Genomic DNA, 120,548 nt, shown 5'->3' with positions numbered 1-120,548 from the left:
GCCCCTCTTCTGGTTACCGGCGCCTCAGTTCGCAGCACCGCCTCTTCCGCCCCTTCCGCCGGCCCGCGTACGTCAGCTGGCGCCGCCCCGCCCCGCCGCCGCCCGCCCGCCCGCGCGAGGCCGCCTCAGCTTGGCCTGGGCCTGGAGCGGCGCACGGCGCAGGTCCCTCCCCGCCATGGCCCTGGGAGGCGGCAGCACATGGCGGCCGCAGCGGCCATGAGCGCGCCCGCGGCTCGGCCCGGCCCCCCCTAGAGCCCGCCGCCCCGGCCCCGGCCCGCGCCACGGCCCCGCCGCCCCCGGCCCCGCCGCCCCGCCGCCCCGCGCCCGCCGCCGCCGCCGCCATGGGCGTGCAGGGCTTCCAGGACTACATCGAGAAGCACTGCCCGAGCGCCGTGGTGCCGGTGGAGCTGCAGAAGCTGGCCCGGGGCAGCCTGGTGGGCGGCGGGCGGCAGCGGCCCCCGCACACGCCGCTGCGCCTGCTGGTGGACGCCGACAACTGCCTGCATCGCCTCTACGGCGGCTTCTACACCGACTGGGTGAGCGGCGGCCAGTGGAACCACATGCTCGGCTACCTGGCCGCGCTAGCCAAGGCCTGCTTCGGCGGCAACATCGAGCTCTTCGTCTTCTTCAACGGCGCGCTTGAGAAGGCGCGGCTGCATGAGTGGGTCAAGCGGCAGGGCAACGAGCGCCAGACGGCGCAGCAGATCGTCAGCCATGTCCAGAACAAGGGCACCCCGCCGCCCAAGGTCTGGTTCCTGCCGCCCGTCTGCATGGCGCACTGCATCCGCCTGGCGCTCATCCGCTTCCACGTCAAGGTGCGGCCAGCCGGGCGGGCGGGCGGACTGGGGTCCGCGTGGGCCGGGGGCGGGGTTGGAGACCGGGGCCGGGCGTGGGTCTGTGTGAATTTAAGGGGTCGCTTGAATTTGAGGGTGGGTCGGGGTTAGACTGGAGTTTGGGGGACCAGGGATGGGCCAGGGGTCTGGGCCTGAGTCCGGGTGTGGGGTCTGGGGTCAGGGTCCAGGCCTGGGTCGGAGTCTGGAATTCGGTTGGGGTCTGGGTCTGGGCTCCGGGCAGGCCAGGGTCTGAAGTTGGAGCTGGGTCGGGTTTGGGGATCTGGGCGCGGGGGACCGCAGGAGCCTCTCCCCTCCAGGTCTGACCTGCTGCAAAATGGACGCGCCGCCTGGATCCCGGCCGGCTGCTAGTGCCCGGGGTCTGGGAACCTGGGCTACACCAGGCCGGCCGAGAACCGTAGGACCAGCGGATAGCTGCAGGCTTGGAAGGTGCAGTGGCACTCGCTGAGATCCCGAGTATTCCTCCACACTTTGAAGCAGGCGTATTACTAACCTGAACTTTTATGAGTCCTGGTTTTCGATTTCGGAAGGCCTGAAAAGCAACAGGTTTTTTGCGGGATCAAGTGGGCTAGATGGCGACAGCAAGGGGTCTCCAGCCACTGAGGGTGGATAGAAGGTCTGCCTACTGCTGTCACCCCAGTTCGACCTGGGCAAGGCCTGTGGAGTTGGCTTTCTCTTGAGAACACAGGGCTAGGACCAGGTTCCCAGTAAGGTAATAGTTTTTAGAGAAATTGTCGGATTTTTGTGTGTTGTGTTTTAAAGAACCATATAGTTTGACATGATGGAATATTTTAAGTGCTGTGATTTAGTCTGCGTGAAAAAGTCTTTGGTTCTGTGTGTCTGAAGTGAAGAGAGTCAGGCAAAGTCAGTGAATCAGAGTTTCCAGGATTTATTTCTCCTTGCACAGAAAGAACTCCACCACTTTGGGCTGTGCACTCAGGTAATCAGAGCTCTGGGTGTCCAGCATTCTGCTGTCCTTTTGGCAGAGGGCTCCTCCCTGAACTCAGGCCAAGGAGTGCTTCAGGACCTAGCAGCCAGGGCAGAGATAACATGCAAACCAGTGACCCTTGACTTGAGTTTTGATTGCTTCGTTTTTCATTGTTCTTCGTTTACAATTCTTAGGGGGGGCTGCTTTATTTTTCTGACTTTGGCCACTCTGCCTTCCAATGTGTTTGTCATTCCTTTATTTCTGCTTGAACTGTGCTTGATCCCAAAGTTTGTGAAATTCGAACTTCCTGACTGCTCTTTGCCTGTGCTGAGATGGTGGTGGTTAAGCCTAAAGTGATAGCGGAAGTCCCACCCCGATCCTGATGCAATTGGTGACAGGGTTTCTAAGTCTGCGGGTCGAGGCTGCTGGAAGAGCTGCGATTGGTCTGTGAATATGGCAGAGACCTAGCCTGTGTCCCTGGGGAAGATCGAGTGAGAGTAAGGGACTACTGCTGGCATTTTCTGCCCTGGAGCCTGGGCTGTCCGAGAAGTGAGACGGTGTAATTCCCCAGTGTGATCCATCTCCAGAAGATGCTTTGAGTGTTAACACTTTTGTCTTGTGCAAAGATGGAAATTACTTACTACTGAAAAGACGATGAGCTTTTTAGTCAAATGGCTTTCAAAGGAACATCATAATTTTTACTTAGGATTAGATTCAGTGTTTGTACATGTTCTCTATCTTTTGAAAGAACTGCTATATACTTTTTTAGTTGTAAAATTTCTTGATATTTCTCTTTGTGCCCCTATAAATGTCTCACCTGCTAGGTGCTTAGAATTTTGACCAATGTGTGAGTAAGTAAGAAACTAGAATTAAGATCATTACTTCCACTTAGATTTCTGGACGCAAGGTATAATTGAGTGTATAATCACTTTGCTTTAGATGAACTTTGAATTCCTGATATAGAATCACAATATAACGTTAATTTTACAGTTTAATATAGTGGTGACTCAATTCCCTGGTGTACACTTACCAGGCAGACTCATCTTTTTGGAAAATGCCTAAGAAACTTAGCTACTAAAAATTTCTCAGCAGTCAAATGAGAGGTCAGGAAGTTTTGGTATAGTGATCCAAAAAGAAAAGAAAAAGCTTCCTGTTTCCTCATTGAAGAATCAACGTTTCTCCCTTATAGACTGCCCTCTCGTTTTCAGATGTAATTCTGATAAGCTTAGTTACCTGTTTCTAAACTCAGCTTGAGAAAAGGGTGCAGAGGAAAGTCTGACATAGGCAAGTGCACCATTAATAGCAAGAAGTGACTCTTTACCAGGGAGAAGATAGAAAATGCTATAAAAAGCACACATAATTCTGGGGCATCTTTAGAAACACAACCCTATGTACTTCAGTAGCCCCTGAGGGATAGTATGGTTTACTCTGTGAGGATGGTTTGGGGGAAAATGTATGTTCAGCATTCTTCAAAGAAGTGAAGCAGCATGCACTGTTTTTTAGAAAAATGCCTATTAAAACGGTTAAGTGAATTAAAACCATGATGGCATATCACTACATACTTGTTAGAATGGCTAAAATAAGTAATTCCGGCAATGCCAGAAGTCTGGCAAGAATGCTGAGCAACTGGAATCGTCCCACATGGCTGGTGGGAATGCAAGATGGTATGCCACCCTGAAAAATAGCTCCCTAGTTTCTTATAAGATGGGTTTACCATATGATCCAGCAGTTGTACTCCTGGGTATTTTCCTAATGAAACTATTATTCACAGAACAACTGTACTTGATTGTTCATAGTAGTTTTGTTCATAATAGCTCAAACTGGAAACAAGCAAAATATCCTTTAATAGGTAAATAGTTAAGCTATGGTACCAAGCAATACTACTTAGCAATAAAAAGGGAGAAACTACTGATACACACAAGGAAGCCAGGCTCAAAAGGTATAATTCTATTTATATGACATTCTCTTGCAGATAAGGCTGTAGATGGGGACCAGATGACAGGTTACATGAAGGTGTGAATATAAAGGGACAGCAGGAGGGAGCTTTTTGAGGTGATGGAACTGTTCTGTAGCCTGATGGTTGTGGTGGTAGCATGTTTTAAAATTGTAGAACTTAACATCAAAAGTAAATAAAAGTTAATTTTGTTGTATGATTTTTTAAAATAAAGGTTAAGTAAAAACTGGCAAAGCAATTTACACAAGCATCTCACCATATATAATGTTGGGTGTATGAAGCATTTTTCTTATAAAAATCTACCATTGTATTGGCCTTCTCCAGGGTTCTGTAAACTGACAGAAAGTCTTAATTTCCTCTCAGCTTTGCTTTGAGAAATCTTTTTTGGCTTAGAAGAGTATGTCTTCACTAGAGTAATAATTGTATTTCTTTAACCATTAGAAGTTGGCCCACACATCAACTAATTTTGTTCAGGTCATTAAACTGCCTGGCCTGAATTTGGCTTCTGTTCGTTACTAGGAGCATTTCCTCTTGTGTGCCTTGAGTCATCATAACCTTTGAAACTTAGTGAGGAGTGATGTTTACTTAAAAATCTTGGTGGCATTAAATCCCTGGAACTTTCCTAAATGTTTCTGCCTCAAGACTTGTGGTGGTGTTAGTGTGCAAGTTTATAATGAAGTCCTTGTGTATTCACTGAGATCTCACATAAAGCAAAGCTGGTGTTTTAAGTCACTGGAGGAATGTGAGATTAGACTGTGGCCTGAGATCTTGTGGTGATGATCTTTCTTTGTGTACTTGATGGGGGTAGAGGGACTACTCTGTAGGGTGCCAGTTCCATGCTGGGTTCTCTCTCCTGGTGCTGTCTCATTTAGCCCTCAGTGTTTTGTTGCCAATTTTATATGGCAAGAAATGGGATTGAGCAGTGTCTGGGGAAAGGTAACCAGTAACCTCTTTAAGAGGGAAGTAGTGTGCTGAAGTCAAAGTTCAGTTTCATTGTGTAAGAATGCTATAGGGGTGTGCCTACCTGCAGTTCACTCTCAGGTCAGACCTGATAGCAAAAATGCTTTTGCTAGGTAGCACAGTTTCTATCCAGGAGAAAATGAAAACTAGCAATATACTTTTATTCTTAACGATCACGAATTGATCAGGGAATACTTAGAATTCTAAACTGACCACATTATAAGTCAAACCAGCCATCCATTTAAAATACTCATTTAAAAATATCTATTTTCTTCAAGTGTGCCAGTTTGGTGACTGGTTTATTTCATTTAGCCTAATGTCTTCAAGGCTCATCCATATTGTAACACTGTGTCAGAATTTCCTTCCTTTTTTCTGTCTGAATAATACTCTGTTGTATGGATGAACCACATTTACTTTATGGATTCTTGGGTTACTTCCCCTTTCTGCTCTTGTGAAATAGCCAAATGAATAGCCCTAATGAGTAGTGCTCTGGTGAACACGGTTGTGCAAAAATCTTTTGGCAGTCCCTGTTTTCAGTTCTTTGGGATGTGTATCCACGAGTGGAATTGCAGGGTCATTTGGTATTTCTGTGTTTAATTTCTCAAGGACTCACCATACTGTTTCCCACAGCAGCTCCCTATGTATATTTTATTTATCATATATTATCATAGTAGTTTTAGTTTTAACATTAATGTGATCGCTACATTATTCAGCAATTTGCTTTCTTTATATAAAAAATCATTTCATGTCTATACTTACAGTTCTGATTCTTTTTAATGCCATAGTGTTCCATAATTTATCCATCTCCTACAAATGGTATGACACACATACTTGGTGGATCCAAGAGTGTGCACATTTTAAAAGCCTTACAAGACTATAGAGGCAACTTTGCCAGACCTTGAGATTTTCAAGGAAGTTAGAAATCCAGATTTTTATTTGAAATCATCCCATTTAAAAAACACCTTTGAGCCAAGTAAAATGGACTCCAGGCTACATTCAGCTCTTAAGACACCAATTTGTGACTTAAGCACTGACATTTATCAACAATTACCACCCATTTCTAAATCTTCCCCCCTTCTGACCTTTTTTACGATTAAAGTTAGACTTATCAAAGCCCACTGCCTCTTCTCTTCTGCCTTGTTGAACCCTTTTTGTTTATCAAAGCACTTCCATTTCCTCGAGTTACTGAAATACAGCTTTCCACAAATGCCATAATTCTCTGGAACTTTTCTGTTTTATTGTTGTTGTTTAGTTTCTAAGTTGTTTCCAGCTCTTTTGCAACCTGATGAACTGTAGCCCACCAGGCTCCATGTAATTTCAATTTCCCAAGAATACTGGAGTGAGTTGCCATTTCCTTCTCCAGGGGATCTTCCCAACCCAGGGACTGATGGATTCTTTATCACTGAGCCACCAGGGAAGTCTATACATAGTATCAACTTCAAAAGAGATTATTTTGGGGATTATGAGAAGAGTATAAATGGAGAGGGCTTCCCTGGTGGCTTAGTGGCAAAGAATTGTGGCTTCAATCCCTGAGTTGGGGAGATCCTCTGGAGAAGGACATGGCAACCCACCCCAGTATTCTTGCTTGGGAAATCCCATGGACAGAGGAGCCTGGCGAGTTACACTCCATGGGGGTCTCAAAAGATTTGGGAATTACTTAGCGACTAAAAACAAAACTATGCACATACTCTTTCAGCTTTTGACAGATTCCAGTGCACCCTTTTACTGTTCTCAAAGACTTGAGCAGCTAGTTTAGCTAGTTTTATATACTTAAAGATTATTTCTACAATATCCCGTTCAGCACACAAACTGACTATTTTCATCTCTCATCTGGTCTCAGATTACTCACCTCTTAGTGACTGTTGTAATTTCACTTTAGCTACCCTAGAGTTTGTTCCCCATGATTATCAGGAAGATGATAAGTCTTCAAACTGCATGTCCCCCCTGCCCCCCCGCCCCGAACCTGACTGCTACTGATGTATCCTTCATTCTTTTTTCACTTTCCACAATTTTCTCTTCTCCCAGTCTGTTCTGGTTTCACTTTTAGCCCTAACTGGTTTGAACCTCATGGTCACCCACTTCCAAGTTACACTTAAGCACCCTAGAATCATCTTTGGCATTTTTATCATTCCGTCCTCCACTCCCTGCAGTGTGACACGTCAGTTCTAGCCCAGAAGCCTCTCACACTTCTCTTCCTCATTTCTAGTATCGCCAACCTGTGAACTCACCAAATTTACCGAAAAGGCCTAAGTGCCTTGCACACATGCTGGTGGGTTGTAAAACCGAATTATTGGGTGTTTATTGGCATTTAGAAAAGTTGACACAGAATGAAATAGAATAAAAAGTAGAATGCAAGACATATCCTAAGGGTAAATATCATATTAAATCGTGTCTTTACTGTGGGTGGTAGTCTGGATTGCCTCTGGATCTGACTGGTCCCCCACCCTGGTGTCAGCAGGGGAACTCGACCTGTACGCAGTGTCAGAGCAGCCTGCAGGGTCGTCAGGTGAGTCACTCTCCTGGCAACCCTTAATCCAAACTTACTATTTAGGCTTTTAGACCCTCCTGCAATCTGAATCCGTTCTATCTTCTGTCATATTCACAATTCTTCTATTATATTTTTAAAATGCTCCCAACCAGACTGTTCACTGTTTCCTAACTGCTGATGTTGCTCCCTCTTGTCTACCCCACTTTTGCTTGTTAGAATTTTACTTCCACCACAAAGCTCATCTCAAAAGCTTTATTATAGCTACCTGTGTATGTATCTCTCCCATTAACTATAAGCTACTTGAGACTGGGGACTAATTTTACTCCTCCTGTATGTTTAGTATAGGCATTCAGCTTGTTAATCATATATTTGCCTTGTTCTATTTATATAGGCAGACAAATGTAATTATTTTCTTTTAAAACCTGGATCAATGGCCATTAAGTAAGATTTATTTTCTCACCTTAAATTTCTCATACTCTCTTTTCTGACTTGTTCCCAGTGATGATTCATGCTCCCTTTAGCAAATATTGAGTGCCTGTTATAGGCCAGGCATGGAGGAGTGAATATAACAGAAAAGAATGGAGTCCTTTAAGGAGTTTAATGGAAGCTGGGACTCCTTTACATCATTTTCCCCAGTCAGTGTTTGGAATTTTCTTTGATGCCATAGGACAGTCTGTTGAGTCAGTGAAGAGTAGTGAGTGGTTCTCAACCGGGGCTGGGGATTGGTGGTTTTGACAATGTCTAGAGACATTTTTGACTGTCACAACTGAAGCATTTCAGCTGCAGGCTAGGGATGCTGCTAAACGTTCTGCAATGCACTGTTCAGCCCCACAGTAAAGAATTACCCATTCCCAAGTATCAGCAGTGCCAGTGCTAGGAAATCCTGGTGATCACAAGTCAGAAAATTCTAGGCTTTGGGCCTTAGTTCAGTTCAGTTCAGTCGCTCAGTTGTGTCTGACTCTTTGCGAGCCCATGAATTACAGCACGCCAGGCCTCCCTGTCCATCACCAACTCCTGGAGTTTACTCAAACTCATGCCCGTTGAGTCGGTGATGCCATCCAGCCATCTCATCCTCTGTCATCCCCTTCTCCTTCTGCCCCCAATCCCTCCCAGTATCAGGGTCTTTTCTAATGAGTCAACTCATCGCATGAGGTGGCCATAGTATTGGAGTTTCAGCTTCAGCATCAGTCCTTCCACTGAACACCCAGGACTGATCTCCTTTAGGATGGACTGGTTGGGTCTCCTTGCAGTCCAAGGGACTCCCAAGAGTCTTCTCCAACACCACAGTTCAAAAGCATAAATTCTTCGGCACTCAGCTTACTTTATAGTCCAACTCTTATATCCATACACAACTACTGGAAAAACCATAGCTTTGACAAGATGGACATTTGTCGACAAAGTAATGTCTCTGCTTTTTAATATGCTATCTAGGTTGATCATAACTTTGCATCCAAGGAGTAAGCATCTTTTAATTTCATGGCTGCAGTCACCATCTGCAGTGATTTTGGAGCCCAAAAAATAAAATCTGACACTGTTTCCACTGTCTCCCCATCTATTTTGGGCCTTAGTAAAGCCATATAAATGTTTGAAACAGGAAGAAAAGTAATTAAAAAGAATTGCAACTTAGTTTTCTATATAAGATATATACATATACATACCTTCTCTCTAGTATATTTCTAGACCCACAGTGCTCTTCATTTTGTTTTATACAGTGAGAATTCATACAGTGGACAGAAATGAATTAAAACATACTCCACATTCCAGTCTTAGTAAGAAATTGACCACAGGAATAAATGCCTTGTAGTATGAAGAGGAGTTACTTTTTTAAAAACATTGAGATGTAGTGGACATACAGCATTATATTAGTTTCAGGTGCACGGCATCATGATTCATTATATTTATATATTTTGAAATGATCACAGTAGGTCTAGTTAACATCGATCACCATACATATACTTTTTTTTTTCTCATGATGAGAATTTTTAAGCCCTCTCAGCAACTTTCAAGGATACTGTGCTTAGTCTCTAAGTGGACGTGTCCTACTCTTTGCAGCCCCGTGGACTGTGTAGCCCGCCAGGCTCCTGTGTCCATGGGGATTCTCCAGGCAAGAATCCTGGAGTATGTTGCCATGCCCTCCTCCAAATAGAGATGACCCTTGAATAGCACCAAGTTTGAACAGTGCAGCTCCACTTACATGTGGATTTTTTTTCAATAGTAAATATTACAGCCCTACAACCAAATCTGTGGTTGGTTGAGTCAGTGGATGCAGAACCGTGGATGGAGGACTAACTGTAAAGCTGTACACAGATTTTTGACTGTGTGGAGGATTGGTGCCCCTAAGCACCTCCCTCCCAGTTGTTCAGGGTCAGCTATAACTGGAAGTTTGTACTTTTGATTTTCTTTACCCATTTTCTCAACCCTCACCCTAAGAAAATGATACTTTAGAATTTGAAAAGTTAGATTGATTTTCCAGTAGATTTATATAGAGAATTTTATAAGTAGAACAATTAGATATAAATGAATCAGAGTTCAGATAGAAATACTCTAAAATCCTGCAGATGTCTCTGTATAGCTGACGTCGTTTGTTCTTTACTTATGTTTATGTTTTCTCAGAGTCTGACACAGCTTAGTGCCTAATAACATTTTCTCTAGAGAGTAAGTCCTTTGATGGATGACCAGCATTCCTCAGTCCCCTTTGCGAGACAGTGATAGCAGAAAGATGGTAGAAAGTTTGTGTTCAAACCCAGACTCTTGTCATTCCCACAGATAAGTAGTCTCAGCTTGGTTACCTGGTGCAGAGGCTTTATCTTTGAGTAAACCGTTTATGCTGCTTAATTTAGGAGTCGTGTTGAAGAATAAAAAGGATGACTGCTTAGGGTAATTGGCTGAAGTTAGCCATCGTTTCTCCCTTCTTATACGTGACTTTTATCAAACATTTTTTTCTAGGCATTTTAGAACTAGTGTCGAGTTGAATTTGGCACTCTGATTTATCTGCGAAGGTGATGGTGAATCTGTGGAATTAAGGGTCTGTGATCTAGAAGTGTGTTTCTTTTGTACCCTGGTTACTTGCCTCCCACTTGTCACTTGGAATAAATTTATTTCTTTGGAAAAATTGAAGCTACCCTGTTGATATTAGGCTAAATATTGTAGGGAGATATACTGAAAGGGATATTACTGGAGGGTTGAGTTTTCATGGCTCTGGAGTGTATTGTTCATCTTCATGAGCAGGAGTGCCAGCCAGTCCAGACAGGGAGGGCCTCACTTGACTGCTTGGATAAGCATAGGCTCCATGGGTTTTCAATCTCCTGTACTTATGTGGGGGCTTCCCTCGTGGCTCAGACAGTAAAGAATCTGCCTGCAGTTTGGGAGACCTGGATTCAATCCCTGTGTTGGGAGGATTTCCCTGGAGAAGGGAACGGCTCCCCACTCCAATATGCTTGCCTGGAGAATTCCAAGGACAGAGGAGCCTGGAGGACTCTCATCATGGGGTTGCAAAGAGTTGGACATGACTGAGTGACTTAACACTTTAACTTTCACTCCTGTGAACCATGCCTGTGTACTTATGTGAGCCATAAAATTTTTAAATAAAAGAGTTTGCAAGTGTCACCCCCTTGAAATAGATTGCATCAATCTGAGATTCATTTTTCTAAATTCCAAAACTTGAATTTTGATGTTCTGGAACTAGATTTTTAAAAAGAATAGTATTGCTGGAAGTTAACTGAAATCATTAGATTAGTATAGTAGGCTGAATAAACACTGAATACAAATGATGTTGGTGTTTCTACAATCCTTTTATCATTTTATTTTAAAAACTTATGAAGTTTAACTTGCATTTCTTTTATGACATTCACTCTTAATTTTTTTTAAGCAGAGAAAGAAAACTGTTTTATTATTGAATGAGCATTGAAACAGATTGCAGTTGCATCACAGACAACATGCTAAAGAGATTGCAAAGAAGAAATCTCACCCTTTTATGTAAGCTGGCAGATATAATACATTACATATATATTGTCATTACTCCAAGGAAAGATAAAACTTCTCTTTTGACAAGTAGGAAGTTATGTCTTGGCACCAAGTGCCTAGGTTTCCTGAGAAGACAGGGAGATGGGGTGCCACTCTCTTATTATTATATATTTTTATTTTTTAAATTGTGATAACCTATATACATAACAAAAGCTTTACCATTTTAAATATTTTTAAATGGAATTAAGCTTAATGGAATTAAGTACAATCTTCCCTTGGGTATATGCAGATAACTGATTCCGGGATCCCCCTCAGATACCAAAATCCAAAGATGCTGAAATCCCTGATGTAAAATGACATAGTACAGTGAGTGTAGTCAGCCCTCCATATCAGCGGATGCAAAACCACTTTCACATTGTCATGCAATCATCACTACCATCAATCTTCAGAACTTTCTCATCTTTCCCAAGTGAAACTGTGCTCATTGAACACTAACTCCCCATTCACCTCTGCCTGCCTCTGGCAGCCACCATTTTACTTTCTTGTCTCCATGAATCTGACTACCTCATATGAGTGGAATCACACAGAATTAATTTTTTTAACTGCATTTATTTCACTGAGCATAATGTCCTTGAGGTTCATTATATTTAGCATTTGTCAGAATTTCCTTCCTTTTTGAGGCTGAATAATAATTTGTTGTGTGGATAGACCCCATTTTGCTTATCTGTTCTTCTGTCAGTGGACAGTTAAGTTGCTTCTACCTCTTGGCTATCATGAATAATATTGCTGTGAAAATGGGGGTGCAAATATCTGTTTGAATCCTTGCCTTCAATTCTTTTGAGTATATGCCCACAAATGGAATTGCTAGTTCATATGATGATTTTATATTTTGAGATCTGTTATATCATTTTCCTTAGCAACTGCATCATTTCACATTTCCACCAGCAGCATGTGAGGGTTCAGGTTTTTCCAAATACTCGCCAACACTTGCTTACTTCTGTCTTTTTTATAGTAGCCATCTTAATTTGTGTGAAATGGTATCTCATTGTGGTTTTGATATACATTTCCCTATGACTAATGAAGCTGAGAATATTTTCATGTGCCAGTCCCTTATTTTAAAAGAAATTGCTTCCCTTGCTTTTAAGACCACTGTAAACAGTTCTTATAGAATGACCAAGAGCTGTATAAGGTAAAAAAGTTTGTTCAGCCCCAATTTCAGATTTCCTGAAGAGGAGAGATTCACTTTTAGAGACATTGCTAATGTATGTCATGACACTGAAATTGCTCTTTTAAACAACAGTAAAATCTTCCACCAAATTGGCATTGACTTTCATGTTCTCACTTTTCAGCTCTACTTGTTCAGTTGTCAGACTGTCGTTCAGTCAGTCAGTCGTGTCTGACTGTTTGTGACCCCATGGACTGCAGCATGCCAGGCTTCCCTGTCCATCACCAACTCCCGGAGTTTACTCAAACTCACGTCCATCGAGTCGGTGATGCCATCCAACCATCTCATCCTCTGTTGACCTCTTCTCCCATCTTCAATCTTTCCTAGCATCAGGGTATTTTCCAATGAGTCAATTCTTTGCATCAGCTGGCCAAAGTATTGGAGCTTCAGCTTTAGCATCAGTCCTTCCAATGAATATTCAGGACTGATTTCCTTTAGGATGGACTGGTTGGATCTCCTTGCAGTCCAAGGGACTCTCAAGAGTCTTCTCCAACAATACAGTTCAAAAGCATCAATTCTTCAGTGCTCAACTTTCTTTATAGTCTAACTCTCACCTCTCTACATGACTACTGGAAAAACCATAGCTTTGACTAGATGAACCTTTATTGGGAAAGTAATGTCTCTGCTTTTTAATATGCTATCTAGGTTGGTCATAGCTTTTCTTCCAAGGAGCAAGCGTCTTTTAATTTCATGGTTGCAGTCACCATCTGCAGTGATTTTGGAGCCCAAGAAAATAAAGTCTGTCACTGTTTCCACTGTTTCCCCATCTGTTTGCTGTGAAGTGGTGGGACCAGATGCCATGATCTTAGTTTTCTGAAGGTTGAGTTTTAAGCCAACTTTTTCACTCTCCTCTCTGATTTTCATCAAGACGCTTTCTTCTTCACTTTCTGCCATAAGGGTGGTGTCATCTGCATATCTGAGGTTACTGATATTTCTCCTGGCAGTCTTGGTTCCAGACTGTGCTTCACCCAGTCCAGCATTTCACATAATGTACTCTGCACATAAGTTAAATAAGCAGGGTGACAATATGCAGCCTTGATGTACTCCTTTCCCGATTTGGAACCAGTCTATTGTTCCATGTCCGGTGGTAACTGTTACTTCTTGACCTGCATACAGATTTCTCGGGGCAGATCAGGTGGTCTGGTATTCCCATCTCTTGAAGAATTTTCCACAGTTTGTTGTGATCCACACAGTCAAAGGCTTTGACATAGTCAATAAAGCAGTAGATGTTTTTCTGGAACTCTCTTGCTTTTTCTATGATCCAACGGATGTTGGCAGTTTGACCTCTGGTTCCTTTGCCTTTTTAAAATCCAGCTTGAACATCTGGAAGTTCACGGTTCATGTACTGTTGAAGCCTGTCTCGGAGAATTTTGAGCATTCCTTTGCTAGCATGTGAAATGAGTGCAATTGTGCAGTAGTTTGAGCATTCTTTGACGTTGCCTTTCTTTGGTATTGAAATGAAAACTGACCTTTTTCAGTCCTGTGGCCACTGCTAAGTTTTCCAAATTTGCTGGCATATTGAGTGCAGCGCTTTCACAGCATCATCTTTTAGGATTTGGAATAGTTCAACTGGAATTCCGTCACCTCCACTAGTTTTGTTCATAGTGATGCTTCCTAAGGCCCACTTGACTTTGCGTTCCAGGATGTCTGGCTCTAGGTGAGTGATCACACCATCGTGGTTATCTGGGTCATTAAGATCTTTTGTGGTATAGTTCTTCTCTGTATTCTTGTCACCTCTTCTTAATCTCTCCTGCTTCTGTTAGGTCCATACCATTTCTGTCCTTTATTGTGCTCTACTTTGCATGAAATGTTCCCTTGGTATCTAATTTTCTTGAAGAGACCTCTAATCTTTCCCATTCTGTTGTTTTCCTCTATTTCTTTGCATTGATCACTGAGGAAGCCTTTCTTATCTCTCCTTGCTCTTCTTTGGAACTCTGCATTCAAATGGGTATATCTTTACTTTTCTCCTTTGCCTTTAACTTCTCTTTTTTCTCAGCTATATGTAAGGCCTCCTCAGACAGCCATTTGCCTTTTGCATTTCTTTTTCTTGGGGATGGTCTTGATCCCTGCCTCGTGTATGGTTTCACAAACCTTCATCCATAGTTCTTCACAGGCACTCTGTCTATCAGATCTAATCCCTTGAATCTACTTGTCACTTCCACTGTGTAGTCATAAGGGATTTGATTTAGGTTAAACCTGAATGGTCTAGTGGTTTTCCCTACTTTCTTTGATTTATGTCTGAATTTGGCAATAAGGAGTTCATGATCTGAGCCACAGTCAGCTCCTGGTCTTATTTTTGCTGACTGTATAGAGCCTCTCCATCTTTGGCTGCAAAGAATATAATCAGTCTGATTTCGGTATTGACCATCTGGTGATGTCCACGTGCAGAGTCTTCTCTTGTGTTGTTGGGAGAGGGTGTTTGCTCTGATCAATGCCTTCCCTTGGGAAAACTCTGATAGCCTTTGCTCTGCTTCATTCTGTACTCCAAGGCCAAATTTGCCTGTTACTCCAAGTATCTCTTGACTTCCTACTTTTGCATTCCAGTTCTGTATAATAAAAAGGACTTCTTTTGGAGGGGTTAGTTCCAGAGGGTCTTGTAAGTGTTCATGAAGTGAAGTGAAGTCGCTCAGTTGTGTCTGACTCTTTGCGACCCCATGGACTGTAGCCTAACAGGATCCTCAGTCCATGGAATTTTCCAGGCAAGAATATTGGAGTGGGTGACCATATAGAATTGTTCAACTTCATCCTCTTCAGCATTAGTGTTTGGGGCATAGACTTGGATTTCTGTGATGTTGAATGGTTTGCCTTGGAAACTAACTGAGATCATTCTGTCATTTTTGAGATTGCAACCATTTTGAGTACTGCATTTTGGACTCTTTTGTTGACTATAGGGGCTATTCCTTTCCTTCTAAGGGATTCTTGTCCACAGCTGTAGATATAATGGTCATGTGAAGTAAATTCACTCATTTCCATCCACTTTAGTTCACTGATTTCTGAAATGTCGATATTCACTCTTGCCATCTCCTGCTTGACCACTTCTAACTTACCTTGATTCATGGACCTCATATTCCAGGTTCATAAGTCATATCCACAACTGGGTGTTGTTTTTGCTTTGGCTCCATTTCTTCATTCTTTCTGGAGTTCTCTCTCCACTCTTCTCCAGGAGCATATTGGGCACCTACTGACCTGGGGAGTTCATCTTTCAGTGTCCTATCTTATTGCTTTTTCATGCTGTTCATGGTGTTCTCAAGGCAAGAATACTGAAGTGGTTGCCATTCCCTTCTCCAGTGGACCACGTTTTGTCAGGACTCTCCACCATGACCCGTCTGTCTTGAGTGGCCCTACACGGCATGTCTCATAATTTCATTGAATTAGACAAGGCTGTGGTCCATGTGATCAGTTTGGTTAGTTTTCTGTGATTGTGGTTTTCATTCTTTCTGACCTCTGATGGATAAGGATAAGAGGCTTATGGAAACTTCCTGATGGGAGAGACTGACTGTGAGGGGGAAACTAGTCTGCTTGAAACAGCTCTACTTGAGTAGGTAGTAAATAGCCTGAGTAAGTCTTACCCATCTAAAACCTAGTGTCTAGAATTCTTTGGATAAAGGTCAGAGCCTGATTTTTTTTTTCCTTCAGAATTTAGCTCAACTTATATCCTCTTCTGTTCAGGTTAAGTTACGTCTTTTAAATCTGGCAGTTGGTTGGAGGATGTGTCACGAAATTCCCTGAGCTTCTGAAAATTATTCTAAAGAAGAACCACGTAGGAAATTTTTTTCTTTGTGTCAGAAAATCTAAGAACTCATAGTGTTTTAGGTCCTGCATGAAAAGTGTGAACAAGCAGATCCTTTCTCACAGAGCTTACTAAAAGTAAATAGTAGCTGACATTTGTTGAGTGCTTATTTTTTATGAATGATTCTGAGCTGTTTACATGTAGTAACTCATTCAATCATCACAGCTACCCTCTAAGGTAGGGGAGTACTGTTATTTTTACAGATGAATAAATGGAAGTACAGAAAGTAGGTAGTGGATCTGGTGCCAGAGATACAAAACCTCACTGTACAAGTGCTTCTCCACTGGAGATTAGGAGTAAGTAACAGTGTTACTTTTTCATTCTTATTGGATTTTCCCCATAGCTGCTTTCAGCATTAATAAATAAATACATTTGCAAAGTAAGCTTGAGAATTCTTTAGTCATTTTTCTTTGTAAAAATAGTGAATTTTTGATATATCTGCCTTTTTAATAATGAAAATTAAAACTTATTAAGATAAAAAGATTTACCTAAGATTCTGTGGCAGAAATATAGTAGCATAAAGTTACCCCTAGGTAAATATAAAATACTTCACTGGGACCAAAAATAGGGTGCTTTGCCAAGTACTGAAGATCTTCCACATGGATTGTGTACACTGTGTTTCCTGGTGACACCGTGTTTCTGGGTGGAGAGGTGAGGTGAGATGTTTGGTGGTTCCCAGCCTGATTGTGATACCAAAACACATATCAAGAGTCAACATTGAACGCTCTATGCTGTGTACACAGGAGCTCCAGGGTTTCACACCCTTGATCTGGAGTTGCATTTTGATGCAGTGATGATGGCAGCCATGTCTAAAATCAGTCAAGGTCTAGTGCCTTTTAGGGTGGTGGGTGGTCTTTGGTTCTTAGCCTGGGGTTTTCTGTAAGAAGGCTATGCATAATTCCAAATCTGGCTCACTCTCACAGGAGGCCTTAACCCCTTCTTTATCACCTGTAAGTAAGTAGGTCTCAGGGCTTAATTTTTTAGCTTGCTTTATACTCTTTGGGAGTTCAAATTGAAATAATCTTCCCAACATTGTATTTGATAGTTTTTTCTCATTTCTAAAGTAAGAATTAAGAACTAGACACACCATGTTCATTAAGCATCATATGCCCAGTCTGAGCCAGGAGCTGGAAGGCTAGGGAATTGGAGAAACGGAACACAGGGAAAGGGATAGAGTAGATAAGATGGGAAACAGGAGGGGAAGATGTTCAGACCAGAAGAAAGACACAACTGATACCTGTTAGACCCTGATTCTCAGAAGCTGAACCTCTAGAATTTAATTTTTAGTTTTAATTAAATAACTGCCTCTCAGGTTTTGTTTTGATACAACCCAGGCATTTTCCTATCCTCACCCAAACCTTGCCTCGAGTCTTCTTTTCATCCCATCCAATTCTCTGGCCCAGATTCTTTACCAGGCTCTTTGATGTGAGTCTTGAATTGTTCCCTGGACCTTTTGCAGGTATTCTTGGTTGTTGAAGTTCATCCATCCATTCATAGGTTTATGCCATCTGTGCTGGGCGTTCCTACTTCCCTCAGTTGGACTGTCTGGGGAGAGTTACATTTTCATATGATAGACTCTTGGAGACTTTGCCTTTCATGCCTTTCAGTGCTTTGTTCACCTTATGAAATGGTTTAAAACAGTCCTTAAAACAGTCTCCTGGTGTCTTGTAGACTTTTTTTTCTGTTTAAAGTAAACTTACTTGGGAATAATTCTGGTTTATAGAAAAGTTGCAAAAATTGTACAGAGAGTTCCTAAATATCCTTCACTCAGCTTCCATACATGTTAACATCCTATAAATTAGTGCAAGTATTAAAACTAAACAAATTAACTTTGGTACCTCAAATAGGCAGATAATACCACTCTAATGGCAGAAAGCAAAAAGTAACTAAAGAGCCTCTTGATGAGGGTTAAAGAGAAGAGTGAGAAAGCTGGCCTTAAAACAACATTCAGAAAACCAAGATTATGGTATCCAGTCCCATCACTTCATGGCAAATAGATGGGGAAAAAGTAGAAACAGTGGCAGATTTTATTTTCTTGGGCTCCAAAATCACTGTGGATGGTCACTGCAGCCACGAAGTTAAAAGATGCTTGTTCCTTGGAAGAAAAGCTATGACAGACCTGGACAGTGTATTAAAAATCAGAGACATCACTTTGCTGACAAAGGTCTGTATAGTCAAAGCTATGGTTTTTTCGGTAGTCATGTATGGATGTGAGAGTTGGACCATGAAGAAGGCTGAGCACTGAAGAATTGATGCTTTTTTATTGTGGTGCTGGAGAAGAAACTTGAGAGCCCCTTGGACTGCAAGGAGATCAAACCAGTCAATCCTAAAGGAAATCAACCTTAAATATTCATTGGAAGGCCTGATGCAGCTCAAATACTTTGGCCACCTGACGTGAAGAGCCAACTCAGTGGGAAAGACCCTGATGCTGGGAAAGATTGAGGGCAGGAGAAGAGGGCAACAGAAGAGGAGATGGTTAGGTGGCATCATCAACTCAATGGACATGAGTTTGAGCAAACGCTGGGAAATAGTGAAGGACAGGGAAACCTGGTGTGCTACAGTTCGTGGGGTCACAAAGAGTCAGACATGACTTCGTGACTGAACAGCAACAAATGTACCATTAACTGCACTGTGTATTTCATTCAGATTTCTTCCATTTTCCACCTGTATCCATTTTGGAGTCCCTGTTGCCTTTAGGCATCTTGTCTCCCTTAGTGACCTCTGGCTTCTGCTTGTCTCTGTGTGACCTCAACACTTGTGGAGAATTGATCAGGCATTTTGTAGGCTGGCCTCCAGTTTGAGCTGTCTGATGTTTTCTTGTGATTTGGGGAGAACGCCCCAGGGCTGCAGTGCCCTCCTTCTGTGCAGTGGTATTTACGGGGCATCTGCTCAGCACCATGTCTTGTCCTCTTTGCTGGTTTGGCTCTTTGGAGCTGTCACAAAGTGCAGCGTGCATCCAAAGGGAGGGGTGGGGGTTGAACGGCAGCTGTTAGGAAGGGGTTTTACGTTACTGTTTGAATTCTTCTGGGGGGAAGATTTGTCTCCCCCCCCCCCTCCTTTATTTCATTATTCCTATCAATATTGACACATGTGTTCATTGTGCACTTTGGTTATACCCAGCACTACGATATTTATTTTGTAGCACAGATTGTTTCAGCTTTGGTCATTGGGCATCTTTCAGGTGGGCTTTTGTGTGCCGCTGACATACCCCATCCTTTGTTTTGTGAACACTACCTTCCTTCCTGGCACCGCAAGGTAGATGTTCCAGGCTCACCTTGGACTTCTCTGCCCTGGCGTTACCCACTTTTTTCCCAGAGGCTCTGGGCACTTTTAGTGGAGAATGGTATTTAGAAACCTGACTGGAGTATAGATGTTCTTTCTCCTGGAGTGCTGCTGCTGCTTAGCTCTCTGCTGACAGATAGGAGATGTAAGTGTGTGTTTATAGACCAGCCCACGTGTATATGCTTACCTCTGATGATGTCTGTGACTGTCTGTGTTGTCATCTGTGGATCTCTCCATGGCTAGCCTAACACCACAGGAGCATGCTAACCTCCTCCCTTTGCGTATTTGTAACCCTATTCTCTGACAGGGAGACACCCAGATCATCTCCTGTCCATTTACCCCAACCTTACACATGTGAAAATGATTGCAGAGTTGTTCACCGGCACCCCTGTGACAGACAGTTTATAGTACAGTTCAGTACATTTGTCAGTTTGCATCTGTACTAGCATTCCTGACTGCTGGCTAATTTTTTTTACATTGTGCATATTAAAGTTGATTCTCTGTATGAGGTGTACAATGATGTGTGCTTGTACAAATGCAGTCATGTTGTATTCATCAACCAGACTCTCATTTAGGTGTTTTGTGAGGTTTTTATTTCCCTAATTGAGAAACTGTTAGACCATACTTCCATTGTTCATTTACTGAAAAGGATTTAATGTTTAATGTTCTGTACTCAGTCATGTCCGACCCTTTGCAACCCCATGGACTATAGCCTGCCAGGCTCCTCTGTCCATGGGATTATACCGTCTAGAATACTGGAGTGGGTTGCTATTTCCTACTCCAGGATATCTTTCTGACCTGAGGATCTAACCTGCGTCTCCTGCCGTGGCAGGCAGATTCTTTACCACTGAGCCACTAGGGAAGTTTGCATTTCTGTTACCCTGTGGCTCTTAATGCCATGTAGCCTCTCCTCAGATAAAGGCATAATAGATGTTAACTAGTAGGGAAGAATACTAGAATTTTAGAAGGTGAAAGAACCTTGAAGATTCATGAATTTTATTTTCTTCACCAGATAGGTTGGGCATCAAGCCAGAACTGGAACCTGGGCTTTTTGGTTTTCCTCCCCATCACTCACGGTACTTGAAATAGGAAAGATGAACAGGATGAAAGATGAGCAAAGGGCACAGATTGCTTGACCTTGCTTTATTATTGTTATTATTTATTGAAGTACAGTTGATTGGCTTCCCTGATAGCTCAGTTGGTAAAGAATCCACCTGCAATGCAGGAGATCCTGGTTGATTTCCTGGGTTGGGAAGATCCCCTGGAGAAGGGATAGGCTACCCACTCCAGTATTCTTGGGCTTCCCTTGTGGCTCAGCTGGTAAAGAACCCGCCTGCAATGCAGGAGACCTGGGTTTGATCCCTGGGTTGGGAAGATCCCCTGGAGAAGGGAAAGGCTACCCACTCCAGTATTCTGGCCTGGAGAATTCCCTCGACTGTATGGTCCGTGGGGTGGCTAAGAGTCGGACACGACTGAGCGACTTTCACTTGATTTACAATGTTGTGTTAGTTTCTGGTGTACGGCAAAGTGACTCAGTTATATGCCTTGCTTTAGATTTGAAGTCTGTGCTTACTTAAGGGTGGGATTCCGTTATCTTTTGTTTTAGGTCATTAATTGGTCTTCCCTGGTGGCTCAGATGGTAAAGAATCCTCCTGCAATGCAGGAGACCTGGGTTTGATCCCTGGGTCAGGAAGATCCCCTTGAGAAGGGAATGGCTAGAAAATTCTATGGATAGAGGAGCCTGGCAGGCTACAGTCTGTGGGGTTGCAAAGAGTCAGACACGACTGAGCAGGTTCTTTTATCTTTTGTTTTAGGAGATTAATTCTAGCAGACAACTATTTGTTTCATGTTAGATGTGCTTTGGGAGAGGATTAAGATATTTAATCAAATGAACTTATAAAACAGAAACAGATTCACAGACTTGGAGAACAAATTTATGGTTGCAGGGGAAAGGAGGAGGATGGGATAAAAGATACTTAAGGAGTTTGGGATGGACCTGTACACACTGCTGTATTTAAAATGGGTAACCAACAAGGGCCTACTGTATAGCACATGGAATTCTGATTGATGTTATCTGGCAGCCTGGATGGGAGAGGAGTTTGGGGGAGAATGGATACATGTATGTGTATGACTGAAACTCAGCTGTTCACCTGAAACTGTCACAACATTGTTAATTGGCTGTACCCCAATACAAAATAAAAAGTAAAAAAGGAGAAAGATATTGTTAATCATTTGCAAATTAATCTTGTAGTGAATTATTAATAGTTCATTTACCTCGCTTTTTAATGCCAGTCTGAAATCAAGTGTTCTGAATGAACAGAAAATTGTGTTTGGGAAAGGGTCTGTGGAAGGAAATGACTGTGAAAAGTGCTATATGCCACTCTCTCCACATAGATGAAACCACTCTATAAGGCTCTGATGGATGTTGGTTTCTACTGATTAGAGTTTATCCTATTAACCTTTATAGATACTTTAAAGACTGGGGGCCTCTGAACTGGGACCCCCAGAGTTTTTCATTTCTTAAGTAGTTTTTACTGTATGCCAGGCACCAAAGTAGACCCTTGCTACACAGATGAGCAAGTTGTATGCCTTGTCTGGTGAGAGATGGATATGAAAGGAGGAATATTTGACCCCAGGGCAGTGGCATAGAGATGTCCTTTTTCTTTGAAAAAAAGTTTTTTTTTCTTTAAAAAAAAAAGCATAATTGCATCACCCTCAACAGCCATGTCAGTTTTTGCTTATTCCTTTGTGGTTGTGTGTACCGAATACTGTGTTCTGAAGTGGTTTTGTTTAATATTTTGTTCCAAGCTTTTCTCAAGTTTCTTCACAACATTGTGTAGTTTCTGTATATGCCCAGCTCCTTAATATTATTTTTCCCATAGAAGGCTGCCTTCATCCTTTTTATGTTCCCAGCATTTTTTTTTATCTGATAGGTTGGTTTCTTAGGCTGTATTTCCTGGAGTAAGATTACTCCAGGGTCAAAGAGTATGAGTGCTTTACAGCTCTGGAAATGTATTGCCTGTTGTTTTTCGTTGCCAGTAGCCTTCCTTGAAAACCTGCCATAGACCTGTCCCACCTGCTGTGACTCCATCACTGGCTGCTTACCCCCGGGTCACTAGGATGGGGCTGCAGATACTACACTCACGTCTGAGCCAGTACACTTGCTCTTCTGCTGCTTTTTGAACACCCTTCTGAGTGGTCACACAGGGCTGGCTCCTTTCCCCTTGCAGGGTTATTGTGAGGGTAATGAGGTAATATGCTGTGAGGCATGTAGACACAGGGTGCTCAGGGAGGGTGTCTCTGGACTGCTCCTAGAGCTGGGCAGAGCCAGCTTCTGAACTGCTCTTAGCCTCAGTTTCCCAGAAGAATAGGTTAGTAAACTCTTGCAAAACATACATTATACACTGACTCAACTCATACCTTTAATTCTGCCCCATCTGGTGGCTCAGTGGTAAAGAATCTGCCTGCCAAAGGAGGAGACCCAGGTTCGATCCCTGGGTCGGGAAGATTCCCTGGAGAAGGGAATGGCTACCCACTCCAGTATTCTTGCCTGGGAAATCCCATGGACAGAGGAACCTGGGAGGCTATCCTCCATGGGGTCAAAAAGAGTCAGACATGATTTAGCAACTATGTAACAGCAATCTCCTTTACAGGATATCTGATTCTATGAAGCAAGCAGCCATGCTGCCTTTTTTGATCTCCTGTGAGGGGAGTGGAGCAAGGGAATGGTAACTTATAGTCTCTTTTCATTTCAAAAACCTCTTAGGAGATTGTGCAGACTTAATGTTAAAGATGTCTAGAAAACAGGAATCACTGGTGATTTTTAAATGCCTTAAGACGTTGCTGTAAATATAAAATTCTACATAATAAAGTGATTTGATGTAGAGAGCATGGACTTGAAGATTGTCATTTCTAGATACAGCTGGCCTAATTTAAAAATTTTCTTAATTATAGTTTTCTGTACTTTCACATCCATACATGACTACTGGAAAAACCATAGCTTTGACTAGACAGACCTTTATTGACAAAGAAATGTGAGAATTGGACCATAAGGAAAGCTGAGCACCAAAGAATTGATGCTTTTGAACTGTGGTGTTGGAGGAGACTTGAGAGTCCCTTGGACTGCAAGGAGATCAAAAAGGTCAGTCCTAAAGGGAATCAGTCCTGAATATTCATTGGAAGGACTGATGCTGAAGCTGAAGCTCCAGTACTTTGGCCACCTGATGGGAAGAACTGACTCATTGGAAAAGACCCTGATGCTGGGAAAGATTGAAGGCAGGAGGAGAAGGGGTCGACAGAGGATGAGATGGTTGGATGGCATCACTGACTCGATGGACACGAGTTTAAGCAAGCTCTGGAAGTTGATGATGGGCAGGGAAGCCTGGCGTGCTGCAGTCAATGGAGAAGCGAAGAGTCAGACACGACTGAACTGAACACATGTTTATTCTTATTATCCTATACACTCAGTGCTTCAGGATCTGTATTAACAGACAGATAGGTGGTGGATAATACTTGGCTTTTATTTTTGTTTAGAAAATCCTGATTATTTCACCTATTTGCTATGGCCTTTGAAGAAATTATTTTGGTTTCACTGAGAGTGGCTGACTTCTTCCTTTATCTCCTTCCTTCTCACGTCATTTTCCTGCTCTGTCTTCCCCTTCTCCCCCCGCCCCTTCCTTTAAAATACTGTCACAGGGGCCACCTGGTGTTGTGTATTTTTAAATAGGGTGATCTTTGAATTTGATACGAATTGAAAATTAATCTGCAGTATGGTTGGGATCATAAGTTAGTGACCGGAGATATTTCTCACTGAAATTCTTCTTTGGGCAATGTGCCTCATGCTTTATTATGGCAGTTTTGACTATTTGGCTCTCTCGCATATCTTCCATATCTGGCAGTTGCAGATTCTGTACAAATATGTCTGCATGTTGAGCACATGCTACAGTGGTAATGGCCTCTGATGAAGTGCTCTTCTTACTTGCACAGGTTGCACAGAGCATCGAGGACCATCATCAAGAAGTGATTGGTTTCTGCAGAGAAAACGGCTTCCATGGCTTGGTTGCATACGACTCTGATTATGCACTGTGCAACATCCCCTACTACTTCAGTGCCCACGCCCTAAAACTGAGCCGGAATGGGAAGAGTCTCACCACGAGCCAATACCTGATGCATGAGGTTGCCAAGCAGCTGGACCTGAACCCAAACCGCTTCCCTATCTTTGCCGCTCTCTTAGGTAAGTGGCAGTGTTAAAGCTCTCTCATTTTGTGAAAAAGTTCTGTGTTTCAGGAACATAATATTTTGGATTGTGTCTTAAATTTAAAAAAACCAGGGAATGGGTTCCTCTTCAGTAACATTCTTCACTCATTATTTTTTGCTGTTAATGTGCTTCTTTTGTTCTTAAGTGTTTGTTTATGTATTGTTTTGTCTAGGCCAATACACTAATTTTGGGGAAAAAAATGCTCTTACATTTTGGGAGAAATAACATTTAAAAATCACAAATGCTAATACATTCTCACCGTGAAAAACATTTAAACCTTTGACACAAATTACAGAAGAGAATTTGCTGTGAAGTTAGCACTGTTCTGTGTTCCCCACTTTTTCAGGATTCTCACTACTTTAAAAGGAAAACAATAGAAATAAACTATCCTACCTTTGTTTCCAAAGCCGGCATCTTAAGTAAATGTATAGATATCTTTAAAAACTCCCTTGGAGGAATTGTTTATGCTGAATATCTTAAAAGGATGAAATCTTGTTTTCAGTTTCAGTTCAGTCGTTCAGTCGTGTCTGATTCTTTGCGACTCCATGCAGCACACCAGGCCTCCCTGTCCATCACCAACTCCTGGAGTCCACCCAAACCCATGTCCATTGAGTCGATGATGCCATCCAACCATCTCATCCTCTGTTGTCCCCTTCTCCTCCTGCCGTCAGTCTTTCCCAGCATCAGGGTCTTTTCCAATGAGTCAGCTCTTCACATGAGGTGGCCAAAATACTGGAGTTTCAGCCTCAGCATCAGTCCTTCCAATGAACACTCAGGACTGATCTCCTTTAGGATGGACTGGTTGGATCTCCTTGCAGTCCAAGGGACTCTCAAGAGTCTTCTCCAACACCACAGTTCAAAAGCATCAATTCTTCGGTGCTCAACTTTGTTTATAGTCCAACTCTCACATAAATTTTTCTCTTTAAAGTAACTTGGTAATAGGTAATCCATTTATTTATCACTTTATGTCTGTAGTTTGTAGTTATTTCTATCTTTTCTGTCAGTTTCCCTTTCTTGTGCTTGGAGTGTGCATGTCTCTTAGCTACTTGAGTATCTGGCTCTAGTTTGCTGAGAGTTTGTAACAATTGTGTCCACAGTATAAGTAAATGTGTTCTGAGCAAGACCCTTAACTGTGCAGGCTCCTCTGTCCATTTTCCTACTGGAAAATCCCATGGACAGAGGAGCCTGGTCAGCTACAGTCCATGGGGTCACAAAGAGTCGGACACCACTGAGCAACTTCTCTCTCTCTCTCTCTCTCCTGTGAGTAAAACCCAAGAACTTCAGTGATGAGATTGAGAGCTGTTTGGGATACTCAGGCCCTCTTTGAGAGATGTGTGCTTTTAAGAAAAAGTGAGATCTTACTGTACTCTCTCAGTTTTTATTCTGCAGTGCTTAGCAACAGGTTCTGGTTGTGCTTACGAGGGGGTCTTTTAGACCCCCTATTGTGGGCTCTTTTAGAAATTTCTAATTAGCAGATTTTTCAATAAGCATTCCAAAAAAGTTTTATACAACTAGAAATTATAGTGAGGGAGCCATAATTTTTCATATGTTATTTGGTGATAACATTTCAAATTGTGTAACTACAAATTAATAAAAAAAATTTTTGATTTTACAAGTTGTCTTTATTTGGTTCCAATCTCAAATACATGTTTTTAAGTTAGTACTTGGCTATTTTCTGTCCATTTTCTTAGTGAACTCCTGTGAGTTGGGATTCAGAGGATTAAAACCTAATTTCTAAATGCATATAGTACTTTTATATTTTCAGATATTAAAATGTAAAAGGATATTTCCTCAAATGTTAAAAAGTGATGAAGTGGATGGACACATGAAAAGTTTCATATTTACTTAAATGTTACACCCATTGACTTGGGCATGTTAATTGACTTTAAATGAATGGGAATATTGTATACTTGTAGAATATGGGTACCTTAGCTACCCTGGGAAGGATATTTGTTTATGATATTTAAGAAACATTGAATAAATTTCTTGGGAGATAATACCAACTAATAGTTTATGAAATATTAAAAGAAATGAAAAATAATAACATTGTGAATAATTTAGTAATAATTTAAGGCTTGAAATTTCTTCAAAAAAATTAGGCAAATTATAAACTCTTAATTGGGTGAACATTTTTAGAGCATTTTAGTTTAGATTTTTGTGAAAATTTGAGTGTCCTCAAATGAGAAATATTATTTTCCTTTTTTTTAAATAGAAAGTATAATTTCTCCTTTTTGTAACAGAAAGCATAGCAATATAAGATGTTTTCTTTTAGAAAAGTTGAGTGAAAATGAGTGAATACTCATTTAAGTATTTGGCCCAAGTTTTAACAGACTATATTTGATGTTGGAATTGGCTTAATATTTTTTCAGATAGTAGCTTCAAAAACAAATCTCAGATACTTTATACTTCACAGTAAAGTTCTGCAGTATCTATGAGCAGAGGAAAGTAATACAGAACTCAATAACTGGACAGTTTGGACCTAGCTCTGCACTTGTGAATATCATGACAGTTTGGTACACCTGTATCATGTGTCTGTTTAGAGTATTATGATTAGCAATGCTGAGATGCACTCACCTTGTTTTACCTACTGTTAGCAGCTCAGTAATGCATCTGCTTAGTGTGGAGGTGACTAAATCATAATATACAAATCACAGAATTATTTAGGAAATCATTGCTTTTTTTTTTAAATTTTATTATTTTTTTTTATTAGTTGGAGGCTAATTACTTCACAACATTTCAGTGGGTTTTGTCATACATTGGGAAATCATTGCTTTTAAATTGTATCAAAACAACTAACAAATACGTTAGTGTATCAGGCATCCAGGCATTATAATGAAGGGAGAATGTTCACCCCAAAAATGTAGTTTCTCATCTGAATACAGTTCTTACTTGTGACACGGCCCTGGTGATAGTGCAAAGAGCTGATTGACACTTCTTGGTGGTAGTGTAGTCTGTGCTTTGTACATCTATTTTTTGGGTGGTGCTAGAAATTTAAGGAGGAGGGTGTTGATCCATGTCACAAACTGCAAGCATTGTCACTTAACCTTAGGTTTTATAACTGTGTAGATTCTGCATCTGGTGTCGAACCTACTTTACAGAATGTAGTTTGGGCCATAGTCTCTCATAAACACATGAAAACTTGTATCAGATTGGCATTTGGCATCTGTCATTATCAGACTGGCCTTAATACTGTGCTGGGTAGTTACTTAGGTTTTTATACAGTTTATTCAGTTTGAATGCTGTTAAGCCTATAATGGAAATGTACTTGAAGCAGCTTCAAGAAGTTGGCCTGCTGTATGTTTTGTGTTAAAAGATGAAGAAATAGTCTCAATGTCTGTGTGGAAGTTTTATGTGGTGTATTAAACAAGGTGGTCCTAAGGAGTCATATTGCAAAGTCTTAAAACTAACAAAGATAATCTACAGATTATAACATGCAATGATATTAAGTTTCCCCCATGTCAGTAATGGCTTTTGTGGTATCCCTGTTTGTATTCCAGGAAATCACATTCTACCTGATGAAGATCTGGCTTCCTTTCATTGGAGTTTACTTGGTCCAGAACATCCACTAGCTTCACTTAAGGTACAAATTCATTTTATTTCCAACATTTGTTGCTTTTCCTTTTCCTTTCATAATCTAAGTAATGTTTCTTTATTGTAGAAGGAAATATACCTCAAAATTAGCAATATCATGCTTCCCCCTAACTTCAGAATCTGTGCTGCCTTAAAAAAAAAACCTACCTTATATTGTTCCCAGCACCCATATTTTAGGGAAATATATATAAATGTTGTTTAAAATTCCCTCACATGAATTCTTCATGTCATGTACCTAGATAGGTGTACATTTTTTAGCTAAAGTTTTAATGTATTTTATTTTCTTACAAATATTATTTTTTCAGTAGATAATATCATCTTCTGTTATGGATCAATATCTTAGCAGAGTTTGAATTTCATAATTTTCTTACTGATTTTCTAATATTTTAAAAATCTATAGTTTTAATGCTTTTTGAGTGATCAAGCAGACCCAAATTCATTAGAAAAATGGTCTATTTGTACTGTTTCATTAATATTTATTTTCTTATTTTTCTCCCCTTCCTGTTTGAAAGTAATGAACATCCAAGAAGATGTACTTAACTTTGATTTTCTGAAGTGGGAAGGTTTACAGTTTGATGTGAGCGTCATAGTGGAATGGTATGAGTTACTAGGGAACTTGTAGCTGTGAGTGGCTTCCTGTGATTCTCCGAATTCCCTTTGCTGGGTAAATTGGTGTGGTGTTGTCTGCTGTCAGTGTTGTGGTCATAGCTGCCACTGACTAGATAGGGAGTTGGGAATTCTGAACCTAGACTGGCCTGCAGCCTGGGCCTCAGTTCCTTTTGGTAACGGGGAGGTTGCATGGAGTGGTTTCTGAACGCACGTTTTCCTATTGTCAGAATTGTCCTCCAAATAGGATTTTTCAGTGTTTAGCTTACAGCAAGCTTTTGTGATACTTGGAAGTTCAGGTGGCATTCCACTCCTGCCTCTTTCATCTTGTTCCTTGGTGCCTAGAACCCTTTCTTTTCCATTTCTTATTGATGGGCCCTGATGTTTTCCTTTTTATCCTAACAGTTCTTGGTATGCGGCTTTTCAGCTTCTGTTGGAAGATCAGTTTTTCTTCTTTTGTTTGAGATTACTTGTTTTCTTTTGCCTTTTTTCTTCCCCCTAAAGGAAAACAGCTCTCTATTTGCTATTGGCCAGAGAGTTCTTCATGTGTGTTTTCATTTACAAAGTACTACAATTTGTAAACTTGTTTTCAAGCTCCTGGTGATACCATTAATGACTTGCAGAATGGGAAAAGTACAGTCTGAAATCAGGTAGACTCAGAAGTATTATGCTCATTAGCTTATTAAACAGTATGCTTTTATAAGTTGAGACAAAATGAAAGCTCGTTTTTTACAGGGTCTGTATTGTTTTGAGTAGCAGGGGTGAGTGAGAGGCTCCCAGGATCCCCAAACTGTATCAGTTCAGTTCAGTTCAGTTGCTCAGTCATGTCTGACTCTGCGACCCCATGAATCGCAGCACGCCAGGCCTCCCTGTCCATCACAAACTCCCAGAGTTTATTCAAACTCATGCCCATCAAGTCGGTGATGCCATCCAGCCATCTCATCCTCTGTCGCCCCCTTCTCCTCCTGCCCCCAACCCCTCCCAGCATCAGGGTCTTTTCCAACGAGTCAGCTCTTCCCATGAGGTGGCCAAAGTATTGGAGTTTCAGCTTCAGCATCAGTCCTTCCAATGAACACCCAGGACTGATATCTTTTAGGATGGACTGGTTGGGTCTCCTTGCAGTCCAAGGAACTCTCAAGAGTCTTCTCTAACACCATAGTTCAAAAGCATCAATTTTTCGGTGCTCAGCTTTCTTCACAGTCCAACTCTCACATCCATACATGACCACTGGAAAAACCATAGTCTTGACCAGATGGACCTTTGTTGGCAAGGTAATGTCTCTGCTTTTTAATATGCTATGTAGCTTGGCCAAACTGTATACATATGTTTAAATTGAGCTCGCCTTATCTCGTGTGTCAGAGGTTAGAAGTGAGGAACTGTTTGAAGAATTATTGGAAAACCAACTCAATCCACTGCTGGGTCACAAGCATCATTATCATGTATTTTTCCTAATAGTTTGTTAATAAAAATAAAAATATATAAAAAGTTGAAATAGAAAATATCTATTCATATATCCATCACCTTGGTTCACCTGTTGTTAACAGTTTGCTGTAAAGTATATTTGTATCTGTGTGTTTTTTTTTTTTTAATTTTTTTATTAGTTGGAGGCTAATTACTTCACAACATTTCAGTGGGTTTTGTCATACATTGATATGAATCAGCCATGGATTTACACGTCTTCCCCATCCCAATCCCCGCTCCCACCTCCCTCTCCACCCGATTCCTCTCGAAACATCCCACCCTCGCCTTCTCCCACAGAGTTCAAAAGTCTGTTCTGTATTTCTGTGTCTCTTTTTCTGTTTTGCATATAGGGTTATCGTTACCATCTTTCTAAATTCCATATATATGTGTTAGTATGCTGTAATGTTCTTTATCTTTCTGGCTTACTTCACTCTGTATAAGGGGCTCCAGCTTCATCCATCTCATTAGGACTGGTTCAAATGAATTCTTTTTAATGGCTGAGTAACTCAACTATTGGGAAGTAAGTTGCAGACATCATAACACTTTACCTGTGAAAACTTTGGTTTATATCTGCTGCTGCTACTGCTCTGTCGTATCTAACTATTTGTGACCCTGTGGACTGTAGCCTGCCAGGCGCCTCTGTCCATGAAATTTTCCAGATAAGAATACTGGACTGAGTTGCCATTTCTTACTCTAGGGGATCTTCCCGACCCAAGGATTGAACTAGCATCTTCTGAATTGTCAGGCAGGTTCTTTAGCCCTGAGCCACCTGTGAATCCCTTAGTTTATATCAACACCACCACCTAAAAAGAAGGATAATTTCTTAATTATATTACTATTATCACATCAACTAAATTAATGTCATTTAATATAAGTCCACATTGACATTTTTCTGTTTTCTCTCAAAGTTGTTTGTAGGATTGTGTGTGTGTGTGTGTGTGTGTGTGTGTGTTTTAAAATTATTTGTATATTTTTGGTCGCGTTGGGTCTTCGTTGCTGTGCAGAGTCTTTCTCTAGTTGTGGTGCGTGGGAGCTATTCTTGATTGTGGTGCGCAGGCTTCTCACTACAGTAGCTTCTCTTGTTGTGGGACACAGGGTCAGTAGTTGAAGCTTGTGGGCTTTGTTGCCTTTGGGCACGTGGAATCTTCCTGGACCAGGGATCAAACCCATGTCCCCTGCATTGGCAGCAGATTCCTATCCACTTGTGGATTTTTTAAAAAATCAAATTTTTTGCATTATCAACATGTATATTTTAAATATTAGCTAGGTATTTTTATGGCATAATAGCAAAGCAGTCCAGCATAATTTTTTAATGACTTGATAAGTTGTAGGATTTTTTAAAGTCACATTATGAAAAGTAAAACGTCTGGCTTTGAGTTAAAAAATTGCAAAACTTTTATGTTTTGATCTTTATACATAGTTTCTGTGTGTAGTATCATTTTAACAAAGACTGGGATTTTTTTTGTCTTTTTAAGTGGAGTATTGCTTTATAATGTTGTGTCAGCTTCTGCCATACAAAAAAAACATGAAGCAGGCATAAGCATACATATGTTCTCTTCCTCTCAAACCTCCCACTCACCCCCCAACCCCATCCCATCCCATCCCTCTCGGTTGTCACAGAGCGCAGTGCTGAGCCCCCTGTATCACGCAGCAACTTCCCACTGTCTGTTTTGCATATGGTAATATATTTGTTTCAGGGCTACTCTCTCTTGCTCTTTCCTCCCCTCACTGTGTCCACCTGTGTGTTCTCTATGTCTGTGTGTCTATTTTTGCCTTGCAGATAGGTTCATCAGTACCATTTTTCTAGATTTCATATATATGCATTAATATATGATATTTGTTTTTCTCTTTCTGACCTCACTCTGTGTAACTAGACTGTGGGATATTCAATATGTTTTTTTTTCTCATGAACCTTACTACTGTTTAGAATTGTCTGTACCCATCTGCTTTGTTAGTTGCTTCTTTTTCCCAGTAATAAAACTAACTACATCTTTTGAAAATTTGGTTAGTTGATTATAAAACTTTATTATGATTTTTATTCCTTTTCAGCAGAGTATGTTGTATACAGTTTTTAAGGATACTTGATTTTGCTTCCCCAACTTCAAGCATTCCTTTTCTCCTACTTTATTTTGCCAAAGTATTTCACTGAGTTCGTATCTACTAGTTTATTGTTCACAGAGGGTTGGTGTTATATGAACTTATTATCTAATAAATTCAAATCCCCCCTTAACATGTAATATCATAATCGTATCCCTGTCAACATTGCGATATCACCATTCACAGTGCTGGTTGGGCCAAGAGGAGAGAGTGCTGGGGCTCTGGATTCAGAAGCAGAAGCAGAACCCGGAGTGGCTGATGATAAACAGCTGAGGCAGTTGGATCATGAAGTGATGGCCATAAGCATGTGCCAAATGAGTGCCTTTTTTATATGTGCTTTTTGAATTTTTAAAAATGGTTTTATGATTTTGAGTCCTTGAAAGTTATGGAACTTCTTATTTGGGTTTGGCATTGAATTTTTAAACTGGAAGTGTTTTCTTAAGTAGAATCATAAGTTGCAGGTCTTTGTATTCATTTTAATGCTTTTTGTGTTCCTAAACTTCATATTTAGTTTCATGTATTTTGAGTTTTATCCCTGTCAGTCATTCATGAGCCCCAAGTATTTCCTGCCCCAGAGTCCTTTTGTCATTTCCGCTTTGCAAGTTTTATGCTCAGCTTTCTTCTCCTTAGACTTCCTACAAGTGGTGTTCTCCTGTATAGCTCTTCAGGTTTTATTTTGATCTCTCTATATCACTTCCCGAGTTGTGGCAAGCGGGCAGAGGAGGCCTTCCCCTGGACACAACTGCCCACGCCACCATCACCACCCCACTGCCCCAGCCCAGCTCTGCCCATCAGCCACAGGCCAGGCAGGTGCTGGTTCCTCTTGAACTCCTCCCTGTGTGTGTCCAGTTAAAATGTCTCCTCGAAAACATCCTTGCTTGCTTCTGGCTCTTCTCAAAATCCTAGCTCTTGTACATGTCTCTTTCTGATTTAAATGGTCTTTAGTGTTTATACCTCTACCTTTGGATTCACTTTTTAGTCACCTTTCTTTACCAGCAATATCTTTTCCCTGAGGCAGCTGTATACCAGGACACTCTAGCAGGTCACCTCAGGAATGTTTTGTTTTAAAGTTACCTAGAATTTTACTAAAAGTTATCTCTGTATGTTTTATATCTTACTGTCTGCCACCAAAAGTCACTGAGTAATCCTTTTTACAAGTGTCTTTAGGGACAGGATGTGGCGGTTAACCCTTGGGAGGAGGGAGTCTGGTTCTGGGAAAGTAGACTGGCAGGGTCCCCAGGAATGTGGAGGTGGACAGAAGAGCCGTCTGTGTCTCATCGTGCAGGCCACACAACCCCAGCATTCTCAAAGTCATGGCAGATGGCACGGCTTGCAGTGGGCCCTCAGAATGAAGGACTTCATCTCCTCTCTCTTGGCTTCCCAGAACGGGCTCCATGGGTAGCACCTGCACCTGCTGACCAGTGTCCAGCCAACCAGTGATTTTCATCTCCACTCCACATGGTCCCTCTCTGGGTTTCACACCATGGAGCCAGCTTCAGAGAGAAGAGCAGCATGATTTCAGGCCTTTTGAAGTTTTACGGTATATCTAACATACTGTGCAACTTTACTAGAGTGAGATTGGTGATCAGATTTTCTGGAATCTTTTTTGAAAGAAAGTTGACTGTAACTTGTGCATGAATAGAAAGATGGGCTTCATTTATTTTAAAGAGTTCTACCTTTTAAGGATCGCAAGAGGTGGCAGCGTGGGCACTGTAGAACATCCTAAAGAAGGAATTCCTGCTTGTATGTTAGTGTTAATTGAAGTTAACTCATACCTTTTTTCCCCCTCAAAAAGTTGTTGTATCATAAGAGCTAAAAAGTACTTCCTAAAACCCGAGGACTTTGGGGGCTCTAGAGAAAATATTGTTAGGGACCTAGAAGCTTGAAAAACTCAACCATTATGCAGTGTGGAAATGGGAGCTATTTATAATTTCACTCTTGGAAGAGAACCACTTTTAACAGATTGATATTTGTACTCCAAAATTGTTTTAAAATGTACACCCTACTAATATTATTATTACAATGTCATGCATTCAGTGAGCTGCACATTATTAACAGTCTATGGTATTTCAGTGCACAGATTCATGGTGCTGGGATGTAAGCTTTTAGGTCGTGGAAACTTAGGTAAGAAGTTTTATTTGCTCATTTAAAATTTATATAAGGAATCCTTAGATGGAAAATATGAGACTGAACTCAAAAGATCTTTGCTTATTTGTATCTTATCTGAACTTCTTTCCCTGTTCCCAGTTGCTTTTAGAGTAAAGATGGAAAGCTTGGTGTTCGAGGGAATCTTCTGGGATCACTGGGACTCAATAGCTTTTCTGTCCCAGCTTTGGACAGAAGTCACTTTGCTGGGAAAGAGGGACAGAGTCATGGGAGGAGTCTGTGTTTCCTAGTTGTTGCAGGGTTACTTTTAGCTTAGCTCCTTTCTGTAGGGACTGTGCCTGCCCGCAGAACTCTTCCTGAGTGAGCCAAAATGCATAACCTGGTCAGGAAGAGAGATTCATGGTTCAAAAGCCGTCTGAAAGATACAGTGTTTGTAGTGATTGACTTCTCATGCCTGTGGTGGTGAGTGGTAGAGTAAGTTAAACAAAAGGAAGCTTACTGGAGTACTTTTGGTTTTTCTGTTTCTTCTCATGACCTGGAATCTTCTAGTCTTATGTTTATTTAACTAAGTGACATATCCTCAGTTTTTAAAATGTGTGCAGACACTTTCAAGTGTGTTTTCTCCCCTCTGGGTCCAGAACCTCAGCATTGTTCCTAAATAGGTTGTCTCCATCTCTCTAACAGAATAGATCACTTCTTCTGAAAATGTGACTCACTTGGCAGCTTCCTCACCCTGTGTCTTGGGTGCATGCACCTATACCCCTCACCTTGCCAGTGGTCTCTGCCCTGGGCACTTCTAGGCAACTCAACCAGAGATGTCACTTTTCTTGATACTAACCCAATCTGGGGCCAGGAAGATGTGACAAAACTGGGATTTGCTGGCAGTTTACTTCCAAACTGCCATTCCTGATTAGAATGTTTTTAAAATTTTCTTTTTATAACAGTTTTATTGAGATACAATCACATGTCATAAAATTTACTCCTTTAAAATACAATTCAGGGCTTCCGAGGTGGCTCAGTGGTAAAGAATCCACCTGCCAGTGCAGGAGATACAAGAGACGTGGGTTCAATCCCTGGGGTGGGAAGATCCCCTGGAGAAGCAAATAGCAATTCACTCCAGTATTCTTGCCTGAAAAATTCCATCAGTAGAGGACCCTAGTGGGCTACAGTCCACGAGGTTGCAAAAAGTCGGGCACAACTGAGTGAGCATGTACGCAAAATGTATAATTCAACGGTTTTTAGCTTTCACAAAGTTTATGCATCTATCATCACTGTCTGATTTTAAAGTACTTTCATTCCCCCCAAAAGAAACCCAGTATGTCACCTGCTAGCAGTCACTTCCTATTTCTCTCTGTCCTCCACCCCTTGACAACCACTAGTCTCCTTTTTTCTCTATGGATTTGCCTCTTCTGGACATTTCATATAAGTGGAACTATATGACCTCTTGTGTCTGGCTTCTTTCATTGAGCATTTTTTTCCCCGCAAGGTTCAGTCACAATGTCGCATGTATCAGTACTTCATTTTTTTTAATGGCCAAATAACAATCTGTTGCGTGGTTATACCTACCACATTCAATCTGTTCATCAGTCAATGGACATTCAGATTGTTAGCCACAGTTTGGCTATTGTAATGCTGCTGTGAATATTCAGGTACAAGTGTCTGTATAGACATGTTTTCATTTCTCTCCGGTGTATACCTTGGACCGGAATTGCTGGTCATCTAGTAATTCTATGCTTAACTTTTTGAGGTACCGTTTTCCACAGCAGCTACACTGTTCACACTTACCAGCGATGTGTGAGGGTTCTGACTTTTCCATGTCCTCACCAACACTTGTCTGTTTTATTTCTAATTGTCACAGTGGATGTGTCATAGTGGATGTGATATGGTTTTGATTTGCATTTCTCTGATGACTAATGATGTTGAACACACTTCCTTTGCTCACTGGCCATTTGTATACCTTCTTTGGATAAATATCTATTCATATCTTTTGTCCATTGAAAAAATTTTTTTATTGGGTATATGAGTTTGTTTTTTTTAAAATATATTCTGGAATGTAAGTCCTTATCAGCTACATAATTTGCAAACACTTTCTCGCTTTTTGTGGGTTGTCTTTTCACTTTCATGATGGTGTCCTTTGATAACTCTTTAGAGACTCAGGCACGGTCATATACTAGAGTTTACCCACAGATAACTTGGCTGCATATTCTTTCTTTGTCTCCAGTGGTGTCTACTATACTGCAGCCTTCTACGCCGAGTCATACACTGGGTCTTCTCCCAGAAGAGTTCTGATTCCTATCCTTTTGTCTCTGTTGCGTCTATCTTTAGTATTCTCACAAGCTGACACTTCGTTCTTTCACCCACCCTGGGGCTGTCTGCCCATTTACTCACTGTTTCTTTCTTCCCTAGCTGGCCTGGACCTCTTGATGGGTCATCTTGAACCAAGTGTACCAGCGTCACCCTTCTGTTGCTCCTTCTTCCATCTCACCCATCCAGCAGACTTCACCCTAGATAGGTACTATCTAGAGAAGATCTTGAGAACCACACAGCTGATGGATGCCACTGTAAATTTATGATCTAAGTTAAAGAAGGATCTAAATAAATGAGGAAATGTATGTGTTTATGGTTCAAAAGACTGTTATATAGATTTACTACATCCTCATCGAAATCCACCCTGTAGAAGGGAACAGCTACCCACTCCAGTATTCTGGCTTGGAGAATTCCGTGGGCTCTATAGTCCATGGGGTTGCAAAGAGTCAGACACGATTGAATGACTTTCACTTCACTTTCACATCAAAATCCAAGCAAGCTTTGTTTTAAAGTGGAAATTGAAAAGCTGGTTTTAAAATTCATGTGGAACTGCAAAGCACCTAGAATAGCAACAAAGATGTTGAAAAGAAAGAACAAATTTGAAGGACTTAGTGTTACCTAATTTCAGTATGACTTTAAAGCCGTAATAACCAACTCAGTGTAGTACTGACATCAGGGTGTTGAATAGATCAGTGGAACAGAGCAAGTTCAGAAATAAACCTGTATATACATGGACTTCACCGGAAGTCCATAAGTAACTAAATGGGAAAGGGTTAGTCTTTATAATAGCTGGATAGTCATATGCAAAAATTAAAAATATAAAAATTATTCTAGGAGAAAGTAGAAGATCTTTATGACCTGGAGTTAGAGATTTGTTAGTTAAAAGAATGAAAAGCAAGCAACAACAGTGAGAGAAGCTATTTGCACAATATAATTCTTACCAGAGGACTTGTATTCAGAATATATAAAGAACAACACAATAATAAGATACACAACCCAACAACAAAGAAAAAGATGGGCAAAATTTTGAACAGACATTTTACAGAATATTCAATAAGCACACAAGGAGATGCTCCATGCCATTAGGTGATGCAGATTAAAACCACCATGAGCTGCGCTACTCACCACTAGAATGGGCGAAATTAAGGAGACAGATGATCAGAAGTGTCAGTGCATGTCAGCACCTGCAGCTCTGAGATGTGGCTGTTGGGAAGCAGAATCCAGAATGGTCACTTTGAAAACAATCTGACAAAGTTTCTCACAAAGTTAAACATACACCTGTCATATAACCTAGCAATCCCACTACTAGACATTTACTCATGAAGAATGAAATCCTCTGTTCATGCAAATGATTCAGTCTGAGTCTCCAGGCAACTTTATCTATTAGTCTCAAAGACACTAGGCAGTAGTCTGCTAGTGAATGGATGAATAAATTGTGGCACAGTCTTACAATGAAATGCTGATAGCAGAGAAACAGACCAACTGCTTTCTTACAGTATGTATGAATCTTAAAGCATTATCTTAAGTGAAGAGTCAAAAACAAAGGAAATAATTGGTTTTATGTAAAATCCTAGAAAAGGCAAAAGTATAGTGCTAGAAAGCAGGTTAGTGGTTGCCTAGGGCTATGATGGGAAGGGGAACAGGAAACTGTTTGAGGTGATGGAAAAATTTTATTTCATAATTGTGGTAGCTTCTCTAATTGGAGAAGGAAATGGCAACCCATTGCAGTACTCTTGCCAGGATAATCCCACGAACACAGGGGGCCTGGCAGGCTACAGTCCATGGGGTCACAAAGAGCCGAACATGATTGAGTGACTGAGCATGCATTACGCTTAACGTATGCATTTGTTGGAGCTCAGTGAATTATCTGCCTAAAATTGGTGAATTTTACTGTAAGTAAAATTTCTCAGTAAAACTGATATTTAAAATTATGGTCTCCAACTTCAATCAAGCTATCAATATCAACAGTTAATCTTTTTATTCTCCTTAATATTTATCTTAAACATTGATCATGTTTACAGAGAGGTCCTTTGTCTAAGGACGATGAGAGTCCTTAGCTTCTTGTTGCCCTCTTTGCCTTCTTCTTCATCCAGGCTCACTTTACTTCCTTTTTCCAGCCTGAGACTGGACTATCCTGACATTGTTGAGCCCGTGTCACTGAATGCATCCGGGGAGCCCTTCCTTGCCTCATCCGGTCATCTCCTTGCTCCTATGTAGACACTGCCTCTTTGGGTCCTTGATCCTCAGTTTGTAAAGGTGGTCTAGTCTCCCATGTTCTCCTAACTCTGTTTTCTCATCCTCGAATCTTCCAAGGGCAGCCTTCCACAGTGTCTCCAACAGCTTAACCCACCCTCACTGCCCGCTGTGCCCCTCCCCACCTATTTCTAGCAGACACAGGTGGGTCTTTGTCCAAGGCTGTGGATTTGACAAATGATTTGTCAAATGATTTTCAACCTGTTTGGAGCATTTGACAGTGTCAGTTCTCCTGTTTTCTTCACCCCTCTGGGAAATTCCTGCCTTGATTCCAAGACCCCAACTTCATTCTGTATTCCTTATTTCTGCATCCTTTCCTTGACTCTCCTGTGACCTGGCTTCCCTTGATTGCATGTGCATTCCCTAGGGTCCATCTGTACCTTGCTGTGATCCTCACACTTTCTTTCTGGCATGTCTCATTTGCCTTTAAGGCTATAAGTACCATCTCTGTGTTGATGATTCTCCAGTGTACTTCTTCCACTGAGACCCCTTCCTTGAACTGCAGGGTGTATCCTACTAAGTCATTTCCACTTGGGCATTCCACCTGTGCACCAAATTTGATGTTTCTAAAAATGTCATCACCCTGCCTAAATGGTTTTGTCTTCCTGTGTTATGTTTCTCAGCTAGTGATACCACTGTCCCTGTCGTCGTCTGGTTAGAAATTGGGAGTTATATTTGATTCTTCCTCTCGCTGGGTCTAACTCATCTGACCTTTTGCAACTTGCTCATCCTAGCCTTCTCTGCCACCTGTGTTGTTGTTGCTTGAGTTTGAGCAGAAGCTGCTAATGTTCCCTCCTTTGTTCCTTTGCCTTCATGCCCATCTTCCACATGTCTGACACCAGGCCTGATCTCATACCTCCCCTGTTGACAGTCTTTCTGTAGCTCCTTTCATCAACAACAGGAGTTTGGATTTCATAGATCTCTTGGGGGAGGGGGAAGTTGGGAGGGCTACTGTTGTGTTGCCAACTTCTAATTTTTCTAAATAAGGATGTTAGAAGAATAAGGAGCTCGCTATCGACCATCATTTTACAGAAAAGGACATTTAATGCTAAAAGAGGCATAATTTAGAAGACAGCTAGGCCAGAGTGTGGTGGTCAAGTGTGCGGTCTGTGGGTTGGGTAGAGGCCCAGCTACTCACCTTGTTGATTCCTATGGTACCTTAATGAGCTTCTGTCAAATGGGAAGTACATTGAAGAGTGCACCTCACAGCATTGTTCTGTGGATTAAATGAAGCGATGCGTGCCAAGAGCAGTGTGTGGCATACAGTCTAGAGGAACTCAGTCACAGGACCCTGCAGCCCCAGCTGGATGCAGACACTTCTGCAGGAGGGAGCCCGAGCCTGCCCGCCTTTCCATCAGAGCCTCCGGGGACCCTTGCTCACAACATGTGATGGAACTTTTCTTTGTTTACAGTTAACACTTTAAATTCAAATCTGTTGAAGTCTTCGGTATGTCTGCATAACAGTTTCCATGTGCAGGGCTCTCGTTTAGCATTGTGTGTGATTAATTCCATTTTAACATCCTTTTCAAGCTTGATGGCGCTAATGGTAAAGAACCTGCCTGCCAATGCAGGACATGAAAGAGATGTGGGTTCAATCCTTTGGTCAGGAAGATCCTGTAGAGGAGGGCATGTCATCCACTCCAGTGTTCTTGCCTGGAGAAGCCCATGGACAGAGAAGCCTGGTGGGCTATGGTCCGTAGGATCACAAAGAGTTGGACATGACTGAAGCGACCTAGCATGCATGCATGTACAAGATATTGATTCATGTCATAACTTTTCAAGAATCTCAAGGCATAGCCACTGGTAGTTACCTATGATTATAGTGTTTAAATGTTTTCCTTACTCTTGACTCTTCTAGAAGCTAATAGGCTTCAGGGTGTGTTCAGTAATGCAATGGTTAGAGGGCTTATTACAACAAACTGCCTTAGTCCCCTCACATAACTCTTTTCATTGGTCTGGGGGCACTAAGGCTGCACTCAGTTGGATCTCAGGGCTATGCTTTGAGAATCACAAAGGATGCAGAAACCTTTCTACCTCCTCAGCTGGGCCATGATTTTCCTCCAGGCTGTCCTCTGAGGTCTCTTTTGGAGTTTGGTCAGCATTTTTTTCTCCAATAAGAGTGTGAGCTTCTTGAAGTCAAGTACTGGGGAACTGCCCCATATTCTTGTTTCTAGAATAATGCCTTACTCACAAGTGAACGTTGATCAAATCAGGTTTCTAGTTTTCTTCCTGAAAATTGCCAAAATCATTTCCATGTTGCTGTCTTCCAAATGGCAGTGAAGTGGGTCAGGTTCTTCTGCTTCAGCAATGATATTATGTGCAACTTGTGTTCATACTGAGTTTCATTTAAAAAGCAGTTAAGAGATAGTTTGGGAGCAGTAGCACCAACAGTCTCAGAGGAAGATGTGGCCGCTCACCCTGAGCTAGATTTGGAAGGCTGGATTGGGAATGAAGCTGGGGGAATGAGGAGGGGATGAGGTGTGAGGGAAGAGTCTGGGCCATGGGAAATTATAAAGGATATAGTTGACGGTGGTGTTAAATTAGCCGCTCAGAAGGATTCAGGGGCCCTCTAATGACAGGATCTGTTCACTTCAAGGATTATATAGCCTTAGTGTTGTAGAAGGTAGTAGAGAAGACAAGGAGATCTATAGGAGCAAAAGCGACAGACTGTCCTTTTCATTTGAGATGGGATGGGGCAGTGTGTGGCTGCCCAGTCTGTTGTTCATCCCCTGGGAGAGGCTGCCTGCACCACCCCATTAGCTCTCACCTCCTGGAGAACAGCCCTTTTCATATTGTGGACATTTTTATTTCTAATAAACCCTTGTTCTCACTATGTTAATTGTCATTTGTTCTCTATATAAACTCTTTCTGCAGTGGCTGGCTTTTCCAGTCCTCTGCGGCATAATGAGGTCACCATAGACTTTGAGACAGCCAAGGGGTGTTCTGAGGCCAGCTAGCCTCGAACTGTAGTCAGAGACAGAAGGTTGAGCCCAGAGAAGGGGGCGTCCAGGGGCCTCAAGTCTGGTGGCCACGCAGGCTGTTCCCTTCCCGGTAGTGTGTGCTCACTGAGAGCGAAGTGTTGGTGGTAGGAGGGCTCAGGGTTTCTCTCCTGGCTTGTCACTCCTGGGGCCGCCAGCAGCTGGCCCTCCTCCCTGCCCTGCTGTGGGACTGTTAAACACCCCAAAAGACAGAGAGTGGACAAAACTTCCATTTCTCCCAGACTGACTGGAATGTGCTGTTCCAGGGACCTCTTCACCGTGGAGCATGTGTATGTCAATAGTTTTTCATTCTATAGAGGGGGAATTGGGTTTCTAGGAATGTGCTTGTGGTCTGCAGCCATGGACATCTTACTAGTTCCCTGGAGTTCATTATGATGGGATTGACCTTTATCAAACACTGACCAGAACAAGGAGACAAACCCTCTAGGAGACAGAGCAGCTAACGTTTTTCAAACATGGAAAACATTGTTTTAAAAAAAAGATTGCTTTTCCAAAATGAAGTTGAATATACTCTTGTGTGTTTGAAAATTTGTGTGATACTGTAATAGTGTAAGTATCTTATTTTTCCAGAGGTTCTTCCATTCTGTTTATGTTGAGTTTCTCTGATTTTCTTCTTTTGTTTTTTCTTTCATTTTTTCCTCTATTATTTATGTTTGGTGTCTTAAAACACCACAAAGTTAATAATCTTACAGTTATAGAGATCACAACCAAAGTGGGTCTCACTGGGCTAAAAGCAAGATGTGAGAGGGCCACGTTTCTTCTGGAGGCTCCAGGAAGAGTGCCTCCTGCCTTTTTAGCTTCTGTAGGTGCTGTATTCTGTGGCTCACGGCCCTTCTTCCATCATCAAAGCCGTCAATGGCCAATAGGGTCCTGCGCTCCCTCATGTATGAAACCTGCTCCTCTGCCTTCCTTTTACATTAGAGGATCTGTGATGACATTGGACCCATCTGCATCATCCAGGGTAACAGCCTGGCCTGAGGTTAGCAGTCTGCCCACCTCTTCCCTCCTGCTGTGTGACGTGCCACATTTATAGGTGTGGTGGGCCTGAGTGCACAGCTCTGAAACCACAACATTGGCCTTTAGAAGTTTTTGCCGTCTTATTTATCTTGATGATCTCTGTGACTAAACAGGACATAAAACATCATTTTATATAATCATTAAATTAAAAATTTTATAAACAAAGTTTGTATGTGATTCATCTTTGTTTCAAAGAATATGGGCATACCTTAATTTTGCTAAATCAAGGTATCTTTCTTTCTTCATTTTTTTTTTTTTTAGTTTTCGTGAAAAAGTCCAAAAGAAACCTTTTTTAAAAAAAATTTCCTTACTTACCATTTCCTGGTGTCAAGTGTAAAATATTCCTACACTTTCTTCCATGTGTCTTTCACCAGATGTGTCCCTCAGCACTCAGGGATACTGTTTTCCATCCATTCCGAGCTGACTTTGGCTCTTTTAGTGGACTCGGGAGCTTGGGGCTGCATAGCCTTCTGCTGTGCTCACATGAGCAGGTTGCAGACATCTCTGAAGTGATGGAAGGCTGTCAGATGCTTTTTAACATAGTCAGGTTGAAGCTGCTGAGTTGTATTTCAAAAATTGAAAGGGAGATCCAGGGCTTAACCCTTAGACTTTCAAAGTCTTAGGGACAAGAACTTACAAATTGATAATAAGCAGGCCCTTCTAAGGATAGCATTACCTGTAGTTTCTGGGCCCTGTGTTTGGAATTAGTGTATTGACATGTGTGCTTGTTTTCTTAGGTCCGGGCCCACCAGCTGGTCTTGCCACCGTGCGATGTGGTGATCAAGGCTGTGGCTGACTATGTCCGCAACATCCAGGATACCTCGGACTTGGATGCCATAGCTAAAGATGTTTTCCAGCATTCTCAGGTAGAAATGCAAGCTCTTGGGTAGTGCTTCGTGCTCTGGTGTGTGCTGAATTTGGAAGGGTCTTGAGAGGCACACACCAGCCATGCCCAGGAGTGCTTCCAGCTGTCAGGCCTTGGTGGCCAGCCAGGAGGGCTGGCCCCTCACCTAGCTTCTTCTCTAGCCTCCCCTCTGGCCTGCACAGAGGCAGACAAATAGTAAGGCCTCTGCTGCTCCTAGATCCTCCATCATAATTCAGTGGGATTTCTACTAAGACAGACGGATCAAATGGGCAGACAGAATTGTGGATCTGATTTGTCCATCCCTCCAGTTGATGGTCAGGGATTTCTTCTTCCTTTTTTGAAAAGTAAGAAATTCAAGGGAGGTTGGACTTTAATAGAAGCGATGAAGTTTGTGTGACTTCCTGTTTGGTCTCTGAAGAGCTAAAATTGTACCTCCACTTTGCTAGAGATGGCAAGTAAAACTTTTGCAGGTAGCGTCAGAGACCTTGCCAAGGAAAAGTTGGAGGACTGCATCCCAGAACTCAGGTCTCCTGACTGCCATGTCAGACTCTGATAAGTACAGTGTTCTAAGAGAATTAATGTTTGATTTGTTTCTTTAATGATAATCTGTTGATTTTCCTTAAAGGTTTTAATGTTTATACTAAACTCTCCTCTAGCTTTAAAGGCTACAGACTTATACATGTGTTGAATTATATTAATATACACATGACCAGTGGCATACTAATTTACAACGGTTTTCCTGCATTTGTTTCAGTCTAGAACAGATGACAAAGTTATTCGATTTAAGAGAGCAATTGGCTATTATTCAGCGACTAGCAAGCCTATGGCATTTCACCCACCACATTACCTAGGTAAGTAATTCGAGGCCTCTGTGATGCTAACCATGCAGTAATCAAAGAGTTTTAAATATTCAGCCAATAATCTTGTGAGTTTATTGTTTTGAAATAAGATTTCTATCATTATACAAATAAGTACTAGCAGAACTTCCTGGGCAGACTCAGTAGTAATTCCTGGAAGTGTTGAAAAGCAAGAGAAAACTTTTGAGACTTAAGAGATTGGAAGAGAAAAAGAGGCAGCCATAAGGACCAAGGCTAGCAGTAATGATGATGCGTAAATCTGTGTCTGTGAGGTGTGGTCTTATAGAGTGCACCAGGGACACACAAGACCCACCCCATCTTTAGGTGCCTTCAGCGCAGTGGATTGATGTCTCCTCTTTGTTGCCTTTTTGGGCAAAAGATCAGGTTTCTCTCAGAGAGTTGAAATTGGGGAATTAAAAACAATTGTAAACTGCCTGAAGGCTGCTTGATAGTAAATATCGCATGGGAGGTTGTAAAGCACTAACCCTAAGTACCAACCTCCTTCCTAAGTCAGATTGCATTTTTTGGGTTCCAGATCAGTAAAGCTATGAGAAGTCATCCTGCCAGCTGTTGCTGCAGTTGTGCTTATTTTATATCATTTTATATCAATGAGACTTTTAACTGATTTCATATTAACCCTGTGGTTGAAAATGTTCCTGACCGTGCCCTTTGCATGATAGTATGCACTCACCCATTTAAGCACGGTGTGACTGTGCGGTGTATGTGGTTGGTGGGGGCGGGGTGGACGACACAGATAGAGGTAAGCGCTGGCTTTTGAAGGCAGTGTCCGTGCGTGGGTAACAACAAGTGCATATGGATTGTGACTGTGGACAAGTGAATATGCTGTGTGATCAAGGAGGGTACAGGCCATTTCATCTGATGACCCAGTTCCCCATCATGGGATACCCACCCCTCTGTCCCTAGCAGTTTCTTTCTTCCCAGCAGTCAGAGTAGTGTTTAAAAATGTCAGTCAGCCTATTCCATTCCTCTCATGCTTGTAACAAACTCCCAGCTGCATACCTGCTTCCTGCCCCCACATCAAGCTTCTTCTCTTGCTGGCCTCTGCCCCTCACCCTCCAGGCCCCGCCTTCTTTCCTGGGTGAAATGTACCACACTGGCTCCTGCTGTGGACCTGGAGCTCTCTCCCTGACTTCCTGGGCCCGGGGTATTCCCATTTCTGTTGTCCAGGCTTCACTGTCCCCTTTCTTGGCTCCACTAGGCCATCCTGTCAAGTGATTTTCTGCACATCTCCTCAGACATGCCCTCCGATCCCCTAAGAATGTCAGGGGTCCAGGGATGGACAACCCCAGGATCTCAGCTGCCACCTTCATCCTTTAAAAGAGTGGGGAAATATTTGCCCAAATGGCTTAATCCATGAAGAGCTGCTGAATCAGGAAAGTGAAATGATTAGATGTAACTTAAGGTTACTCTTGGAAAGGCGGACAGGGAGCGCTGGGCGGGGGAACTCGATACCACGTGTCGCTTCAGTGAAGGTGAGATGTAACAGGGGCAGGTTGCGGTGGCTGCGTTTTACTGCTGGCATGGGAATAGATGCTGTTGAGACAGGTGAGTGGCCGGGGTACTCATGCCAGGTTGTGGACATCTCTTTTCCATTGCCTCCTGGCTTCGTTTTTCCTGTTTTATTATTAAAATGGGATACTTATGTTAATATTAAAAGGGCAAATATAGGTAAAGCGCTTTAATGAGTGCTTGTTACAAGCAGATACTGTCATTTTTATTCTTGTAGGAAGGATGTCTGTCAAAAGCTCTGAATGTTGAATGATCAGATAGCCTGAAAGAAGTTAACACAAAGACGTACTTGGTGCCTCATATATCTGTAGTGATGTTCTAGTCCTCATATGACAGTTGTACTTTAAACATTCATTATAATATACTTGGGACCGGGCTTCCCAGGTGGCTCATTTTGGTAAAGAATCCGCCTCCAGTGCAAGAGATATAGGAAACTCAGATTTGACCCTGGGTTGGAAATATCCCCTGGAGGAGGAAATGACAACCCACTCCAGTATTCTTGCCTGGAGAATCCAACGGACAGAGGAGGCTGGTGGGCTACAATCCATGGGGTTATGCAGAATTGGATACGACTGAAGTGACCGAGCATGCACGTATAGTTGGGACTAGAGCATTTATTAGAGAAGGAGAATAGGTGGGAGAAGGAGAGAGACAGGATAGATTGACTTACCATTTGGCATTTACCTGAGCTGATAACAGTTTGAAAGATGCTCTGAAGAGGAAGACGAGTTTTAAATTAGGTTTAAATTTGAGCTTCTTAAAAATATTTGCCATTCTATAAAGTGCTTTCTTGTTCTTATTAAATCATCAAAGGACATTATGGGGTAAGTATTTTATAAAAGAAGTTAATACTCTTAAAATTCTCTTTCACTTTCACTCAGTGGTTTATGAAGAACAGTGGTGTAATTGGTAAAGAACTGGAGATATTTAGAGTGATGTCCTCAAGCAGGTTAATGTAGGTGATAACCACCTACAACATCCTTCTATAAAGCGTTTCCTTTTGCTTCTGACTATTGCAGTAATCTTAATTGTACAGCAAGGGACTTAACAAAGCACAGGCACAGATAGTTTGGGGCAGTGTGGAGTTCAGTGTGTGACCATATACTGACCTTGAGAGAGGGTGAGGCAAGATTGGGAAGGAAGGTTTATTTCAAGCAGAACCAGCAGAATCAGATAAATGTAAAAATCACTCCTATTTTTTTTTTTTCTGGTAAGTATAAAGAAACAAAAGTATCTGGAAATAGTGCTCACTGATTTTTGTCTACATGTGCTGTTGTTGCTGTTTAATCACCGACTCTTTGCAACCCCATGGTCTGTAGCACGCCAGGCCTCCCTGTTCTTCACCATCTCCTGAAGTTTGCCTGAGTTCATGTCCGTTGCATCGGTGATACCGTCCAGCTGTCTCATCCTCTGATGCCTTCTCTTCCTTCTGCCCTCAGTCTTTCCCAGCATCAGGAACTTTTCCAGTGAGTTGGCTGTTTGTACCAGGTGGCCAGAATCCTAGAGCTTCAGCTTTAGCATCAGTCCTTCGAATGAGTTTTCAGGGTTGATTTCCCTTAAGATTGAGTGGTTTGATCTCTTTGCTGTCCAGGAGACTCTCAGGACCACAGTTTGAAGGCATCAATTCTTTGGTGCTCTTCCTTCTTTATGGTCCAGCTCTCACAATCATACATGACCACTGGAAAGACCATAACCTTGACTGTATGGAACTGTGTCGGCAAAGTGATGTCCTTGCTTTCAACACACTGTCTAGGTTTGTCATAGCTTTCCTGCCAAGAAGCGGTCGTCTTCCAGTTTCATGGCTGCAGTCACCATCTGTAGTGATTTTAGAGCCCACAAAAAGGAAATCTGCCACTACTTTGACCTTTTACCCTTCTATTTGCCATGAAGTAATGGGGCCGGGATCTTAGTTTTTTAAATATTTAGTTTTAAGCCAGCTTTTTCACTCTCCTCCTCCTCCTTCACAAGAGAGTCTTTAGTTCTATTTCGCTTTCTGTCGTTAGAGTGGTGTCATCTGCATATCTGAGGTTGTTGGTTTTTCTCCTGCCTATCTTGATTCCAGCTTGTAACTCATACAGCCCGGCATTTCTCATGATGTGCTCAGCGTATAGGTTAAATAAGCAGAGTGACAGCAGACAGCCCTGTCGTACTCCTTTCTCAATCATGAACCAATCAGTTTGTTCCGTACAGAATTTTAACTTGCTTCTTGACCCACATACAGGTTTCTCAGGAGACAGGTAAGATGGTCTGGTATTCCCATCTCTTTAAGAGTTTTCCATAGTTTGTTATGATCTGCACAGTCAAAGGCTTTAGGTAGATGCTTTTCTGGTGATCCCTTGCTTTTTCTGTGATACAGCGGATGTTGACAATTTGATCTCTGGTTCCTCTGTCTTTTTTAAACCCCGCTTGGACATCTGAAAGTTCATTGTTCGTCTAATGCTAAAGCCTAGCATGCAAGATTTTAAGCATGACCTCACTATCATGAGACTTACCTAGTGGCTTAGCTGGTAAAGAATCCACCTGCAATGCGGGAGACCTGGGTTGGAAAGATCCCCTGGAGAAGGGAAAGGCTACTCACTCCAGAATTTCATGAACTGTGTAGTTCATGGGGTTGCAAAGAGTCGAACAGGACTGAGTGACTTTCATTTTCACTTTACTAGCATGGGAGACGAGTGCAGTTGTCTGATGGTTTGAACATTAGTACTACGCTTCTTGGGAACTGGGATGAGGATTGACCTTTTCCAGTCCTGTGGTCACTGCTGGATCTTCCAGATTTGCTGACGTATTGAGTGCAACATGTTGATAGCATCATCCTTCAGGGTGTTGAATGGCTCTACTGGAATTCCGTCACATCCATTAGCTTTATTGACAGCAGTGCTTCCTAAGACCCACTTAACCTCACACTCCAGAATGTCTGGCTGTGGGTGACAGACCACACCATCATAGTTACTCAGTTCATTAAGATCTTTTTGTGGTACAGTTCTTCCATATATTCCTTTCATCTCTTCTTGATCTCTTCAGCATCTACTAGGTCTCTACCATTTCTGTCCTTTATTGTGCCCAACTTTGGGCAAAATGTTCTCTTGATATTTCCAGTTTTCCTGAAGAGATTTCTCATCTTTTCTCTTCTGTTATTTTCCTCTATTTTTATGCACTATTCATTGAAGAAGGCCTTCTTGTCTCTCCTTGCTATTCTTTGGGACTCTGCGTTTAGATGGATATACCTTTCCCTTTCTCCCTTGCTTTTCACTTCTGTCTTCAGCTATTTGTAAAGCCTCCTCAGAAGATAAAAGTGATTTTGCCTTCTTGCTTTTCTTTTTCTTTGCAGGGATCCTCTAAATGAAGAGTGATGACTGAAATGGCAATCAGAAGCCTCGAAGAGTTAGGGAAATGCTTTCTTGAGTTAGGGAAATACTTTCTTGGCATGCCACATGAGCACCTAAGACATATTTTCCACAGAAAATATTCCTAAAAGCAGTAGGTTGATCATAAGTGGTCTTTTCAAATCATAGTTCGTTATGTTATTCTACAAGAAAACACATGAAGAATTTCGAACAACCAGTAGCAGAACATAACTGTCTTGTTCATAGAAGCTGTCTCTATTAATCATTTTAGAAACTGGAATATGTGTAGAGTTTTGGAAAAAAATCTTACAGAATCATTGTAGAAGCTCAGGAGTATGACTACTGAGAATAAAAATGGGGAGAGTTGATTTTATCCCAAGTTCTTAATCTGGCTAGAATTTTAGGTTCTACCACAGAATAGTTTTCAGAATCTTATTTGGCTTCAGGATTCTGTATTTTTAAAAGAAAAACCTTCCTGGCCAGAACCATGTGGACTAGCATTGGGAGGTGACTGCTGAGTCTTACATGCTTTTCCTTCTGAGTCTAGGTAGTTTTCTGCAGGATTGAGGACAAAAACCTCAGACCTCCATACTGGATGGTGTGGAATTTATAGAAGGAAGTGAACATGCTCCCTGTCCCATTGCTGGGAGGCCTCATCTGCGTGATGTATAGTCCCTTTCTTTTTCCAGTCCATACTGTATTTATACTGAGGACTCCCAGAAATTATATATTATAGATTAAGAATATATATAATAATGGATATATATAACATCTGTCTGTATTTATATATTTATGAATTATATCTACTAGGTAGATTTTTTAAGTAAGTTACAGGTGAGATTAATATTAATTTTTAAGCATTTACTGTATCAGAAACAGTGTGTTGGGAATTGGGGATCTAGAGATGAGTATACTTTTTCCCTTTCCATCATTGCATTGAACGTCCACCATCACCAGAGAACCCTCAGTCTAAGTGTAAGCATACATAACATATGTCAAAATTGAGTTGTCAGTAGTATTTGGCTCCCTGATTGAACAAGTAGTTCTTAAACCTTAGCTGTGCTCCAGAATCATTGGCAGAGTTAAAGAATAACAAATAACACAGAGAGGTTAGAGGCCACCTCAAGTCCTTGCATATGGATTCTGTAGGCATGAGCCAATCCTTGTCTATTTGTGAAAAGCCATGCAAATGATACAGAGGCCCACTGCATCAGTAAAAGCATGCAGTGTGTCCTCTTGGCCTTCCTCAGTAAAAAACGGATGAGCTATCCCTGCACACCTATTAGAATAGCCACAGTCCACACACTGTCACCACCAAATGCTGGTGAGGTTGTGGGGCACAGAGATCCTCACTCCTAGCTGATAGGAATACAACATGAAGGTAAAGCCACTCTGAAGACATGGTGGCAGTTTCTTACAAACCCGAACTTACTCTTACCATAAGATCCAGTAATCCTGCTGCGTGGTATTTACCCAAAGGAGCTGAATACTGATGTTCACACAGAAACCTGCACGTGAATGTTTATAGCAGCTTTATTCATAGTTGCCAAGACATGGAAGTAACTAGGATATCTTTAACTAGGTGAATGGATAAATAAACTGCTATATCCAGACAATGGGCTATTATTATCTAGTGCTGAAAAGAGATTGGTTATTTAGCCATGAAAAGACATGGAAAAACCTTAAATATACATTGAAAGAAGCTAATCTGAAAGGTGATATACTGTTTGATTCCAACTGTGACATTCTGGGAAAGACAAAGCTATGGACACAGTAAGATAGTCAGGAGTTCCAGGGTTGGAGGGTGAGAAAGGAGTGAATAGGCAAAGCATGGAGTATTTAGAGCAGTGAAAATGTAATGCTTTAGTTATGTCATTGTAAATTTGTCCAAACCCACAGAATGCACACCATAAAGAGGAAATCCTAATGTGATCTATAGCCTTTAGTTAATAGTAATGTATCTAAGCCAGGCTTCAACAGTGCATGAACCGTGAACTTCCAGATGGTCAAGCTGGATTTAGAAAAGGCAGAGGAACCAAAGATCAAATTGCCAACATCTGTTGGATCTTCAAAAAGCACAAGAGTTCCAGAAAAACATCTATTTCTGCTTTATTGACAATGCCAAAGCCTTTGATTGTGTGGATCACAACAAACTGGAAAATTCTTCAAGAGATGGGAATAGCAGACCACCTGACCTGCCTCCTGAGAAATCTGTATGCAGGTCAGGAAGCAACAGTTAGAACTGGACATTGAACAACAGACTGGTTCCAAATTGGGAAAGGAGTACATCAAGGCTGTGTATTGTCACCTTGCTTATTTAACTTATATGCATAGTACATCATGAGAAATGCTGGGCTGGAAGAAGCACAAGCTGGAATCAAGATTGCTGGGAGAAATATCAGTAACCTCAGATATGCAGATGACACCACCCTTATGGCAGAAACGCAAAGAAGAACTAAAGAGCCTCTTGGTGAAAGTGAAAGAGGAGAGTGAAAAAGTTGGCTTAAAGCTCAACATACAGAAAACTAGGATCATGGCATCTGGTCCCATCACTTCTTGGCAAATAGATGGGGAAACAGAGGAAACAGTGACAGACTTTATTTTCTTGGGCTCCAAAATCACTGCAGATGGTGACTGCAGCCATGAGATTAAAAGATGCTTGCTCCTTGGAAGAAAAGTTATGACCAACCTAGACAGCATATTAAAAAAGCAGAGACATTACTTTGTCAACAAAGGTCAATTTAGTTAAGGCTGTGGTTTTTCCAGTAGTCATGTATGGTTGTGAGAGTTGGACTATAAAGAAAGCTGAGTGCCGAAGAATTGATGCTTTTGAATAGTGGTGTTGAAGAAGACTCTTGAGAGTCCCTTGGACTGCAAGGAGATCCAACCAGTCCATCCTAAGGAGATCAGTCTTGGGTATTCATTGGAAGGACTGATGTTGAAGCTGAAACTCTAATACTTTGGCTACCTCATGCGAAGAGCTGACTTGTTGGAAAAGACCCTGATGCTGGGAAAGACTGAGGGCAGGAGGAGAAGGGGTCGACAGAGGATGAGATGGTTGGATGGCATCATCGAGTCAATGGACATGGGTTTGGGTGGACTCCGGGAGTTGGTGATAGACAGGGAGGCCTAGTGTGCTGTGGTTCATGGGGTCACAAAGAGTTGGACATGACTGAGCAACTGAACTGAACTGAATGTATCAATATTGGATCATCAGTTGTAACAAATGTACCCTAGTAATGCAAGGTGTGTACTTTGCTTATGTTTTCTATAAAGTATAACTCCTCAAAAAATAGTCTTTAATAATTTTTTATTTTTTATTTTTTTATTAGTTGGAGGCTAATTACTTCACAACATTTCAGTGGGTTTTGTCATACATTGAAATGAATCAGCCATGGAGTTACATGTATTCCTCATCCCGATCCCCCCTCCCACCTCCCTCTCCACCCGATTCCTCTGGGTCTTCCCAGTGCACCAGGCCTGAGCACTTGTCTCATGCATCCCACCTGGGCTGGTGATCTGTTTCACTATAGATAATATACATGCTGTTCTTTCGATACATCCCACCCTCACCTTCTCCCACAGAGTTCAAAAGTCTGTTCTGTATTTCTGTGTCTCTTTTTCTGTTTTGCGTATAGGGTTATCGTTACCATCTTTCTAAATTCCATATATATGTGTTAGTATGTTGTAATGTTCTTTATCTTTCTGGCTTACTTCACTCTGTATAAGGGGCTCCAGCTTCATCCATCTCATTAGGACTGATTCAAATGAATTTCTTTTTAATAATTTTTTAAAAAAGAGTAGATTAGCTGCTTGATATGTTTACTTCCTACCAGGCACTGTGCTGAGTGTTGAACAAGGTAGTAGACAGGACAGATGTCATTGTTGTCCTTTTAGATGACTGAGATGAGGAATCATACAGGAATGTAACAAGACAGTCAAGGAATACCAGCCTGGTTAAAACAATACTTGATTAAACCAGTGTTTGGTTCTGTTCAATTAAATTAATGTTTAGGTGAGGTTTGAGTGTGAAGTAGGAATTTAGCAAGATTATAATAGAGAGGAAGAATACATACATAGGAGACAGAATGTGTAAAGGTTCTGAGGTGGAGGACAGGATGTAGAAGAAACAAGAATGTGGTTGGAACATAGGAAAACAAGGGAAGGAGTAGTAGGTGATGCTTGTTGGGCTAGAGTGCAGTGGCCATGTAGGACCTTAGACTTTAGACTTACTCTTTGGACCATGAAAGCTCACTGAAGGCCTTTTCACTGTAAAAACTTAAAATTATTTTGAAACTATCATACGCACAGTATATTTGTACAGTAAATAAAACAGACATCAGTGGAGTATTACTAGTATCAGAGTCCTATCCTTGTCTCTCCGTGGACACATTCCCCTGCACTCCAGCACCGTGAATTTTGTATTAATGTCTCCTTGCTTTTCTTTACTGTGTCTGTGCCCTGAGTACTAATTAGAGCCGTGGAAATGGGTGGGATTCCTTGGGGAGGTTTTTTGTGGAGGGCACTCTGTAGAGAGGTCTTGAGATAGTGTGCCTCAGGTCGAGGAAAGGGGGTGGAGTTGGGGACACAGGGAGAGCAGTGTAACAGCCAGAGAAGTTGTGGCAGGAACAGTTGTCAGAAGAGGGGACAAGGAGGTGCCTGCGGCACTCAGAGCTCCCAGACCCTGGGCAGGTGCATGTGGCTGCCTGGTTCTCAGCACGGTGTGAGGGATCCTAGGAAAAATAGTGTTTTAGCTTTGCACCTTCTTCTGTACTGTAAAATATGGAAGAGGTAGGATAGGTGGCCAGCACCAGTCCCCCAAATCTACCTGAATTGTTTCCATAAAGGATAGGACTTGAAATGGGAGGGAGGTTTGAACATACTTAACCTTTTAGGTGGATGATGAAATCTGAGAGGGGGGCTGTGAAGGGAGATGGAAGTTGGGAGGTGATCGTGGCCCCAGGTCCCTTGGAGCACAGATGTAGGCATCTGGTGGGGACCAAGGGATCCGTCAGGGCAGCAGTGCATGTGCAAATAATAGAGAATTGTGCAGAGAGAACCATATTGAAATAGGAGCTTCACCACTAAAGCAAAGAACACATTCTATATAGTGACCACAAAGAAAGGACCTCTGGATATAGACACTTCGTAGGTACTGATAGAGAGGCCCCATGGGTGTTGTATCTGGATAGGCTTGCCTAGGTCAGGGGCCTGCACCAGCCTGTATCCTGACATGCCCTCAAGGCTGGCCACATTCTTCCAGACTGGGTCAGAGGATCCTGATTTACAAAATGCTGAATGGCAAACCTCAGTTCCAACCACTGGTGACCCATCTACAGGAGAACATAAATGCCTCCTGTCTTAACAGGAATAATTAGACACTGTAGTTGGTGCTCCTGGACCCCAGCTCTTGGGACTGGGGCTCAGAAAGATGCAAGTTCTAGTATAAGGGAAAAATAAGAACTGTTCAGTGGGCTGTCATTCTGGACCATGACTTTGCTGGAAGGCATCACTTTCTGTTGTCTTGAGAAGGTGGCTTCCTGTGGATGTACAGTCTGCACGGTGCTCAGCAAACTGTTGTGTTTTTTGTTGCCGGGCTTTCTAGGTTGTGTTGACAATCTTTTTGAAAATATAACTCTACCTCCCCGACAACATGCATTCTCAGCATGGGAGGGAATGGTCAGGTAATGTCCCCTCGGAACATGAAGACAGTCTGTGAAGAAAGATATGGTGCCTGCTGAGCTTCCTTGGCTGATGAGAAGAGGCTGTGAGGTCTCCAGGACCGGGGGCTGCCTGTTCAGGTCCACTGTGGGACACAGTAGCTGTGCAGAGTCCATGGTGTGACCTGACCAGAACAGAGGGTGATGGCATTGCTCCTGTGGCTCTGTTGAGCTCCTCAGCTGTCACTGTGCGCCAGGTGACGTTGCCCTGAGGACCTCATCCACCTGCTGCCATTGCCCGTGCACCCAGGCTCACTATGCAGGGTCTCCTGCCTAGCCAGGCCACAGGACCCATATAAGGCAACTTGCCTTGTTCCCACCCAACAGTGTACCTTTGGGACTTTGTTGTGACTTCACAAAGGTTTGTTTTCGTAGTAGGTTTGTTTTTTTTTTTCTGCCTTAGTATTTTTAAAGCTCGTCTAATGTTTCACAGTGGGGATGCGCTGTAATCTACTTAACCATGTCCTGTGGTTATCATCTAGAATATTAAGTTTTTTTTTTTTTTTTTACTGTTACAGTGATCATTTAAAAAATTTTTTATTGCCACCAAGTATTTGACATTATACTGTTGCTATACTTCAGTAATAAGTTCTTGAAATTTGGCATTCTTTAAAAAAGTTATATAATATTCATTCTTTAAAACTTTGTTTACTAAGCCCACTTTTTCCAGTATTTTTGCTTAAATTTTCTTACCATGAAAAGCTTTAAATGTAACTGAAAAATACAGAGGATAGTATCACGAGCATTAGGGTACCCACTAAACAGGTGGAACAGATATCTTCAAAGAAATACATTAGGCTTTTCTAAAAGTCATGTCTGTCCCCCTCTTAAGGTTTTTATATTTCTTTACCTCATATATGGAATAATAAATCATAGTGTTTTGATTGTTAATTAAATGCTGTATTGTACCTGCCATTCTGTGTTTGCGCCCCCCCCCCCTTTTTTTTGAGATATGTCCATGCTCATCTTTTTTCAGTTTTTATCTTTTTAAAGCTAATGCAGATGGCATTGATGTCAAGCCCCCAGGGGTCTGGCAGAATAGATACTGCCAGAGAGAAGCTAGGAAGTTTTCATGTTAAATAGAAAGTCCATTTATTCTTTCTCCTTCTTTCTCGTTAATTCTCATGCAGGTCATGGGAGTCTCTCATTCCATTCCTGTGACCTTTCATTCAGTTCTTAGTGAGTTTATTTCAGTGGATGTGGTATGAAGTGCTATAGGCTGTCTGGTCTTGTGGTATTTTGGAAGATCATTAAAAAAAAAAAACCCTGAAAATTAAATCATTTTGGAAGAACTGAAAATCCGTCTCCTTTTACTTATCTGGTTTAAAAGACTTCAAGGGTGTCTTCCTGAGGTGGACACAGCTTGTCATCGGGTCTGTTGGTAGCTTCTCAGTATTCAGTGACAGAAGGGGACTGCCAGTTCAGTTTATCAGTGACTTCTGAATAAAGGCCTTTAGACTTTTCTTTGAGGTTGTGCTCTTTAGAATTCACAGATGGACAGGAACTACTTTGTCTTGATTTACCATAAACTGTGTAGGTGGCTAGATGAGATTTAAGAGTTCTTTTCTTTTGCTGTTTAATGCCTGCAATTCAAACCTGATTAAGTGAACCCAGGAATCTAATAGATTTGAGTGAAATTTGGGATAAACTTGTCACTACTCTGTAAGACTCAGATAACATGTGGATTTGAATCATGCTGTGTCCTTTGAGGTCATGCACATGCTGTTTAAACTCAGGGGCAGAAGAAATTTGGATAGCCAGGGATTCTGTGTAAGCACCTGGCTACCTCCCGACTATGGAATATTGCTAAGGGTTAAGCGCTGAAAGCAGTGCCGTCATTGGTGAGCTGCTCCAGTTCTCTGAAAGGTCTTTATATTTATGTTGACCTGAAATGTGCTTCCCCAGGTTGTTTTTCATTGCTTATAATTCTTTCAGGTACCTACTTCTTTATTCATGATCTTACTTTTCTTGGCCCCATACTTAATCTTCCATTGTGGGGGCTTCTCTCCTGAACGGTGACCTCTGACTTTTAACTGTGTGGTCTTGCCGGCTGATGCTCTAGGCTGGCATCAGCTGCCCCAGCTCTGAGCTCTTGGGAGTTGGTACTCACTGGAAAATAAGTTCAGTCTTCTAAAAGCCCAGGACGACTTCTGTCTCCCCCTTCCCAGAAAGCCCCACGACTCCCTTGGCTGAGCCCGCGTACCTGGTCTTCAGTCCAGCCAGAACTGCCAGGCTTCATAGGCCACACCAGTGTCCCATTGGTTCCCACTGTCCCCTACCCGAACTTGCGTTTAGAAGTTATTCATTTGGGAGAGGTGTTAGTTGCTCAGTCATGTCTGACTCTTTGTGACCCCATGGACTGTAGCCCATCAGACTCCTCTTGTCCATGGGATTCTCCAGGCAAAAATCCTGGAATGGGCTGCCATTTCCTTCTCCAGGGGATCTTCCCAAACCACAGGGATGGAACCCAGGTCTCCTGCATTGCAGGTGGATTCTTTACAGTCTGAGCCACCAGGGAAGCCCAAGGATGAAAACAAATTATGTAAAATTCTCCTTCATATAACTTTGCCTTAACTTCTGTAGAATATTGGTATTGAGTAAATGTGTCAAAATGGTTACCATAGTTCGAAAATTTTGCATTGTGTTTTATAGGCACTGAAAGCTAGTTGGTGGTAGGGAATATACTGATTTATTTCATCTTTAATTTTTCAAAGCTATGTTTTTTGTGTAACACTTGAAAATCATGTATCAGCACCCATCTCAAATAGTTTTAGAATATTACTTTGTTACTGATGTTTATTTAATGTAGCAACGTCACAGTAACAGGCCTAGTAATAGATGAATAAATCTTACTTTTAATCTAGAGAAAAACTGGTTAGCTTCATACAGGCACAGTGAGTAATTCAAGAGAGTGGATACCACACAACGTGTCTCATGTGTGAGAGTTCACAGCTAACTAAGAACAATTGAAAGGGCTGCAATGCCTGCTTTCTTTCTCTTACTCTCAAGTGTTTAATATTTACATATGTTTTAATTAAGATATTTTTCATGTAGTAATCGAACACTTTTTTCTCCTTTCATCTGTCTGCATGCTGCATACTTGAACAGAAGTCTACCTCTGTTAGTAAGCATTTGTGAAAGGAGGAGAATGAGAACCTGGTGGTGGTAATCTCCGCTCAGTGCACTGGTGTCAGTTTTGAGAAAGATGCCTTGTCACACAGAAGACAGACAATGATTCTGCTTAGCTGCATGAGGGCATTGAGAACAAGGACTGATTTACAAGAAGGCATGCAATACGCAGAGGCAGGCTCTTGCTTATCAGGCATTTCTGCAGCCATCAGAGAAATGTTAGACAAATTAATTCACTTAATAGACTAGGTTATGACAGAAGAGTAACTAGTTCTGTGGGTTCTCAAAGGTTTGTTTGAGGTCAGTGATTGAAATATGACTTTAGAAAATATTCTCTTCTTGGGAATCTTTGCTTTTAAGTTATAATTTTGTGTGTATGTTTGTATTAGAGGGTTTCTTTCTTTCTTTCATTTTTTTTTTAGGGAAAGTGTGTGCTTTCAGGAAGTTTGTAGCATATGATGGTCAAAAATAGAGTGAAACATAAGTGTTCATCTTCACTTGAAAACTGCTGCATAGTTGAAGGGTCCAGTCTCTCATTCTTATTACTTGGAAGTTAAGTATGGCAGGTCAGCTATAAGGGACTGTAAACTAGACCTTTTACAGTGATTTAAGTTATAGTATTAGAGCTTGAGTGGACTTCATAATACTCTCACCCAGAATCTGGCTAAAATTCCTGATCACCAGGTGAGGGACTTTAAGAGTTATGGCATCATGTATCTCATACTTGGAGGTTTGTTAACTCATGGACTTACCTGTTTGGTCAGGAGTGTCTCCGTGTGTGTGTGAGTGCACGGAAATGTGCATGTATGTCTGTGTAGTGAAGGTATGTGTTCATGTGAGTGTGTGAGGTGAGCATTTGCCTGTATGTGAGTATGTGGACATGTGTGTAGATGGGCCGTCAGCTCCATATGCACATGTACCAATGTCAGCATTCCCAGCTGTTTGTCCTACAGCCGTCTCTGTTCAGCGAAAGGTGGAAGCTGGCCACTGTTTGTGTCCGTGCGAGCTGGGATCAGAGAATTGTGGCATTTCCAACTTGAGCTCCAGGAACTAGGAGATGGGATCTTCCAACAGTTCATGACTTCCGAGGCTCCTGACTCTCTAGGGTAGTAAGGAGTGAGCAATGGCCCAAGCCTCAGTGCTCGAGTGTTCTTTCAGTGAATGAGAGGGTGCATTTGGGGCATGTTATTATTTTTGGGGGGCTATCACATGTACATTACCAGATGGTTAGTACTGAAATCAAATTGATTATATTGTTTGCAGCCAAAGATGGAGAAACTATATATAGTCAAAAACAAGACCTGGAGCTGACTGTGGCTCAAATTGTCAGCTCTTTTTTGCAAAATTCAGCCTTAGATTGAAGAAAGTAGGGAAAACCACTAGGCCATTCAGGTATGACCTAAAACAGATCCCTTATGATTATACAGTATAAATGACAAATAGATTCAAAGGATTAGATCTGATAGACAGTGTGCCTGAGAAACTATGGATGGAGGTTAACATTGTACAGGAGGCAGTGACCAAAACCGTCCCAAAGAAAAAGAAATGCAAGAAGGCAAAGTGAGAAAGGGAAAGATATACCCAACTGAATGCAGAGTTCCAGAGAATAGCAAGGAGACATAAGAAAGCCTTCTTCAGTGAGCAATACAAAGAAATAGAGGAAAACAATAGAATGAGAAAAGACTAGAGATCTCCACAAGAAAATTAGAGATGCCAAGGGAAAATGTCATGCAAAGATGGGCACAATGAAGGGCAGAAACTACAAGGAGCTAACAGAAGTAGATGAGATTAAAAAGAGGTGGAAAGAATACATAGAACTGTATTAAAAAGGTCCTAATGACCCAGATAGCAGTCATAATGTGGTCACTACTCTAGAACCAGACATCCTGGAGTGTGAAGTGAAGTGGGCCTTAGGAAGCATTATTGCAAACAAAGCTAGTAGAGGTGATGGAATTCCAGTTGACCTATTTCAAATCCTAAAAGATGATGCTGATAAACTGCTACACTCAACATGCGAGCAAATTTGGGAAACTCAGCAGTGGCCACAGGACTGAAAAAGGTCAGTTTTCTTTCCAATCCCAAAGAAGGGCAGTGCCAAAGAATGTTCAAACTACTGTACAATTGTGCTCATTTCACGTGCTGGCAAGGTAATGCTCAGAATCCTTCAAGCTAGGCTTCAGCAGTATGTGAACCAAGAACTTCCATACGTGCAAGCTGGATTTAGAAAGAACCAGGGATCAAATTGCCAACGTCCATTGCATCATAGAAAAAGCTAGAGGATTCTGGAAAAGCATCTACTTCTGCTTCATTGATTATGCTAAAAACTTTGACTGTGTGGATCACAACAAAATGTGGAAAACTCTTAAAGAGATGGGAATACCAGACCACCTTACTGTCTCCTGGGAAACCTGAATGCAGATCAAGAAGCAATAGTTAGAACTTTACCTGGAACAATGGACTGGTTCAAATTGGGAAAGGAGTACATTAAGGTGTTTATTGTCACCCTGCTTATTTGACTTCTATGCAGAGTACATCATGTGAAATGCCAGGCTGGATGAATCACAAGGTGGAATCAGGATCGTTGGGAGAAATATCAACAACCTCAGATATGCAGGTGATACCACTTTAATGGCAGAAAGTGAAGAGGAACTCAAGAACCTCTTGATGAAGGTGAAAGAAGAGAGTGAAAAAGCTAGCTTAAAACTCAGCATTCAAAAAACTAAGATCATGGCATCTGGTCCTATCACGTCATAGCAAATAGATGGGGAAAAAATGGAAACAGTGACAGATTTTATTTTCTTGGACTCCAAAATCACTACGGATGGTGACTGCAGCCGTGAAATTAAAAGACACTTGCTCCTCGGAAGGAAAACTATGACAAACCTAGACAGCATATTAAAAAGGAGAGACATTACTTTACCAACAAAGATCTGTCTAGTCAAAGCTATGGTTTTTCCAGTAGTCATGTATGGATGTGAGAGTTGGATCATGAAGAAGGCTAGGTGCCCAAATTTGATGCTTTTGAATTGTGGTGCTGGAGAAGACTCTTGAGAGTCCCTTGGACAGCAAGGAGATCAAACCAGTAAATCCTAAAGGAAATTAACCCTGAATATTCATTGAAAGGACTCATGCTGAAGCTGAAGCTCCAATATTTTGGTCATCTGATGTGAAGAGCCAACTCATTGGAAAAGACCCTGATGCTGGGGAAGATAGAGGGCAGGAGGAGAAGGTGGTGGCAGAGGATGAGATGGTTGGATGGCGTCACTGACTCAATGGACATGAATTTGAGCAAATTCCAGAAGATAGTGAAGGACAGGGAAGCCTGTGTGCTGCAGTTCATGGGGTCGTAAAGAGTCAGACATGACTTAGCCACTGAACAGCAACAGTTATTTTTTGAATTAAATTAAATGTGTGTTTATTTTTCTTGACAAATTGTTTGTGATTTGTGGGTTGTTTGTTTTTCACCTGGTGTCACTTGGATTTTGAGGTAAGAAAAGCACTCTTCCTGTGCTAAATGACGTTTGTGTTGTGGTAACTCTAGACTTGGTTTTGTTCTGTTTTTAAATGAAACCTAATGAGATGGTGTGGCCATGGGCGTTTCAGTAGCGTCTACCGTGTGTTCTCTCAGGGTGTGTTTTCCGTGTCTAATGCAGTCTGAGTCCTGATGCCACCCTCGGGTCTCGTAGTATCCATGCTTTCCCTCATAGGCTGTCTTCTCAGACACCCCACAAAACCCTAAGGAGTCTCCTCATTTTTATCACATCAGTAAACCGTGATATTTTGAAATGTATTTAGCACAAGGGCCACACTAATCCCGTCACTGCATGCGCAGGCCATTGGCCTGCCGGTCTTGCTCATGCTGGCCCCTCCTCTCCTCAGATTTGCAAGGAGACCAAATGTTGTGGATGTGGAGTTTTCTGGACCTTGGACTGAGTTGATTGCTTTATGTCATGTCTTTAAGCTGATAGGCCATCCAATCCTGCCTGATGCTGTGTTTGGGGCTACTTCGCTACATGGTTTCCATTCTGTGCTTCAGTTTTTTATAGCAGGAGGATAATGAAGAGTGAACACCAGCGTACATCAGAACCGGTTTATAAAGTCATCTTCTAAGGAAGCACAAAATCCCAAGTTACTGACTCTGCACTGCCTGTGTAATGCATGTGTAACCTGATCATGGCTTCCTTAACAATGAAAAAAAACAAAACAGGAATATATATATAGCAACTACCACATTTCACTTTTTATACTTAAAAGCGTGCTAGTGGCTTAGAACCTAATTTTAGTTTAAATTGAAGAATTCTGTTGCCTCACATACGGTAGGGGAAGTGCTGTGTCCTTCTATTCCTTTCAAACCTAGAGTACTACAGGCCTCCAGCTTTGTCAGCAATGAGCAGAGAAGGAGAACATCTGTTAGGTTACAGACAGAGACAAACCAGGCATTCAAGGAAATGAACCTAAACAGAAACACTGTCAGATAGTAATTGAAAATTCTTGAAAGTTAGAAATCTAGTGTATGAAATCTAGTGTATGAAATTGATCATCATCAGATTAAATATTTTTTAATATTAAACATGAATTTCTAAAGGTTTCTGGGAAGTGGGGCCGGTGATGTGCTTGCACCCTGGAGGTGTAAGTCAGATGGCAATGTGTGTTAGCTGTGTGTGTCTTGGGGAATGTCCTGCTCACAGTTGTTTATTGTTTTCTTTCCGTATTGATGAAACAGCCAGACCAAATCCGTTTGGAATGCCTGGGATAGTGCCACCGTATGTCCCCCCCCAGATGCTCAACATTCCACAGACCTCTCTGCAAGCAAAGCCTGTGGTAAGGCCTTTCCTGTCCATCCGCAGCTGGTCTGCCCAGCCTTGGTGTGGGGCCCAGCTGCCTTGAAAGCTGCATATGAATCAAATCTTAATGAATGCTAAGATAATTTCTTAACACTTATAATATGTAAAGCAGGTGCCAGACTTTGTTGAATTAAAATTTAGACAAGACCGGGTTATGCTAATGTGTTCTGGGTCATGCAGTGTGTGTGCATGCGTGATTTGTATGCTCTGTTTAAGGCCCCCCAGGTGCCCAGCCCAGGTGCTCCGGGCCAGGGTCCACACCCGTACAACCTCGCTGAGCCGGCTCTCACCTTGGAAACCAGCGGAAAGAATCTGACTGAGCAGAACTACAGTAACATTCCTCATGAAGGAAAACATACCCCACTGTATGAACGGTCCTCCCCAATCAACCCAGCTCCAAGCGGCAGTCCCAATCACGTGGACTCAGCATACTTTCCTGGTTCTTCTACGTCGTCATCTTCAGACAATGATGAAGGCAGTGGAGGAGCTGCAAAGTGAGTGGTGTATGGAGTAGCTGCTGCTTCCTGGAAGTGTAGCAGCTGCATTAGGCTACTTAAGTAGCTTGTAGTCCCCAGGGAAGCCGCCGTCTGGCTGGGGCTGGCCGGCCCACAGCACTGATGGTGGTGCTCAGAGATGCTGTTTGTTTTAGGTAGGTGACAGTTCCCCTTTGCTTGACTGGGATTCCTCAGACCAAGAGAAAAGGTTAGACATTTCCTCTGGGCTTCCAAGGTTGAAAGTGTGTACTATGCCAGCCCAAATTCTTGGGTTCCCCTCTTTTTTGGATGTAATTTTAGGAAAATTAGTTTGTGTGACCACCAAATGTGGTAAAATCTGATCAAGTTCTACCTGACTCTCTTTGGACTGTGATTTCCCTACTCCCACCCTCAGAAAGCATTTTAAGTTAGACTCGTATGGTTTTCAGTCTCTTGGCTCCTGGGTTGAAGGGGAATCAGAATTTCCTTCTGAATTCAGTAACTAGAATCCTAGCTCCCCAGATCATAGCTTGACATAAGACTGTTCACCTAACCAAAACCGTAGAAAGCTGCCAGACCCAGGCTGAAATTCTCCTTGTAGAGAGGAATATTTTAAGCAATGTGTGTCCGTGAATAAATGAATTTTCAAATATTAATTTGTTAGAATCTGATCGAGAAAGTCTTGAAACGCATAGTCCTCCTCCTCCCCTTACATAACCTTATGTTTCTAAGAAACCTGGTTCAAAAAAAGAAAGAAGAAAGGAAAGGAACAGTCTTTCTCTTTGCATCTGCATCTCTTTCCTCAGTTTGAACTCTGATTCACAGTAGATGCCCGAGGCTAGTTATTGCTATGTCAGTTTCTGCTGAAAGAAAATCTGAGACACAATTTCCAATCTCCCTGCAAGTTCTTATGGGTGTGTCACCTGAAGCCAGAGATTTTTCCTCTTTTGTACTCTTTTTCTCCATCTGTAAAATGGGCACTAAGTCTGCTGACCTCCCCAGCAGGGAGGTCACTAAGTCACCACTTAGTCACCACTAAGCCCCCAAATGGGCAGTTACTGAGGAATTTGCTGCCATCCAGGGATGTATGCTGTTCTGAAACAGAGAAGCATAAAGTGCACAAATGTTTACTTGCTGTATGTGCAGTTCTAAAATTCTAAAAATGAAGTAAAAAGTTGTAATTTATTGTTCAGACTTTTAAATTAACCTTCTAGGAAGGTAACATATTGAAGACCTACCGAATGAGAATTGCTCTGTTGGGGCTTAGAAATCTGCATGTGTAAATGACACCATATGACTCTTTAGCGCAGAAAGTTTGAGAGCAGCTGATAGATGCCTTAGGAGCCCTTTCACTCTCTAAGGAACTGTATTGAGTGAGTGAAGTAGCTCAGTCGTGTCTGACTCTTTGCAATCCCCTGGACTATAGCCTACCAGGCTCCTCTCTCCATGGGATTCTCCAGGCAGGAATACTGAACTGGGTTGCCATTTCCTTCTCCAGGGGATCGCCCCGAACCAGGGATCAAACCCGGGTCTTCCACATTGCAGGCAGACGATTTAACCTCTGAGCCACCTTCTTTTAAAAATTGACTCATGTCAGCAAGACCAAAGTATCTATAGTATACAGTGTGTCTATATACTGTGCAGGAGATGCAGGTTTGATCCCTGGGTTGGGAAAATCCCCTAGAGAAGAAATGGCAACCCATTCCCATATTCTTGCCTGGAGAATCCCATGGACAGAGTAGCCTGGTAGGCTACTATCCATGGGGTTGCAAAAGAGTCCGACACAACTGAATGACTAAGCAACAAGAGCAAATTCTTTCTAGACTCCGAAACATGGGTGGGAATAAAACACAGAGCCACAAGTGGCTCAGAGTGCTATGCAGATGACAAGCTTGGTGAGCAAAGAAAGGCCCTGGTCTGGGGAGGTCCAGTGTCGATCCTGTTCCCATGGGTGGAGTTGTGGAGCTAATGTGAGTTACCTCCTTAATTTGGCAAACTGCCCTGTTAGGAAACGAGTTGGACTTGAGTGAATAAGATTGAGAGTGACTCCCTCTTTCTGTGCATACTCAGCTCTGCCCTGTTCCCAAAGGTTCTGAGCAGTTGCCTTCCCTGGAGCTTTTTCTCAGTCTTAGTTGTCTCTCTTACCTCTAAGCTCTGTAGCACTTAACTGTCTGTTCCCCCAACTGAGGGCATTTTTATTGCATTTTTCTGGAAGCGCCTCTCTAAGATCTCCATATGTGGGAGTAGCGTGGGTGTCTCACCCTCTCATGGTGTGAATTGTGGTGAAAAAGGCAGAGCACATCCACAATCTGGAATTGAAAGATTGCTAAGATTGGATCAAGTTATGTGGCTTAGGAATGTTTTCATTTCCTTGAATCCGTTTTTCCATTTATTATAACAAATAAGAAGTAGACGTGGCTGAGACGGTAAAGAATCTGCCTGCAGTGTGGAAGACTCAGGTTCAGTGCCTGCGTTGGGAAGATCCCCTGCAGAAGGGAATGGCAACCCACTCCAGTGTTCTTGTCTGGAGAATTCCATGGACAGAGGAGCCTAGCGGGCTATAGTCCATGGGGTCACAAAGAATGAGACATGCCTGAGTGAATAACACACAAGAGGTAGACATGTTAAAACTGAGAGGAAGGACAAAAGGAAAAGGGGATAGGGAACTTGTACCAGAGGTTCAAGGTCATGAGCCAGGCAGAGTAGGACCTCGGATCAACCCTGATTGTGGGCACCCCTTTCTTGCTAAGGACAGTGTTCATTATTTCAGGGTGAGGATTCTGGTTGAATAAGTTGTGTGTGTGCACTTTTGAGGCCATGCAGAGGACAGAGGATTCCTTTCCTAGTTTAGAAACTAAGTAGGGGCAGTAAGTCAGTTAATATTTGGTTTACCTTTGGTTTGGACTTAAGATTGGAACTCCTGGGTCTACACTGTGCTCTCAGAATGGTCTTGAGGGAAAGAAATCATCAATTCATTTAGCCAAGCAACACTTAAGCACTTGCTGTCTATCAGTGAGCATGGTGGTAGGCAGCACCCACCTGATGAGCATGTGAAGCAAGCACCAGATGAGTGGGCCCGGATGAGAGTGCTTCCAGAGAGGCAGGATTTGAGCCATGACAGAGTGGGGAGAAAGCTGGACGAGAATGCAGGGTGGAAGAAGGGGAAGCCAGTGTGGCTGCGATGTCAAGTGAGATGGAGGCTGGATGGTGTGGAGTCTTGAGTTCTAAGTGTGACAGAAAGCATCCAGTATTTGCTTGGAATGATCCTGGGGCTGTAAAGATGCCAGAGTTTCTTGGGAAATGAGTTTGCTCTGATCTGGGTGCTCTTTGCCCTGGGGATGGACAGGTGTCTGGGTCACCAGGCCATTTGGCTGGGGAAATTACTGTACGGTTTAACTGAAGTGCGACTGTTCGTACCAGCTTCTGCAGATTGACTGTAGAAGCGTTTGTAATTGCCCTTCCCTCAGAAACTGAGTTGTCCAGTAGAGAAGAGGGAGGCCTGTACTGCCCCTGGCTGGGTGTGCCCTTTCCCGTTCGATTCCCTCAGGCGTTTCCACCATGTTCCCCATGGTCCTGGGAAATAATCTTGAACCTGGAAGATTACAAAATAAGTGACCTCATTTCCCCAATGGAAAGGGAATGGCTTTTTTTTTTTTTTTTAGATGATGGTGTGGACAAGTAATGGGGACTGTTATAAGAATGCCCTACCCCAGAATTAACCCCCAAATAAGCCCCTCCTCCCTCCAAAAAACACCCAGCTTCCTACAAATTAAAAAGAATATAAACATGTGATTCACAGAGGAAACAGATGGTCAATAACATAAAAGGATGTTGTTTACTCTCATTTAAAGGAAAAAAAAAAAAAAGGAAGGTAACTTAAAACCCAACAGTATATTTTTTAACCTATGAAATTGGCAAATATTGGTGTTTTTTTCTTTGGTATTTATCTTTATGTATTTATTTATTTGGCTCTGCCAAGTCTTAGTTGTAACAGGCAGGATCTTTGATCTTTAGCTGCAGCATGCAGACTCCTAGTTGTGGCACGAGGGGGGGACCTAGTTCCCTGACTGGGGATCGAGCCAGGGCCCCTGCACTGGGAGCACGGAGTCTTAGCCACTGGACCAGCAGGGAAGTCCCACATTGGTTTTTGAAGATAAAGTTCAGTGGGGGACGTTGGTGGAGTTGGTGGGGTATGAGGTTTGGGCTTTCCTGGCACGTCCTTGGTCTTTGTGCAACCTATAAAAGGTTGCTGTCAGTGCCCGAGGGACTGCTGACCAGTGCTGTCAGGACCCAGTCCCCCAACCTCCCATGGTTTGTCTTGCTAGGTACTAGTTGCCACTTGTAATCACAAGTGTGTGGCCTGGAGCTCCATGGGCCCAATGCTCCCAATGTGAATAGGAGATCTTTGGGTTGTATATGGTTTAAATTAGTTGATGAGTGACCACAGTAAGTGACAGCTATCACGGTTATTTAAAAAATAACCATGGAGCCAATAAAATATCAAAACATTTACTTCACTCTTAATGTAAAATACCTAAAGAATTTCATTTAGCATCCTTCATATAGTGTCCCAGGAAACATGCTTCTTCTAATGCATCTTTTTTCCTTTAAGTGGTATTGGTGTTCTACATTTCTAATATCTTCTGAGAAAAACAATTCTGAATTACGTTTATGCTTGGTTGAAAATACTTATTATCTTTGCCATCAAAGGTGGAGGGTCTGTGTAAGTTCTAGCCACTCAGTGACCCATGCAGGCATTTTATGTCCAGTTGGTATTGAAGTCCTGTCAGGCTTCCTTTCCAAAGAAACTGTTTGCGAAGATTAGTTACATTTTACCCTGACCCTAGGGTATCCAGTCCTAGACAGGCTAAATAAGCTGCAGTTTTCCTTTCAGATTGTTACACTGTTGTGCCAGATAAATGGCTACTTTACATTTATATTTTGAGTTTTTTTTTTTTTAAGCACCAGGTAACACTTATAATATCTTTTGAGAAAAGCTATTCTGAATTATTTTTATGTTTGGTTAAAATTAATTATTGTCTTTGCCATCATAGGTGGAGGGTCTGTGTAAGTTCTAGCCACTTACTGACCCATGTAGGCATTTTATGTCGAGCTCTTCTGACTCGGGTGTTTCTAAACATTCACTTGGGTAGGAAAAGCCGTGAGAAGTCCTCTGGCAAACATGTAAGAGGAGCGTTCGGGACAGGAGGTCCATCCTGACTGCTGTATAAGAATGAGACAAGTACTTCTGAAAGAATCTGAATGTATGTGACCCTAGCTTAATTTAGGGCATAGGGAGATGTACCTATAAAGGATATTTATGTATGTGATACTCCTGTGGCTTCCCTTATCAGGGAGCGCAAATCTTCACCCTCTATAGTAGGAACACCTGGCAATCAGAACTCTTGCGGGCCTGTTGAATGAGAGCAGGCTGTGGGTCAAGTCTCTCTTCCTTTCCTGAGAGCAGATGAAAATGAAAATGTATGTACGTTTGTTGAAACACTCACATGGTTTAACCATATCTATGGCCTTATCCACATACACTAGATAGTGCTACTGAGGATTTGATCTTGCTCATGTTTTACTTCTTCCCTTTTGTTTTTCTTAATTAATTAATTAATTTTTGGCTGCCCTAGCCCTTTGTCATGTGGGCAGTTGAGGCAGGTGGGGGCTACTCTCTAGTTGCAATGTGTGGGCTTCTCGTTGCAGGGATTTTCTTGTTGCAGAGCACAGGCTCTAGAGCACTCTGGCCTCAGTAGTTGCGGCTCAAGGACTCTAGAGCGCAGGCTCAGTAGTTGTGGCACATGGGCTCAGGTGCCCCACCGCATGTGGGATCTTAGTTTCCAGACCAAGGATCAAACCTGTGTCCCCTGCATTGACAGGCAGATGCTTAACCCCTGGAAAGCCCCCCTTTTGGTTTTATTTGCCTTTTCTTCCTTTTTTGTTGACAAATAAGTCAGCTTGCGGTCAGTGCTATCTTCCTTTTCTGTTCCACAAGAGCAAACCACACCCAGGACAGCTGTGCCTGAGTGAGAAGTCACTGTGATGGGTCAGACACTTGGTATAAATCTGGACACCAGTCTACTTCCATCCTAGCATCACCAACCTGCTAACTAAAAAAATGTGTTTGCGAGAATTCAGTGGTTAGGACAGTTGGCTACTTTCAACCAGCCTTAGTGCAGAAATAGTCCCAGGTGTCCAGGAGCGAAGTGAGGCTTTGCATCGCCTGTTGAGAATTCACAGAGCCTGGTGAATTCTGTGTGGTGCTGGCCTTCCCCTTGCCACCTATCTGGATATGAGGGTAGTTCTTTTCTGTTGATTGACTGCTGCATCATAAATGCATTTCATGGCTTTCTGGTAATAGCATGGGGTAATGTCTGGAATGGTGGGCCTTGGTGCTGTGGCTGTGAATGGATGGATTCCTGAACCTGAATTTTACCCACAGAGAGTTGTGCCTTTGGCTAAGCAGGAAAATTCAAATACAGAACACATGCAGGCTTCCTGCCCTGCCCCATCCACTTCCCTGTGGCCTGCCTGGGTCTCAGCAGGTTTTCTCAGGGCAGAGCTGATGAAACTTCATGACATCGTTGGCAATTCCAAGTGTAAGCAGTTCATAAGGTGGGAGCAGTTGTACAAAATGGAACCTAACTGAATATGCAAATATCCAGAAATTTCTGATCCATCTTGTTCTTCAAAGTACGGCATTTGTTGTATCAAATATTTTGTTTTCTTACGTTGTAAAGTCCTATAATTATCCTATTGAAATATTCTGAACTTTAAAAAATTAGCCACTGTCAAGATGATTTTCAGACAGAATTTTAGATTTTATAGTACAGTATTAAAAAATCTTGCAAACATTTAGGTTATGATAACGTTTTAGTTTGGTAATCTTTATAAAACAAAAGTAAGATTTATAAATAAAAATTCTACGTGATCTTAAGTGGGACAAGCTTCCACGTTAGTCACATGGCATGATCTCCCCACTACAGTGTATCCATATAAAACCCAGATTTTATGCCTTTTTTTGCCATATCCATTTACGTGCATTGGATATGCACGTAAATCCAGTTATGTGATTTAGTCATTCAACTATTGCACACCTGTTCTGTAGTGACTATGGTTTTATTATCTTCGTAGAGTTCGTGACTGAGTGATACAAACAGACAGTAATTAGAAAGAGTACTGAATGTGATACATACCATGAAACACAGAAATGAGAATAGTGAGCACAGGGTGGTTCGGGAAGGCTGCGCCCAGTCGCAGCCAACTTGTACAAGACGAGGCATCACATGTGGCCGTTCTTCAGTCACCCAGTTGTGTCCAACTCTTGGCGACCCCTGCAGCACACAAGGCCTCCCTGTCCCTCACCATCTTCCGGAGATTGCCCAAGTTCATGTCCATTGCATCAGTGATGCCCTCCAGCCATCTCATCCTCTGGTGCCCTCTTCTCCTTCTGCCCTCAGTCTTTCCCAGCATCAGGGACTTTTCCAGTGAGTCAGCTGTTCACATCAGGGCATCACTTGCAAAAGCTTAAATCTGTCGTAGAGAGGGAGGGGCGTCAGTCCAGCAGGACATGGAAGATAATTGCAGTCCATGCACCTGACCAAGAACCTGTATCCAGAACAGATGATGACTTCCTGTAAGTCCTTAAGAGCATTCTGCACGTTGTCCACTTACTGTAGAATGTCTGAACAGGCACGCCACAAAAGAAAGTATCACACATGGGAAGATGCCCATCTTCATTATTATCAGAGAAGTGCAAATTAGACTGTGTCGAGTCACTGCTTTTCCTCCCAAAAGGCCAACCGAAGAACAACAGAAAATACTAGGTGCTTCTGGGGCAGGGATCTCCTGTAGGACTGGGTTGTAGACTCAGCTGTGGTGTGCCCCACAGTGCTGAGTGCATGTGGCCCTGAGACGGAACCAGCGCTGCAATAATATTGTTGAGCCCAAACTCCCGGACATAAAAAGTGTACAAATGCATGACTCTGTGTATACAGTGTATAAAAGCAGTCTTTGCTGTTAGAAGTCAGAATAACTATTGCCCTTGAGGAAGTCTCAGGAGCAGGTCAAGAAGGGGATTCTGGGATGTCAGTCCTGTGTTGCTTATGTGGTGTGTTTGTAGATACTCATTAAGCTGTTCATGTGTGCATTTTGTAGATAGGATATCCTTAAATATATAAAATGGTAGGTAATAAATGTTATATTTCTTTATAAAACATGTGTCAAGTAATTTGTTCTAAAATTTCACACAATAAATGTTACTGACTTTTTAAGCAACTCTATTTATACCACCTTCTAAATAAACCACTTCAGAGAAGCTCACTTTTCCTCCCCTTTGCTTGAAATGCTCACTTTGGACATGTGTATGACAAGATTGTACACCTTCTGATTCCCTATTTCACAGGTCTTGACATAGTTATCACATGACAAGTCCTGATCAGTTGAATAATTGCCTGACCAATCAGTTTGTCCAGCTTCTTATCTGCTCACTCATGTAGTAGCTGCTCTTTTGGATTTCAAATAGGATGGATCACTATGCTCTTAGAATACTTGTATTTATTTTTATGCCTTCTCATCCCTAGAGTTTCCTCTGGTTTTGCAAAGTTGTAGCCTGAGATTGTACACATGAGTAAGAAACTTGGACAGAGCAGTGGTTTCTCTGAGTCTTCACTGAAGCCTAGGAGCCTGGATGCTTGGATAACCTTGTTTGTTGTGGGGGTATTGGGGTGACTGACATCAAGGAACTAGACTCCAAAATATCACGACATGGGACATGATTCTTGGTTTAAGATGGGTCAGTCTCACTCTTCTCTTTTTGTAATGCCTTTTTTTTTTTTTAAATAGAACTAAAATGAAGTTGATTGGAAGATGGAATTACCAGGTTTTAAAATCTCTTGTCACACGAGTCAGATAAGGCAAGCCAAATAAAAGCTCTCTGTGTTGGCTTGTCTTGTGGCCAGCACTGGTTTTAGAAGATAATTTTGGCTTGGAGCACTGCAGGGAGGAGGGCAAGTGAAGGGTGGATGCGTGTAGTGGCTCAAGTGATCCCCATGATCGTCAGCATCACATCCCTACTCAAGCCCCTCTAGATTCCCTACTCCCTTCAGGATACTGCTTTTCACAGTTTGCCCGGGTACCAAAGTAAATTTTCTTTTACATTGTGGCCCATAATACACAAATGGAGAAAGAGTTTTTGAAATAATGGGATTCATATCACATTTGGCTGCATCTGGTCTATTCTGTTTCTCTCTCCCCTCTGGTATGTGGAACCATAGTTTCCTGACCAGGGGTCAAACCCACGCCACCTGCAGTGACAGTGAGGAGTCTTAGTTGCTGGTCTGCCAGGGAAGTCCCCATTTCCCCTTTTTTTTTTTTAAAAAAAAATGCTTGTTAAACCCCCTACATTGTTTTCTCAGACTACTAATTGGTCACAACCCACAGTTTTTAAGAACCTTCATTGAAAAATACTTCATTCTGGTGTTTAAGATACATTGTAATCTTCTGCATCTCTTTTCCCACTTTTACTTTGCCAAAGAACATCATTCCCCAAGTAAGATTCAGGTAGCTTCTTATTCTCTGCACTCACAAATCCGTTGCCTCTCCTTAGGCCTGCAAGGCGCACACCTCCTAGTGAGTTAGTGCTAGCCTTAGCTCCCATGCTCCCTACCATGAATAGGAATGCCCCCCATGAATTGTCATTGGCATATAATACTTTACATTTATTTATAAATTATGAGTAACATTTGACCCGGATAACATTTAATCTTCTACTGCCTGATGATTGTCAATTGAATGTGATGTCTTATTTCTCCAAGATGACTGAGCTCCCAAAGGCAAGGCCTGCGTTTGTCTCCTGTATACCTGCAGCACTAGCACATCCTAGACCATCTCTAAGCCGAGCCGTGAGGCCTAGGTCAGGTGCTTGATTTCTCTTGCCCAGTGGGTGGTTACAGCTGAAGTAGGTGGAAGGTGTTGTTGTGATAGGATTTTCTCTGGACATAGGTGGTTTCACAAGGTGGGATCAGTAAAGCCTAGGTATCCTTGGTTTGTAGGCTCAGGGCAGGCCCTTCTTATCATCATGAGTACATGTGGGAAGTGGTCAACACTAATTGGTATTTTTGTTCATTTTATGTTCAGCCATATCAGTGGGAACAAGATTGGCTGGGAGAAGACAGGAAGCCATTCAGAACCTCAAGCACGGGGAGACCCAGGAGACCAAACAAAGGTAGTAACTCTGTGCCTTCTCTTCTTTCAGGTTCTCATTCTCTCAGCATGTAGTGCCAGGGATTGATTTAAAGTAACATTCTCTCTCTCTCTCTCTTTTTTTAAGCATGTTATTTATGAGTGATACACTGGCAAGGGTGAGTGGGGAAGGGCTGTGCTACCCCCAGTTTGCTCACTCACCCAGGGCAGGGTGGTGACCTAGTAGAGATCCTCTTCTCTCTGCTCACTACATAGCCTTTCAGAGCCCTCATTTCTTGTAGGGTTTTGTCATGATTAGGTGAGAAAAGTTTTGTGATGTATACATTAAAAATGAAAAAATAAAAATAAACTAAATTTTATTCTCCCGCCCCTCCTCTTTTTTCTATTTCTACTTGTTAATATTCATCTCCAGATGAATATCCTAAACTTACAAAGCCACATCTGTCCCCACCTGTGGTCACTTAGGATGAGCTGGTCTCTGGCTGGAAGAGGGCTTGTTTTTATATAGGATGATGGAATGTTAGAAATATGTGTAAAACTCTGAAATATTCTCACTGTTGAATGATTATCCTGAAAATAAATAACAGAAATGCTTTCTGGATACATACTCCTTGCAAAGTACCTCCCAAAGCATTTTCAGTTGTTTATGTCTACATGCTGTGGAACGGAAAGTGTAGAAAACTTTCGTTGAGTTATCCATGAATTCTTCTTAAGGCTCATTTTGGCACTTTGTGTTTTAAAGGATGAAATTAAGCACTGAATGCATACCACTAAAAGAATACATTTTGTTTCAGAACAGAAAAATCAATATTTTTTGTTGTTATTGTTGTTCAGTCTCTAAGTTGTATCTGACTCCTTGCAACCTCATGAACTGCAGTACACCAGGCTTCCTTGTCCTTCACTATCTTCCGGAGTTTGCTCAAACTCGTCCATTGAGTTAGTGATGCCATCCAACATCTCATCTGCTGTCATCCCCTTCTCCTTCTGCCCTCTAGTCTTTCCCAGAATCAAGTCTTTCCCAGTGAGTCAGCTGTTCATATCAGGTGGTCAAAGTATTGGAGCTTCAACTTCAGCATCAGTCCTTCCAGTGAACATTCACGGTTGATTTCCTTTAAGATTGACTGTTCAAGGGACTTTCAAGAGTCTTCTCCAGCACCACAGTTTGAAAGCATCAACTCTTGGGCACCCAGCCTTTTTTATGGTCCAACTCTCACATCCATACATGACTACTGGAAAAGCCATAGCTTTGACTAGATGGACCTTTGTTGGTAAAGTAATGTCTTTCCTTTTTAATACGCTGTCTTAAGTTTGTCATAATTTTCCTTCCAAGGAGCAAGTGTCTTTTAATTTCATGGCTGCAGTGATTTGGGAAGCCCAAGAAAATAAAATCTGCCACTGTTTCCATTTTTTCCCCATCTATTTGCCATGAAGTGATGGGACCAGATGACATGATCTTAGTTTTTTGAATACTGAGTTTTAAGCCAGCTTTTTCACTCACCTCTTTCCCCTTCATCAAGAGGGTTCTTGAATTCCTCTTCACTTTCTGCCATTAAAGTGATATCACCTGCATATCTGAGGTTGTTTTATTTCTCCTGGCAGTCTTGATTCTAGCTTGTGAGTCATCCAGCCCAGCATTTCGCTTGATGTACTCTGCGTAGACATTAAATAAGCAGGGTGTAATACACAGCCTTGATGTACTGCTTTCCCAATTTTGAACCAATCTGTTGTTCATGTCCAGTTCTATTACTTCCTGTCCCGCATATAGGCTTCTCAGAGACAGGTAAAGTGGTCTGGTATTCCTGTTTCTTTAAGAATTTCCAACAGTTTGTTGAGATCCACACAGTCAAAGCTTTAGCATAGTCAATGAAGCAGAAGTAGATGTTTTTTTGAAATTCCTTGCTTTTTCTATGATCCGGCAGATGTTGGCAATTTGATCTCTGGTTTCTCTGCCGTTTCTCAATCCAACTTGTACATCTGGAAGTTCTCAGTTCACGTACTGCTGAAGTCTAGCTTTAAGATTTTTGAGCATAATCTTGTTAACATGTGAAATGAGTGCAGTTGTACAGTAGTTTGAACATTCTCTGGCATTGCCTTTCTTTGTATATTTTTTAGGGTGCCACAGAAGCAGTAAGTGAGCAATTTTTATTTCTAGAATTTATTGTGAGGAAAAAAGTTTGCTGCAAAAATAATACTTGCTCTTGGTAAACAATTAGGACTCTGCTAAAATTTGTAAAGAGAAAACTAAGAATCTCCCTTCAGCACTGAGGTAGCCATTTGGTGTCTATACTCTTTCCTATTCATGTACATATATTCTGTATTTTGGTGATTGGTTGTACAGAGTGGATATTTTTCACCGAACAATTTATCATGCACATATTTCTGTGTCAGTTTATGTAGATCTGACTCATCAGTTTTAATGGTTTTAGCTTGTTCTTTGGTTTTAATTTTTGGCAGACAGTTCCCTCTGTATACTTTATTTGGGACTTTAAGTACCCTAAGAGAATACTTGGGGTTTGGTTTTTATTTCTTCTTTAAATAAGAACTGTGGTGGTGGTGAGGACCTAGTATGGTGGACTGAGACCCAGTTTTAGTCCCAGTTCACTAGTTACTGGTCTATTACCACAGACAAGAGACATCCTCTCCTGGAGAATTAGTTTTTTCATCTGTAGAAAGGATGCTACCCATTGAGTTGAGGAAGGGTCTCCCAGGAAAGCAGAATCACAAGAGTTGGTCACTTGGGGGGAGCCAGATGGGGCTTCGGTTAGCAACCACAGAAGGCTGTTCATCTCATGGGGACCCCAAGGGAGGAGCCATGAGTGGGGTCACCCAGCGGAAGCTGCAGCAGTTCTCTAGGTTCCCATCCCTGACACAGGCACAGTGGGCGTCCATTCACACTTCCTCTGTTCAAGGAGGAGTGAGTCACAGCTCCCCTTGTCCTCACTGAAGTTGTTAGTCACATCTCTCTGTGTTACAATTGGACAGACAGGTTAAAGGAGTGGGAATGGACATGAACCCATTTTCTCCTCTCACCCATTGCTCTGCAGGCAGAAGGTTCGTCCACTGCCTCTTCTGGCAGCCAGCTTGCTGAAGGAAAGGGGAACCAGATTGGCACTGTTCAGCCAATTCCGTGCCTCCTGTCCATGCCCACCAGGAACCACATGGACATCACCACCCCACCCCTGCCTCCTGTCGCGCCTGAGGTGCTGAGAGTGGCCGAGCACCGGCACAAGAAGGGGCTGATGTACCCCTACATCTTCCATGTCCTGACAAAGGTATGCCCTGGGGCCGTGCGTGTGGCCGTCGCCTCTCAGTGGTCGCTCTCGTGGGGTGTGTCCTTGTTCCTGCTGGAACTGCTTTTTATCTTACAAGGTATTTGAAATGAAGTTCATTTTCCCCTTTCTAATCTTGGAGGAAAAAGATGGATATTTATATCTATAATCAGAATAAAATTAAAACTTGGGAAGAGTCTTTATTTTTCTCGTCAATTTAACCCAAAATTATTTTTGAAACTTCTGATTAATGGCACTTCATGTTATTCTCTGGTTTGTAATTTTACTTGTATTTCTAATTTCAAAGTTTCCTGCATGTTTTTGCTGTAGTGTCAAGTTTAATTGTGATGTCAACATACTATATCTGGTTTATCATCTGTCCTAGAGGCTCCCAACTTCTGAGTGGCTGATAGCACTTCATACTTTGACTTATTCCTCTACCTCATTGAGTACTTACAGCAAACAATGGAATATGGGGCTTCATCACTTTATTAGTATCTTCCTAAATGTATGCTTAAATAGATATACAGTGTGGCATTAATTGTTTCTGAATCTTGGTGTTTTGAACAGATCTGTGTTTATTTAAATTTCCTCAGTGACTTGTCATATTTATGTTTATAATCATAGATCCACAATTTAACTTGGTGACCAGATATCTCGTGTAAAATTGGTTCGTTACTATATGTATTTTATTATGTTTTCATCTGTATATGTACCACCATATATAATCAAACTTTTTTCTTATTTTATACAGTCCATGTATGGTTTATAGAATGGAGTCAGTAATTACAAGTGACTTCCATTCCACAGCACTCTTGAGCTGCACTTTTAACCGTTAATTGACTAATTTGAACTGCTTAATTTTATATTTTATAAAATAAAGGACAGGAAGACCAGTGCTATTATTTGGGTCCTTTAATGTATTTTTGAATTGTCTTGCCTCCAAGTCTCATCTGTTATTTGATATGGGTATGCATGTGTGGTATCACTTCTCACATTATGGTTATAAAGTAAAAATTTTATCTTTCAGGTCCAACATAGATTATAAGGGTAAGTGAGGGTTACTGTTGCGGGAAAAGGATTTTGCTAAGTTTAAAGGGATCAAGCGTTGGGAAGGCTGTGCCCTTTCACTCTGGGGTTGTTGGGGTACAAGGTCCCTGGACTCCCTGCCGTTTTTGCCTGCCATGCTCGTGGGGTCTGACTCAGGGACTTTTGGTTAAATCAGTCTGAGTGATGCAAAACTGCCTGTCCTCCTCTTCAGTACTCACTGATTTCAAGGGCAAATACTGATGAAATGACTGTGGTTGAGAAAAGTGAACTTGACTATCTTCAGATTTTAAGGTGTCACCTAAAATTTTTCAGTATATTTGGGGAAAGTTTAGACTGAAATGTGTGCTGTCCTGCAAGCTGAGTGGCTCTGGTGTTAAATTTTCCAGGCTGAGACATTTGCTGTGAATTCAAGCTTGAAGTGAGAATGTAGAGAATCGTCAAAGCCTCATAATTTTGGGAGAGTAAATACTCACTAGATGAGTGTTGACCACATCTGTAGCTATTAGATTAATGAGTATGAAGGTTCTGATAAGGGAAAAGATCAATTCTAAATTAAATTTATGTGAAAGAAAGAATGAATTTTATGACATGATTAAAAGAGTACATATCAATAAATTTACTAGACATTGGGGTCATAAATATATTAAGAATATGCATAATTAAATTCCTTGTGAAGTCTCTTGAGATGTACCTTGATAGCATAAAATATTTAGGACAGGACCACAGAGCTTTTGGACTGATCTCAGGTGCAGGTGGTCACAGAGTCATTTGTCTCCTGGAGCCACAAGGAAGCCCCTGCTATGTTGGCAAAGAGGAGTCGGGGTGGGATGAACAGAACAGGGCTTCCTTCATGTCCAGCCCCTGGTGGCTGTCTCATTCAGTGGGATTCGTCTGTTGAGTTATGTGATGCACTGGGGCAGAGGCCTGATACATGCTGAATACTTTAAAAACAAATACCACTTAAAAGAGTTCTCTTAGGTAGGTTTTTTGTACATGATAGTTTTTTATGAAAGAGCTTGGTAAAGAAAATTTGTGACCATTTTATTTTTAGGGTGCTCTTTTCTTGGATTTCATATAGGTCATTGAAAATTATGAATTACATTACATATGACCATCTTGACATAAAATTTGACAGTTCTCAGCATTTTCTATTCTATTTGTTGTCTGGTGTTACCTATCTAGATTTTTTTTGAAGACTTTGGAAGCATTTACATGGTTTTTGTTCTTGTTGTTGTTCCAGGTTAAAAATAAAACAATGTAGGTTTTATTTTGACTCTTTGAGCATATATTTTGACTAAACCTGCTGAATGAACTCTCCCTAAACATCTTGATATAGGCAACTTGTTAAGCAATTGATTTGGAATAGAATTGCAATTTCGTTAACTGGAGATAATACAGTATATTTCTGTGAGTTTATTGTAAATTCAACATGAAAAATGTGCAATATTATTCTGCTTTCTTCCATGCAAAGGGTGAAATCAAAATTGCTGTTTCTATTGAAGATGAAGCCAGCAAAGACCTGCCTCCCGCCGCCCTGCTCTATAGGCCAGTTCGTCAGTATGTTTACGGAGTCCTGTTTAGCTTGGCAGAAAGCAGAAAGAAAACTGAGAGACTTGCTTTTAGAAAGAACAGACTTCCACCAGAATGTATGTACTGTAAAATCCATTGTTTGTTTTCCTCGGTACCTCGTAATCTCTTGTGCATTTTTAAAGCCTTAGAAGAATCATGACTGAGTTCACCCTGAGAGTCCCCACATAAAGGAGATGGGCTCCATCGGGGCTCTTACGAAAGGAGGACAAGCCACAGGTTGTTTCCCTCAGTAACATCCAAGCAGTGGTGTTTATTCAGTAAAATGATAAAACAACAGGTTTACACTTCAAACTGAACGTTGATCTGGAAACAGTCCTGACGGTCGCCATCCTCGTGGCTAACGTGTCCTGGGCAGACTGACAGCAGTTTCTGCTGTGGTGTCCACGAGATGTAGTTGGTTCCCTCTTTGCAGAAATCAGTGTTCCTGGGGAGGTCCCACAGGCTGCCCACTGGGCTGCTTCTGTGCAGTTGCTGATCACATCCCTGAAGCCAAGAGGGGACTTGTAACGATTTCCCTCAGAGGCCTCCAGCTGATCCATTCTGGGGATGGAGGGGGAAGCGGGAAGACGGAAACTGTTGTTCGAAATTTGGGCAAAAGTTGAGGTCAAAGTATTTCCATCTTCAGCGGGCCAATGTAATTTTGGAGGAGAAAATCATGCCTTTCTGTTCTAGGTAATTTTATCTACTAATGTAGGGAATATAAAAGTCACTGTATATTTAGTAGGAAATACAGAAATGTTTCCCAAAATGTGCAATCTAAGAGCATTATGAAGTGTGGAAATTGTAGATTACTAAGTCATCCTCTAAACTGAGGATATTTAGTGACAGATTACCTGCTTGAATGGCAGGTCACTGCAGGCCTGGTGACATGGGTGAAGCTGAGCTCAAGGACAAGTATGAGAGTAGATCTTACCTTTGGAACTCAAAACTGGAGAGGTTCTAGCAATTTTATCTAAACACACAGTTCTATAGATTCTTAAGTTTTCTGTTTCTATTACTGTGACAAAATTGTGATTCTGTAAGCCTTTAAGATGAAGCCATCTGTCACTTCCCTTACTTGAAGATAGTCATACCTAGTGTGGCTGCAGAGCTATTTGTGTGACTGTAGCTGGAGAAGGTGATGCCGGCTGCACAGGGCCTCCTCTAGCTGATGTTTCTACCACCTTGATCAGGCCGGAGGCATCATGTGAAACACCACGTGTGTCAGTGGACACTTCTCAAAGGCCCAGTACATTCCAGGTATACAAATTCTTATCCCTTTCTCCCACTGTGTGACTTATTTGCTCAGAAAGGAAGACCTTTTTAACTTTGCACAGGATTGGCCAGTTTTCTGTGCTGGCCCACCCAGGCCACCCTGGCCCCACAGCTGTGACCTCCAGTTCACCACCAGCCCTGAGCATCTTAGTCCCTGTAGCCTCTTGGGTCTCTGTTGGGCCTGGAATGCCGCATCCCATGCGGCCCTACTTCCTGCTGTGTCCTCAGCTGCATAGCACCATATTGGCTTTCATGGTGAAAGGCTGTTCTTCATTGCTTGTGTGTTCCAGAAACACAGTTATCTTTACACAGAAAATCCTCAAGAGTTTTCAGTGATCAAAACCTGAATACCCTCAAGTATATCCCAGGTTGGGCTCCCCTTAGCAGTGTCCATAGCTTCATAGAGCAGCCTGCATATGGCTCGTGTGCTCTGTTCATGTCCTCAGCAGTGGGCGCTGTGCATCCCTCATCTGTTTCAGGGAGTTCTCTGTCACAGGTGAGCTGCAGGTGCCGGGTGCTCTTGGGAAGTAAGAGTCTTGGTCTCTTCTGCCCTGCTGCCGGTCTGTGACTTTAAAACACTGTGAAACACACAGCTGGCAGCACCTTGCGTGCCCCACTCCCTCGTCATTGGATTTGTACCTAGTTGATACAGGTGTCTTACTGGCCTGGGAGAGGCTGGCCTTTTAGACAATAGGGGAAGCAGAAGCCAGGGGAGAGTATTGACTAAATAGATTAGCATCCTCTAAACATAAGCAAGAGGGATGCAAACTGTGGTAGAAGAGCTGAATGTACAAACCACACCACAGGGCCCAATGCAGCTCTCACAGAGAAATGACTAGGTCGGCCTGCCTATGGCAGGTCAGTTCTGGCTAGGGCTGGAGGGCATGGGGAATGGCATGATCAAGGGAAGGAGAAGGGTGGAAAAGTCTGAGGTGACTCAAATGAGCTCTTAGAGGCTCTGGATGGAGGTCTCTTGACCTCATTTGGAGGCTGGGAGGCACAGGGAATACAAAAGAAAGGAGGAAAGTGTCCCAGTGTGAGGTGGATGGGGGAAGGGTCGGTGAGTGGGAGAAAGCCGTAACTTCAAAGAGAATTTGGCAGGCATGTCTGTTTCCTTTCCTCCTGCCTCTGCTCCCCTCCCCACTCCACTGACTTCTTTTCAAGGATGGCACACAGTCATTTGTCGTTGCTCTGTTACTTTGGGCCAGTGGAAAACACTGACTCTTACAATGCCACTGGTTTAGGTTTCCACACCTGAAACATCTACTAAGTGACTATTTTATGGAGAAAATATTGTAGCTTCTTTATGACCTGGATGAGATGGGAAAATAACAATGTCTGATCATGCCAGAGAGACTAACCTTGCGCAGTTTCTCAGGAGTTCTTGGTTGATAATATTTGAAATCTTGTTTTACCTACACTTATTCATAGACCATATGTAGATGAAATTTTAAAATCAGTGGCACTTTGCACATGAAAGTGCACCGTAAGGTCCTTGGGACAAATTTGTTCTCCACGTGCCTGCTGCCTTTGCCTTCCACTTTGGTAGCCAAATCTGAGCTGTGTGGGTTCCAGGTAAACCCTCCTACTCATGTGGGTGATGTAGCTACTTCTGAATGTGAGGGTTTTGATCTAACATGGTTTCAAAATGCTGTGCATGTTCTTGGTGTGGTCACTGTGGCAATCAAGAATTTTCTCAGGAGGGGTTTGTTGTCAGAACTAGTCAACAGGCATATTGAAGCCTGTAGGGTTGTTCAAAAATACTTAGCTCCCATTAGATGACATGTATCCATTTGGAATTATTTCTCTTGATTAAGTCATATGATTAAAATGTTCATAATCTACAATGAATATTCATATGACTTACCAAAGTTTCATTTTTTAAAACATGGCTAAAGTAGGATATCTGCAGTCAAATCCTTAAAAAATCACAGCCATCTAGAGAAAATGGACTTGTGGACACAGTGGGAAAGGGAGAGAGTGGGATGAATGGAGAAAGTAGCCTCGACATATATATACTCTATCATGTGTAAAACAGATAGGTGGTGAGACGTTGCTGTGTAACCAGGGAGCCCAGCCTGGCTCTCTGCAGTGACCTAGAATGGTGGGGTGAGGGGAGGGAAGGAGGGCTCAGGTGGGAGGTGATATGTGTACAGTTATGACTGAGCTGCGTTGTTGTATGGCAGAAAGCAACACAACATTGTAAAGCAATTTTCCTCTTGTTGAAGAATAAGTTATTAAAAAATTAAGATTAGATGATATGAAACATTCAGCTTATTCATCGTCATTTGACAATTCCAAAAATAATTTAGAAGAAATACAAACATAAGGGGAAAAAAAAATTTCAGCCTTTGAAAATCATATTGAATTACATGCTGGCAGTTTATTTTTCTGTTCTTCCCTGTCCATTTCCAGGTTCTATCATTTTGCTTTTAGGAGAGTAATAAGAATACTTGTTTATTGTGGGAGAATGCTACTGAAGTCACTGTTGTGGAATTCGCGGTCCTACCAGTGGGTCAAGGAGCAGACTGTTGACCCAGCACAGTCTCACCCATACGGGTGATGGTGGCAGTTGCTCTGGGGAGAGATGGGCCCAGGGAGCTAGCTATCTCTGCAGCTGCTGCAATAGGGGCCGGGCCTGGAGCCAGGCACCTGGTCTGAGCTGGCCCTGGCCTCCAGACCTGTATGCGTGAGATCCAGGTGACGTGGCTGCTCCTCACAGGCACTTCTGCCTTGGAAGCAGCTCTGACCTTTAGTACCGTAGTGACTCTTCTTCTCCCTGGGGATGCTCCTCAGCCACCCAGGTACTCCCCAGTGATGAGTGGGAAGGACCAGAAGAAAGGGATCTGGTATGACAAAGACTGCGGGATGATGAGTCACCTCAGCTATAGTTGAAGAGGAAAAACAGGCTTGGGAGTTCCTTGGCAGTCCAATGGTTAGATCTCCACTGCAGGGGGCAAGGGTTTGACCCCTAGCCCGGGAACTAAGATCCCACAAACAATATGGTGTTGCCCCCCCACCTCAAATAGCAAGTTTATACACTATGCTTATATTTACTATACTCGTACTATGTTTAGGGCTTCCCCGATCGCTCAGCAGGTAAAGAATCTGCCTGCAAGAGACAGGAGATGCTGGTTTGATCCCTGGGTGAGGAAGATCCCTTGGAGAAGGAAATGGCAACCACTCCAGTATTCTTGCCTGAAAAATCCCATGGACAGGGGAGCCTGGCGGATACAATTCAATGGATTGCAAAGAAACAAACATAACTGAGTGACTAATCACACAATACTACATTTGTATTTCCCCGTATTTACTCTCTTCTTTCTAAACTGTCAAGAAAAGCCAAAAGGAACACATTGATTCTTCCCACCACCACTGATCCAGTTTGCTTTAGAAATTTTGTTAGTGCCAAGTCATTGGGATTGCTGATTGAAAATAAATTTGTTCATTGTGAATCACATTATAAAACAATACTTTAACATTACCAATATTAATTAGTGTATTGTTTTCATATGTGTGAAAATTGGTTGTCATAAACATTTTTCTTACGATTCTGTGAAGGCTGTTTGTATATTAATCTGAATTTTTTTATTCCTCAAAGCTTTTCAGGAGTAGCATTAGCAAACTGCTTTTCCCTCGCAGAACTTTGAGTGGCTGAGCTCGAGAGACATCTGTGGGAAGAGCAGTGTTGTCTGACAGGAATTGTTTGATGGTACTCTTTTGAATTAATGTTTGTGTCCTTGAACTTTGGAGTTTCTAATACAGTAGGAATGACGTAAATGGGGAAACTGAAGTCTAGGAATAGTGTTAGCAAGTGCCTGTAACACCATGTAACACTGTGTTCTCCCTGCCCTGTGGCCTACTGAGCATGTATATGTTTGTGAACTGTAAGATACTCCCAGCCTCAGATGTAAAAAGTTTAAGGAGAAAATTCATAGCCTTTTACTTTGCAGAATCATGGAGGGTACTCACACGTGTCAGCATGAGGAAACGAGGGGCTAGTTGGACACCCAGCCTGCACACAGAGGTGCTTGGAAGTTAACCGGCAGTTTTCCCATAAGAAGGATAGACCAGCTGTCGTTGTGCCCGTTTTCCCGTTTCTGATAAAACTCTGACATGAAGGAGTTGGAGTTTTGTTTTTATTTATTGTGTGTGTGTGTTTTCCTCTAACTCCAGAGGAGCTCAGGGAGTAAAACAGTGGCTTCTCCCCAAATACACACTGCACAGACCCAGACCAAAGGTCCAGTTGGCGCTAGCCTTGGAGGTTGTTTGTACCCACCTTTTCCCTTATCTTCTAACCATATTGTGTGCGTGCTATAAATCTCACCACTCATGGTGCTCTGGAATGAGCTTAGAGACATAATTCATTGTATGGCACTGTAGGCAGCCACTACCGGTCAGTTGAAGTAGGCTCACAAAATGAAACATGTTCATTATTCCTGGCCTGGGATGGATCCCAAAATCAGTATTATAACCGATTCCTGAGATAGCTGGTTGTCATATGTATGAATGTGAAAATAGAAGATTAACAACTGATGGTAAACATTGGGTTTTTACTAACAGCTTAAGTCTTCAGCAGTGTTTTATGTCTTGAAATTGTATTTTGAAGAGGTGCTTCCAGTAAAGAAACTGTGTTACAAATATAGCCGCTGGTAGTAACAGAAAACTGGTACCCTGGAGTTGCTTTTTGCCAGTGTAAAAATTCAGTTTAGTTTCAGGTAGGGAAGACAACCTGATGTTCAGATTTTTCAAGGTAGTCCACTTGAAATCCTGAGTTTTTCCTGTCAGTAGAAAAGACAAAACAAATCTTTATTGATTGTGATACACGAAGATTTATTCATGTACAGTAGCTAGATTAGCTGACCTCTGGGATTCGGAGAAGGCAATGGCACCCCACTCCAGTACTCTTGCCTGGAAAATCCCATGGATAGAGGAGCCTGGTAGGCTGCGGTCCATGGGGTCGCTAAGAGTCGGACACGACTGAGTGACTTCACTTTCACTTTTCACTTTCACACATTGGAGAAGGAAATGGCAACCCACTCCAGTGTTCTTGCCTGGAGAAGCCCAGAGATGGGGGAGCCTGGTGGGCTGCCATCTATGGGATCACACAGAGTTGGACATGACTGAAGTGACTTAGTAGCAGCAGCAGCAGCAGGAATTCTCTTATTCTTGTTTTAACAAGGAGGCATGAACATGTCTTTCTAAATTGGTGCCTTCACAGAGAGGGTTTTATACCCCAGTGCTCTTGTCTGCACACAGAGTGTTCCCATAATCCAACTGTCCCATACCACTTGGATAATCCCTGTATAACTTTTTTTTTTTTTTTGCAAAAATGATAAGATCCCAGATTACGTGCTACTAGCTGGCTGCTTTGCATCGGCTTATTCCTGTGAGCTTCAGGAGAGCTCAGGGAGTAAAACAGTGGGCAGCAGCAACTTGGGAAGAAGCGCAGGGCCAGAGGGAGAGAAGGTACCCTGTTTGCATCAGCCACCCCACTGGATGAACTTACAACACAGAGGCTGCTGTGTGTCTACCTGAAAATGGGATGTCCCTTGGAATTCATTCATTTATAAAACACTAACCTTTAATTAATCTAATGTTATGAGCCTATAAACATAAGCTCACATAGTCGTAAGCACGTAACAGAGGTGCAAGGTGTCTTTGCGTTTCCTCAACTGGACTGTGCGACAGAGTGAGTTGTTGGCCTCCCTTATTTTAGTGCCTGGTTCTAGGGCTGTGCTGGGGTAAGGGAAGTGAGGGACCCAAGCCTCAGAATTTAGGAAGACCCTTATTTTTCACACAGGCACATGGTGGTTGACATCTGAGCCCTGGGTACTTTTCCAACCTCACCCACTCCATAGTAGATGCTCAATAAATATCTGTTGGGTGATTGGCCAAAGTTTCCATAGCTCTAAAGTGGTGGTGTACACAAAAGATCTCCAAGTATTCAGTTTAAAAACAGATACATGTAAAAAATAAAGCAAATCAGGGCATCTTTGCTTTTGGAACAAAGCTTTTTTGTTACTGCACATTTATTTTCTCTGAGAACATGTATTTCCCAAATTAGACCTGAACATTCTAGTCATGAATAGTGCAGATAGCAACAAAAATGCTTAGAATATAAGAGGAAGCTAGTATATCTAATACTTCTTTACAGCTACAGTCTCCCCTGCATGTACTGGGGAAGTCCGTTTACCAGGACGTGGGAGGGATGGCCAGGTGAGTATTAGGTGGCAGTTCTCAGGCACAGGTGTGTGCTCATCTGTAGCCTTTGCAGGCTGAATAGGCTGTGATCACACAGCATCAGGCCAGGTAAATTCAGGCACACTTGGAGCCCCAACTGGTGTAAACAGCTGTTTAGGGCAGCTTCAGGGAACACTCAGGAGAACTTGTGAAGGGACTGTTGGCATCTCTGACCTCCACTTCACTTTAGTGTAGGGTTTGAAGCATAACGTATATACAGGTCTAAGCCTTTTGACCTTGAGAATGAAAATCTTCCACCAAAAATTTGTTTCTAGAATGAAAACAATAAAACAATTGCTGAAAATTATTAAAGAGATACAAGAGCAGAGATGACAAAGGGGAAAGATATAAATAGATGAATATAGTTTTAATAAGAATGCTTCTGTTGAGAAAACTCAAAGGAGACCCTGGCATTATAAACTGAGTTTTTTAAGATGCAGTAAGCTTAGGTGTTGTTTGTGTGCACGCCTGTGTGTGTGTGCGTGTGTGTGTGTGTATTTGGGGGGAAGAACATGAGAGACCTTAGATAACTAGGTTATTAACCCACATTAACAGCCAAAGATAAAATATAATTAGTTCCATTAAATAAATCTTTGTCACGAAAATGAAGATGCTACATGGAAGAAATAGATTTATTCATTTTTACTGTGGGGGGGGCATGAAAATAAACTTTGTGGACTGACTGGAAATGCAGTGTACTGGTTAATGGCTTATCTTGTAACCTCCTTTCACTTGTTTTCTTGGGGCTGACAGTGTGCCAGCCTCTGTGAATGTAGTTGGAACAAAGAGAGGTGGGGTGTACTGCACCTAGGAGGGTGTTGGGTGGTGACGCCTGCCCTCTGCATACAGGTGGCAATCTATGGAGCGGTGTGCGCTGGAGTTCAGCAGGAACGGGGGTGGGCGGCTAGATTGTGAGTCCAAGGACAGGGTCTGCTGGACAGTAGGGACCTCACGAGTTTGTGTCTGGCACCTAAAATATAGATAAATTTAAAGATGCATGTATTTATTTATACATGTGTCTCTCTGTTTTGACTCAATGGACTTTAAACCTTCTAAGTTTAGAATTTTTTTAAACATTTAAACACTAAGATACTCAAATGTGATTTAAAGGGATTTCCTCAATGACAAAACAGTTACTTTTTTGTAAAAGAATTTTCAGAAACTGTCTTGATTTTGCACCCCTGCTCAAGCAGCCTACTTCTGGGGGTTGGGGTCCCTGCAGAATGGCTGGTCATGGCGCGCCTTTGCAGCATACTCCCACATGACTTGACTGAGGTTGATTGTGCATAGCTTGCTTTTCCTGTTGCTAACAATCGTGCCTATCCAAGTATCTAACTCCTAAAATTCTTCATGACATTGGAAGAGATGATTGTCTAGACTTGGTGTGGAGCTGGAGATGAGCCAGTTAATCATTTAATTTTGTCGGGATTTGGGTTCTTCATAGTCTTCAGTTTGCCTCAGGTGTTACTTTAAGGAAAATGAGCCCAGGAAGGGGGTATGGTTATTTGGATAGAATTGACGTGTTCAAGATCGCAGTAGAATCATAGCACCATCCTGGCTTCTGTACCTGCTGTCAGCCCTGTGAGGGGAGGATGGGGGTCTTCATGTGGCCCTTCTTCAGCTCTCATGTTTATTGACCAAAGGAAGCTATTTGTTACAAAATGCACACCCACGTTTTACCATCTGACTGTTTGTCAGTGCACTTTGGGGAGAAGTTTTAACATACGTCTGTGCAGTGTGCTTTATCTCCATTGTTCTCCTTTCCCCATCACCGTTTTTCCCTTAATTTATTTGGGAATCTTGTGGAGAAATGTGCATGTTTGTATTTCCAGAATTAATTCCTGCTAATAGTGGTAAAACTACTGTGGATAAAAAGTTATTTATGGAGTTTAACAGTTATACTTTTTACAGTAGGAGATGCTTAAGTAAAGTGGCTACCAAGTGCAAATTATTTCTCAGATCTAATTAGTAAAAACATGGAGAAAAAGATCAGCTATCTAAATTGGATTTTCCATGATTTCTGTGATGATCACAAAATATGTATAAGTTGTACCCATTGTTATTACTAAAACTATTAATGGATTTATAATATTAAAGCAAATTTTGTCTAACATCCTTGATTTATACATACTAGTGGGAATCTTTGGTTGAGAAAAAATTTATTGATGGTCTGACTGAAATTCTGAATGAGTCACTTAAGTGCATAGAGTAGAAAACAAAATATTTTGGAGTTGAGAATTGATGACTGATGGCTTACTAATGAGAGAATGCATTGTTACCCAAGAAGTGACATCTTCATACTGTAATTACTAGAGCTGTTTTTGTGGGGCTTAAAGTAGCTAAGATAGGGCATAAATGGTTCTCTCATTTTCCTTTCTGTAGTTTCACCAGTGATCATTAAAGAGTGGGCAGCTTACAAAGGGAAATCGCCGCAAACCCCGGAATTGGTGGAAGCTCTTGCCTTCAGGGAATGGACCTGCCCCAATCTGAAGAGACTGTGGCTGGGGAAGGCGGTGGAGGACAAGAACCGCAGAATGAGGGCCTTCCTGGCCTGCATGAGGTCAGACACACCAGCCATGCTCAATCCAGCCAGTGTGCCCACTCATCTCACGGTGCTGTGCTGCGTCCTACGGTAGGTGCCGCTGGCCGCCCCTTCAGCCACTGCATGTTCTCCAGCAGGCGCTTGTACAAATGCCTCTCAAAGAAGTGTCCTGTATGAAGTTACAGTACAGTACCCCAGATTCACCTGGGGCTATTCCAGATGAATCAGGTTGTCAATTGAATTTGTCCTCATCTAATATTTTCATATATTATAGAAACATAGGCCATGTAAATATAACATGAGTTTGAGCTGATGCTATTTAGTGTGTTTATAGAATAGGTAACATTTGATAAACCTGTATTTTATGTAGATATCATAATGATTTTAAACATAGTTTATCCTTTAAATGTTAAAGCTTTTGAAGACTCTTTTGGGACTATAATATATGTTTATATATTAGTAAGTTTTCTTTGGTAAAATGTGTCTCTTCTTCCTCCTTCATTTATTTAATCATATAGATCAGTATGGACTTACGGTTATCTCTCTTTCTAGGGTCTTGTCCTGGTTCTGATAGAACCTTGTTATTTGGTTGTTCAGTTTGTTCCAGCTCAGGCCTTGGGATCTTGTTAAGTGGCTCCTATGTCCTTTGGCCCCCCCCACTCCCCTCCAGCATGTCCTTGCTTTCTGGCACCATAGGATGCCCAGGTTCATCCTGTGTCTGCCCTGCCCTGGAACCTGCCGTCTCTAAGGGGCTGACTCCTGCCTTGGAGAAAAGGTTAAAAACCCAGATATGTGCACTGTGTTCTTCCAGACTCTTATCAGCCAATGGGCCACAAGCGCCTGGGTGGAAACTGTTGGATTTTGGAGTAATTCAGTGGTAGAATTCTCGTCTGCTGTGCGGGCGGCCTGGGTTCAGTTCCCGGCCAATGCAACAGCAGCTCTGTTGAGCTTCCCAGGTGGTGCCAGTGGTAAAGAATCCACCTGCCAGTGCAGAAGACACAGGAGATGCAGGTTCAGTCCCTGGGTCAGGAGGATCCCTTGGAGTCGGAAATCTCAATCCACTCCAGTATTCTTGCCTGGAAAATTCCCTGGACAGAGGAGCCTGGCAGGATATGGTCCATGGGGTTGCAAAAAAGTCAGACATGACTTAACAACTAAACGACAACAGCAATATAGCATGGAATATAGGTTTCTTATCTTTATCTCCATTGAGGATTGGCCTAGTGGGAAAGACTAATTTTTTCATTTTGGTTTTAGAATCTTCTTCTGATTTCCTCTGATGGAATTCATTTTATATTAGCCAAAACATTAAGACTTTGGGTTACTCAAAGATCAAATAGCAGTAGTGAATTTGGTTACTTTGTGTTTCTCTCTTCCAAGTTTAAAATGATGTGTGGCATTTAATCTGTTGGGTAGACAGCTAACTGTCTACTCTATGCCTGGCTTGAAGGTCCCATTGGGCCCTGAGTAAGAACGATGTGTGTGGCACTTGAGGCTTGTTTGGTTGCCCCTTGGCCAGAAGCAGCCATGCGTTAGTGCGGGACAGCCTCTGTTGATGCTTGCACAGTGCTCAAAGTATTTCATGATGCTTGGGATTGTGGTGCCCTCCACGTCTTGTCTGTTCATTCACTGGACCTCATGGGGTACTGGGATACCTAGCAAGTGCAGACTGGACAGTGATCAGGCCCCACTCTTTGGCTCAGTCCTCCTGACTTCTTGGCTATTACTCCAGAAATAGCTCTGCTTCTTTTAGGCACTGTTCAGATGGCCTTTGGAAAGTCATGATTTCAGGATTGTCCTGGTTCCCATTTGTTTGTTTTATGGTTGTTTATAAAAAACATACTCATTTTAGAACTTGAAAAGGTTAATAAATGCAATGAGTAATCTTGAGTTTGATTGAACCTCCTCCCGTGCTCATCTCTGGGGTGTCAAGAAGCTTCCGTGAGTGCAGCACAGGTTCCCTCATACTTGCTACTTGGGTGGAAGCCAGAAAGCTTGCTTGGTTGTGCAGAGACTGTTGTGTGCAGTGTGGGCTTGAAGCCATGGAGTTTCCCACTTGGTAAGACTCACAGTTTCAGATCCTGAGGAGGGACTGGTTGGGAAGAGATGAGAGAGAGTGGCTTGTGGGACAGGTCTCAGGATTTCGGGTCAGGACATCAGTAAATGGGTTGGTCCATCTCTGTGAAGAGAATTTGTTCTACCTTCACTAGTGTTTTGGGCCACAGGGACAAGCAGGTAAAGTTTACCCTGCATGGCCTGTTTGATTGATGGGTATGGCCTGCTAAGAATGTGGAATGAAGGGCATGGGGGTGGAGGCAGGGGCAGGTGCAAATGAGTAAGAAGGTTGGTGTGTGTCTCCAAGGGCTTGCCAAGGACAGGCTATAGTCTAGGGCCCATGGGCCCAGTGGTCTTTCTCTGGAGAAATTGCAGCTATGTGACAGCGGTCTGCTGAGGTTGGGGGGAGGGGCATCAAAGGGCAGCTTCCGTGTCCCTGATATGGTGAGGCCCTGTTGGAGGTCATGCAGCGTGACCCTTGGCCTTGATGGCTGGGCTGGGCAAATGTCAGCAGCCACAAGGCCAGGCTGTCATCCCAAAGGCTCTTCCCTTCCTTAATCTTATCTTTTCTTTTTTTTTTTTAACATAATTTTAAACTTGAAATTGCAAGATTAGTACAAAGAGTTGGTGGCTATTTTTCACCCAGTTTCCCCACATATTAAATTTTTACTGCAGTGGCTTTCTCCTCTTCTCTCCTGGGTGTTTGTCTGGAATCCCTTAAATGGAAGCTGTGAGTATGATACCCCCCCTTATCCCTAATCTCTTTGTTTCCTTTAAAAAAAAAAAGAAAGGACATCCTCAAAATCAGAAAAATACTGATACATCTCAGCTACAGATACTCAGATTTTTCTTGTTATCACAGTAACATCCTTTATTAGTAACGAAATCTTGCCTTGTTCTTGTGTTCAGGTGCCTTGTCTCCTCCAGGCTTCTCAGGTTTCTTTGGGATGATGCAGAGATGTTTCTGAAGAGTAAACACTGGTGTGTTTTGTAGATCAAGGATCTGGAGATCGTGTCTATTAGACAACATGTGAACTAATGGTTGTGGCTGCTCCAGGAAATTGTGTTTCAAAACAGTCAGCCAGCCCCTGGGTGCAGTTGGTCAATCTCTGGGTAGACTTTTCCTCAGTCTAGATTTGCCGATGTTCTTTTGTGATGAGGTTCCACTTCTGCCTTTGGGGCAGGCATAACCTAGCCAGGAGGTGGTGATCTTCTCTGTGCTTTCACTAGTGATGTCGGCACCCACATGTTACATATGTTGCAAATGTGACATTGCAAGAGCAATCAGGACTTCACTGGTGGTCCAGTGGTTAAGAATTCCCTGCCCATGCAAGGGACACGGATTCCATTCCTGGTCTGGGAGGATCCTGCCTGCCTTGGGGCAGCTAGTCCCATTCACAGCAAATGCTGAGCCTGTGTGCCACCACTTCTGAAGCCTACACACCCTGGAGCCCGGACCTCGCAACGAGAGACGCTGACACAGTGAGAAGCTGGCGAGCCACAACCAGAGAAAGCCAGTGTGCAGCAGTGAAGACCCAGCATAGCCATAAATAAGTGAACAAATGAATAGAGCAATCAGAAAGGGAGAGAATGATAGCGAAATCTCTAGAATCCTCGTAGTGTCGCCAAGGAGGGGCCAGCATCTGAGCAGAGGTTCAGTGTGAGGGCGAAGCACGTGTCCAGGATGAAACAGAAAGCAGTCTTCCTGGGGGACAGCTGAGACCAGACAGACAAGGTCCTCATCCAAGAGAGCTTCTGAGAAGACAAACTGAGTTACGTCCTGGAGGAACTTAATGAATTCAGTAAGGCAGATAGAGGGTTTGAGCCCCCCAAACAAGTGCAGCTTGTTGCAACACCCCCAGGAGCATAGCCAGGGTTCAGCTGCCCAACTGTGCCAGTCAGAGGCAGACCACGTTGGTTCTGTCCACCAACCGACTTGGAGACCTGCTTCTAGTCCCGCTTCCGTGCTTCTAAAGCGCGGTGAGAGGAGAGGTGACTAGCAGTGAGCTCAGATACCCTCAGGCTCCAGTGGTAGGAAACTTAAAGCCTGGCCCAGGAGGAAGACATGGAAAAGAGTGTCTGGAGCAAACAGAAACATAAAGAGATTGAAAACACTGTGAGCGCACAGATAAGGGTAGCGTGGACACAGGAGATCACCGAGGGTCAGCTTTAGTTCACTGCAGGCCTGTGGGACTGTCCACGTTCTGTGGTGTTTAAGCTGGCTCTCTGTGTATATGCATATCTTTAGGAACACACATCATGCTCTTTCTATATACAGAAGGTCCTTCTGAGGACTGGAATTGAAAAAGAGATAAAGGTTAACTTTGTTCAAATGTAAATAGAAAGTCAGATGGAGGAAATGGTAGGTATTGGGATTCTCTCGTAGCTAAGTTGGTAAGGAATCTGCCTGCCATGAAGGAGACCCAGGTTTGATCTCCTGGCTCGGGAGATTCTGTGAAGAAGGAAATGGCAACCCACTTCAGTATTCTTGCCTGGGAAATCCCATGGACAGAGGAGCCTGGCGGGCTACAGTGCATGAGGTCGCAAAGAGTTGGACACAACTTAGCGACTAAACCACCACTAACCCAAAAGACTTTCTATTACAGCTAAACTGAGTGCTGAGCGTCTTTGCTGCCAGGAAAACCAGGAAAGAACTTGAGAAAAAGAACCTGTCCATGAAACAGTCTTTTCCTGAATCATAATATTTAAAGAAGCATCTAGCTTTAGGGCTAGGGGATGAAGAGGGGAATTAGTGTTTGCAGGATGAAAAGAGTTGTAGTGATGGATGGTGGGGGATGTCTGTTGGAATGCAGTGAATATATCTAATGCTGTTGCACTGTCCATTTAAAAATGATTAAAATGCTAGATTTTTTGTTATGTGTATTTTGAAGTGTTAGCTGCTCAGATGTTATGTGTATTTTACCACAGTTTTTAAGAAATAAAAGGGATCCATAATATGGATACTTAGGCAAAGAACATTTTATATTGAGGACAATCTTTCCACAATAATTTTTTTCAGAGAGAAATAGACTTTCTTCAGACTTGCTGTTTCTTGCATCAAACTCTGGTTAAAACTCAGTGAAACTTTTGTTTAAGATGTTTGGCACTCAACCAATTGCATAGGGTATTATTTTTATCTTTGTAAGTGTTGACAGTTTAATGAAATAAAACTTTTACATCACACTTCTAAGCATATCTGATCGAATCTAAACACCATAGAGATTTAACACCCACCTTGTTTACCTTGAAGTTGCATTTCCTTTCTGCTTCTACTGCATGATTTGACCATGAAGTACATAAGCTCTGTGCCTCCACTGCACCATCTCTATAATGGGACAGTAAAGGTTCCTGCCTCAGAGTGGCTGTGACCACTTAAGGAATCAGTTGTGTGTAAATACTCAGACTAGCGCCTGGCACCAGCGAGCACGTTGGTTTTTCTATTGGGATTTTTACTGAAGATACTCCTCTTAATCATTTGGATAGAACTTCCTTCTTCCCCTTTTATGTTTACGTTCCTGTGGATGAATATTAATTATTACTGAAATGAGAGAAGGCTCTGCACTAACTCTGATCCTAATTTTTCTCAACTTAAATTTTAAGCACTGAGAAACCTTTCTCAGCAGACAGTCCTGGAAAAGAGCTTTGTTAAGCATATCACAGTTCTCCAGACTCCTTTTAAACTATTTGCCAGAGATCACATAGGGATCACCAGGAGTTATTTGGGGGGATCAGCTGGCAAGTTGATTAGGTCATCCTTCAAGTTTGCTGAATGTAGACTTAGGAACCATTGGATATGCAGTGAGACTTGTGATGAAGTTCTTAATGGCTAGCTCCTCACTCTCTCACACCCAAATACTGTTTGGGGTTGTGCCTTTACCTAGTGCTCTGGAGGTTGCCACTGGGCCAGTGTTGAGCGGCAAGGTGAGTAAAGGGGAAGTGATCCGTAGAGAAAAGGGACTGTGGACACCTGGCTGTTCTCAGGCAGATAGTACAAATGGAAGTTTGAAGATTTAGAAATTGATTTCCCTTTAGGTGCTCACACCAGGGTGGCCCCAGTAAGTCTGCACTGACCCCAGGGATTGCAGGCACTAGTTCTTCAGGTGCCAGTTCTGAAGCCTGAAGCTTTATTGTCCCTGCTATCACTTCCTATTCCACTGCAGGGCATTCACCTGCCACCACCAGAGCCCCTTCCGTGCAGGTGGTTTACACAAGACCTAACTCTTCATCAGGAGGTAAATCTTGCTTATTTGGACTTAGGGCCTGCCTCCCAGGTACCCTGTGTTGAATTAAAATAGATAAATCATATAAATTGGTGTTTAACATATATTTTCAGAGTTTAAACCCCTCAGAAAAATATATAAGTTGTATAAAAAAAAAAAAATCACCAGCTGGTTTGCAGTGTGTTCTTATTTAGCGTGCTATTTTAAATTATTCTAGAATCAAACATTCTGATCAGCCCAGCTAATGATTAGGTTTCCATTTGTAACTGACATCATCCAGTGAAACTAGAGAAGCTGGTTAAGAAATCCGTCTAGGCCTCCTTGGTTTGCGTCATCCTGACTCTCCCTAGAACCGGAACACCAGGTTGTGCTTGTGACTGGTGACTGCTCCATCCTGACACCAGACCCTCTCTCTCCGCCCCCTGTAGGTATATGGTGCAGTGGCCTGGAGCACGGATACTGCGTCGCCAGGAGCTGGATGCCTTCCTGGCTCAGGCGCTGTCCCCCAAACTCTATGAGCCTGATCAGCTGCAGGAGCTCAAGGTAATCTGCAAACCTCATTCTTTGTTTTGGGAGGTCTTGTTTCGGAGCCATGGCTCATCGAGCAGCCACTCAGTGCACTGAACTAGTAATACTAATGACGTGAACTTGAGAGCCTTCAGGGCAAAAGGAATTTCCTTCCCGGTTATAGAAACAGTCAAGTCTACTTTTGTGCGATAAAGATTTTTCCCTTGTTTACCAGTGGATGTTTATTCTTGTTTTTCACATCAGGAAGTAAACTTGCCTTTTATTTCAGGTGGGGATCCCAAACCCTGGGAGGGCTTAGTCCTAAGAGTTTACTAACATCTGGCCAGGATTCTTTTTCTTATTTCGTTCTATTATTCCTAAATACAACATTCATTTTCTCTAAAAAAAAAAAAAAAGTCGTTGCCCTCCTGGTATTATAAATCCCTTTTAAAAAACCACTTGAAGAACAATGTTATGTCATCATTCCTGTGCCCTTTTAGTCAGCATTTAACATCGTATTCCTTTTAATTTTCCCTTCTAGTATTCTTTTTTTCCTTTGATTGTTTTGACAGTATTAGTTTTGTCCATTTTGTCACCTGAGTTTTTGGTGTGCTTATCTTTTCAGTGCACTTTAATTAGTCACTGTGTCCATGTGGCTGTACTTGCTTTCTAATTTCTACACTAAATTTTAGAAAGTTTAAGACTTCAGAGTTAGCTAAATTAGTGGATCCGCCTTTTCTTTTTAATGTGCAGGGTTTTGGTTTTTTCTTTGCCATTGGTTTGATTTTTTTGTTGTGGTTTGTGTTTTTTGTTTTTTTTTTTTTTTACAAAATTTGATTTGTAATCAAGTAATCTCTTTTGACAAAATCGCCTTCACTTTTAGATCTTTTTACCATTCTCTATGAAGGCGTTCTTTCCCTGCAGAACAGTTTGAGGCTCATTTAATGGGTTTTCAGTATTCTACTGTTGGGGCGCAATAAATCTGTGGTTGCCCCTAAATTATGGAGTTAAATTCAGTAATCCAGTGTTGACCCTCAACTGTGTGGAGCCCATGTCATTTGTGATCGCCTTAGGCTTCTGATGACTTTGAAACAAGCTAAACTAAAGACAATCAAACTTAGGAGAGTCTACCTCAAATTATATTCTTTACTTTGTAGTTTAAACTTTTCTGTTAGACAGACATTTTTTTTTTTTTAATGGTTTTGAATTTAAGTTTTCGTTCTAGAATGTTTGGCCGGGTGTCCCCTGAGAGGCTGGTACTAAGTGCAGGCTCTGCGTCCTGTATCCCAGAGTGTGGTGCCATCACCACCATCTTCATCAGCAGACTATGCTCAGGGGTGTTGTAAATACTTTTACTAGAGTGTGGTGCCATCCCTCTACCTCTACTTCCTGTTTCTCTTATTTAGATTATTACATCAGTATTGACATCCCAGTTCTGAAAATCAGACCGCCAGGTATCAGGTATGCCCACCAAGCCTTATTCACCATCAACTTGCTTTTACTCAAAGTTCATCTTCTCCCATATCCTTTTCATTTTTGGATCAACACATAGGATATAACTTTTGAAAGACAGTCACACTCTAAGCTTTCATTTTGGTTCTTTTGAGGTCTTAGTGCTTTCATGATTTTCTCCTGATTCTTCATCTAAAGCCAGGCATTTCTAGAGCTGTGTTTAGAAAGACCCATTTTATGTGCAGTTACTTCAAGCCCACCACTATCCCTTTGGGTCTTGCTGGTCTGGAGGTCTATGTTCCTTTCACCAAGGACAGCCTGCATCATTAGTGCTTCATTCACGAGCACCATAAATTCTGAAAGAGCTGAAAGGGAAAATAACAGCATTCATTGGGGGGAGAAATAGTTGGGGTGTTTTGTTTTGCTTTGTTTTTTAAGATCAGTGATCCTCTCAGTTATCAGATTGAGAACTAATCATTTAAATGAACACAAATCCTTATGCAGAGACTGAGAGTCCCAAAATTCAGTGATAGAAAAGTAAATTTCAAAATTGCTTTTTCACTTAACCATTCAAGTTGTTTTGCTATTTCAAAAGCAGTGACAATGCTTTTCTATAAAACACCATTTTCCTGCTTAGGATATAGTCAACTCTTGATTTTTGTTGTTGTTTTAGAGGCCATTATCCAGTTTGTGGATTGCCCAGATCCTGTTTTTCTTCTCCCATTTTTGCCCATCATGTGCTTTGAGAATAAAGAGGAGAAGAGAAAAGACCTAATTTTGACAGTTTGCCCTCTTGATGGCTATTCTGATGGGAGGTTTGGGAAAAGATGTTGAAACCGTTGGTTTAAATGAATTTGCAAGAGTTTCATCTTGTCCATTCTCTGTCCTCCCGCCACATCCCTGAACAATTGAGTGTTCTGCGTGGCTCAGTGATTGACAGCCCTCACTTTTTCCCTGTTATTTTTTTTTTTTTTGGCACTTCTTCTAGGTTACCAGCACAAACATAAAGACTAAGGTAAAATCAGCACTGATGCTGTATTTGAAGGAGGGTGGGTAAAGGATGAAGAGAAAGATCTTTGTACAGTTTTAATATTTATCCAGTTTCTTTCTCCCTTGCTCTTGACATCCCTATAATTGCCTTAAATTCTTTTAACAGTTTCACATGCCAAGTGCAGAATTAAAAGATGGAAAATGAAGAGCTTTAAAGACAGTATTAGGGACGTGCAGCATGTCTGTGATACCTGTAAGAATTGTTGTGCATATAGGTAAATATGCCAAATCAAAGTAAGAGTCTATTGCCCAGTAATTAGAAGTTGGACAAAGTAAACCTCACTGGAATTTGGTTCTTCAACTAATTGGCTGGAGATACGTTCCATATTTGTGTTTCCTATAAGATCAGAAAATCTTGTCAGTATTTTTCTAGTTGAGGAACTTTGAATAATGGTGAATATTTTATCTTCTGTGGTATAAGAGAATGAGGTTAAAATGTGAATATTATAGCCATTTCTGTGATCACGGGTTCAGATTCTGGTGCTACCAGTTATCAGTTTTGTGACCTTGAGCTCTCTGTGACTCAGTTTCTCCATCTCCGAAGTGGAGTTCTAACAGAAGTATCACACATAGAGTTGTTGAGATGCTAATGAAATAATATATGAAAAAATACTTAGTGTGGTATCTGATACATATTTATTAAGTGCCCCATAAATATTAGATAGTGTTATATGTATAATTAACATGTAGGGAATGAAATATAAAGTGCCATGTAAAATAATTAAAATTAAAAAAAATTTTTTTTGAATAAAGTGAATCCACACAGCAATTGAGATTTTATTCACTTTATTTAGACAGTTTCTAAGAATTTTCCTCTATTGAATTAATAGTAGTTGCTATTTCTAAAACTAATTGACTTGAAAATCATTTTTTAAACCCAGAAAAACAAAGTTCATTAAGTAATGATAAGGTCGTTTAAAATAAATACATGTGTGTGGATAAGGTAGATGTAGCCATCCCTCCCATCAGCTCACTGGGAAGTTACTTGTTTTAACTCCGGTGCTTCTGTGTTTCAGCTCTTATTTCTTAGCCTCAGCACTCAGATGGCCATCTGCCAGAGTGGTTTTGAGCCCTGTCAGTTAAGTAAGGCCTGAGGGTGGGTCTGATCAGCACCGCCAGCCACTAAGAAATGACAGTAGGGTCGAATTTCCCCAGAAGGACGCTGCTGGCATTGTGTTTTCTTCAGAGCAGCATCAGTACCATCGTTGCCCTCCCCTCAGCCTTGACCAGGCCCTCCCTCCCCTGGCCTCAAAGACTGTGGACTGGCAACAAGAGAGTGGCTAGAGTCCTCGTTGCCATCGTCCCTGCGGAGAGGCCAGGAGATGGGTGCTGCACGGGCAGCCCCCAAGCTCAGGCTGGCATCACTGCTGTGACACTTTCCCACAGCGTCAGTGTTTAGGAAGGAGAAACTCTTTCTGCCTCAAGACTCAGAAGAAAGGAATTTCCACTTCCTTTCTGCGGTGCAGAGAGAGGCAGAGTCAGTGGGGATCTTAGTAAGTTAGGTGACTTTTTTTTTTCCATTTTGCGCCCGCCCTGCTTTCTGCTCATAAATGTAAAAATTCATCTATCATCCCGAACCCACCTGCCCTCAACTGAATATGCTTATTAGTTACTCTTTCCAGCACTACACTGGAGAAGCAGAAGCCAGCAGGCGTGGGCTGGGAGAGGTGGACAGACTTCTCCAGATTCAGGAAGTTCTTCACTGCATTGACTTCAAGTTTTGTTTTTTGTGTTTTTTTTTTTTTTTTTTTTTAAGTTGAAAAATATGGTGTTAGCTGATAATGGGGAATGTTGACACTGACAGCACGAAACGTCAGACAATCATAAATTCATTAATATTTGTCACTGGAGTCATCTTTTTTCTCTTTAATGAAAAGCTAGTTTACCTGCCACAATTAGGCATTGCTTAGTTTGGTACTCATAAAGACTGCATTCTCAAGATACCACCACCTTAGAAAATAAGCATGCATGGTGGGAAGACAGAAACCAGGACAGTTAAAACTCAGTCCTGGATAATCCACAAACTAGGTCCTTCACAGATAATCAAGAGTTGACTGTATTTGTCTTGTGCATTATCTTGTGCATTAGCTGCTAGAAGAAAGGGCTGTGTGTACTTCAGGAAGGCTCATAGCATCAATGACTTGAGGGAAAAGAACCCAGCAAGTCTCTAGATTCTGATAGTCTGCATGGTTCAGATACAGTGTTTTTGCTGTTGTGTTCTTTCATTTATAAGCTATCCATTTCTCCTAAAACATTTTGACAGTCTCATTAATAAGTTGCTATCTAAAACATTAACATATAAAATAATGTAGACATAAAATTTAAGCGTTAGAATGAAATTACACCAAGTAATTTCTTTCCAAATAATTTTTTTAAGATAACTACTTTAAAAATGTAGAATCTTAATACAGTATTCCTTTTTACCACATTTCTGTTAATATAGTACCAGTGTTTAGAATCTACAGTATAAAATTTTATTTCATAAATGAATTGTGGGCTTCTTAACTGCTAAGGAGACCATGAATGATTTGTTACGTTGTCATGTGTCCACCTTAAATACAGGATTGCTTTACACTTGTATAGCTCTTTACAAATTCCAAATTGAAATATTTCAGTATGTTTATAAAATAGCTTCTTAAACTTAAGTTTGTTAAATAACATAAAAAGTCTTTCTGTTCAGATAGGTCAGTGTTAAGTCACTGTAAGATAGTGATAGGGCTACTTAGGGGGCATTTGGTTGAGGGGTGTCCTTATGACCCATGGAGAGTTATAGTCAGACATTGCAAGAATTGGATGCTGTAGTACTCTTACTCCATAGAAATAATTCTTTTCCATTTAAAGATTGAGAACCTCGACCCCCGAGGCATTCAGCTGTCAGCTCTCTTCATGAGTGGCGTGGACATGGCCCTGTTTGCAAACGACGCATGTGGCCAGCCAGTACCCTGGGAACACTGCTGTCCTTGGATGTATTTTGATGGGAAGCTCTTCCAGTCCAAACTCCTCAAAGCAAGCCGGGAAAAGACCCCACTCATCGACCTCTGTGATGGTCAGGTCAGTTGCAGGAAAGCAGGCTGGGTGGGGCAGGGAGGAGGGGGTGGCCACTTCTAACCAGAATGAAATAATGCTCACTAGCAAATCTCTTGTCTTTCCTACTTAATTTGTAATGAGCCCATGCAACAAGAATTTAATTTAGATTGAGCCCAGCCCAGCGTGTAACTAAATGTCAGTTCAGTGCCCACATGAGCTGAGCCCAGGACATACACTTGGTTCTCATTATTCACAGTAATTGTACTGTATGAATTCGCCTTGAACACTGAATTAGCAAATACTGAATCTTTGCACTTAGGGGAAATACAGGGTTAGGGTCCTGCAAGCCTTCCGTTGCATCATCTTCATCAATCAGTCAATAAGACAATAACCTTGATGCATATATATTGTTAACTCACTCACATTGAACTTATGACTGGCAGCGTTATAACTTAGCTTCAACAAAGCTCATTTAACTAACACACGCATTTTCTCTGTACGGCACATCACAGCCTGGCACTTGGGAACATTAGCCAATACCCAGCACTGTGCTATTCTAACAGCAAAATCATTCACAAAAACACAGAACCTGGGGCACTAAGGAGACAGTGGCAGGACACATGTTTGCAGGAGAAAAGCTGGAACGTGAATGCAGTGCTGTGCTTTCTTTAACCTCAGGTGGCCACTCAAGCGTTATTCCACTCAGTGAATGTCTTCAGATGACTATGAAAATGCTAGGAGTATTGATTTTGAGTTTATAAATAAATTTTAGCAAGTGGCTGAGTTTTCAGATGTGGAACTCAAGAATAGTTAGGATTGAGTGTACTTTTTAAAGTTCTAATTTAAAAATAAAGTGAAGTAGGTCATCAGGTTATCTTGTCCCTTTGTATAAAAGAAGCTCACATATGCTGCAAGCTTTTTGCTTTTTAACCTTAGACTACAAAACATGTATTCTTCCACATGCCGCTTAAGTTAAGCTCAGTTTAAAGACAAATTTACAGAGTAAGCAAATTTTCAGGTTCTCTGATTAAAGATTGGTTGCTGGTATAGCGACTTAGCACATATATATTTATGTATTTATTAACAAAAGACACTCTGTTTTTTCACATTATAATTTGACATACACAAGTTGTATTGTTCACATTTGTGCAGGCTACCTCACTGGTAGCCCCATGGACAGGTCAATTGGTCTATTGTCCCTTTCTCTATTAAAGAGCTCCGTGTATCCCTTAAGAAGCATCTGCTACTCTTTGCCTTAGTTCCTTTTCTGTAAAGTGAATGTTTGACCTAAAATTAAATTGATAGGAAAGTAAATTTTAAAGATGTGAACTAGGCATCATCTACTCCTTGGTGCATGAGTGGAAGGAAGGCTGTAAGCATGACCTGTCTGGACTTGGTCATTGATTTTGAGAACCAAATTTATTTTCAGTTAATAAATTTTATTGTAAATGGTTCTTGTTTTATAAGATTAAGATTATGAGATGAAGTATCTTTTGTTTTTTTTTGGCATTATTTTTTTGTGGTCAGGTTTGCATTCTGTGGCCTTCCCTGGTGGCTCAGTGGTAAAGAATCCGCCTGACAATGCAGGAGACCTGGGAGATACAGGTTCGATCTCTGGGTCAGGAAGATCCTCTGGAGAAGGAAATGGCAAGCCACTCCAGTTACTCTTGCCTGGAAAATCCCATGCACAGAGGAGCCTGGTGGGCCACAGTCCATGTATCAGACAGGACTTAGGACTATACTACAACAACAGCCACAACATTGCATTCTGTAAAAAGTGTCACTGAGCAGATTGTGGTTGTGTTATTTATGGGTAAATAAGCACAGACAGAGGAGCCTAGCGGGCTACAGTCCATGATGTCACAAAGAGTAGGACACGACTAAGCGGTTAACACACATGAGGCGTAGCATAGTGGTCAGCATGTCATTTCTTTCCTGTTCATTCCAATTCAATTGAATTGAATTTGTGAATGAAGTTTTCACATGCCAGTCCTTGACTTCCAGGCCGAGCAAGCTGCCAAGGTAGAAAAGATGCGACAGAGCATCCTGGAAGGGCTGAACTTCTCCCGGCAGAGCCACCCACTCCCCTTCCCACCGCCAGCGGCGCTGCCTTTCTACCCCACCTCTGTGTACCCACGGCACTTCGGGCCCGTCCCCCCGGCCCAGGGCCGAGGGCGGGGCTTTGCAGGTGAGTGTGTCCACCACAGTAGGTAGGGACTTCCTAGTGTGGGGAGACAGACACACACAACATGCAGGCCTTCTCAGTGAGCTGTATCCTGCTGTGTTGAGACCTTGTAAATAATTCTCAGCCTTAGTTATGAAGTTTGCAGCAACAGCTCTTCACATTAGAAAGGGACAAACTTGATCCTGGAAGAGATTACGAATGGGAAAGGGAGTGGGAGCTATAGAAGCTATTGCAGAGATAACGATTTTAAAATTGGTCAGTGTAGCCAAAAACTCTGCTGACATTTGTGGTTTAAGATTTTCTCATGTTGTGGGGTCAGCGGAACTCTCCTCCACTAAGGCTGCCTCCCAAGCCTGTGGCAGAGCCCATAGCAATAGTGTTTGGTCTCCAGAGGCTCCTCCAAGAGCAGGCAAGGTGACATTTCTGTGTTGCTGGTGAGAAGAAGGGTCAGGAGGCTCTTCCCTGGCAGCTGATGGTGTAAGAACAACTGAAGGACATGGGGGTCTCTCTGCCTGAAAGCCCACGGGTGGCTTTCCCTGAGCCCAGTTCCTCATGGCTTCTCCCATCTCTCTCCACCCGGGTCCCACAGGAGTCTGTGGCTTTGGAGGCCCCTATGGGGAAACTGTAGCGACAGGCGCTTACCGTGCCTTCCGAGTGGCGACAGCAACAGGACACTGTGGAGCCTTCTCAGGCAGTGACAGCAGCAGGACTAGCAAGTCACAGGGCGGTAATTATGCCACACCTCCTCCTAGAGCTTTTGTCCACCAGCAGCTTCCCGCTCCTTCTGGCTCTTCTTCCTCCTTGTCTGTCCTGACTCCAGCACTAAGTCCTTTCTGATAGGCCCCCACTCTGGTATTTGCCGCTGCTCATCTGCCAGCCTCTGCCTGCCCCCAGGTCTCTGCGGCAGCTTTGCTCTGACCCATCTCTGTCTTCCAGCGGGACCAGTGTGTCCACACACAGCCCTTCTGTGCACCTGCCTCCTAGTCATCGCCTCTTATGATAGAACAGGTTGCCCATTCATTCCCAGGGATGTTTTTTTTTCTTTTGTGTTCTTTAACAGCCCTCTCTCAGTAAAGAGGATTATGCTTGTATAGAAGAGTCTAAGGGCACTGTACAGTTTTTGGGCATAAAAGAGTTTTTCATAGTTTGTTTCAGAGAAACATTAGTAAAGAAAAATCTAATAAAATAGTCTGGTTTAAATTTCCATTGCTTCTCTTCTCATTCATGTTAGGCTTGTGAGGGTGAGAAAAAGTCTTAACATTGAGTTTTGAAATATTATCTTGTGATTTCGCTGTACTTTGAAGCCCATGACTTGTAACTTTGTCATAAATGCCACATTTTGGGACTGCAAATCTAAACCTGTCAAGTCTGTGTTACAGGATTACTCAAATACAGTTTTGAAGAACTTTTAGGATAGGCAAGCCTTTCTTGATCAGAAATATTTTTCCAGTTGAGTTACTTGGGTTCTTACAGAAGCTACTAGAGACATCTTTTGTAACAGTAATACTCTTATGGATGAATGCTGCCCTCTCTCTGCAGCTGTAGAAGCCACTTTTCTTCCACTGGACTTGCATGCCCTCTCCTGCCTCCCCTTAGTTCTCCTGGCTCTCCAGGGTGCTTTCCTCCTGTTACTGCGCATCACACAATGCACAGTAACGTGTGTTCTCTGCTTTACAACCAGCTTCAGCTTTTTGCAACCCTTGCCTGGAAACTCATGCTGGCCTGCAGTTGTGATAAAATACTGTTGCGGGGGTGGGGAGGAGTCCTGACTGTGAACATTGCTCTATCAGAAGTGGTTTAGTCTGAAATGACAATAGGAACATGCTTCCTAACTTCTACCAATTTGTGTCTGGAATTCAGATCTCCACTGTCCAATATAGTAGCCGCTGGCCACATGTGGCTTTCGAGCACTTGAACTGTGGCTCATCCAAACTGAGCTGTGTCCTAAGCGCACATCTAATTTTACAGACTTAACATAGAAAGAAAGAATGCAAAATATCTCAGTAGTAGTTTTTTATCTTGATTACATGTTATTTTGGGTATATTGGGTTAAATAAAATATATGTTATTAATATTTACTTCATGTGTAGCCACTTTTTTAATGTGGCTACTAGAAAATGTAAGACTTATTTGTAGGTTTTGTTGGACAGCATTACCTGGCTGTTAATGGTCATGGCTAACACCAGGATGATGGAGAATTTATTATAATCCTTTCCATCTCCCAGAAAAGAAGATGCTTGAGGTTCTGTTCTGTTTTGTTTTGTTTTTGTCAGAAATTTTGGTTATCAGTTAATTGTCTAAGCATTTTCTTAGGTAAGTTAGAAAACTTTGGAATATTCAAGCTACCAGTAATTAATAGAAGTTAGTGAATACAAAGAATATTTGTAACCCTGCCTAAGGAAATTATCATTTAATAACACAAAAAAACTTAACAGGCTAGCTTTACTGATGAATTTCCGTAAAGTTTGGTTAAGGTAGTAAAGTCTAAGTAATTACCCAAAGAGAAAAACATTTGAATTTGCAGATTTCTATCTTGATAATATAGAAGGTGTGCCATATATACCCAGTACTTTACTGGATCTGTTTCTACCTAACAGCTGTACTCATTTTTAAGTCATAACTTAATTTCAGTTGTGATTTCTTCCAATAGCCAACACAGTTGTCTTACTTTCAGATATATTTTTAATGACAAATTAAAATCAAACTGTGTGCAAAGATAGTTCACATAATAAACAAGAAGTTTTTACAAAGGAAGAGAAAGGGCTTCATGTGAAATAGAAACCACATTTGAAAGGAAATGCTTGCTTGTTTCTCTTTGCTATTTCTGTGATTGTCAAAATTTTTTCATCTACTTTTGTGCAGGAATCCAACCTATACCTTCTCAGGGAGGGAAGCTAGAAATAGCTGGCACCGTGGTTGGCCACTGGGCTGGGAGCAGACGGGGCCGAGGAGGCCGTGGGCCTTTCCCCCTGCAGGTAGTTTCTGTTGGAGGACCAGCAAGAGGGTGAGTTCTTAACAATGAAAATGTGTTTGTATAAATAAAACCAACCTCTTACTTGTTACTTTAGTTATAAGCTTACTAGTAACATCTTTATATCATTAAATATATGCTTAGTGGTTATGTAGGATTCCATTATATACAACATTATGTAATTATTTACACCATTGTTAAATAATTATCCAGAAATTAAAGTCTGTGCTTCCTATAGCATAGACTAGACACCTTTAAATCCGTTTGATATGATTTTAAATGTTATCTTGAACAGATACAAGTCTGTTTGCTTTTGTCCTCTTTGATGTGTTTAGGCGTCCAAGAGGAGTTATTTCCACTCCAGTGATCCGAACATTTGGAAGAGGTGGAAGGTACTATGGCAGAGGCTATAAAAACCAGGGTGCGATTCAGGTAATAACACAGCCTAGTGCTGGTGCCAGCTCACTTCTGGGCGCCTGCTCTCCCCAGCAGTGTCTCGGTGCCCCTGATCAGGGAGGAGGGATGTCAGAAGGTTTCTGTAGCTGCTGAGCTTCTAGCCCAGTAGTGGCACATGGTGGCTTTCAAATGTACCTTCCCTCAAACCCAGACCGTTTCAGCATCGTTTGGGGTAAAGAGTGTGAGCTCATGTTCGCGTGCTGTACCTGGGAATTTAGCTGAGAATAATCCAGAAGCTGTTAATGCTATCTATATTATAAACCATTATTTAGATAAATCACATCTAGGATTTAAAAAGAAGTTGTGACTTTGTAAGTGCTAGAACAGTGCATCTTCTTTTCCTCCTGCACCATCTTGACTAGTTCTTCCATGAAAGGATCAGCTCATGAGAAAATAAAGTCTCATGTCTGTCTTCATGAAAGAGCTAGAACTTTCTTCCGCTTTGGATACTCCATTTTAGCACCTGGATTCTGATGACTTTCCCCTTGAGAATGATGTTTTTAAAAGACCAAATCAACCCTAACACTGTATTACGTTGTCTCTTATTGAATTATGGCTTTAATCAAAGTGCACAATTTTTCCTCATAGCATCCTTATAAACATTAAGAGGAGTACACTTGTGTGACTCATTTAGTAATTAATAATCCTAATTTGGAAATAGTTGGCCAAGAGAAAATAAAACTTCTGCCTTTGCCAGGTGATCTTAGCATCTTGATAGCTTCTGTTTTGATGAAATACATTAAATAAGTCAAGTACAGAAACAGTCTCTTGCCTGAAAACAGGTCCAGGCAACCCCGGTTTGCCATGCAGCATCCAGCAAGGGGGAAGTCCTTAGCTCATTCCGGCTCCCCTGTAGTCCCACCCTGACCGTCCTCAGCCTTCATCAAAATGCTCTTTTGAGCCAGAGGTACTCCCAGTCTCTCAGCAGGTTTATGAGAAGGAGGAGAACTTTCTTTCTTCTCCATCCTGGAGCTTGTCCTGTAAAATGCCTCTGGTTTTTCATTACAGTCATCCTTGGTGGGTACAAGGGCCTTTCCTGAGCTAGTAGTGGGAAATATGTATCCCTGTATTGCTTAAGCACTTTTATTTTCATTATAAAACCTAGATACCAAAAAAACCACACACATGTATATCAAAATGTAGTTTAATGAGATATAAGGCAAATAGCCATGTAGCCATCACCCATGTGATGAATAACATTTTCCCAGCTCTTTCCAAGAGCCTCACAGGCCCAATCACAACACTAAACTCCTGCCTCCCTCTGCACAACATAACCACAACCCTGGAGTTTTGCACTCACTAATTTCTCCCTTGTCACTTTCTGGTTTTTTATCACTCATATGTGCCTTCCTAAGCACTTGTTGACCCACTCCAGTGTTCTTGCCTGGAGAATCCTAGGGACGGGGGAGCCTGGTGGGCTGCCGTCTATGGGGTCACACAGAGTCAGACATGCCTGAAGTGACTTAGCAGCAGCAGCAGACACTTGTTAAGTTGTATTCGTTTTCTTTAGTTTGCTATGTCTTCTAAGCCTCTCTGAATCAACAGGTTTCCCTCCTTCCCTTTTTCCTTCGTTTATCAACTGAAGGACAACTCAGGCTATTTCACCTTCAGATCCTGGCTTTCGCTGAGTGCACACTCACGGTGCTGTTCCTTGTGTGACTCTGACCTTTCTTGCCCACTAGTAGCTGGATCTGGATGCTTCATTGTACTTCGGTTTGTCCCTGTGGCAAGACTGCAGTGGAGTCATGTGCTTTCCTGTCTGCTTATCTTTTTTTATGTGTCAGAACTTCTTGGTCTATTCATATATTGCAAATTGCAAAATGAAGATACTCTCGTTCCATCATTTGTTTTTCTTTATTGGGATATTTTTATAAAGAGATGCTTCCCATCGCTTTCTATTTGGTGCCGCAGGGTTACAGCCCTTTGGGAAAGTTATAGATCAACACACGGTTCTGTAGCTCAACTCACCTGTCCTTGGCCCCTGGGACCCTTTGCTGTGACCTCTAGTCTTCAGTAGCTTCTTATCTGGTGTATCACCCAGCCCAGCAAACCAGTGACAGTCATTTCTCTTTGTTTCTTGGTTTCTCAGTGAGAAACAGCATTTCAAGACCACAGTAAGAGCATTCCCTGATGGACATAAGCTGCCATAGTGTCAGTCACTGTTCCTAGTGTTCTGTGTACATAGACACACACAGTCCTATTTCTTTATATATATAAACACACACACACAAATGATATGCTTTTTATTATATTTTTTAAAGGTAGGATTCTGTTGAATTCACACTGATGTTTCCAGTTTAAACTGAAGACTGTGAGGCTTTTATTTAGTCTCATCTCTGTTACATCTGTATGTTCTTTCTTCTAGACCAAGTCACCATTTCTGGGCTTTTCCTATGAACAGACCTAGAGGGAAAAGGTGTACCCATGCACGCTCATGTATAATGCACATGCAAACATATATACATGTAATCTGCTGTTCCCCCTCCCACCCCAATTAAATTGACTTCTAATTCAAATTCAGAATTTCAGGAATTTGACTTAAAGTTTACTATTTATGTCAGTATGTCCTTTCTTCCCTCCCGAGAATCTTGGTTCCTAAGAACCCAGAGAATGATTAAATTAGAACATCCCATAACTCATCATTTATTTCATCCCACATCGCATACACAGTCTGTTGCTGCTGCTGCTAAGTCACTTCAGTAGTGTCCAACCCTGTGCGACCCCATGGACTGCAGCCCACCAGGTTCCTCCATCCATGGGGTTTTCCAGGCAAGAGTACTGGAGTGGGTGCCATTGCCTTCTCCTACACAGTCTGTTAGGAATAGCTAATACTTCCATCACCAGCACAATCACAGGAAACAATTAAAGTGTTGGTATATGCTTCCCCTATTTCCCCCCACCATTCTCACATTTTAAGAAGTAGCTATGCTACTACTGTCTACATTGTCCAAGGTACATTATCCTTTCAGCTACATTTGTCCAGGGTCTGTAGATAACTATGTCCTGTGCCCCATACGCCTTAAGGCTGCTGGTCCATTTTGTCCCTCTGAGGCTCTTTTTTTTAGTGAGTTCCTAGGGAGGACTTAGGATAACAGTATTTAATTTGGAAGTAGTTTATTTTCCCAATAATTAGAAATATTGGTTCACATCTTCTCAAGAGACTTTTACACATGTTATATGATTTTCTTCTGTCATAAAGCTTTGCTTTATGACTAATAAAGACTAATAATAATTGAATTGTCTTTCCCTTTGAAGTTTTGACCTAAATGCCTAAATTGTTTTCTGTCCCCCTTCCCCTCACAACCCCTGTTTTCATTTTTTCGCTGAAGTTTAGTGACATGTCCTGCTGCTGGTCGTTCTTGGGTCATTGCACTCAGTATGCAATACTTTCTTTCCAAGCGCAATTTCAAATTTTATGTCAGAAAATTTTGTTGAATTACTTGTTTTTCATTTCAGTTCTTTTGCTTTGGTTTCTTTTCATCTCTGGTGCTCTGTCTTCAGTGTTTGGCATACTCTGGATTCCTTTTTGTCTCAAGATGTGACTCATATGCTATGCAGTTCACCTGTTTAAAGTGTACAATTCAGTGTACTCTCAAGGTCATAGAGCAATCACCCCTAATTCCAGAACACTTATCACCCCGAAAGAAACCTTTCACTCATGAGGAGTCACACCCTACCGTCGCAGACTCTGATGATCTGCTTTCTGTCTGGACTTGCCCTCTGTACATACCATGTAAATGCACCTCTTGTACCCCAAACCGGGGCTTCATTCTCTATTATTGCTGAGTGATGCCCCACTGTCTAGATAATACTACATTTTGTTTACTTGTTCATCAGTTGATGAATGTTTAGATTATTTCCACTTTTTTGCTATTATGAATAATGTTGTTGTGAACACATATATACAGGTTTTGTTTTCTTCCCCCCAAGTTTTAATGAGATATAATTGACAACATTATATCAGTTTCATTTATACATCATAATGATTTGATACTTGTATTTACAAAATGATCACCAGAGTAAGTCTAGTTAACATCCATCACTGCACATAATTACAGATTCCGTTTTCTTGTGATGGGAATATATCTTTTAAGATATTCTCTCTTAGCAACTTTTAAATATATAATAGAGCACTGTTAATTGTAGTCTTAATGTGCAAGTTTTTGTGTGGACACATTTTCAGTTCTCTTGAGTGTATATGTAAAAGTGAATTTCTGGGTCATACGGTAACTCTGTGTTTAAGCATTTGAGGAGCCACAAAATTTCCAAAGTGACTGCATTTTCCATTCCTATTTGCAATGTATGAAGATTCCAATACTATACATTCATGGCAACACTTGCTACTCTCTGTTATGGAGTTTAGCTGTCCTCGTAGGTGTAAAATTGGATCTCATTGTGAGTTTGATCCGCATTTCCCTTTGTCTCTGATTTTAAAATCTTTCTTCTTTAGCCTTCAGGTATTATATGATGTTTATTTAGTGGTGTTTCTTCTAGTTTAGCGTTTCTTTCTGGAATTATTTTTTCTTTTATTTTTAATTCTTCCCTAAGGTTTTCACCTCACTTGATGGCTTTTCCTGGTTTAATACGTGTTCCTCTTCATCCTGTCCTGTCATAGCCTGTTTTAAAATCAGAGGAAGAAGTCTTAATCATTTACTGGTGTGCCCTCCTGACATATTTCATTGTCCTTGGGGATGCTGTTCCATCTTTTGTTGGTATAATGTGTGAATTCACCATGGTACTTCCTGTTGCTCATTTTTAAGTGAAAGTAGTATTCTTGCCCCTTGAGAAGGACAGATGGTAACTGGCACCTTGTTTCCTGAGTCGCTGGCCTTCCTGTCTCTGTTCTTGCCATCCTGATGGGGCAGTTCTGAGAGGCTGTGTCCGTGGGACAAGAGGCAATGCCGCCCCGTGCTCATGGTGCTTGTAGTGGTGGGCGAACCTTGCAGTGGTCTGGGCTCATGGGAAGAATTTGCTGTAGAGAGAGGGAGTGTCTGTTTCCAAACAGCTGCAGGCTGGCTTTCCTTCTTAGTCTTCCTGCATCCTTCATAACTATAGGGAGGTTCCCTATTAAGCAGGCCCCTCAAAGCATTTCCTGTAGCAGGCATCTGTGAGGGAACTGCTTCATCACCACTGGCAATACTGCACCAAGTATGTGTTTAGTCTGGGAAGTGGACTTTTCCTTAAGAGAGTGAGGGCTTTGAGATTTGAAAGCATGTACTTGAAATCTTCAGTATTATCTTTCTTCCCTTTTGGCCCTCCTGTATTTTTATATTAATTACTTTCCTCAAGGTTCCTAGAGAATGACAGAAGTATTGGCTTCTAGAAAAGTTTACATGAGTATTTTTGAACTGCAGGATTCAAAACTAAAATGAGAAGACACTGTGTGAAAATGAGCCCAGATGGGAATCATGATAACCCCTGGTGTACAGGAGGGTGTCTCTAAAAGTCAGGGTGATAGGTACCTCCAGTTCTACTCTGTATATGGACTGCAGAGTGGATAGAATGAATAGAGCAGATACAGAGTGTATAATATAGACTGTGTATGTATTATAGAGTATATATGTATTATAGAGTGTATATGGGCTATGAAGTTGACCTTGGACAACATGCAGTCAAAAATCCACATATAACTTTATAGTCAGCCTTCTTCCATATCCACAGTCCACATTCGCAGATTCATTTAGTGCTGTAGTATGTATTGATTGGAAAAAATCCATATAATGGTGGACTTGGGCAGTTCAAATCCATGTTGATCAAGGGTCAGCTGTATAGAGAATATAAAGAGTATATAATAGAGTGCATAGGGTATATTATAGTGTATAACATGCATAGGGTAGAGAGTACATACAGTGAGGGACACAGCCACACATTCACTGCATTCTATTCTTGAATCTGCAGTGAGTCACCAGGCCTCAGTTGGTGTCTCCTCTCTACCGCTGTTTATCAAACACTGTCTTATTGCTTGCTGTCTTTCACTGTTAACAGGGCAAGCCTCCTTATGCTGCTTCAGCAGAAGAAGTGGCCAAAGAACTGAAGTCAAGATCCGGGGAATCTAAATCCTCCGCCATGTCTTCAGACGGGTCCCTGGCTGAAAATGGAGCGGTGGCTGAGGAGAAGCCGGCTCCCCAGATGAACGGGAGCGCGGGCGACACCAGGGCCCCCGGCCACTCAGAAAGTGCCTTGAACAATGACTCTAAGACGTGCAATACGAATCCTCACTTAAATGCACTAAGCACAGACAGTGCTTGCCGCAGGGCTGATGCTCTGGAGGCAGCTGTCTTAAAGAAAGAAGAGTAAACTTATTTTTTATAGAGGGTGAAGGATGCTGGAAGGGTAAGGATTTAGGAATATCTGGAGAGAAAGAGAGCCTACAGTTATGTACATTTTTTCCTTTCCGTAAGAGAAAAATGAGGACTTTGGAAATTCGGATCCCTCTTTGATATCAGAGATTTAAACAACACATTTTTAGTTTTAACCAGTTGTAGTCAAAATGCTACAATAAAACAAAAAGAGAGAAAGAAAATGAAGAGCATTTGACTCCCACACTTAAAATGAAGTACACACAAAGTTTAAACTGGTTAATGACAAAAGCCTATAGTTGTGTTTCTTGAACTATAAAGAAAACAAATTTTGGCAGTCTTTAAGTATATATAGCTTAAAATATCATTTTTAGCATTTGGCACCATATGTATGCCATTATCTTTGATTTTGCATTACTGTTCACAAGAAAGCTTTGTCTAAGGCTTTGATTTTATGATTATGAAAGAAATAAGGCACAACCACAGTTTTTCTTTCTTACTTAAAATTCATCACTGTTGATGTGGTTCTTTTGTGTTAAGAAAAAAAGTGCAACTATCAAAACAAAAAATTATAGAGTAATATTGCCGTTCTGCTGATTTTAAATATACAGTACATCATACATACTTTACAAGCAAGTTAAATGGAGATAAAGTTGAAATCATAGAAGATGCAAATGACCTTTCAAAATCAACACAATGTGTTCTGAAACTTTTCGTGACTTAATACCATGCATCTGTGATCAATGAACTATGTGGTTTTGAATCGGATGTAGACCATTAGTGCTACTTACTTGAGCTAAACTTCTGCATGGTTCATAATTTTTAAAGTGTGTAGTTAATATTATGCATGTTATTGTCCTTTCTTCCATTCTTACCAGTATGTGCCCATTTGCAAAACAAAAATGCTAATAATCAGTAATAGTCCTATAAAAGATGTTAACTCTGTTTAGTCATTGACTGATCTTGCTCTAACCTTAAAATTTTGTGATTATTGACCTCTGTTGCATTTATTCTAAAACCCCCCAAATTATCTAGCTGTTTCAAATATCAACATTACCCTGGTGTATTCACTGCTGTATGCATTATTGTTCTTTGTTGCTGTTTTATGCCTTCATATTAGCAAAATATGAAATTCTGTGAAAAACAAAAAAAAATCCCTTTGATCTTTAAAAGAAAAAACAAAAAAAAAAACAACCCCCCCTTCTGTAGCAGGAAACAAATTGCTTGTTCTTGAGAACTTTCCCATCAAGAATTTAGTAGAAGCAGGTATACTTATATCATTTTGATGTTTTTGTTAATGTTTCCAAACAATGTACTTTGAAATCAGAATCACTTCTTATTCGTTTTCATATAATTCTCCTGATGCTCTTCATCACACATTAGTGATCAGAAATGAGATGTAATTCCCCAATCCCTGCCCGCAAGACCTGAGTAGGATCTTACTGTAAGTTGAAGGGAGTTTTGCCCTAACTCATGGATTGTGCAAGAATGAACTGCTGTTGGGTTTGACTGATTGTAGATGGGTTGTGGTGTGGTGTATCTGAAGGCTATTGAATGCAACTTACAATGCTTAATAAAAATCTTTATTCTTTTAGTATAAAAATGGTGTGGCTTTAAATTTTTTGTAAGAACATCCATTTTACTGAGGTTTAATGCCAAATGAAACGACTAATAAAGAGCCTAGTCAAATAACCAAAATTTAGAAGTATTTTGCCCATTGCAAGTAACTCCATTTCTTGCTCTAAAGGAACATGTGTTGTCGAAGTGCAAGTTATGTTGATGCTGATGTCTGAATGTCATAATTACAAAAAAGACACTTTGATAGAGCAGGCCTAGAAATAGAAATTTAATTTTTTTAAAAAAAAGCCCAAGGAAGAAATACATTTGATCTTGATTAAACCACTTTTAAAAAAGCCAAATCCATAGTGTATTTGTTTAGTTTTTACTTACTGCACTTATTTGTTCTAGCACATTACATTTAGCTGTTTACATCTAGCACATTTTTTGTTCTACCACATTACATTTAGCTGTCATGTCGCCTTAGGCTCTTCATTGTGACTGGGTCTCAGACTTTGTTTTTGATGACCTTGTGACAGCCTTGAGGAGTAGCAAGATATTTTGCCAAATGTACCTTAACTGTTATTTGTCTGATTTTTTTTTCATGAATGGACCGGAGTTAGGCTATGTAAAATTAGCGTTCCTTATTACCGTTGATGGTGACCTTAATAATCAACTGACTGAGTTAGTGTTGTCAGGTCTCCTCACTGTAAAGCTGACCAACCCTATCTCCTTTCCACGGGTTTCCCAGGTGGCCCTGGTGGTAAAGAACCCGCCTGCCAATGCAGAAGACCTAAGAAATGCGAGTTCGATCCCTGGGTGGGGAAGATCCCCTGGAGGAGGGCATGGCAACCCATTCCAGTATTCTTGCCTGGAGAGTCTCATGGACAGAGGAGCCCGGCGGGCTACAGTCCATGGGGTCACAAAGAGTCGGACGCGACAGAGCAGGCAGGCACTCCTTCCTGTACTGTGCTCTTTGAAAGAGCCACCGTGTTTCAGCCCTGAGTGGGAAGTCATGCTTGAGTTAACTAGTAAAATCATTTGGAATTGTGAGTGGCAAATTTGTCCCTTCTTTCATTTCTCCATATGTTTTTACATCATCGAGTTCTGAGTGCTTAGCATCGAATGGCAGGCATTTAATACATATTATCGGTCCTTGTGAACATTCATTGCAAACCTCTCAGATTATAATAACACCTTAAATGATGACATGCTTTTTTAGAAGCACTACTCAAGGTTTTTGTTTTGTTTTTCAGATTCTTTAATGTTCACAACAGTGCTGTCAGTATGGCATTATCACCACCAAAGATTATTTTTAACCTATTGGAGGCCACCCTGCTAGTGAGCGGTGGAAACGGGATCTGAGTCTGTGCCCGTCTGAGCCTACGCTCGGAACCTTGCAGACACCCGGTGGTCTGTCAGTCCCCTCTGCCCGGCTCCTCCGGAATCGTTTCTTCGGGCCTGGCGGGGACGTGGGGCTGCGTCCCCGCCTCCAGTGGGTGGGCAGGAGGGGAGGAGCCGCAAGGGAGAGTAGGAGCCGTGGGGAGGAGGAGCGATGTTAGAAGACTCGGTATCAAAGATACAGGGACTGCGGGCGCCCGCTCAGGACCTACCGCGCGGAACCCCGGGGAGGAGAGGGGCGGGCCGCCTCAGGGCCCCGCCCTCCCCCCTAGACGGAGGAAGACGCACCCGGGATGCGCGCTTCCGGCCTTGCGTGCAGCGGGGCGGGGCCGTGCGTGGGGCGGGTCGGGGCGGGGCCGTGCGTGGGGCGGGTCGGGGCGGGGCGTTGGCAGGGTCGGCGGGTTGTTGTCCTGTGCTGACTGCGCGCGCACCTCTCCTCCCGAGTTTAGGGCCCGCGTTCCGGTGCGAGCCTTTGCAGCTACCTAGGCGAGGCCCGAGGCGACCGCCAGAAGCCGGCGAAGGCCAGTTCGGTACCTATACCGCGGGCACTAGGACTGAAATCCGCGCTCAGAGCGCCGACCGGATCCTCGGGGACCGTGAGGGTTGGGCCGGGGTTCCCCACACGGTCAGCACTCAAGTTCGTTCCTGGAACCCGATCGATTGCAGAAAATCCCGCCTGTCCTGGGGCTGGGCGCCGGCACCACGTTCCCTGTAGCCAGGGGCTCTGCGCCTCTGTGAGACCGACCGTGGTCCCTGGTCCCCGGTCCCCGGGGCTGACCAGCCACTGTCCTGAGCTAACCCGTTCCAGGCAAGCCCTGGTCCTGACGGGTGTACCGTTAACCCTCTGCTCCTTCAGACTGTGGCTCTGAGATCTGGAGGAAATAAAGGAAACACCCACACTTCTCCCTGACTCTTGTTTGGTCAGTTGTGCTGGCCTCACCATTCCTCAGGAACTTGGATTTGAGCTCCTCCGCGTTCTATCGTGCTCTGTTCCACCGTACCAAGGGCCACTGTACGCCCCACCTCCGCCCCCTCCCCCGGTCCCCCGTCCTTGCTAGTCCTCGTTTTGTGAGACACTGGGGAGCAGGGAGGGCTTCCGTTTTACAGAAACCACAGTTCCAGGGAGGACTCGCTATACGGCTCCCCTGAGTTTGTACCCGGAGCACTTAATCCAGTGTCCATTGCAAATGCCTGGCGAGGTTCTCTTCGGGAGGGCTGTATTCAGTGCCACTGGCCTCTGCCCCCAGATGCCAGCGGGAGCTCCCCACCATGACAACTACAACCTTTCCTTCCCCACCACCCCCGCCGCGTTTCTCCTCTCTGGTGCAGGTCCTCCCCGCTGAAGAAGAACCCTGTGTGCTGGAGAAGAGAGAGAGACAGGCGCAGGAAGCCTAGGGCCACTGAGGACCCTATGCTTTCTTGGGGATGGGCTGGCCGTTTGTCCCACATCAAGAGTCACAAGGGACAGCCTGCGTGGCATCTGGAGATTCGCAAAGAGCCAACAGCTGTGGGTGGCCAAGCTGGGACTCACAAGGCAGCTGGATTCTGACCCTGGCATTGACCCCTGGACAATCCCCACACTCTCCTGGGCTGACGGTTACTTTCCCCTTTCTTTTTGAAAAAATAGCTTCTACTGATTTTTTTTGTTTGTTTCAAAAGTAATATGTTTCTTGTTGTTGTTTTTCAGTTGCTAAGTCGACCCCATGCACTGCAGCTCTCCAGGCTCCTCTGTCCTCCACTGTCTCCCTGAGTTTGCTCAGACTCGCATCCAATGAGTCAGTGATGCCATCTAACCATTTCATCCTCTGCCACCCCCTCTCCTTTTGCCTCTAATCTTTCCCAGCTTCAGGGTCTTTCCCAGAGTCAGTTCTTTGCATCAGGTGGCCAAAGTACTGTTAACATTGTTAATTACCATACTGTTAATTTTCAGCCTTTATCTTTTTTTCCATGCAATGTATAATTTTTTTGTTTTTACAGAAAATGATAAAATCATCATACATATTTTGTCACATTTTCTCCCTACCTAGAAAAATTTTATGGCTCTCTAAAGTTTCATATTCTGCCATAGTCCCACAGTTCCATGGGTGGCTGCTCCATGATGTACCTGCTTGCCTAGTGTGGCTGGACATGGCTTTACTTTGGCATCCTCCAGTATTGATGGAGGATCTGTGTTGGGTACTGCCCTAGGCCTGGAGGCTCAAAGAGGGCAGCAAGGCCCTGCCTTTGAGAGCATTTACAACTGGGGGCTGGGGGAAGTATACATGTGTACAGATAAAACTCTGACAGAGAAGATGAGGAAAATAAAATGGGGTGATGGTTGCATGGCAGGGTGGACCTCTGGAATGAGGAATGAGAAGGATAATGTCTGTGGAGTGTGCGGTCAGGCGTGGGCCCAGGGAAGGAAGTAGTGCGTCCATGAGTAAGGGGGAAGGGCAGCGCCGCAGGGTGAGGGTTTGGGGCATGCTGGTGGCCCTTTGGAGGTTGTGACCAGTCTCCAGGTGGTTACAGCCTGGGAGGCATGCAAACCCTACAGGTGATTAGCATTTTACCAACAGGACTGCCTAAGGTGGGATGTGAGGGCAGGTTGTCTTGGTCCTTGGTGTTGGCCAGACCTTGACTTTTTTGCTAGAATGACACAGAAGATGGGTTTCTGGTTTTCATCTGCATTGCTTTGATTGCTAGCAAGGGTAATATATCCCTTCTTAGGTTTACCGTGCCCTCAGTTTACCATTTTCTAATTGTCAAAAGAATGTCTAATGTCCTGGCTCTTTTATGATTCTGAAATGCCAGGCCAAGGCAAGAATGTTAAGAAATAAGTCACCATTTGTACCCTTATCCATACAATCACCTGTAAGGACAAAGGGAGTTTCGGACACCTCCCTCCTCACCCTTCCTCTCATACTTGGCCTCAGAAAGAGTCTGTTGGTACACTGGGTGCCAGTTCTTTCCTGATGTAGGTCTTACTTCCAGGGAACTTATTCTACCGTCAGATTTCCTGAGAATTACTAAATTTATTTAGTCATTTACTCCTTAATCCCCACTTGGTAGAGTGACCCTTGCAGAGGCCACTTTGCCTGGAGCCCTGTCTTTGCTCTCCCCATGTGGGCCTAGGCTATTGAATGCTTGGCCTATGCTCCTTGTTCTGTTGGCTGCTGTGGACAGCCTGGGACACAGGTGACCAGTGGACCCGTACACAAGGCTAAAATAGCTCTGCATTAGATGATTTACCTTGTGCTATGAGCTGGACTGTGTCCCCCCAAGTTTCATATGTTGGAGCCCTAAACCCCAGTCCCTCAGAGTGGGACATTATTTGGAAA

General features: G+C 42.3%; 1 protein-coding gene across 2 annotated transcripts; it reads left to right on the top strand.

Moving 5' to 3' along the window:
* The first annotated feature begins 326 nt into the window (after window positions 1–326).
* Window positions 327–115,876, top strand: FAM120A (family with sequence similarity 120 member A). Of its 2 annotated transcripts, XM_061163605.1 has the most exons (18): window positions 327–815; window positions 24,428–24,674; window positions 28,196–28,278; window positions 43,873–44,001; window positions 44,755–44,851; window positions 63,304–63,401; window positions 63,641–63,918; window positions 74,038–74,125; window positions 77,148–77,375; window positions 79,894–80,068; window positions 89,892–90,141; window positions 96,755–96,869; window positions 102,177–102,386; window positions 104,367–104,550; window positions 105,137–105,274; window positions 107,410–107,551; window positions 107,854–107,950; window positions 113,960–115,876. In XM_061163605.1, exons 1-18 carry the CDS (start codon window positions 342–344, stop codon window positions 114,269–114,271), a joined length of 3,345 nt encoding a protein of 1,114 aa, XP_061019588.1. In that variant the 5' UTR covers window positions 327–341; the 3' UTR covers window positions 114,272–115,876. The 2 variants fall into 2 exon arrangements, with proteins under 2 accessions (XP_061019588.1, XP_061019589.1); XM_061163606.1 differs by lacking the exons at window positions 104,367–104,550; window positions 105,137–105,274; window positions 107,410–107,551; window positions 107,854–107,950; window positions 113,960–115,876 and adding an exon at window positions 98,240–98,294 and having other exon boundaries at window positions 102,177–102,314.
* Window positions 115,877–120,548: the final 4,672 nt, after the last annotated feature.

The sequence above is a fragment of the Dama dama genome, chromosome 16, assembly GCF_033118175.1.
Source record: "Dama dama isolate Ldn47 chromosome 16, ASM3311817v1, whole genome shotgun sequence".
In the NCBI taxonomy this organism is placed as follows: Eukaryota; Metazoa; Chordata; class Mammalia; order Artiodactyla; family Cervidae; genus Dama; species Dama dama.
This window is presented reverse-complemented; position numbering and strand designations above follow the sequence as displayed.

What these genes read in the sequence shown, in the direction of transcription:
- FAM120A (XM_061163605.1), top strand. Translation starts at nt 342, where the DNA reads ATGGGCGTGCAGGGCTTCCAGGACTACATCGAGAAGCACTGCCCGAGC. An exon ending in ATCAGCTGCAGGAGCTCAAG is followed by an intron (nt 96,870 to 102,176) that starts GTAATCTGCAAA and finishes TTCCATTTAAAG; the next exon opens with ATTGAGAACCTCGACCCCCG. An exon ending in GTTGGAGGACCAGCAAGAGG is followed by an intron (nt 107,552 to 107,853) that starts GTGAGTTCTTAA and finishes TGATGTGTTTAG; the next exon opens with GCGTCCAAGAGGAGTTATTT.